Source organism: Lepisma saccharinum, chromosome 18 (assembly GCF_977018435.1).
Source record: "Lepisma saccharinum chromosome 18, izLepSacc3.1, whole genome shotgun sequence".
NCBI lineage: Eukaryota > Metazoa > Arthropoda > Insecta > Zygentoma > Lepismatidae > Lepisma > Lepisma saccharinum.
Genome location: NC_139246.1, coordinates 20,777,901 through 20,885,176, shown reverse-complemented (window position 1 = coordinate 20,885,176; position 107,276 = coordinate 20,777,901). Strand labels below are relative to the sequence as shown.

The window sequence follows — 107,276 nt, the reverse complement described above, 5'->3', positions numbered from 1 at the left end:
TGGAAATTGTGATTGACAATTTGCCATAATATTTATACATGACACACTCCATTTCATTACACACTTAGTAGTGGGTACAAGACCACATGTACTATACAATCCACTGAAATATAACACTGCTAGGATCCTTCATGAAACTAATTTAAATATAGTATTATTTTAGAAGAATTGCTGCAATTTCATACATTTGATAATTAGACTTAAGCAAGTTACTAACTTTATGTGCAAAACTTACTTGTAGAGAGGTTCTTTTAATTTTGGTGTTCTCCACATTTAAAATGTAACTGGGCCTAGCAGTGAAGCAATAAGTTCCCAAGTGGATGGTGGCAGAGGTCACTGAAATTTATAGAACCTCTTCAAGTTAGTTTTAAGGGAAAAGTAACTCGCTTAAGTCTTAATTATTATAAACTGAAACAGTGTCTTTTATTCCTAAACATGAATTAATACATTTGCTTTGTATTAGGCATGTTAAAAGCCAGACAAAAATGCAACTGAAGATTTTAGTCATGAAACAAATAAATAAATGAACCACAACTTTTTAACTTTTCAGCAAGTTAGAAGTTACTTGTTACACAAAAACTTGAGCCAGAAAACAGAAAAATGCTAAATCTGTACAGTACTGCATTCAAAATTTTGGACCAGTTATCAACTCATAAAATATCTAAATTGATAATTAAATTTGTTGGTAGATTATAGATACCCGCGTATCATATACACTCATGATATTTGGACATACAAGGATATTTATCACATCGACAAATGCTTGTCCGAACAGTCCTGACGGTAGTTTGAATATGCTACCAATGCTGCATCTACAGATGTTTATATGTCAGCTACTTAACATATTGCGAGCACAAAAGAAATAATTTGACTCTTCTTGCAACTTCCACCACAGACAAGTCAACAAAGGATGTTTCTGGGGTTCACTAGGGAAAATTGGAATAATTTTTATGTTGCTGCAAGTTTCCTTAATTACATGTTAATTTTGCACCCTCTACCACTCCAGATTTGGTTGCTATCTTTAAAAAGTATGACATTCATAAAAAGTGTTTTTTTTTTTTAATTTTAAAGTGTACTGGCAATCTTAGTCGTGTCAGAGGGCAGTACCAGAAGTGTTTGGTATTCAATCAATGCTCAGATGAAAGAAAGGAGTTAAAATTTATTGTACAAAGATACCTAGGTTAGTTTTTGTATAAATTTCGACTCCACAGCTTTTATCCATGATTTTTTTTTACTTTGTACAAAATCTTTTTACACCAAGTAACTTTTTCCACATACTGAATGTTCATTTGGAGTATCAATCATTTTTCTTGTTTAATGTTTCAAAACTATCATCATAGAGAAACTTTATACCCAGTCAAGTTTCAGGTCTAACTTTTTACAAAAGTTTTGTATGTTCAAAGTTTCGATAGCGTGGCTTTTGGAACACCCTGTATTAATTTAATTTAAAACAAAATAAACATAGATGACTGTATTTTTGTTAAAAACCAGAACCATTTTTTTATACTTTATCCCTTGTCTACTACCAGGAAGAATTTGATCATCAAGCTTGACAATCCATTCCAATGTTCACAGATCACTGAATACTTTTGCCCAACTTTCCTAGTTACAGATACAATAATTTTGACAGGTTCTGCAAGTGCAGTTTATTTGTCTGTTGTGATACGAGCTAACCCATTTGTGTTAACTTTCCAACCACACACTGCCAAAGGCAAGTAATTTCCCATCCATTTCTGTACTTTGCGACATATTCCTAAGGAATGGTATTATTCTACAGAAGGCAAAGACAGATTGGATTCATTTTTGCTCATCGATTCCACCAAATCCTGGCATCGCAATTCTCGGAAGAAATTCCTTCTCACTGCCACCAGAGTGTTGAACACATCGTTATCCAGCCTGCACAATCTTCCAAGGTTCAGCAGAAAGCCCTTTAAACATAAAAACATCTTTCTGGACTTTTTTATAATGAAAAAAAGTTAACAACTTTACCTACAATTGTGTGTGCATCTTCATCCGCAATTTGCCCTTCAGCACTGTGATGAGCTGGCTCTTTATCCTCTAATTTCAATTACACATCTGACTTCTTGTCAGACAAATGGTTTCATCAAATATGAACTGAGAAAATGTCAGTTGGTGAGCACTTAAGCATCTTTGATATTTTCTTCTTATCACATTTCTCAGAGTATCCATCAAAGACTGTGGTGTTATCTTGCTTCTAGTCTCTCGTTTTTATCCTATGCAACTATTTAGAATGGTACCAACTATCTCTTGCTATTAACAAATAATAAACTCTGTATCAAGAATCCTCCAATGATGTAAACAGCATTCCCCACTTCACTTTCAGTGTGGTAAAAATGGACCATACAGAGAAGACTTCTTAGTTTTCCACATTCCTACCTCATTGGTGATATTAGATAGGGAGCATATTTATATGCAAAATTTTTCTTGAACTTGTGATTTCTTAGTAAAGGAGATTATTTTAAATAACTCTGGATCAACTGGAAACAACACATTTCACTCCAGAAGTGACATTTAACAAATGTTTACCAATGATGCTCGACATTGAAGACATTCCGACACCATAAGCATCGGGAGGATTTATTTCCTTATTCCTCTTTACTCCTGTACCTTACTGACATAATACGATCACAATCAGGTAATAGTGGGCAAGATGAGAATCACTGGAATAATAGCTGGAAGCCTTTGTTATCCCTTGACATCGACATGCTGCTCTTCTATTTTCTGTGACCGTTAAACTAGTATGCATACCAAGAATCTACTTAGTAGTCAGTCACTCCTCTGCCATCCCCTACAACTCTTCAAGGAGCACATCACACAATCTGCTCAATCCCCATTTGACCAGATTCCAGACCAAATATTTTCTTATCAATCATCTTACTGTGAAATATTTTTTTGACAGTCAACATATTCCTCTGAGGTTATCTTCTTTTTCATATCCTGCACCTGAGCAATTTTGTGACATGAAAATATGGGAGCATCTTTTTAGTTGCTTTGAGATGTAGCTCCCAATTTCCTGATCTCTGGAACTGGAAACAATGAAGCATGTGCCAGTACGTAGGCTCTTGCATAAGCATGACCATTTCAACTAGAGATGTATCTGCATACGTGACACTAAATATTTCCCACAAGGCACTGCCTGCCATGATAAAACCAATTGAACCCATAAATGACATTCTGTAAGTACAAACAAATGTAATAATTCCACTTTTGTAGAAGGGACACATTACAAAACAACATGCAAGAAATGTTTCCTCAAATCTTGTCTTGCACAATGACACAGGAGAAAAAAGCGAAATTAGTTGCTCCTCTGGCACCCGAACGGTGGGTGCATCCTAGAAGAAAATGCACAAACTTTTTGTAGAGAATTTTATGTAGATTAATTTTTAGCACAACTTGTTTTCTAACAAAATGCTTTCCAAGCTAGATATTTCCAAAAAAAAAACTGATTTTATACACCATTTTTAATAATGGTGGTAGACTGGTGCAAAATTAATTAAGGAAACTCCCATCCACATTATCAAATGTATTCCACCTCTCCCTAACTTTACCCTCTTGCTGGCTGGCCTACTATCACATCACCATCAATCAACTTCTGGGAATCTATTGCTTGGTCTATTACTGTCAATACACAGCATGTAAAACACGAAAAAACTAATCATTATTTATTTAAGCTCTCTAAGGTGTCACTGAATTTTGTTACAGATTCAAATGAACAATGTTACTCTAGAAACCAACCACGTGTAGGTTACCTATGTTGACATCTCCACAATTTGAAGCATTCAATATCCAGAATTAATAACAAATATACATAATACATAAAACATGAACGCAAAGACAACTCTTTCTTCTTGTGTTGAAACATTAATAGCAGTGCTTACTCTGCTCTTGAAATACAATTCAAATTGTCCACATGCAGAGAATTCACCTGTGTTGTTGGTTTATATTTATAAAGATTAAAAATGAGTTGAAAGATCTCATTCAACCCCTTGTATGATGAGAAAAATGTCCAGGTCATTTATGAAAACATCCAACCGAAGAACAACTACCTTGCTATTGTTACGAGCTCACGAGAAATTTCAGATGGTTTCCAATAAAACTATATTAACAGAATCTTACACTAATACTGTTATGGAACAATAAATTAAGCTATGGGGGAAGGAGGAGGAGTAAAGAGTATTTCCTTTAGAGAATCTTACATCTAGAAATTTTGTGTTTTGCGTTTACATTTGCTTCAGAAATTGACTACATTTATGCCGTTAAACCTTTTGGTAGAAACTGCAGAAGTATTGCCAATCTCGTATACGGTTCATTGGTTCCTACTAAGTTGATGCTGGCAGTTCAATGGTCCACAATAATTTCTTATCTATTATTGAAATAAAACTGTCTCTAAATCCAAAACAATTGCCTTTTGGAAATTGATCAGGATTTCATCTTTTAGGTATTTTACAGATTTTTTTTGTTACAACTATACAATGGCTGATATAACATACAGCGCTCCTATAACTAACACCTATGCAACAAAAGACATTAAGGGGGTGGGGGACATTAACTACGAAAGAGATTTTTTTATACACGCAAGCACGAAACACCCTTTCCATTACAAACTGTCAAGCGAAACAAAAAAAATAGAGAGGTTATGATAGCGACTTTAACAAAAGACAAACCATTGTTTAATTGTATGTGTATTTGTGAAACTAGCATCAGTTAGCTCAGAAAATTTCCAGCAGTGTTAACAGTGATAGAATCACAAAGCAAGAGTTCTCTGAAACTTTGGTCTAAGGTACTTTGTATGACAATGATTCAGTCCACATATTCAAGAACACACTCGAACACTAAAAGGCTGAGATACTGCTTTTAAACTTCACATATTATAGCATTATGTACCACAAAAACCCTGGTCCTTATTCAGTTTGCACAGTCAACTAGTCTACGAACAATTTTTTTTGACATTAAAAACTTGACAATGATACTTCAATCCAAAAAATGTACAATTGCTTTGATACAGTAAAATACATTTTTAATTATAAAGCAACGTTCTCTGCAAGGGCCTCAAAAGACAGTCTAATATTGCGTTCTGGTGTTTCTTCCGACAATTAATACATACGTATTTTACCACACAGACAACATTACAATTTCTTGCTAGAAAACTTTTTTTTTTTCAGAGAGGGAAGTGATAATGTGGGTGTTAACAAAATACATTTGTAGATACAAAAGTAGTTTCAATGCCAACTCACAACTGAAAGCAAAGAACATTTTGTGTGTTTGTTTATTCACTTATCAACCCCTTCTCTCGGTACTGAAAATATCACACAAATTCTACAGCAGCACAGTGAAAGAAAGTTATGCTTCATTTGCTTTGCCTTTTTTTTTACCCCTTTTTAAATTCATGCCATATTTTAATGTTTTATTGGCCTTAGCTTCATAAAACACACAAAAATTTAAACTTTACTCCACTCTTGTATTGCTATCAAAAAATGAAGCATTCTATACCCCACAAAACCACACTGTCTTTTCTTCAAGAACAACAGACACAGACAATGAATAATTACTATTGCACTTACGATGGAAGTAAATCCCCAGAGCCAGACCAGAGACACAATCAAGGCAAAACAAATCAAGCTGAGGTACGGCAGAGGTATCTGAAATTCTCACTTATTTCCAAAAAAGGCTGGAAAAATTCACTACAATTTTATCTTTATTCGGCATCACAGATACAAGGGGGAAGTGTGGGGAACAAGGCAGAGCTTATGGCTGACAAAGAACACCAAAAAAAAAAAAAAAGGATTCATGTCAGTTTTTAAATGAGCAGGGGCCAAACTTACCCACAAAAAATTGAGCAAGAGGCGCTTGTTTTTAAGTCCTTGCGTTACTCTCAGCTCAATATGTGGATGCAGGGAAACTACAGCAAGGTGATTTTATATAAGCCAAGAAACACTAATACTACAGCAAGGCTACTTTACTTGGTTCAGGACAGTGATTAAAAGCCTAGAGAATTCAGCATTATTACCAACTTTTCTTTAATTTAAACCTAGTTTAAGTACCAATAAATACTTAACTAGAATCACATATTTTGGGAAGGGGGATGACTTTTTTTTTAATACCTCAAATTACAAAAGAAATCAGTGGAATGATAAACAAGAATATAACGTAACAAAAAAAAATTAGAAATCACATCGAAACGGCGAAGCCAAAAAGGTAGAATTGTTTTGGATATTCACTGGATACAATTTGTTCCCATGATGATGTTGCACAAGTCACTGAATTTGTCCACTTCTTTGAATTACTTCTTCCAACCTCAGGCCCAGAATGTTACCAGCTACAAAGTCAATTCCACCTTTTAACACTTTTTTTTTTTTAAATTTTTGAAGCAAAAAAGGGAGGAAAAAAGCATGACGTCGTAGAGAAAGAACTTATCCATCACATACCAGTTCAAACAAAATGGCGAATGAAACAAAAAAAAGTCAAAGAATAAACAAGAAGTAAAGATTTTTTTTTTTTAGTTGTATGGAATGACCCCGACGGCTGGCAAACTCCCCACTTCCCCCGCCCCGTCACTCAGTTCTTGTGCTCAGTTCACGGAACGGCCCGCCCAACGAACAAAGAGGATGAAGAAGAGACCACGGTGACACAAGCGGTGCACTGGCCAATAAAAATCCAGACACAGTTACGACACATCCTGGTCTTCCACATCCTGTAGCTGTTCCTTCTGTTCTGTTTCCCCTGGAAAGCACAAGGAAATAAATATGAGTATAATTGCAAAAACAGGCACAGTGAAACTTTGATTTTTACATTTTCCAACACTTTGCCCTCAGACCTTTCTAACTTACAAGATGTTTAAATAAAAGGTTAGTCAAAGCTTGTCTTAAGCAGATCTTATGACTAACATTCAGCAGAATCCTTTCACAGAAAGTGGACAAAAATCTGAATAAAATTTACTCTATGAAAAAAAAAAACTACTTTTCTCTCACTTCGTAACCTGCAAATAACATTAATTAATTGAATTATTGTTTTAAGAACACTTTATGCTCAGATAGGATAATCGAGACTGGAACTACCTTTTCCAGTGGGATCCATACCATTATGTGCCTTCAGCCGGTATCCATCCTGGGACCCCTTGAGTACAAGACAATGTTAACATAACATTGACAGTCAGGTTTGTTTTATATCCACACCATCCTCAATAGGTTAATTTGAACTGGATGTACAGTTTAAAATTAGATCAGGACCAATGTGCAATGTACATCCAATAGACCACTTGATTAATTATTAAAAAAAAAAAAGGCAAGCAGTAGCCACTATGCAACAGTTGTGGTCGGGTTGTAGTAGCAAAAATCATGTAAACCATATGACCAAATGGAGAGTTTAGTCAAACAATGGAGGTATGTAAATTTTGAGTTCACTACCAAACACGACAGGAAAGCAATCAGTCATGTACTGAACTGGTACATTGTATAGCAATTCATAGTATGAATTGTGGAATATGTGCAGGTTTCAATTTAACCACTTGCCTGACACTTTATTTTCCCAAAAGTGGTCCATATTTTACACATTTTTTTTATTGTGTGTTTGTAATGTACCGATATCGGCAATTAAGGAACAGTAATGAAATTCTATTTTTGGGGTCAAATAAGGTTACCAAACTATTCAAAAAACTTCCATAATTATTAACCCGAGTTAACTCGTACATACATGGAAAGTACTACAAATGTTTCAAAATAGCATATAAACTGTGGAAAATAAAATGTCTTCACGTTTTAATGTTGAATTCCAAAGAGACAGATCCAACAGATGAAAGAAAATCTTTTTATAATACTTTTTGCCACGCTTTGTTGGTGTGGCGTATGAAGCAAGATGCTGATCAACACCACCCATTTTGTCGTTGTAATCGACCACCACTCGTGGTTTAATTTTGGCTTTGTGACTTTGTGTTACAGTCATCATTTCAACAGAATGGATGGTTGACAACAATGTCACATCCTTCTTATCTTTCCATTTCATGACTGTCACTTTGCCGCATTGCAACCCTACTTCTTCGCCTTTCTTCAATTTGGCTGTTCTTAGAGTCTGTGGTACATCTCTCCTACTGCGTTTCAGTGTTCCAAATACATCAGCTTTTTCGAAATGAACAGATCTGCAAGTTGTGGGGAGTTATAATAATTGTCCATTGTCAAACAGTACCCCTTTCCCAACAAATCATATACCAAAGAAAATATTTTAGAAGGCGACTGTACACCACCACAACTATCTGTATCTGTCCCGTCAGTACACACACTGTCCACTGTTGTATCACTTCCACTCACATCCATTTTTCCTTCTCCTCCTCTATACTGTTGTCTAAGCTTATCGTTACTCATCTTGTTGTTCTTCACACGATGGAAAACACTAAAACATGAACAGAATGTATTCACAACACAAAAACGCTCTGTACGTTTTGACACTACACTCACAGAACGACCACAACTACGTAGTGTCATGGGAATCCGGTAGATGGCCTTCCATCTAGTGGCCAAAATGGGAATTAACACCTTTTAAAGCTCAAACGAGTCTATCCGGGTAGGCAGAAAAGTGCACTGCGGTTGCTCGATTTTAACGAGATAACTCGGGTAAATAATATGTAAAGCAAAAACAAATTCCGAGTTAACTCGGGTTAATCAGGCAAGTGGTTAATAGGGCAGATGCCACATATGATTTTGCCCTCAGCACTTGATTGTGAAACTGACATTGAGGACCAATATGATACTGTAATATAAACATTTTAAATGGTGGTTTTGTTGGTATATGATGAGAAAAACTACATCAAAGTGTCTTGTTTTAACATTCCCACATTAAATCCTTGCGTTGGGTCTGATATGTATCCGAAAAAATGTTTATTTAATTTACATATTGAATTTATGAAAAGAGCAGTTACATTTATTGTAAAAGCAAAAAATTACCAAGGAAAGGTTCCATACAATGTACATACTGTATTAAAATTTTCTTTTATTCTCAGTTAATATAATGGAACCTGATTTTATGTTCATGGATTTTTACATTTTCCTGCATTACACATTTTAATCTTGATGGTCCAACATAACAAAATGTTATAAAATTTTCCTCGATTTTACATTTCCCAGCATTTTAAGTTTTTTCAGCTTGGTCTCCTGAAAAACATTTAATCAAGGTTCCACTGTAATTAAAAGATTGAGAATTGTATGAAAAAAGGCTTTTGTTAGGAAAAAAAAAACGTTTATCCACATTAGTGCACATTGCTCTTCAGCTTGCCTGCCACAAAAAATGTGTAATTTAAAGTAAGTTATATGGTTGTTTGTTGAAGGGTAGCAATTGTGCAGACAGGTTGCATGGTGGTTGTCTGCCCCCCCCCCCCTCACACCTGTCTTCTGCAGTCATCACTAATTGTACGATTTCAACATTTAAAAACACACATGGCAAAGCAAATTAGAAAACTAGAAGCAATGGGCAAGATGTAGGTCTTTTGCTGCTACACTACATAAGATTTTTTAGATAGTTACAAAATATGGCATTAGCTCAAATCTGTAGCTGCACTGAAAATGGTGGGTGGAGCATAGTGTCAAAAAGCAAAATACTTTTCCAACTTACCCTTCCCCCAAAAAGGCTAGAAGTTTAATTTGTATTATTGTTGCAATGACTACACAGGAAAAAAGTGATGATGAAATTGAGCAAGAGGGTATCACCAGGTCATGTTTAAGAAATGCATCTAAAGGGTGTAAATAAAAGGACAATGAAAACAAACATATTTTCTGTGTCGTTAGATGCTGACCCCAAACATCACAACACTGCGGAATGTAGTCTGCATATTTGTTAGTTCTCAGATTGCAGTAGTGTGTGTTGTACAAATATGGCAGCCTACAGCCTTCAAGGAAGGCCTATCCTGATGAAAGAATTTTACAACTGCAGCATTCCAGAAGACAACCAAAGAACATTCTGTAAAAGTATGAGGTAAAAGTGGGGTCATCACAACAAACAACCACCAATTTGATAGTGAAGTTCAAATGAAATAGAAGTGTAGCACATTGGCTTCTGTGGTGGCTAATTTTGTTTGTAGACTTAATCACACAATTATCTGTGAGATGTCTAATTTGGAACACATCATTTCATAAATTCCAGAAGTTCTTGTTATTTCCATTTTGAATGGACAGAATATCCACCTTCATTGAAGTATTATTGCTATTTCTGTTCATCAAGTCCTTTTATTTACACCCTGTATCTTGAATTGGAATTATTGTTTTGAAAGTCCACTTTATGCAGTTTAACATGGGATCCGAACCACAGTGCAATGTGCTTCCACCAGGTATCGAACCCTGGACCACCATGCATTTTGATTAGAAAGAATCTACTGTAAATGAAAACTAGTACAGTGGGATGCACAAGTATTGCTGATCAAACTGTTCACCACCATCTTCCAATTTTTCTCTTGTATCCTACATGATTACATGGACTTGGTTTTTACATAATTTATTTGGCACTGTTTCAATTCTTGAAGCTCTCATTGTGTAAACAGAATAAACACTGTTTTGGACAATTTCCTTGGTAATACTTATGCATCCCGCTCTGCAGTAAGTAGAAAAGCATCTACTTACCGTCTCCTTGCATATCAGATGTCCACAATGTAAGATTGTCCCTCAGTAACTGCATTATTAATGTTGAGTCTTTGTAGCTTTCCTCTGACAGTGTATCCAACTCTGCAATGGCATCATCAAAAGCAGCTTTTGCAAGCCTGCAAGCTCTATCTGGCGAATTTAATATTTCATAGTAGAAAACTGAGAAATTTAGGGCAAGACCCAGCCTGAAAGAAAAACAAAAGTTTATTGATACTGAATTATTATCATTATGATTATTGATACAGGATTTATTACAAACGAGCACAGCAAATGAATTCGGTTAAAAAAAAGATATAAAAACTGCTACACTTTGCTGGGGTACAATGAATTAGTGATCTTTCCTGGGGTAAAATATCTGAATGTCTAGATCCTCTATGGGAATCCAGGAAAATTAAAAAAAACACTTAAGACAGATTCATACATTCAGTGATTAGGATTAACCTTTAGTGGAGGTGACATTAATACATTTTACCTCCTAATAATGCAAGTTAAAGGAAGAGAATTGCCCGTGGCTATCACAATAGACCAAAGTGAACAAAAAATGTAGTATGTATCAGTGGCATGGCATATTCCTAAAACAATGCAAAGTTACGATGAAAATAGGCTGATACTTCTTTGAGGGAAAAATAATAAAAATGTTGAGCTGCAGTAATGGCAGGTTACAGAAGGAATTTCGAGAATTTTGCTTGTAGCATCAGCGCTAAGGATGCTGGATGAACCAAATTTACAGGGAAGCACGCCAAAAGACCTGTAATGACTTCCCAAATTTTAAATGGAAAAAAAGAAGAAAACAAACCACAGACTTAGCAACATTTTTGAAAGTTGTAATTTTCACAATTTTTTTAAAAATTTGGACATTTCCCCCTAATTGTCGCATGTTGCATACGTGTTCCTTTGTTCTCATTATTACATGTCAAAGTGAAATATATCAGGAAAAAGCAGTGGTTGAACAGTTACAGGCCACTTTATAAGAGTGAAAATAAAATATTTTCAATTCACACTAGTTAATGATAGTAAGAAAAATTCCCATCCTGAGAGGCTACCATGCCAGAGAAACTCCTATATGCCAGAGCAGGGTTTCCCAACCGTGAGATATTTTAGGAATAAACTAAAAAATTTAAAAAATAAATAAATAAAATAAGAATTAGGCAAAAGAAAAAGTCTAATTGCAAAACAATGGACGCATTTTTGCAATTTCGTGGGAGCAAGCCTTCTTTGCTATGGCGATTATAAAATCCAAAGCAAGAAATAGACTGCATAACCTTGAGGATGATATGCATGTTTCATTATCAACTGTAAGGTCTGATATGTACTCTCAAGCATCAACATCAATCACAATAAAACTCTTTGGAGAGATTTCCATTCAAGTAAAGTGTATTCTATTCTGATGTTTGTTTCTTACATTATCTTTCAATAAATGAACATTACTGAAATAGGTATTTATTTGAATAGAAATTTAACTTGCTCCTGATAACTAGAGCCCGGAAGTTCAGGCATTTATTTTCATTAAAATAGGCAGGCAAAAAGGCATTTATAATGTGGAAAATAGGCACTAAAAATGAAAAAAGGCAAAATAAACCGAAAAAATGGCACATTTGGAAGTCGCTTACTTTTATATATAATTTCTGGCAACATGTTAAAATCTACATTGGGAAGAGCATTTCAAATTTCTCCGTCTTGATTGCACATAACTACAAGGTGTTTTTTTAAGTTCTCAACATTCATTGATAGTCGTCTGTCAAAGAGAATGTTTTTCATAATAGAAAATGATATTTCTACTTCAACAGAAGTTATTGGAGCATACATAGAACGAGCTAATGTAGCTGGAATCATTTTGGTAACAGCATTTTCATCTTTTAGAATATCACAAATTGTTTTCAATTGTTTCAAGTCCTTATTTGCACTCACTACCCGTTTGCACTTTTCCACAACAGCTGACCCCTTTTCTCCTGGCACTTCCATCATCTGCTGCATAGATTCCTCGAAGATTTTCATGGATGCTACAAGAGTCTCACCTCTTTTTTTCTAGCTTTGTAATTGTCTCTGGCAATGCACCATAATGTGCAAAAATAAACGACAGTTCATTCTTCAGTTCTGAATAGCACAGGAGTTTTTCACTTCACGAATTGAAGCCGCTTCATTTTCTGATGAGCATCGATCACCTCACTGATTTTTTCAAGATTGTTAGCATAATATATAGCTGCTGATATCCAGGTTCCCCATCTTGTCAAGACTGGTTGCGGAGGAAAACTAAGCTCAGGCGTAACTTCCTGAAATTTTCGGGTTCGAGAGGGAGATTTCAGAAATATTTTCTTTGTGTTCGAAATCAACCTCTCCACTTCAGCAGTCAATCATGCACAAGGAAATGTTAACCGAAAGGCAATATCCTAACTCAGCATGGAATACTTTTTTCTCATACTTTTCTCCTTCAGCAATGTTGAAACATGCGTGAGTTCAATATTACTTAAATAAGGCGAAAATTATTCACGTAATAAACGGAAGAAAAATAAATGCCAACATTTTTTTAAAAAAAATGGTCAAATTTCATTGAAAAAGGCAGAAAAAGGCATTATAATTAAAAATAGGCAGTGGGGTCCCAAATAGGCAAAATGAAAAGGCTTCTAAAACATTCGAAACAACATAAAAAACGTATATCTGGAAAAATTTTATCAATATATGCAGTAAATAAAAGGAGGCATTTTGCCAAATTTCCGGGCTCTACTGATAACATATTCCACTTTGATTTAAGATTAAAAATTGAAAACAGAAAATTCTAACATTAGGGGCGCAAACGTACAAAGATTGGGAATCCTTGCATTAAAGGTTAAGAGTGATTCACTACTTTCTAAGTACAAATTCATATAAATTAGTAAGAACTCTTATCCTAAACAATGACCCTAATAATGTAAGTTATAGTTTAATCCAACTATAGAACAAGCACTAACAAAAGAACCTTCTCCTCCATCTGGTCACAAGGAAGCCTTCTCCACTCTACCCCTCTATTCCACATGACACCACAATGCACATGACACGCAGGATCTTTTGCCAGTGCTCCCATTTTAGTAGGGTGAGCTAAAACTGTTGAACTTTCTTTTTCTTTTCATTTTTAGTTCTTATTTATCAGCCACAGCAAAAAATCTTATCTGTACCCACACATGAGACCTTACTACAATTTTATAAATGGTTACAAAAGGTTGGATAAACAAAAGTTTTACCTAATTGGGTGTGTTGGTGGTAGCTCCGTCATGGCTATATCGCTCGCAGCTTTGTAAGCGACAAGGGAGTTCTCCGCAGCTTCTTTCCTATCATTGCCTGTAGCAAATTCTGCCAAGTATCGATGGTAATCTCCCTTCCTGCAATGAGAAATACACTTCCGTAACAGGTGCGACACATGAACATGTATTAATTTTTCTTAAAATTAAAAAATTCTGACAGAAACAAGTTATACACACTCTATTAGTCAACAATGCCAATACTATTCAACCAACTTCTGTATTTCTGACCACGATGCACACTTAGCTATCAGAACTAGACCTACAATTGGGTGAGCTTGGATTTTTTTCATGAGGGAACCTTAGATTTCAAGGCAAAAGCATTAAACTGATAAAAAAGATTAGGAAAGTTACAATACTATTACAAAAATACATTACTTTCAAGCGTTCTTGATTCTTTATTCCCTTCACACTCCTCAATAATTCATGAAGCATAGACAAGAGTAGTTACAATGAAAATAACAAAAAAATTCATATGTAGATTCACAGTTGCCATTGTTGTGAATGTAGTGCTTTACTGTAAAATAAAATTGTCACTTCTTTTTGAATGAAATCAAGATTTATTCCTTTGAAATGAAATGTCCAGTTCTTTATTTATCAAGGTAACAAGTGGAAAGTAACACATTACTAGACTGAGGATTCATATACATTAAAAAGTAGCAAAATATACATTGAAAATATGCTGCAAGAACTTAAAAAATATGCACTAAAAATATAAAAATAAAAATGAACATTCAAACCAAGGAAATATTTTAACGATTGTCATGAACATGATCCATTAAATTTATGTTGCAATATTTAACTTCCCCCCAGTAACAGTCAGTTTCCTAAGTTTGCCCATGTAAGTGAATATGCAGGATGAGAAGGACCTCTAACATGACGGGATGTAAACAGTGAACTTCATGTTGGAAACACATATAGAGTTGAACATACGTACGTCAATGTGAAGACAAAATAATACGTATAACTTGGAATTACTTACAAATCAGATTTAGATACCATACCTAGCGGCATGCATATTTAGTTTTTGACGAAAACACAAAATGTGAAATAGCACATGGTAATATCAATTTTTCATGTTTCTGAAAGGTGTGAGGTGCATTTTCTTACCCTGTTTTGTCACGAAATAATGCAAAATGAACTGCAAAATGCGAAATACACTCAAACATGAAATTTAGTTTATTCACCACCACGACACTTTCTGAAGTCAGAATTATCCTGGGAGTTATGCAATTCACAGAAAATTGATTAATTCTGCTGTAAATATTTGAGGAGCAAAAATGGACCCCATTACACAGGAATAAACTTAATATACTGGTAATGACATAAATGTGTTATTAGAAGGGATTTGTTTATTTTGTGTAGTAAGTGCAGTTTTTAAATCAAATTTAGGGTTATATTCACAATTTTAAAACCAATATGTCATTTTATATACTGCATTTTTACTGCTATAACAGCGAAATTTTATTTTATTTACCGCTTTTGAACCCGAAATTGACTCTCTTTTTGTACAGAAATTTTGCTTTGCTATTTACCAACAATATGTGCCTCTAACCATGCCATATCATTATTAAAATACTGTAATTGTATTTATTTTGAGGAACAAAATATACATAATAGAGGTTATTTCTGTAAAAGTGGTAAATTAAAGAATCTAAAAGTTTAATTCTTAAATACAGGTAAGAAGTGCTTCTTCCAGATCTGCATATTTTCCCTCTTGTTTATGGCTGCGTTTACTACCCAATTATAAAAGTTTGTCTAAAATAGCATTTCTTTTACTTATGACTGTGCACAGTGTGGTGTAAGTGATGCTTTAATCTGCAGCTATTTCAGTTTTATGTGAATTAACATCCACTTCCCGTATAAATTTTACTTTCTGTTCAAGCATGTAACTTTTTCTCTTTCTGTTCTCCATGGCCGACCAGTAGCAACTGAAAAAGTTCAGTGAAGGCTGTTCTGCCTTTATTATGGAACACTGCAAATGCCAGCTATCGGCATTTTGTATTGCTATTACGTATAAAAGAAAATGTATCTCATGTTCTGAGCAACTGCCGTAAATCTTTCTCCTCTGATTTCATGCCACGCAATGCCTATCTCCTTGCCTTCTCTGTGACACCGCAGTGCCGCACTAGTCTTTCTCACAACTTAAGACCAATCGCCGCCATGCCTGCCTATCCTGTTTCGTATTTGAAACTCACCTAGAGTTTTTATAACGACAAGAAATGTATACTTCTGTAACACAGTTGTAACTTGGTTAAGTACAAATCAACTGTATTTTATGAAAGATAGTACATATAAAACCGAATTACGTATAAATGCATTACGTACAAATAAGGTGTAGTTTTAAAATTATATTTTGCCGGGATCTACAGTAATTTACGTATAAAACAGGATTACGCAGAACTGAGTTACGTATAAAGAAGTTTCAACTGTAGTCTCTTCAAGCTTGGCTGAATGTCTTCTAACAGACACTAGTAACAAATACTTTTCCATTGGTAGCATTAACATTTCTTTCTCCCAGTGCTGTATCCATCAATACTGACGACACCAGAAGGAGCCTAAGGGGTGGATATCTTTCCCCTCGTTGGACACACTGACAAATTCTGTAAAATATGATATGCAAAATAAAATAAAATATTCAACATAAATGTGCCTTCATTTATAATTATTTTTTTAAATATGCCATGCATATGGATAAAAATCTTCAGTCTATGCATTCCTTGTGGTATGTTACTCTCCAACCATGTCTGTCAAAAATGTATGCAACATAAGTCAGCAGAAACAATTAAAAACTAAACAGGACCAAATTTCATCCACAGAAAATAACATTAAAAATTAGCATTTTGTGGCAAAAGGAAATTTGTTTTGGAATTCCAATGTCATCATTATAATAACTCTATGGTATAGAGTGAACCACAAACAAAAGAAACTTTTGCCAAAAGCCTTCCAGCATCTTCCCTTCAAACTCTGGCCATAAAGAAGCATGCTCCATGGATCTCCCCTCCATGCGCAAGTACAATGCATGGGGCACACAGTTCCACACATCAACTGTGAAGGAATGATTTGTACACTTCATGTTTAAACTTGAGAATAAAGGCTAAAAGGTTCAAACTGAAGGTTAAAATATTATTTTATCTAACTGAAGAGTATATACCTTGTATGATTATGAATACTTACATTTTGTAGTAGAACACTTTCGATTCACCTGTTGATGCACATGGAATAAGATGTTTATCTAGAACTCCAAGGATGTCTGAACAGATGTCTCGCAACTCCTTCTCAACCTACAAAGTATTCAGCAAAAATGGAAATTATTTCAGTGCGTGAAAATGGTGGTACAAAACATGAAATTTGTAATAAAGGGATAATAACTGTTTGTAAAATGTAACAAAACCAAACAAATGCTTAAAAGTCACAATATGAATTCAATATAAACTAAAGGCTAAAAGATTAAAAATCAGCAACTTACGTGTGTGAGTATGAGATTTTTCGTACTACGTTTCGGAGGTTACACTACCTCCTTCTTCAGGTTGAAACGATGTTTTTCAGACACCTGACATGGTGCCTCGTCGTGAAAGTGATGGTTAAGGATTTAGGTTAAAATGTTGCAGGAAGGACACTTTCTAAAAAAGAATGTAAATTACACATCTAAAACCGCGCAATACTATAAAAAACAAAAGAACGTCCAAGGCTAACGTCGGCGAACTGCCGACCAGTGCTCGGGGTAGGCGAATGCACGGTGTCAGCCCATACCTGGAGAAAGAAAACTTCCCCTCCTCAATCCTTCCAAACTGGGGCTCGGGAGTCACCAATCCAAGGTGAAATCGACTTCCACCTCGGCGGCTTTCCTAACCTCAGGAGTAACACGGAAGCCCATCTCGTCCCTATTCACTGCGGCTTTATCCCATTTTTTAAAGAAATTAACCCAGCCGTCTTCTAAATTCCCATCGTCCCTATTAAGTTTGTTCCAATTTTTCGCGCATATATAGGCAGCTTCATATACATTTCTGTCCAATTTATTGTTAACCTCCCTAATAACTTCCCTTTTAGCAATCTTATGTCGGTTAACCAATATGTGTTCAGATAATCCTGTTTTGGGTATACCCTCCTTTACATCCTTATCATGCTCTCCCCACCTAATTTGCATACTTCTCCCGGTCTGTCCCACATATTCCTTTCCGCATTCACACACTATCCTGTACACTCCCTTCTGCTCTTCAGGGTTATTGCGCCTATCCCCCCTCCCTTTCTTATAAGACGTAAAGTGTTTTTCAATACTCCGGGGTGCTCTTACCCCACATTTTATCCCGTAACCCCTCACGGACTTTTCAATTTTCTCGGAAATACCCTTAAAATACGGAATCCCGACAAAATATGTGTTCTTTTCACCGTTTCCTACCTCAGTTTTTTTCTCCTCTTTGTCATTTTGCGATGTTTCTTGTCTAACAATCTTTTTTGCTTTCCTAGCTACTTTTTCCAGGTCGCGGATAGTATACCCATTCTTTACCCCCACCTTCCTTATCCATTCTCCTTCTTTCTTTTTCTCTTTTTCGTCATTGCATAGTCTTTCGGCGCGAATGAAAAAGTTAAGAAAAACATTTAATTTAGTCCTATTCGAATGTTGGGATCTCTTATGGAGGTACAGCTCTCCAGCCAACGGTTTATGAAAGACCCCGGTTACGATCCGTTGTCCTGTTTTAGTAAGGCACAAGTCAAGAAAGTGTATCTTTCCGTTGGCCATATCTTCTCTAGTAAACCCAATTCTGGGGTCCTGCTTCCCCAATTGGTCGAAAATGCTGTCAAGTTTGATTTCATTCCCTATGATGAGGATGTCATCCACGTATCTCCCATAATATTTTACCCCCCCCCCCCCCCTACATGCTCCATAGCGGCTTTTTCGACGTAGTGCATGAAGATGTTGGCCACAAGGCCAGAGATGGGATTGCCCATGGCCAACCCTTCTTTTTGTCGGAAGATTTTTTCGTTAACGTAGAAGTAATTGTACCCCGTAATGAGAAAAAACCACCGGACATACTCCCAGGCGACCAAGATTTCAACGTTTTGGTCAATCAGCCATCTGTACAAACAATCTCCAGCTTTGTCCCGGGGGACACTGGGGTACAGATTAATAACATCGAAACTACAGATTACGTCCCGTTCTTCTATGGTGAGTTCCTCAATAGTTTCTTTGACCATAAGAGAGTTTTTGACGCTATACGGAGTGTCCATATTCATTTTTCCCATCCTCTTAATCATTTCTTTAGCTAAACCATATCCCGGATGTGCATACATGGGGATGATGGGTCTGAGGGGTATCCCTTCCTTATGGGTCTTAGGTATCCCAAAGGCCGTGGGAATATTCCCTTCCTTAACCCCCTTAAGTAATTTCTTTTTTTCCGCGCTTCCCAAGGTGAAACTGGTTTCAATGCCTTTTCTGAATTCTCGTTTGATTTTACTAATGGGGTTAACTTTGATTTCTTCGTAGTCATTACTTCTAAAGCTATCTTCCAACTTACTATGGTATTCCTCTTTCCCGATAATAACCATCTTGTTTTCTTTATCCGATCTAACCAAATACACGTCACTTTGTTTAACCCATTTTTTCACATTACGAAGACTCCCCCTAAGCTTACTTTCCGTTTTCCCCTTTGGTGCCCTATGATTGGTAACGGGGGGGCCATGTTCCCTCCCACATTTTAACCTAAATCCTTAACCATCACTTTCACGACGAGGCACCATGTCAGGTGTCTGAAAAACATCGTTTCAACCTGAAGAAGGAGGTAGTGTAACCTCCGAAACGTAGTACGAAAAATCTCATACTCACACACGTAAGTTGCTGATTTTTAATCTTTTAGCCTTTAGTTTATATTTAATTGTGAGTAATTCGCACATTATCAGTAAAATATGAATTCAATATATGCAAGACAAAAAGCTTCAATAGTGAAATGTATCTACCTTGGAAATTCACAAAAATAGTTTTCTATCATATGGAGAGAACTAGGGCTGAGCCGATACCGAAGTACAGTATTTCCTGATATCATCGGTCTAAGGATACCAAGGATTTTGAATGGCTAGAGCGACCAAGAGCAACAACTCATTTGTCAAGATTTGTCCTCATCAAAGGTTTGTTCCTTCCGTTAGTGTCCCGCACAGGAATTCCATGTACATTTCCAAGAAATGATGCACACTCCTGGGAAGCAGATGGCAAGATTCAAGACAGCAGTATGCCAAAACATGACATTGAAGGCATGTATCTGCCTTGTGGTCAATGCTTGTGGAAATAAAAGAAACCATTCCTTGCCAATTCTTGCTCACAAACTCGTGGGGTAAGAATGTGGACATTTTCAAAACCAGCATTACTTTCCAGAGCTTTTGGGAAAGGGATGAATGTCTGTGGGAGGGAGAGTTGTGGATTTCCTTCTTGTGCTCTACCCTTCCTTGTAACAGCTGGCCGATACAGACACTGAAGTGACTTCTTGTTATTGCACATGAGAAAGAATAATGGACAGCAGGGTACATACAGAGCCAGGCCAAATGGGCACTAATAAATATATATATATATATATGCATTTGTACATATTTTTACATGGTTTTCCTCACTCTTCAAGTTAATCCAAACGACAAGAAAGTTGTTTACATGAAATTGGGGATCATGAAACGAAGCAGGGACACTTATAATAATACACAGATTTCTCGGTGTAACTGCAACACTTTAAAAAGGCTTGCAACATTTGAAAAACTACCTCCTCCTCCTCTTCTTCTATTTGCATCCTCTGGAGGTAGAAAGAAGTTCACTTAAAATGTCACATTTTAAAGTGCTATAATCCTACATTAAAATAATTTGGGAGTTATTTAATGTAATTAATAGAATGTGATGTGTTTTATGACTGTAACTAGCCTTTGTTATTTTGAGCTGGAATTATACAAGTATCAGTTGGAATCGGTAAGGGTATCGGCTCAGCACTAGAGAATACTTTCAGACCATTAAGTTCTCGATTTCACATAGAGGAGCAAAAGATATTGGCAACACTACTTTCGAAATAAAAATTATAGATACTTGAGTTTGGACTCCAATTAAAAATTAACCAGTAGACCTACGTAAGATCGAGTTACATCAAAATTTAGCTTATTCAGTCTGCGTTCATCTATGCTAACCAATTTTTTTCGAGTATGACTTCTATTTTTTATCGTCGTGAGAACAAAAAAGGGCAGTTTTTTTTAGTTTTGCAAAAGATCACTCTCTTTGAAATTCTGTAAATCTGTCCAATCGTGAAATTTCAGTATGGTGCAAGCAGAAAGGTTTTAAACACAATTATTAATATTCAGGTGTTCAAAATTTCTCCAAAAAAAAAAAAAAAAAAAAAAAAGTTTTTAGCAATTTTGCGAAACATTTTCTTAGTATTGGGTAGTCCTACAAATACAATTTTGGTCTTGTTTTGAAGCTCCTTGCATTATAGATAACAAAAAGGCGGCAATGCATTATCATTGTCAATGCACATTGCGAAACCGATTTTATACAGATTTTTATTCAGCGGAGTAAAGATGTACGTGGAACATGGCAATGGCAACACCTCAAGCATTGACTCGCAGCGCTCGCCGGCAGTTTCTACTCTTCAACGGACATCGCTGTGTGCCATGTTGCCACGTTCCACAAGCAGCTTTACTCTGCTGAATAAAAATCTGTATAAAATCGGTTTCGCAATGTGAATTCACAATGATAATGCATTTTAAAAACAGATACAAAGAGCTTCAAAACAAGACCAATATTGTATTTGTAGGATTACTGAAAACATTTTGCAAAATTGCTAAAAACTGCTTTTTGAGAAATCTTGAACACCTGAATATTAATAATTGTGTTTAAAACTGCCTGCACCATACTGAAATTTCACGATTGGAGACAGCCTTTGATTTACAGAATTTCAAAGAGCGATCGTTTGCAAAACTAAAATTGGTTAGCATAGATTAACGCAGAACTGAATAAGCTAATTTTTGATGTAACTCGACCTTATGTAGGTCTACTGGTTAATTTTTAATTGGTCTAGTATCTATAAATTTTATCCGATAGTAATGTTTACTTATAGGTATCATTTTACTTACCAACACTTGTATCAAATTAAGAGTTTACAAATAAGTAAAATATGTTCATTACAAGCACAACAAATGTAGGTTATATTCTGGAACTTGACACCTTTGTTAACCATAGATCACTTTCCCAACCATTCCCAGATTTTTGGGTATGTGGGAACTCTTCTTTGTATTTTTTTTTACTTAGCATTGCATTTCTGCCACTTTTGGCTAAACATTAATAATGAAGATTAGTAATGATTAGAAATTATTGATGTACACTCACAAAGAGCAGACATGCTCAGGTTGGGATTCAAACTCAGGAACTTCTTTGATGAGGAGATCCAAAGTCTACCACTTAAAATGCTCGGCCACTGAGCAGTGAAACTTTTTTTTTTCAAGGGGTGTGTGATGTGTAAGGAAGCAAAAATATGCAGAAATATGAAGGCGCACAAATCTCATGATCTCTTGTTATCCATTCTTCTCCACAGATTAACTTCTATGCTAATTTGTTTACTGTTACGTCTGCAAGCCTCTGGAACAGACTCCCCCCCCCCCAATCCTAGCCTCTTCCTTAATTGTAACATTAAAAAGACAATGAAAATCACACGTTAACCAATTGGACCTACACTATATTCCCACGAAACAATGCATAAGATTTTTAGCTCATGTAATTTGCTTTCTCTGTAGGTATTTGTGAGTAAATATATATATGTATATCTGTGTCTGTCTGTCTGTCTCTCTCTCTGTGTGTGTGTGCGCGTGTGCGTGTGTTTTCATGTAGAAACTGTATTGCTTTCATTTTTAATTTTACTCTTCAGTTATCTTTTTCATGGTATTAATAAAAAAAAATAACTACTGTAATTAATGGTTAATCCACGGCGTGACTCCTCGTATGCAAACTGCATTACTTTCATTTCATTTTCATTTTAGTTATATTACTTTACTTTTCATTGATCTTCTTTCATTTCTTAATTGTACAATGACCACTGTAATTAATGGTAAAGTGGAAGAGAAGGCATTTAATGCCTTAACTTTGCCATGTAAACAAAGTTGAAAATAAATAAATCATCTCTAACTGGGCCAACCTGGGCTTAATAAATACTAGCTTACAAACTGCACCCCCTCCCCCAATACAAGACATCACTGTTGCCATTGTTGCAGGAAATATGTGAAGAGATATTGTGCATCTCACACAACTGCAATCAAAAGGTTGTTCTGACACACTTGCCCAATAATAAACACAGAAGTTCAGAACTTGCAAGAGGTACTTATGCACTTTAGCATCTTCTACATTGACAAAGCTTACCTGAGACCTATATTGTCTAATCATCTCCAACTTCTCTTCGGCTCCTTTGTTCTCCTCTTTCTGTTCAATGCTGCTTATTATCCTCCAACTGGCTCTCCGTGCTCCGATAACATTTTTGTATGCGACTGACAGCAGGTTTCGCTCTTCCACTGTCAGCTCTACATCTAGTGATGCTACCTTCTTCATCGCCTCCACCATTTCTGAAAATGAGAAAGAAATGAATTTCAAATGAAATGATAAAGTTGAACCTGTTCATCAATGTACAATAAAATAAAACTCTTATTCAATAATGAAGCATCATACTTTAGACAATGAAAATAAATAAATAGGTTACTTAATATAGCAAGGAAATGTACAGTGGTAAACAAAAGTAAGTTGTATCTTGCCATATAAAAGTGTTTTTGTTGATCTTGAAACTCATAGTAAGCAAGTGAATTAACCCACCACCAGTAGCAGCTTCTGCCTATTCGCACGTGCACACCCAAATAAATCTGCAATTCAATTATTTTTTATTAAACTTATTCGCTGAACACTATCTCCTTCAAAACATCAACCGTTCCCACATCCCATCTGCGTCGATTTACCAGCGCCTGCTGCCTAGATACATTCGCTTCGCACACAAGTCGCCGTTTGCTCGTTTACCGCTGTTTGCAGCATGCAAGAAAAGAGAAGGGATTTGCTCTTCTAGATCGGGGTATATGGGTTCAAGTCGCACTGCTAGTACTGTGTTCACGATACAGTAGTGTTGCAATCCCTTTCCATTCGAGATCGTGTGGCGGAGCACGCACATCACCGTAAATCAAGGATTGAGTTTTTTTTTGTTTTTTTTTTACGACATATCTATGCTATCTTCGCCACCTTGTTCCGAGCATGACAGTGGCAAGGAAGAAGACAGGAGGGAGGGGAGGACAACTGAAAGCAAAACGCGTGCTTTAAACAATGTCTTGCATTGCCTTTGCTTGGCCAAAAAAACTGTCCTTGTGGCGCTGTAGTCGAATTATCCACCTGCACAGGCAGGGGGGGGGGGGAGAAGACGTGGATCAGTCAGCTCTTTCCATTGTGTGACAAAATTGTTACACTATCAAAAGCTCCTTCCTGTTTCACTGCAAACTGAGCATGATGAAAGGGGGAAACTGTACATAGCAAAAGCAGATACGTAATATTTAACGTTGTTGAATATTTGGATGGAAGTTAGCTACTTGTACAAAGCACGCAGTGACTGCAGTAATAAAACAGATAAGGCAGAAGGGAAAGAAAAATTATTAAGTACGAAGAAGGGTAGTGTGGACTGAGTGGGTACTGTCATTTTCTTTAATATTTTTTATTTATTCACTTGATTTTGCTTGAGTTTGTTGGTTTGTCAGTCGGTCGTTAGAAATAAACAAGTGCTAGATAGATTGCAACTGATGTTCTGCATGTGGTCGTTGGATCGGCTACCTTGTTTGTAAGAGTGGCTCAAGATAAAATTTTCACCCGGGCGAGATGGAATTTTGGCTTCCCCTACTTTCCACATTCCTCCAATATAAATCATAACCATGACATATATTTATGGTTTTAATGACGAAAAATAATAGCCTTAATTTTAAAATACTATAATGCTGTTAAAGAACACGTTTATTATAGGTATGTGTTTATTTAATACCTACATAATGAGATCAAAACAACGACAATCACTGAGCTTAGATGATTTTGCAATATACTTAATTCTTGTCAACAATAAATCCAACTCGCTTTAAAAGAAATAGCCACGCAGCCGGTAGAGGCACATAGTGGTTTGGACCCCTATTTAAATTATAGATAGTCTGTCTCTATATGCTTTTCTGTGCATAAAGTGGACTACAAAATAAAAACACTAAGTTGCTGACCAAGGCAGTTTATTAAGATATAAACACTTAACAGGTAACGTTTCAACCCTGTATCAGGGTCTTCCACAGACGAAGAACTAAACTAAAATCAAATCCAGTAAACGCACTAATCAAGGAGGCTGCCCTGGGTAGCTGTCCGATCCTGGTTGTTTCACGTATGCAAATTTAATTATTCTTGTTCACATTTAGCAGTGGAGCGAGGGATAAAGTTTTTACTAAATATTTTGCAAATCGACAATAATATTGAATATTGTAGATCGGCATTTCTATGCTTATAATGATTTTGTCAGGTTATCGAATGTTGAATTATATATACCCAATAGCATAGCTCTTTTTGTGATAGACTGAATATTCACAGAGGTATTTCAAATTTGTAAGAAATAACATTTCTTACAAAATAAAACTCTTCCATAGCCTCATTTTCAGTAAAAGGTGTTCATAACTTGGGTTACCAATACATTTAGCATCATTGTGGATGCAAAAAAAAGAGCGAGTATTTGAGAGGGTTATAAAACACTTCTGGATGCGATGCTGAAGTGCACACCCATAAAGTCTGACCACGAGCCGCCACTGCCCACCACACTGATACATATTTTGTCTATTTCTCATCGTAGGACTTCAAATATATCTAATAAATTCTCGCATTTTACCTACATCCATATATCAAAAAAAGAATTAGAAATCTGGATGCACAGATGATGACCTCACAAATTAACACTGGCCAAGTCTCTATATGCTCCTACAGGTATATGGGGCAAAATTTGTAAAGTTCTTGCTAGTTAACCGACATCTCACTGTAAAAGCAAGCAAGCAATATTTTTATTCAATTCTACACTTACATTATGTTGTGTAATTAAAATAAATTTAAACAGTAAGTGAAATTAAAATTGGAATCTCATCATTGTGCAAAGGTAACTTCATACACAAACTGCACCACAATCAAACTAACTCTTCAAAGTTCTAATATTATTGGAAAAGAGCAACAATGTTGTAGTAGGAAAGGTTATATTTTTAACACAAAATGTACTGCCACATATTCCTCCAAATGTAGTCACGGACATTTCTGGGTTGTAATAATCTCATTAAAAGTGTTAGTTGTTACAGGCCAGAAGTGTCAGTGACTACAACAGATCAAGAAAAGAAAACTGTTACTGTAAAATAATATTGTTCATGTTATTTCACACACACATACACAAATCTGATCAACAGAGTACAGCCAAGTTCAAAGTATGTAGAAGGTGTAAGGGGTGACCTTTTTTGAAAGACACCCAAAGACAAATGACAAATTCTTTTTCACACATTTTGCACACTAACGAGGCTCTGAGACCTGGACCAGCAGCCAAGACAATCCTCTGTATGAATTGTGTCGTCCATGTGTATCTGTTTTATGTTCATCTCATCTTATGACCCATTCATCCCCATCATCAAAATTAGCCAAAAGTGTCATAAAAGTAACATCAAATAACCTAATTTGATAAATCAATTAATCAAAAAGTATGTGGGCCCACATTGTTAATCATTTCATCCAATTTGCTTTACATGAAAGTTCCAGAATTAAAGCAGAATTTTCAACAAGGCAACCGGTACACACACATCCCATGCAAGTGTACAGTTTGGAAAAAGTTTCTTTTAACCCCCCCCCCCCACCACCACCTTATGATCTGTACAGGCTAATTGGAACTGAACCTAAGTGTGGGATCCAAACCACTGAAATACCTCCACTGAGGATCAAACATGAGACCTCTTGATTGCAAGGGACAGCAGAGGGCACTTAGTGCACAGTGATGGACAATATGTGCGAACTGTAGATAAGCTATTGAAACTAACAATGATGTTTGTTACCTACTTCGGAAAAGTCTCTGAACATAACAAAATAGTAATTCAAATAGTCACATCTTAGCAATGGGCTTGGTCTAGTCAAGAGACTATGAAATGCAACCTACTTCACTTCAAGTTATGTATGGAAAGCCGAAATACTGAAATGTGTTCCAATGAAGGAGAAATTCTATGGTATTCAATCAAAAAACGGGAATGTGCTGAACACAAACCTCAAAAGTAGAGTTTACTTTTGAACAGTCTTACAACAAAGAAAAACAGTTGATATTTATGAATGTACTAATACAGATTGTCGCAAGCCACAATGGTTAGGGTCCATTGTGTGCTTACCTGAAGCAGCTACAAGGCACACTTCTATCACTGGTGTGGCAAAGCATTGTGATGACAACAGAGTGTCTAAGTTCAAGTCAAGACTAAGAAAGGGGTGGGAGAATGAATGATCTTGTCTAATTTTACTTCAAACTGAACAATCAGCAATTTATAATAGATATTATATCTTTCATTATGTACTTAAGTTAAATCCAAGAATGCACCACTTTCATCGAATGTGAATGAAAATATGAAAAAAATATAGCATGGCCAGGACATGTAATATCTGCATTATCTCAAATGGGATATATGGACAGGGTTCACATTAATTTGCTTCCCTCATCAGTATCATTAAGATTAAACACTGAGTTGGTGTGCTGAATCAAGAGATTAAGCAGTGGGAGAAATCATCCATGGCCTACATTGAATGTACCATCCCTTCCTTACCTTTCTTGGTTAATCTAGATATTCAATGATGAAACATGAGGAAACTAACAGGAGAAACGTGTATGTGAATGTAGTCACAGACACACTGGGTTTGTAACAATACCATAGAATGAATCTCAATGGAATCGTTACAACCCAGAAGTGCCTGTGACTGTACCATCCTAGGAATAAGTTATGAAACACCATATTTTGTTGACTGTACTGTAAATTTTATAAAAGTGATATTTGCAACAAAAAGTGAACAAGCTTAAAATGACCTCATATCAAGGGGTCCCAGATTCGATAACCGGTGGAGGAATATTGTGGTTTGGACCATGGGCGTAACTTGGAACTTGGGGGGTGGGGCAGGTACGAACTTGAAGCTTAACTTTTCGGGGGGCAGTCAAAAAGCTTTTCATCCCATAAAAATAGTGTCCAGAATTATTTGCTAAATAACTGTTACATTTGCGAAATCACAATAATTATTATTATTATTTATTATTTAGCTTCTAAGGTCTTAGGATATTAACAAAAGTATCTTTTACTTGTAAATTTTAACAAACCTGAAAATTATGGGGGGGCGCCAAGTTACTCCTATGGTTCGGACACAGCTTTAAACTGTAGGTCCAGTCCAGATTAGCCTTAACTGTGCATAAAAAGTGGACTTAAATCAACCATATATATGAAGGTTTGAAGTAACTTAGCATATCGATTTTATTCATTGATGTTGAAAAGTACAAAATTGTAACTATTAATTTCGTTGGTTGTTATATGATAATTAATACTTTCAAAAAGTAACGTTACTCGGAAAACCAGCGTGTGTTGCTTGCATCGCTAACGCATGCTATGTGTAAACAGAAACAGGTCCCTTTTAAAGCAGCCCACCCATAACGAGAGACCAGTAATCTCACCCTGCGCGCCGACTAGCGTGCGTCTGATAAGGAGGGTCGTGGAAAAGAGAGAGAGCTCAGGTGCTGCCTTCTCTCCTCTCCGTCGCCGCTCGCTAAAAAATCAATACCCGTTGCGTGGCGTCGTCATGGAAACAAATTGTTTGTCCGTACCGGAGCGCCGCCTATGCCCGGCATCGGACTCTGCCGGCAGTGCTGCGAGGAGCACATTCTCCGGTGGAACGCCACCAGCGAGGGGAATGGCTCAACGGATCGTTCCAAAGGGTTGATACGGGATCCGTGGTTTCATTTTTCAGACTCTTCGGTACTTTAACAGATGTGGTGTCGTCCACTTTATGAGCAGGTAGTTCAGTTGGTTTCAAGAGGGATCGGAGATGCTATATAATATGCAGCAATTGAACCGGGACTCCTTGATTACAAGGCGAGAGTGTTAGCCGCTACACCATCGGGAAAACGTGATTTTTGCCGACTTAGTTGAACATTGAAGATCTGATAAGAACGAATGTTTTGCTCAAAGGTACAAGTATAAAGGCAAGTATTTTGGGAGGAAGGGAATAACAATCAACAAAACTACTGTTACATTAATTATATGGGTTCCTGCACAGCGAAATAGCGGTCTCGCCTTGGTGCGAGCGGTCCCGGGTTGGATTCACGATGGAAGGTTAAAAAAAAACACCGGTAAAGGGACTCGATGCGTCACCCAGTGAAAAAGCGCTCTGGCAGGTCTTAAATCGGAGGGTTGTTGCGCGATTGAGTTTAGTTTAATAGTGCATTAAAGTTATGTCACGAGTTGCACTGTGTCGACGACCTTTAACGGCTAAGAAAAGAGAAGCTTGTAACATTTACCCTATTGATAGGGAATAAAGACAGCAGAAATAATATTAATATTTTCTGGGTAATAAATAACCCGTGGCGCACCAACCATTGAGGGTCAAGGCCTCCCTCCCTACCTGCCGTCTGCCTGCCCCACTCCCACATGCCTCTGCGGGCGATAATCCAACCAGTCACGGGGTGACGTGTGATCACATCACGACGAACCTCCAGTCGTTGTAGTTTTCCCTGACCGGGTTACGCTACTAATTCGTAGCTCTCAAATTTCTTCACGATGGTGGGTGGCCACGGGTTCCATACACTGGGCAAAATCTCAAAAGAAGAGTTGTTACCCTTTCCACCCCAAGGCCACGGTGCGGGGCCATATTTTCTGGGTGGACAGCCACAATTATAAACATATTTAGGCTAAAAGAACTTTCATTTTAGTTTCTTGTATTAAGAAAGAGCGGAAAGAAGAATGGACAAAATCAAATACAACGCGCTGTCTATTTTTTGCCAGTTACGAACAGACAAAAAAATGAATACAGGTTCTAGCATAAACAACATTGCAAAATCAGGCTCGACTAGATATACGTACTATTATTAGGTAAGTTAAGTTGAAACCCATTCAGGATTTGAATCCTTCATGGACAAATGTGGCAACCAATCATAAGGTAGTCAGTCAATCGGACAAACGAAAAAAGTGTACTATAATTAGCGTAAGTCTCTCCGGATCCGTACAGCTCGTACACTTTACGTAACCTACTTGACTCGAGTGTCGTGCATGCTGCCTACATTATCATACAGCCGAGAATGACCATAGAAAAGTCTTCTGGTTTGAAACTGCAAACACATTTTAGGCAGCGCACACGCAAAGAACTGGACCCTGAGATGCTGGAATGAAGTTTATGAATCGCATTAATCGTATACACCGAACTATTTCATGATGTCGCTGGACGCGGAGGCCTTGACAACCGAGCTCCTTATTGTCTCATCCTTGGCTAATTCTTCCCATTCATTCCATTCTTCCATCGCACTGCGAACTTCGCAATGGTCTCTTTTATTTGGTTTTGTCTGAAAACTTGGCTCGTTGCTCCTTGTTACTTGTTTGTTGCCAACTTTGTTATTTTGGAGCTAGACCTAGTCCTTTTTCTCCAAAATGGTTTCTAGCTTCACATAAGGTCCTGTTAGTGGAGACATCCTTTTATCTTGTAAACCACCCACTAACTTGCACTGTTGGGGGCCTTCTTGCCCGGTCTATGAACGTGTTATGGTCACCCCGAGACAGTCAACACCAGCAATGGGCCTGTTTGCACCCTCCTTCTGACACGGGGACATAGGTCTCAAACTTGGCGAATTAAACATCGAGAGCTTGACATCTGGAAAGGCCACCTCTCACGCTCCACAGAAAGCAACAAAACCTTAAATTGCACGCACGATCTTAAAAGAAGACAAAGTAGCTGGCATACTCAAGAGAGCACGGCAATGAAAACATCTTACAGCACTATGCTTATGTTCCAGTATGCAGTAAATATTCACGAAACAGCAAATAATTAGGGACCTGAACTACATTAGTATTACCCAGTTATTTCCCTTGAAATACCACTATCAACCCATACTTGAATAGAATTGCAACTAATTTCCACCCTGTTTCTTTGATATTACAGGGTGGCCTAAAGTGACCGAAATGTAATGTAACGGTTCTACATTTCGGTTACCTTTTTTTGGTCCACCCTGTATTTTCAGAATTACTTCAATGAAAAATTCCGATTCGGAGGACAAGAGTAGGCGACTCATATATGAGCTTAATATTTTGCACCAAGCTCGGCTTTTCCTTGTTTCAGAGCCATTTCCCCGTGATTCACTCAAGGTACAATTACGTAACAACTTTATCGCAAAAGATAAGATTATTACCAAATTCAGGACATTCCTTGAAGTTCACTGTGAGGAAAAGAGATGCTGCAACCTTTGCGTGGGCGGTATATGAAATTCAGGGACGTGTTAGGATGATGCATGTCACATCCTGTTGGCTGCAGGTGTCTTAATATGATAGCACAAGGTTGATATAACGATATATCAGTGCTGTGATCATTTCATTAGCGCGGGCTACGGTGAGACTTACTGTGGTTTCTTTTAAAGGAACAGGTCCCCTGGCCAACTGATTGTCCAAACTAGATCACGTCAAATGTTCGCCACTGCTTTAGTACCGAATCAGAGAAACCTTCGATCGCGGAACATGGCAAATCACTAATTTCTTTCCCGCGACGTGTTTAATGGGAACAGATTGGTGCGCACCCACGGTTTAGCAGCCAATAGGGAGTCTTCGAAGGTTCGACAGAGGCGCAACTGGAGTTACATGCTGAGAATAAGTTTTGATTCCTAACCGATTTGCAAGTACGCCCTTCCAGTGTCTACGACGACCTGAATATAAAGACCCATAAAGTTACTTCAAACATTACAATGTAAGCTAGAATTTTTCACAAATGACTATTCACGGTACCTAAAGTACGCACCACCTACAAAGGGGGAAATTTGCTGCTATATGCAAGATCAAGTTATTCCATTTATCTCTAACCAGGCCTCAAGACGACGGTGCCAGTTCTTTCGCTATACCTGAGCAAAAGGTTCTTTTTCCCGTTGTACAATTTTACGAAATACAAAATAAAATGCAATGAAAAAAAATTTAAAATGAGCAAAAACGCAGGAATGAAAACTTGTATTTTCTGGTGTAGCCGAATAGAGCGACCCCAAGGAAAAGAACCTTTGGTCAAAGTCTCCGCACACCTTCTCCACCAGTTCAACTCGGACCGTAAAGAAGTATGATCCACTCTGCCCCTCCCCTCCACGTGGGAGTACGATGCACAGGAGGTGTCGGAGGTCTGTGCAGGCTTTTGCCTGTGGCTCCACTATACAATTATGTTAGACATCTTAAGCTTCATGTCCCGACTTTACATCGAATTCAGAGTACAGATAACAACATTGGGAAAAAAATAAACAATGTGTTTATTTCCTGGTTATAATTACAACTAACTTTTCATGTCCAAATCCATTTCTACCGGCATTTTTCGTTCATCACACGGGATACTGTCACCACTTACTTGCAATCCATGAGAAAGCAGCCAGTGTTCCCCTACCAAGACATCATTCTGTAGTAATGTGAAATGTCGAACAATGTGCTCCAGTGGGAGAGAACGTTTAAGCGGCTCCTATTCAAAACAGCGGGAAGAAACGTTCTTCGTAAATGATGTGTTTATGAAGGGAATATACATATGTGCTCTGACAAAGCGTCGCAAATTTAAACTTCAGCAGGCACAGGGTTAGGTAGAAACTCATCTCCCCAAAAGTTTTAGGCTGTACTACGTATATTCGTAATAAGTGCTTACTTCCCAATGCTGCTATTTATTAAAAGGCACAGTTATCCACTGCATCAGGGGGAGGGCGGTATATTTTCGTATACCAGTAAATGACATACGAAAATGCATTTTTTGGCTATAAGAGCATTGATTTATCTGGCTTTTCTTCTTTGATGCGGGCGTTGGTCGACTGGGAAGAGCCTTCTCCATTCTGGTGGCGTCATTGCCCCTGTGCCATCAAAGCGCGCAGGGTTGTGAAGTCTGGGGGCTGGCTACACACATTCTTGATCTCGTCCATAATGGAGGTAAGCCTCGCGACAGGTTAGGTTTGCAGCAGATTTTATGTATTAATCCACGCAAGAATGGCGATCAGCATTTCCCGTGCCAGTCTTGCCTCAAGCTCCGAGCTGTTCATACCACAATAGACAGTGAGAAAATCGGCAGTAGAAATATCCACGTCTATCTCAAGAATACAAGTCCTTCTGCATTGCAGCCAATTACGAGTCGCTACTCATGCTGCGTAGTCGAGGGTTTCACGTTCAATTCCCGGTAGGGGCGGCAAACATCAATGGATCGGATTCCACTTTACACATATATACAGTCCCGATTAGTCCCTGCTTTTGAGATTTGAACTGGACTACTCACTACCAAAAAAGTGTGAAGTTATTAATTAACAGCGCTGGGTTTGTGTGAAGGTTCCATACTGTAACCACAACTAAGTATTGGCATTCCAGAGGGAAGGCTAAAAGTTCAAATTGAACAAACGGGAAAATAGACACTGTGGTCCACTTTATGCTCAGATAAGCTAATTGGGACCGATTTAAAGTGGGATTCAATTTTAAACCACTGTCATATGTGCTTCTACCGGGGATCGTACCTGGGACCTCTGGATTGCAATACTGCAGCGTTACCACTTCGCCAACGTGGAGGCACCAAGGGGGGGGGGGGGAAGTGGCATCCGAAATAAGGAAAAAGGTTCTTTGCTACAAACAGAAAGAAAAAAAACTTTTATTTCCGCTTTTTCCAGTCCATTTACGACGCTCGCCGTACACCGAATGTGCTGCGAGTGCAATTTCTCGCCTTCGAATTCCACAAGCATGACGCTTTATTACACCGAGGAATTTTCGCCGATACGACCTTGCAATACTATAATTAGACTAAGGAAACTGTGCCACCACCTTCCTGTGACATGTGAGGAAATTTAAGAAGGTGCCAACCAGTATTTCTTGGGATGGCCAAGCGAACTAAGCAGGCAGTTGCAACCATTAAAAAATCGCTGTTGCGGGCGTGGCCTTTCGGGACCTGTACGCTGGGTGAAAAAGTTAAAATCGTCAATCCGGCACACCCTTGCAATTACTAATTAGTAATTACAACAAAACCAGGTGGCATGTGGCACCTGGTTTTATGAGACAGACCGTGCTTGCATCTTAGCTGAAGTCCAGGTGCGTGTCATTTTGCAGAAATTACTACTAAAGCTGCTATTTCTAGTCCTTACACTACGGATGGTACGTGCCGAGATCAGACTCTTGGATACGAGTTCGGGACAATTCATACTCTGACCTAAACCACGAGACTTTCTCCACATTAACACCAAGCAGAAATCTCCCCCAATTATTTAGATAGATCATATTTATTATAATTGCAACGTTAATGAATTAGTGGCAACTGAAGAAGTGTCGTGTGGTTGTATATTCAGGCGAAAATGTTCTTTCTTCAGGGTTCGTAGCGTTGAATAGAGATTTACAACGAAATATATTAAAGAAGATGTATCTTAATGAACTGTATACGCTGAGAAAGCTCATGCATCGACACGCTGCGTATAATCTAGGTACTTGGAGACACCAAACGAGACGAGATCGTAATTGACATCGTCAGAGTTCAAAGTCCAGTTTCGTCTCGATACAATCCTTAAAAAAATACTATTGAAAAAATAAAAATCTGTCCATGGCGACTTCCAAGCAATGAAAAAAATTCTAATGAATATTTCCCGGTGAGGGCAAGCTCACTTACTGTTCGACTGTGGACAGGCTAAATAGTTCGAACACGTGCAAGGCACACATCCATTGTAGTGCTACTTTCTTGCTTGCAATATTCTGCCTATAAGCTAATCGCGACGTTGAGAATGATTACAATAAACTGACATGCCCATACCGGAACTCAAAACCAGAATCTTTTGCGTGGAGATAGCAATTCGATCACTAACGCGGTCGGTTTGTAGTTATTTGCATGTTGTGTAGTTGATGTAGTTCACTGAAAGGTTACAAAATTTAAAAGACTATTTCCTTTGGAACAGACACGGGAATTAACACTTCGTGACCCAACTGTGCGTCCACAGAGATGCTGTATACAGGATTTGCACATGAAAAGCCGTGCACGTTGTATAACCAATGGCAAAAGTACAGTCTCAAGATAAATAGGCGGGTCTAAATGCATGTGCGTGTTCTGAAACCTCAAGTTTCACTTTTCACACGCAAATGTAGAACAAGTCCCGCCCTCCAGAATATGACAGCACAAAACGACAACGAGGAAGGTGCTGAAATATGGAGCCTTGCTAGACTAACGTAGTCAAAATGTACAAAACTACATTATTACATCAGTTTAATATTGTGGTGTACCTAGTTATACGTTTTGGGTACATAGATCGCACAACAGTGTGGTGATTTTATTTATCGAAAAGTTGTGTGTTTTGGGGAAAGGGGGGGGGGATATGCAACGCGTAGTAGTAACCTATATATCGTGTTTAGACTGACTTCAAGGACGAGCTGGGATCACATTGGCACTATAATACTTCAGATTCTGGGACAGTGGCGGATGAATACCGCTGGGAATAGGGGGCCGACGCTCTTACTCGGTGGCTGGCGGGCCAACATGATTGAAGAAAACAATACAGCTGTGCTAGAAACAGAAGTACCAACTTGCGACAGATGTGTGGAGCTTCGAACATGTACCGTTGTACAAGCAGTCGCCAACGCCATACAACACGAACTTTCACAACGTGTACAAGACTTTATGGTGAACAACTTTTCTTGTGCTTTGCTAGTTGAAATCTCGTTACGATGTCAAAACTAAAACCTGCAGTCGTTATCCCGTAGTTATGCAAACTCCAGAACAAATTCGCGATGGCCACTGAATTTTCTGGGAAATATGACACTGAAAACAATACACCATGTAGAGATGTTAGGATGTCGGTTTGGTTGTTTGCATTTGCTTTTACTTTGATTCTCTGCCACTTTTGGCTAATCGCGAAGATGAAGGGTGATATGATGAAGTGGATGAAGGAGCAAGCAACTACAGACAATTATCCTGGCTGCAGGTCCAGATGCAAGAGCCTCGCTAGTCTGCGTGTGTAAACAACCAACGATTTGCGTATTATCATACGATATTTGATACGCTGGTCCCTGGAGACGTGGTCACACTAACACCCTACCAAGGCAGACGTCCGAAGTTCGAACACAAGCTTAGATGTATTGCTGTGCTTGTCCAATCACCATTCATCTTGATTGTCTTGAGGCATTTGATGCTTTCATATTAAACACGGACTTTCCTTTTTAAAATCCTTGTCCACCGGTATTCTATCTTCAGTGCAACGTTTACCGACCTACAAATGGTACTGGCAATCGTGAACGTGATTGCATACACAGGACACAAAATTCTAATTTTCGAGGGTTTGTGGCGTCAAAACTATGCTTTAGTAAAGTTGCTCGCCTTGATCCTCCACACGTTAAGATTTTTCGGAGTTGTATAGCCGGTACAGAGCCAGAGTTAACACCAGACTGCCATAAAATTAAGAAGAATGCGAAGATCAATCCACATGCACAAATTCACAGCAAATTTTCTTCAGAATTTTGTTTTACTTTCGAAAAGCAAGTCCACGTTTTCCCGATTTATTTCCAGACATCTCGAATTTTTGTAATATATTGTAATTGCGCGACTGACGCGCAGAAAATAACTTAAAAATCAATAGGCATGAATGAGTAATCCCGCGACAGCGTGACTCATCGTACGAAGTAGCCCATTGATTGAAAATACCAGACAAAATACCAGTGTCGTGGTGGAAATTTAGGATTACTCGATGAAATCACAAACCTTTCCTAATCTCTGGGTCGTAAGCCTGATTATGCAATTAATTTCACACTGTGTATAAAGGAAGGGCAATTGTGCTCTTGAGGTTTAAACACTCGCCAGATTCTTTTTGTACAACAGAAGTACATTTACGCTGAAATTTAAATTCGTAGGTTCTTCGTTTAAACCGTTCAATATATTATATACAAAATGAACAGTAGTACCTGTAGGCCTTAGGATAGCGTATTAGCTATCGATACAGCCTTGTAATCAAGCGGTCGTAGTTTAGATTTCTGGTGGAAGCCACAGTGGTCCGCATCCTGTTTTCTGGATCTAGTATTCTGTTACTAAACTGAGTCAGTAAAATAGTTTCAATACCGCTGAAGAAAAGTTACACAGTAGCAAACAGAAAAGTACCAAAAGATGTAATTAGTCTTCTTTAAGTCGGTGTCGTTATAGGCATTGCATAGCTCCAATATTTACGAACAGACTATTGTAGCCAACTTTCAAATCAAATTCATATTTTCATACGAACCAAAACGTATTTTCAATTATAAAACAAAGTGAAACAACTATACGCGTGTTGCAACATGGCAACACGGCTCCCGTTATTGACCTACGGGTAGCGATGGATTTAGCTCAATGCATTCCGAGGAGAGGCTATAGCTGACGACACGGCGTCTCGATACAGCTGCAGAAACCATACTTCACCCTGTCAAGAATCCATCAACGCCCGCGAAGAGAAAAGTCGCACTGCCAAGCTAAAAGCAATTATGAACCTGTTGCCTTACTACGTTCGTCTTGGGCAATACCTTGGCATTTCATGCGAGTTCTATTTTTCCAACTCATTTGAAACTCTTCCAATTGTTTCGGTCTCTGAACAACTACCGATTTACGCATGGAGCGAGGAGATATGCGTTTGCTTAAAGGCAAATATAAAGTGATAGATGAAACAATGAACCGGTGATCAATCCACTGTTTTCCATCAGGGCGTTCTCTAGTGTGGAGACTTTGAATGTCACTTAAAATAAAACAGCGATTTCTATTTAGGAAACATCTAAATCCTACGGTGGTTCTACCTGGTGCAAGACATTTTAAAGACTACACATTTACGAGTCATGCTTTCCATAGTCTAATGTCATCATTTCTCTATTATAAAAATCCAAACAGCAGCCAAGGCACAATCCACAGGAGGGGCATTCCAGCATTACGTTGTGCGACATTTTACAGATAAAATATATACGAGGGTCGTTCAAGGAAAAGGTTTTCCTATGTTGGAAAAAATGTATTTCTTAAGTTAGACAAAAATCAAGTTGCACCAAGTAGCATGGTCCTTTCTCACATTTCAACATAATTTCAAAGGCGGCACAAGCATTTGTCCCATCGTTGCACAAGTTTTTGAAAGCAATCTAAAAAATTCGGGATCCAGGGACCATTCCATCGACGTCCGTTTGAATTCTGGAGTGTAGCTGTTCGAACTGTGAAATTATGCTAGAATGCCACCCAATTGTGCTAGGGCAGTATTATTGTGCTAGGTGGGAGTAAGTACGACGATGAGGGTGAATGAAGAACTGATGAAATGGTCTATGGACTATGGGATGAAAAACACAATTACATATCCATACCTTACCAAGGGTTGAACTAGGGCATGTGGCTCAGTAAATTTGTAAAAATACTTCACATTTTTTCTAGCAGATGGGGAGAGGGAAGATGACATGACACAGTTAAGCGTCATTACCTTTCAAGTACTGCCGGGGAGGGGATCAGTGGATAATTCACAAATATCTTTCATAAACTACTGCATTTTTTTTTGCGTTATATGGAAGGACGCCCATTCCACCTCCAACAACACCTTGCTAGAGACACACACTTTTGTGCTAACTTTCAAATGCTCATACAATGCATTTCTATGTGAACTAACATTTTTTCCAAATAAAAAAGAGCAAAGGAAAGGAAAAAAGGTACTCACTCACCAAACAAACAAATAAAAAACTGCCTTTCCCACATCTTTCTATATTTCTGAGGATACGACTCCCATTTCTGGTTTAAATCCCCAAAGTCTTTTTTTTTCTTTTCGGGAGTTTCACAGTTACTTCTTTTGCTATTAGTACTCATTTTTCGAAATTGTTCAAAATATATTTTATATAAAAAAATTAAAAAGCAGGAAAAAAAAACATTCATAGATACACTCAAACACACGCTCAAAAATACACTGAAAGATGCACGCACGAAGAATTAAAATCATGCACAGGAACAACGCTTTTTTCGCCGCGGGAGACTGCTTCGGAAATGGTAACATGTCGAATTGACTGAACCGAACCGAACACAAGATGAAGAGAAAGATGGTCAAAATTTGCCGACAAAGGAGGGCGCCACATGAGCTATATTTGTCAATGAAATTTTCTACTAAACATTCCTCGCAAAAATACAAGCACCGCAAATGGCTGACCCCTTGTGTCCGTGCTAGGAAAGGACAAACTTTTGAGGGTGGGCCGCCCCAACCTTCCTCTTCGATTTTATGGCAGGAAGATGCGGAAGAGATGAAAGGCGTTGGTGGGGGACGGGATCCCTGGGCCGGTTTATTCTCTTTTGTTGGAAACATGTCCACTCCTGGAATAGAGATGTGTAGTTACTTTTAATTTTACTTTTTCAGAACACTTTCCTTTAAGTTTAATATCTACCGACGGCTGCAGATTATGCTAGATTTGGCTGTTGTGCCAAACACAGGGTGCTATGTGCCAAAGACGGTTAAATTATGCTAGGTTTAGCACCATTATGCTAGGGTTGGCATCGCTGAACGAAGCTCTCATCCTGAGTCACAATACGGCAGAGAAAGTTGTTCCCTTCATTGTGATACCGGGTCAGAGAATCCAGGCAACATGTCATACGCGTCGTGAGATGTTCCGCAGTGAGTTGTCGTGGGACCCAACGCGATGAAACCTTCACGTATCCCAATTACAGAATCTCCATAAACAACAACCAGCTTCCTGTGGATGTCGATAGGACCAAGACCATTTGCCCACTCATACCGGATCACAGAACGAATCTCTTCTTTACTCCACACCGTCAAAAAACACGTTCCGCCATGACTCGCTACTCCTTATGGCCAGGGCACGTTTCTCACTGCATGACTCACGCTAATCACGTGACGCGCATGCGCGGTAGCCCGCACGAACATTGCATTATGTGTAAATGTAGACGAAGGAACACACTGATAAGTTTCATTTATCGGGCTCGTACTTCCTCCCAAAAAAAAAATGGAAACTTTTCCTTGAACGACCCTCGTAGTTCCTTGAGTATACTAGCATAGCCTGAATACGTGAAAAGCATTAACGAAAATGTTACCCTTTAAAATGACAAATGACTACTTTGACCAAAAATGCTAGTACTTTTACTTGGTGAAATATGTAAATTATATGCATTCACAAACATATTGAAACCTTAATGCAATTAAAAACAATAATTTACAGATTGATCCATTTTTTTTTATTATTCGTGGAATGCTCTAGGAAAACTGAATTTTTCAGAAACTGAAAATGGGTGAAAATTCGAACACATTTTAGAAAAGTGGTTACAAACAGAGGTTCAACGTTCAGCTGGGGTTTATCACGAATAGAATATTTACGCCTTGCTAAAGGTAAAAAAAAAAAGTAAAGTTCTTCCCTGTGCATAGCACCACGCCATGAAGGTGTATTGGGGGTGATGTGATCAGCATCACGCCCCTGACCGCCTTTACCCCCCCAGGGTTTCCCCCCAGTTACCCATGTTATTCGACGCTGGGTGGGCACCGGGGCCGCTTCCATCGTTAGAAAAGTTCCCGGATTTGAACCGGCCGGGGATCGAACCCGGGACCTTTACCATGGTAGTCAGACGCGTTACCGACTGAGCCACCGCGGCCACTACCTATTTACGCCTTGCAACTTTTTTAATGATTTGATTTGCTTTATTTTACTTCGCTTTTTGTGCCACTTTTAGATAATTTGCGAAAATGGGAATGAGGGATGATATGATGAAAGGACACTCAGGAACATCCATGCCCAGGACAGAATTCGAACCCGGGACTCCTAGCGTCGTAGTGCGACGTGCTAACCACTACGCCACAGGGGGCGGCAAACTTTTTTAATGAACTACAATAGAAAATACGGTCATTTTTTGTCGCTGCATGGATTTCGAATGAAGGATACCACGAAACATTTACTGGCACGCAACAATTGGAAATGTGACACTGTACCAATTAATTTTAATTCTCCATTCCCAACAAAGCAATCGCTGGATACATATCACTAACTTCAATATTTATGAGCTATATAACCGGGGAAGTTCAGTGACTGCACGACCTGTCAATTCACATACACTCAAGTTTATTCAAATTTCACTTTTGATATTCTAAATATTCCAAGACAGAAAGGAATTAACAATTCTAAAGGAAAAAGGAAAAGTTGAAATATCACTCTCGATGGAAAATTAGTCGTGCCTACAAAAAAGTGATACTTATTTTATGTGTATCCCGGGTGACCATGCGAAAAATTCGATATACCGCCATAAAATTTAAGTATCACGGTTCAATCCTCCATCCAATTCTGTGTCGATGCCTCAGAAATCATTTCTCTTTACGTCTCGTAAGACCAAGCTTGTAAGAAACATCACGTGCGAACATTCCAGGTATCGCCCTTTCAGCATTCGATTCTACGAAAACTACGAATCGTATCCAAGCAGGGTTGCCAATACACATTACATCTCGCGACCATTTATATGGGTCAGCCTGTTGGTTGTGTAACGTAGCAAGACATTTAACGATCCCGAAGAAAAAAGTAGATCTGATGTACTGATACATCCATTAAATTTAAGTTTTCTGAATTACTATATATTAGTTTTGTATTTAAAAAAAAACTATATTTCAATCATTTCGTTTCCTACGCTTAGCATATATTAATCTATGAACTGAAGCTTAATAAAGCGTTCGCAAAGTCATTGAATCTAGTTTGCCTGAATTTAAAAAAAAAAGAACTGCCAACACTGAGGCTCGACTTACGCCAGCTACGGCACTGCAACTGAAAAGCGTTGACCCCGAAAATTCCACTCGTGTCACTCCCCTATCTTCGGCATGCACCCGGTAGGTATCGCGCCGACGTGAGTCATACCCCTTCCCTCTTCCGTCAAGAGGTCTTGGCTACCTGCAAGGGTCCTTTTTTTCTTCACTAAAAGGGGAGAGGGGAAAATAAATATGTATTCTGGAGCAACTAGCCAGTGTTGGCAGCGTTAACTTTCACTTGCTACAAATTCTATGCACTGGTCACGAAATTTCTCCCGGTATAGAAAACAAGCTATTTTTACATCGGAGAAGTCCTTGCCAAACAAGTGCCAATAAATTCCCTATCATAATAGCTGAACTTCAAGTGAAAAAACATGCTTGTCTCACATTCTTAAAGCGAGACTGTGGAATTCGGACAAAATTCCCAGAGTTCAAGATCACACAATGAACTTGGCATGGTGTCAAGTGTCATGGAATACCATTAACAGTGAGAGAGGTTTTCCTCGCAGATTGTTACAGATTCTACCTGTGTTTAAGTTGTCCGATTATATCTACTTAGAAAAGTTTGCAGTTATTACACAACGAATAACAATGAATTTTTAGCATTACACACAAACACACACATATATATTTTAATTTCCATTTTGAATGGTTGCAAAGTTCATTTTTTGAGCGAACAGGCAGTGTTAACACAGTTAATGACAGTGATTCACTTTGGTCTTAAATTTTAAAATGACAGTGGATGCAAATAACTTTATCGTCTGGGCACTTCAGGTAATCTTTGGTCAATTGCTACGATGAATATAATAGTGAAATGGATAATGGAGCAAATACAGTAAACAGTTCTCTTAGCTATGGGATGGATCTTAGACCTCTGACTTAGTAGGATGTTATGCTGACCAGTCTACTGTGGAGGATAGTCTGTTAATAAGATTGTTGAACTTTTAAAATAAGTTTAATTCAAAAATTGGTAACCGTAAATTTACAAAGGTGTTAAAAATTTGATGGAGGCTCAAGGTGAATACCCTAACTGTATATGGCACTTGCCATAGCAATACGGAAACATGAATGAAAAAAAATCTGGTCTCATTCATCACGAAACACACGAGAAGTTTTGCCAAGGTTTCACTTCCATATTCCTAACACAACTGTTATTTCAGCCATAATTGCACAGTATTACAAAAACAAAGCTAGATGCAGTCAAAATTCAAAGGTTTTACGATAGATTTCTGGCCGTGAACTGAGTCACCTTGCCTGTGATTGATGCAACACAAGACGCATGGTTATCTCAATTTCCTTGATGACTTCGCACAAATGATTGTTAAGTTCATTAAATGTTTTCTACATTTCCTTAATTGTTAATTGGGGATGAGGTAAATTTGCGATCTAGTATTTGTACATCACTTTCAATAAAAATGGAACTTAGATCCTGAAATACTTATTTCCCTCGATGTCATTATGTGTTGCCTAGTCATAGGACAATGAGAAAACTTTCTGCAAGCAGCTCATCAATAAACTTATATTGATGTTATCAGTATGAGTCAAAATTCCACACCCATACATCCCCAATGGATGATATTCAATTTGAAACTTCTTCCACATTTCATTGCAAGTGAAGGTCTCCAAAAGCTAATAATCATTGTGCTTTCAGCCATTGTGGCAATGAATCGAGGAACAAAAATAACAATTATATGCTAAATGTATGTATTCCTTCAGTATTTTGTCAGTTCCCTTAACAATGACCAGAGTATCTAAAAGGATATATGGCATAAAGCAATGTTGTATAACTGTAGATAACATCTGAAAGAAAATTAGGACTAGGGAGCCACCCATTCTCTTATGTAAATTGGGTCTCTCCGTCAGAAATGTGGTTAATGCTATCACCTTATAATCAACGGTTCCATGGTTTGATGGCCGGTGGATATTGATTGATTTATTTGCTTATTTTACTTCGCTTCTTGTGACACTATTGGCTAATTTGCAAAGATGGGGATGAGTGATATGATGAAATTGATGAATGGACACAAACATCCATGCCCAGGCCGGGATTCGAATCCGAAACCCCTGACATCGTAGCACGATGTGCTAACCACTCCGCCACAAGAGCTGGCTGATATTGAGATATCTTATTTTTAATTGTATGTCTAGTACTGGACTACTCCATCTGATAATAAAGTGAAATTAAAACAATTCATTTTGGGAAAATTATCACAGATGTTCAGGATGTGCAAAATTGTTTGCTTTTTGGAAAATGCAGTAACATATCATTGTCACTTGTTGTATGTGTATTGAGATAGGCATAGAAGATATGCTGAAAATTACACTAATATATGCACAGTGCGAAAGCATAAGCTGATAGTTAAACATAAAACTTTTTTCTTTTTGCATGAACATTCTTGGAGATCATATAGCAACCACGCGTGCTATAAATTATCAGGATGTTAATATTAGCATGAAATTCACATAACTGCAGCCTTAAAAACAGTTTGTCTTCCAAACTTGGTTTCAACCTAGATTGGGAACTCATGCTACCCTAACCACATGCAAAACTGTATAAAGGTATGATTATTTCACAATCAAAGTCTCGCATGCCATGTGCATTAATGGCCCACAAGGAAACCTCATTTTTAAAATCCCTTCTTTGTTTGTGCTGCTTTCACAGTTTTCACAAACAAATATTCCCAGGATTGTGAACATAAATAAATGGACTATTTGTGTTATTGTGATGTTCACTCACATAAATAACTGTTTGATTTCTTTGCAATTACAATTAAAATTAGTGATTCCGCATAAAATGATAATTTCTTGATGTAATTCCCTCCACACTAATGTAAGTTGGTGACATGTTGTTTTCCAATTGTCAAGGGCAGAGTGCTCCTCTCGAACCTTCATGGGAACGACTGCAGTGGGCATCAAGTCACCTTGGCTTGAATTTTCTTGCACTGATGTATGATCAAACTGCACCATTCAAATGTTTCTTACAGCACCTTACTGTGCTTGAGGTCTTCAATGAATTTATCTCAATTTTACACCTTCTTGGAAATCTATCAGACTATTGTAACATTAGGGCTGCATGTGGTAATAGTCGACACGTGTCTCGTACACACTCCTCACCCGATGAGGAAATAGGGACGTACAACCTTTTTTGTACCACACAATCATACAGCCTGAAGATGTACAGATAGAAATGCAAAACAGAAGCAGCAACCGAAACAAGCACAAATGATGTGAACAAAACAAATGCACTTCTGTGCAATAGTGTTCCAACTCACTTGTTCACAGTACCTCAGTAACGTGTATGACCTCCACATGCATTGTGCACTTTCCTGACGCGTCGAAGCATCCTGGAGAAGAAGGTCCAATTGCATTTGAGCAACGTGAGTGAGGTCCTGCAGCATTTCTGGATGTTGTGGACAACTACAAATGGAAGTTTTCAACATCTTCCATGCACGTTCAATGCAGTTCATATCTGGTGACATAGGGGGCTAGTCCATTTGGTGAATATCGGCCATGCACAGAAGTTCAGTACTTGTGTTCCACGATGTGGGCATGCATTATCGTCCACCAACACAAATTTGTCACCCTATTGATCGCAAAATGGTTGGGCCAAGGGCTGAAGGACGTCCTCCACATACCTTTGGGCTGTTAACCTCCCTCGTACAGGTATCAGTGGTGTTCGATGTCCATACATGATGCCCACCCAAAACATGACTCCAGCACAGACAAATGCATGGACTTCTTGCACATTCTGGTGCTTCCCGTGATGTAGCTTTTATCGCCAAACCACTTGTTGTCTTGTATCAGGGCGCAGTGCTATCAGTGTTTCTTCAGAAAACTTAACATGATGCAATTATTGCAAACCCCACCTGAGATGCTGGAGGACCCATCTTTGTCTCTTCGCCCAATGGCAGCAAGGTGATTGCACTGATTGCAAACTGTTTGGGTCGAGACATCGATGCCCACTGTTGGCACCAGGTCACTTCATAAATAACAACCAGTAGCCGTGGGTCCCCTACATGCAGTCATGTGCATATACTGGTCTTGCTATGGTGTTGTCACTCTTGACCGACCACTTCTCCATCGGTCTCACTGATCCGTTTCCATGTTGCAGAGACTGCCCTTGTGAATGACCTCCTTGCAGCAATGCCACCATCCTAGTTCAATCGACATTGTGAATGATCGTTCGTCATTTGACGCTTGCACTGCTCTTTACCTACTGAGTCAATAATATGGGTGGAAGGACAAGAGAAACTGATCAAAGGCAATCAGGGCTGGATTTACCTCTTTGCCGCCCCTAGGCCAAACAAGCTCTGCAGCTCCCCATACCGTTTATCATGATTAAAAATCTGTATTACTATTAACGACATGCAGTATTAATTAAATGATAGTTACATACAAAAATGTAACAAAGCAATATGACAAATTATATAAATTGCATTTTAACATTTACCTTGTTTTTCAGGGAAGACTTTTATTTTTACCTTATTTAAATGATAGGTACATATGCCGGCCCTCGTGGCGGAGTGGTTAGCAAATCGATCTACGATGCCAGGGGTCTCTGGTTCAAATTCCGGCCGGGGCAGGGATGTTTTTGTATCAATTCATCAATTTCATCATATCATCCCTCACCCCCCTCTTTGCAAATTAGCCAAAAATGGCACAAGAAGTGAAGTAAAATAAAGCAAATCAATCAATGATAGGTACATACCATCAATACTATCATACAAAAATGTAACAAAGCGGTATGACATGAATTATATAAATTAAATTTTAAAATTTACCTTCATTTTCCGAGGTACTTTGCCTTCCTTGCTTTACAAGGCCCGGCTCAGCACAATACTGTACATTCGAAACAACGTCGGTACTTAAAACAACAAATTACTAAACTAGTTCCCAGCCCTGCTAGCCAATCTCTTTTAAAAAACATTCTTCGTTAACTTATATTTACAATACAACTACATTGTCATTCCATTCGCGTGTCCGGAGGAAAACAGGAGGCCATCCGAGAATTATGTATTCCTTATAAATTTAAAACAAACAATCGTGCCACCCCTACCAAAGTGCTACTCTAGGCCCGGACCTACGAGACCTATTGGGAAATCCGGGCCTGCAGGCAATGATATATGTTACCTCGGAATAGTATCTGCCTGTCTGCTGGACATTCTCATGTCTTCACCGATTTATGCCACCATGCCTAGCACATACCTGGCCTAATATAACAATATTCCAAACTTTGTGTGAGGAGTGTACATACAGCATTTTATATATATTTGGGTGTGTTTTGCTATTTTGAAAAATCAAAAGTTTTGGTTTCTCTATTGACTTGGCTTAAGAGGGAGGTGGAGTTTGGCGAAGGTCGCCGTGGAAAGCGCTTAAATTTAACATGGGCTTTTTTGCATTTTGTTGAATATAACGTTTTAGGGCAAAAATTTGCCGGAAAACACGCAGTGGATGTGAACTTAGTTTATGAAACTTTGAGTACATGACACATTTATGCAATTTCAGTTCGTTAAATGTGCACAAATTCCATTTTTTTTTTTCAATTTCCCATAAGGAAATACGTAAATAAGCACAGAATGGTTATAGGATTTGTGGGTAGCACCAACGAAAATGGCCATTATGATGCATACTAACGTAATGCTCAATCCTTTTATGACTGAGCTAGGGAGGGCTTTTCTTTCAAAAGTCACTTGCACGGCCCAAAATGATTGTTTAAAAATGTCATGTATTATCGACGGCGAAAGATACGGCCGCTTCAGCCGAATTTCATTCATCATAGTTCGCCACTTGGCCACTAGATGTCTCTGTTCGAAAATTGCCCCAGGGTGACGGGAGTGCTATTTCGCGCGGGTGTTTGAATCCTCTGCACAGCTGGGTTCCGTCCCCTCCTCAGAAGGTCCCGTAGCTGTCACAGCTTGATTTATTGCCTCTTTCCCAGGCAAGAAACCAAGAAAGCAGGAAGGCCATGAGTTTGTGTATGTTTGAGTGTAGAGAAGCAGAGCATATTTACCGTGAATGACAGTACCAAAGAAGATTTATGCAAGAATTATTACTACTTATAATAACATGCAAAATATTACCAGGAATTTTACTTTCGTCAACTGGATCTAACATCATTTTTTCATACTCAACAAATATTATATTCTTTATCTATTTGGCATTAATTTCCTTGCCAGGGCAGTTTCTATTTATTTACAAATTTTGCCGATCTTAACTACACGTAAGCTAGATAATGAATACGTGATGTTATACTGTATCACTGTTGTTATATCGCCCTCTTATCTATTAATGTAATAAAAATACGTATATTAATTAATTTAATATAATTATACTTATTTTAATTTAACATTATTAATATTATTATTTTGAGACATTACGTTAGGACGCCCCTCCGAAATATATATCTCGATACGTGCCTGGTGTTCGATTTGAATAAAATGTAGAAAAGGCGGGGAGGGTGGTAGCGCTTCCTCTTTTTACATTTCGATAGTTTTACCTCACATGTAGTACTTTGTGAGTCAACGGTGCAGATAGGAAATACGTGTACACACACACACACACACACATAATTGATGATTCGCAAAGGAACTTCGTTAAATTCCCATGCTTGTTCCGCTCACAAATCATATCCTCTCCAAATTACAATAGCCTACTATCGTTGTTGCTTACATATGTGTGTGTGTGTGTGTGTGTGTGTGGTTCCTAGAACTTCACTATTTCCAAACATAAACTTGATGTGACTCTTACAAAACATTTGTTTTTGGAGTGGAAGGATCATGAAAAGGTCTACTGTTTCTTTGCAAATCTTCAATTAATCTAAAATTTAGTATAAAAACATAATTTTGGCTGACTTTCTAACTTGAGATTTGAAGACAAATTATTAATTTGAATTCTCCATAACAATAACAAAAGTGACATAAAATGTAGAAGGACAAGACTAGTGTTGCCCACGGGACGAGACGGGACAGGCTTTTAAAAATTCGAGACGAGATGAGATTGATCATGTGTCCCGAGACAAACGAATATTTTCGAGACGAGACAGCATTTCACAGCATTTCCACGAGACGAGACACTCCAAAGTCTCGTCTCGTGGGCAACACTAGACAAGACTCTTGGCTTGGTTGAGAATTACATTAGAGATGTACAGGTTAGGAAAGGGGAGGGAGAATTCAGTCTTCTTCCTTTTCAGCGCGAACCCTGCCTCCTACATTCTACATGTCCATTCAAAATGTCTTCTTAGTTTCAGATATTTTTGCCTCCCCTATAGCGTAATGGTAAAGATGACCCTCGTAATGTCAAAAAAGGTCCAGAGTTTGGTACCTGGTGGACGCCCAATAGTTCAATCCCACTATAAATGTAGATTAGCCTATCTATTAGCCTATCTATACATAAAGAAGACTTACAGAAACTCAAACTCAAGATACTCAAACGACCGGCATAGGGTTGACGGCGCTTGGTGCAGTGAGAGAGCTCCCCTTTGCCAAATCAAAATTAGGAAACAAAAACTCATCTTCAGGGGTTCCCTCACTTTTTCGCCCTTAGATGGCAGCTGCTGATAAGGGATAAGCATTCCACCCCCCCCCAAAAAAAATCTGCCTACGGGCCTGCTGTCCTGCATCATGACCGTCCGGTCTAAGGCGTCATGCTTTGGGCTCTCCAGCTACGGGACGCGCGCAGGTTCGAGTCTCCTGGAAGAAGCGTAACGACTTTTCTCCTGATATTTCGGCCAGTCAAACTCACGGCCCGCGGGCCGCATGTAGGCCCCAGCATCCATTAATGCGGCTCGCCTTGGCCCCACTTAACACTTCATGCTTGAAATTATCTATACATTTGTAGTTATCCCGTTTTCTCTTTTCTCGTGATACAAGACCAGACTCATCCAAACTTCAACACATTGACCAATTTTCCCTACACAGGTATACATTCCATTATAGAGTAGATGTCGTGTCAACTAAGCAAGCTGATGGACATGTTACTTCTGAAGTACGAAAATATCTTGCCAGCTGGGGGAGGGCAGCGTGCATACTTTCTGTGAGTTTGTTTCTTGATTTTCAAGGATTTACCTGGAAGAAAAGTCAGTTTCTGTAAAAGTTTCAGAGAACCATATGGCTTCCCAAACTTCGTGGGAGTAAGAAAAGGACTATAGACGAGGAATGTAGATTTTTCAAGTGAAATGCTTACTTTTGTTGTAAAGTGAATAGTGAAAAGCGTAGAAAATTTGTACCCTGATAAAGTTTATTCATCCAGAAGTATTTCTATATCACGAAATAAATTTGCCAACCTCTGTGGCAGAGTGGTTAGCACAGCCCGTTGCGACACCAGAGGTTGCGGGTTCGAATCCTGGCCTGAGCATGGGTGTTCTTTGTATGTGTCTCTTCATCAATTTCATGATACCATTACTCATCCTCATCGTCGCCAGTAGCCAAACGTGGCAGAAAAGCAACGCTAATAAAAAAAATCTAAAAAAAAATCAGAAATACAGTTGAGGAGAGGATTGATGACTTAGTCAACGAACAATTGAAAGCAAAAATTGTTCGTGGTGTTGCCTTTTCGCTCACAATATGTGAAATTACGAACGTCTGCGAGCTAGCTCGGTTAGCTCCCTTCATTCGTGGATGCGATTCTCATCTCGATATAACAGTAAAACTACTTGAATGATTCCTCCCCGTGTCACAAGAGCTGATATTTTGAAGGAAGTGGAGGCCATTTTGCAAAGTTACAGTCTTCCGTTATATTAAAACTTTTTTAATAAAGTTATAATTTGTCCTTCTCAACTTCTCAGGAATACCAGGTATGGCAGGAATATTTGTCCACAGTAAAAATACTACGTGATGAATTTGGAAACAGGTTTCAAGACTTCAGAGGGTGCGAAGGGCAATATACTTGTTCTGCTCTGCTCCCTTTTCTTTTGATGATGTGTGTGCAAGTCCTGCGTTCGAATGGAACTTATTGAATTGCAGTGCAACTCGTATTGAAAAATAAATGTCGCGAGGTGGGTTATCCTTGATTTTTCTCATATCTCCCATAGCAGTATCCTCGAATAAGCTATTTTGCTGTAGAAATTTTATTAATTTTGCTTTCACTTGCCTTGGTGAAAAGTTGTTTTCCATAATGAAGATTAATGAAACGGCCTTGCCGAATGATCAAGAATGACTGACAAAATATTTGTTGTCTGCATTAAGAGTTTCATGCTCACAAAAAAACTTATTGCAGACTTTTGAGAAGCTTGTTAAAAAAAACTGTCAAATCTGTGCGAAACGAAACTATAATTGCACACAAACAGTTTCTTGCAAAAAATTTTGCACAATTGTAACCAGTTTATACTCGAAAGTAACATGTAAAATACTATAACCATGAGAAAATATGGGGGGAGGTCTATATATAATTTACATATCGATGCTGCAATAATAATCACTGGAATCCCGGCACCATTGGGTCGAACCACTTACTTCTGGACTTCAAGATGTTGGGGTTCTAGATGTGTGACCCGGAAAGTTTTGACATTATCGTTATGCGGCCCTACTCACGAATTGAGTTTGACATGGCTGGTCTATAGGACCTGTTGAGGAGATTGGGGAAACCTTCAACAACGATTGGGGGGTTCGTCGTGCTGACCACACGTCACCCTGTAACTGATTGGTGTGCGAGTGAGGCCAGCCCTTGTGAGTGAGTAGGCCTTTGCCTTCACGGGCTGTTGCGCCACGGGTTTACTTACGTATATTGGCGTAAGGTGTGGTCTTACAGCGGCTCGACCTCTCCTCGAAATTCTGTCAATTTATTTTGACCAATTCACTGGGGATTCTTTAAGAGTACTTTGTAACACGTATAGTGCTCATCTCGAAGATCATACTATCGTTACTTGGACTGAAATTTCAGTTTGAAACCAATCAATCGAATCAAGGCCTGGGCATGGGGGGGGGGGGTGTTCTTTCATCAATTTCATATCATCACTCATTCCCTCCCATCTTCGCGAATAGTAAGAAGTGGCAGAAAGGCGAAGTAAAATAGACCAAACAGATCAACCTCGGCCCATTATATCTGCTGTGAACTCAACGATGAGAACTGCACAAAGGGACTTGAAGATTATAAGAAAGGAAACTGTGGCCGAGCGCGCTCAGCAGTTGACCGAAGGTCTGACCATGGAAGGTTCCACGTTCCAGCCGTGGCATCAGCCTGGACATAGAGTGTTAGAGTGTAAAACAGAGAGTGAGAGAGAGAGAGAGAGAGAGAGAGAGAGAGAGAGAGAGAGAGAGAGAGAGAGAGAGAGAGAGAGAGAGAGAGAGTGAGTGAGTGAGTGAGTGAGTGAGTGAGTGAGTGCATGCGTGCGTGTCTTCATTCATCCTCCTCGTCGCTAATTGTCAAATGTAGCAGAAGCAGAAAATAAAATACAAATACAGACGTGTCAAACGTGTAATTTTCAACTACGAAAATGTATAATTAGAAACATATGCAGAGGATAAACACTGTATGAAATTAACAATATATTATTCACGCAAGATGGTATATTTCCTCTGCTTTACATACATATAAAATTTAATACACTAAAGCATGCAAGAAATATCCATTTCTCATTCAAGCAGAGGAACTTAGTGCTAGCTGTCAATGACAGAGCTATTGCTTGTTATTTATTCAGTTTATTTTCTCTTTAGGAAAAAAGTTCCTGTACCTTCATAAGCATGGGAGTCCGGAAGGGAGGGCAAGAGGGGCCATGTCCCCCTACGGGAGAATGAATGTCCACATAATGATTATATATATATCTTTCACAGATAATTTAATTTCCATCACAGTAATTTATGTTACTCATTATAATTGTGTTTAAGGAGCGTGATAATTTCAGACTGAAATAATGTTATTTTGAGCGGGCATCACTATCATGGGGAAAATCTGCCTTCTTTGCCGCACAAAGAGAAATTCCACATAATTATAGCAGCCACTGTAATCAACAACATTTATTCAATCCAAATCTCATTTGTGAAGGTCCTGACTGTTTGCCGTTGCCACTTCCCTTTCAGTGAATATTTTGCCAGTGGAGAAATCTTGAAAGAAGCTTGTAATATACTGAGAAATTCATTTTCAGGGGTTCTATTCCCCACTTTTTCGCCCTTAGATGGCAGCTGCTGATAAGGGATGAGCCTTCCCCCCCGAAATAAAATTTTTGCTACGGCCCTGCTGTTCTGCATCGTGACTGTATGGTCCGATGCATCATGGTTTGAGCTCCGTCTACGGGACGCGCGCAGGTTCGAGTCTCTTAGGGGAAACGTATGAACTTTTCTCCTGAGATTTCGGACTGTGTATAGGGCCGGTTGCCACCCACCATCGTGAGGAGATTGGGAAGCTATGAATGAGTCACGGAAACGTACAACAAAGATTAGGGGTTCGTCGTGCTGACCGCACATAACTGGTTGGACTGGAAGTGAGGCCTACAGTCGGTAGGTGGGCTCTGGCCCTCAGGGGCTGTAGCACCACGGGTTTACTTACGTATATTGGCGTAACCAAGTGTGGGTCCACAGAGGCTCGGCCTCTCCTCGAAATTCTGTCACTTTATTTTGACCAATTCACTGGGATTTTTTTAAGAGTACTTTGTAACACGTATAGTGCTGATCTTGAAGATCATACTATAATTAGTTGGACTGAAATTTCACTTGGCAAGCAATCAATTAACATTGGGAAAAATCACAATAGGAGAGAGCAACTAATGTGATGCAGGAACTGGTCATATGTTTCCACAGGGGATTCCCATCATCACTGAGAGTTTGTCCCCACCCTTGGCCGATTAGCCGGCCCCGTGGCGGAGTATTTATCTCATTTCGCTACGACGCCAGTGGTCCCGGGTTCGAATCCGGTCTGGGCATACGTGTCCTTCGTGAGCGTCTCTTCATCGATTACATCATATCATCATTAGCCAAGAGTGGCAGAAAGGCGAAGTAAAATAAACAAAATCAATCAATCTTGGCCGATTAAAGCTGCTGTGAACTCCAACGATGAGAACTGTGCAAAGGGACTTAATTCAGATCATAACAAAGAAAACTACTTCATCAAAGTGTATGTTCAATATTATACTATTGTTTCCTGACATCTTTGTTACTACTGTACATTTTGTTACATTGTTTTGTCCGTCTTTCTCCTTTTCAGTTTTTCCATATGTTATTACGCATGTCCACGTTTCCCCTTTTTAAATTCCAGGTAGTTTCGCTCCTGCCCATCTCTAATAGGGACTCGATTCGTTAATAGTTGAAATAATAATTGTTACTAATTCTTGCCTTATTATTATTATTATTATATTGATTTTGTATAAAAAAACACCCCCTTCAAAGAAAAATACTTTCTTTCAACTGATATTCTCTACCGCCGTCTTTACTCTCAATTGATAAAATTCCAACCTCAACAAGAAAATTCAACATAATTATAGTAGCCACTGTAATCAACCACATTTATTCAATCAAAACTTCAGTGATGAAGGTTCTGTCTCTGGAGCCTGCCACTCGTCTCGCTCCATGCAAGAGTCAGCCAGCAAGCAGAGAAATGCGAATTGCTTTGCCAGTGGAGAAATTTTAGCCTCCGAAACCAGAATTAAAAGAAACAGGTGGGTGTCCTTTTCCTGGAAACCTCACAGCGGGATTCACGCGGAGGGGAGGGGGTGGTGAAGGAAGGAAGGTTCTCTGGCCTCGGGCTTAGGACAGCCGAAAAGAATTCCTAGTCCTCTGATATGTCGCTAGGTGTTTCTGTATCGCATCGGGCCAGGAAACTACTTTCATGCCAACCTCCAGCCCACTCTTGGACTACTACGAACAAAGTTGTTAGAAATACTTTTGTCAGAAGTATTAGCCTTACACAAAACACTCAAATACAGTTGACATTCAGAAAGGCAGGTGGTGCAGATATTATACTGAATCTTATTATAATATTGGAACCTCTTTCATTAGCCGAGGTCCTTTGGTTTCTTTCCTTGTGCTCCAGTCATGTTTCTTATGGTGATCAGAGAGATTGTGGAACTACATTCCACTTTAGAAGAGAGAAGATAAGGTGATGAAATACCCATAAGCAACAGGTAGATCAGGAGCATCCATAAGTTCTGGTTCATGTAAGCCAAAATGTTGAGTAGTGTGTGATCTGATAAGATAGCATTACATGTCCCTACCATCCCATGAACTCAAGAAGGGCAAATGTAAAGAATGGTACCATGTGCACCAGTAACAAGGCAAGAACTGTAATGAGACAGGTATCTTCAAAGCTCCACAAATACACTGTAAAAATATACCGGGTGATCCAGAAATAATTTGAGAGGTTGCAAAAATTTATTGCAAGTCAAGTATTGAACTTACGTATATGAAACCAGTCCAGAACAAACTAGGAACGCAAACAGTTTTCTTTAACACCTAGAAATGTTCAATGTGTGCACCATGGGTGACATGGCACACATCAACACGATAGTCTACTTCTTGCCACACTTGCATCAACATGGGCATGTGGATAGTGTCTATCGCTGGGATGATTCGCTCACTTAGGTCTGCAATATCACGTGGCCTCGGTGAGATGAATACCCTGTCCTTGATGAAACCCCACAAAAAGAAGTCTCATGGTGTAAAGTCCATGATCTTGCGGACCAAAACACTGAGTGATGTGGGTCATTTGAGTGTTGCCTAGCAGAAGGGATGTGAACTCTCAGCTTAACAAAACAAAGACACAAAATATTTGCATTCAATCGTTCTGGACTGGTTTCATAAATGTTAAGTGCAATAGTTTACTTGCAATACTTGTTTCTAACCAATCAGTTATTTCTGAAACACGTGGTATAGCTAAACTAAAACATGTGTAACATTCATGTGAGCAGCAGCTGTCAAATAACAGTACCAGAACAACAGCCTATTGACAAAAGTTGAACACATTTGCACTAGATTAACAGAATCTGTTGACATAAATGGATGGATATTTGGTTTTCAAATGTGACAAAAAAAGACAAAAGAGTGAGATAGCACCTGATGTCAGTTGAAGCTGACCACTGACAATTTATTTGCCGTGATGAAAACAGCAAGGTTGTATTCATAAAAGTAACCTTCAACATGTATCATACACATTTTTTGAGATCAAAGAAACTCTCAATAAGGAGTTTGCGAAATAAAATATCCTGAATATGAATAGCTTCACAGCCGGATGAAAATTGATTGATTTGTGGTGTTTTAAGTCCACTTTATGCACAGTAAGGCTAATTGGGACTGGGCCTACAGCTTAAAGTGGGATCCGAACCACTAAGTGCCTCCACCGGGAATCGAACCTGGGCCAGATGAGAAGAAACCCTCTTCAATATTGCAGTTTAACATGCATAACAAGAAGGCTTAGCTGATGCTGACCACCAGAAAAATTTAGTCAGGTTCCAAAGTGGAAGGAGGCTCCCAATATACACCAGTTAATCTGGCAAATTCAACAATGAGAAGGTCCATCATACGAGGCATATTTTTAAAGTAAGTACCGTTTTGAAATTCTGCCGCTGCAGCGCTGCGGTCGGTGTCCCGTGCATGCGCACTGGGTACCTACATCTGTTGGCAAGCCACAGATGCCATTGCGGCAACAATTGATCGTGTATACATTTGTTTTTGCGTATTTAAAATGCCTCCGCCGATTGTGAATCCCGCCGACTGTGAAATACGCGCTGTTATTAGTTTTCGTAGTGCTAAAGGCGTGAAAGCAGTTGAAACTCGCAGTCAGATTTGTGACCTGTACGGACAAAACATTATGAGTGATGGAATGGTACACAAATGGGTAAGAGCTTTCAAAGATGGCCAAAAGAATGTTCATGACGAGGAACGGAGTGGGCGACCCTCAGTGATCACTGTCGATTTGGTGCAGAAAGTCGACGAAAAAGTGAGAGAGATTACTTCGTTATCAGAGGAGTTCCCTGAAGTTTCAAGAAATGTTATCTACGAAATTGTTACCGAACGCTGAAACAATCGGAAAATTGTGCTCACGATGGGTACCAAAAATGTTAACTGAGGCACACAAAAGCAAACGTTTAGGTAGCACCTTGACTTTTCTTGTCAAGATCTCATCGCATCATTTGGCTGGGAACAATTTGATCATCCTCCATACAGCCCCGATCTAGCTCCTAGTGACTACCATGTGTTTCTGCAACTGAAGAAGCACCTCTGAGGTCAGCACCATGATGACGACAATAGCCTCAAAATGGCAGTGTTGCAGTGGCTGTTAACTCAGATGGCAAACTTCTATGCAGACGGAATATAAAAGCTTGTTGCTCGATATGACAAGTGCCTTAATATTGGTGGCAATTATGTGGAAAAGTAGATAAAAGTGTGGTCTTTCATGTAACAATAAAATTGTTACAAAAAGTTTACTTGTTTTTTGTACATATCAAAATGGTACTTACTTCAAAAATACACCTCGTATAATGGTAACAGAGGTCCTTACAAATCTTCCCGTGAAGGTAGGAAGCGTTATACAAAGGGTCAGATGAAAACGGCAACAAGATACAATTTGTGTTAATCAAATTAGATAAGAAACCATCCACAACTCTAAGGAAGCTTTCTGATTGAAGAAACAGGCAGCATGGGAGTCTCAATTCAAACCAGAGTGCCAAGTGACAAGGAAGAAACATTTGCCACACATGCGCAACCAGACTGGCATGATGCATGCTACTGCAAGGCATCAATTACAATTACATTTTGCAGAGAAAACAGTCCAGTCTGAGAAGCTAGTGATACGAAAGGTAAAATTTATTTCTGAAGATTTGTTCCCACGTGGCATGCATGCTTGTTGATTCAGCCTTAAACGCTCCCTAATAGCACCATTACCACAAGCATTATTTAACCTATAAATCATATATTCATACAGAACACAGGAAGTACAAATTAGGTGGGTCTCTTGGAGTCCAGAAGGAAATAGGTTTTTCTAAGAAATCTGCACATACTCCATTTTCTAGAGGATGCATCTAATATAACATGCATGCTAACCAAGGTGTTGCCTGTTGCACAAGGGAGTTTTTAGAAGAAGACTCAAACCTGTGAAGCCTATTAGGTTATGTTACCTGTCTTTGGCTCCACAACTGTGAAGTCATGCAAATCTGTTCAGTTAGATGCAAGTTCCACCTACTGCAAAACCTAATTGCAACAAAAATTTATAACTACATAAAGAATCATCAATTACAATTGCGAGGGTCATCCAGATAATGGTGTAAAAAATTATGTCATAGGCACTACATACTTTATTCTACTTTTCCACATATTCACCATACCTATTCAAGCACTCATCGTAGCATGATACCAATTTGTTGATACCATCATTGTAATTGGTTGTTGCCAATGCATTTAACCATGTAGCGACAGTATCTGTCAGTTCATCAGCAGCGGCAAATGGTTTTCAGAAAGAAAGAACATTCGACTGTAGCACACAGCAACCTCCACCTACAACCAAGCAGCAAAATGGAGTATCGAGCTGTGAACCCTGAACATGTGCGACAATATTGAGAATTCTGCCAAGTGCGAGGTGTGATAAGGTTTCCTAATGCAAGAAAAGTTTGTGAAATTCATAAGCAAATAACAGAAGTGTACAGCAATGACATGATGAATGCATCATCTGTGAGAAAGTGGAGTGCCAAGTTCAATGTGGGAAGAACAAGTTTGCACAACAGTGAACGTTCCGATCAACAAACGCTTCAGACAGAGGTCTTCAAGAATGATTCAGCAATTCAGGCTGACAGACCTTTCACGTTAGACATTCTGCATGAATACTTTCCTGCAATTTCACGATACCTTCTTCACAAAATCTTTGAAAAACTTTATTTCCAGAAAGCACTTCACCACAGCTCATGAATTCAAAGACACTGTCACTACATGGTTGAATACATTGGCGGCAAGAGAGTTCAACGACTGCATCAACCAACTGGTATCATGCTATAAAAAGTACTTGAATAGGTATGGCAAATAAGTGGGAAAGTAGAGTAAGCTATCAGTATTGTACATCTTTTGCACACATCATTTGTCAATTGTGTTTTACACCAAAACGCTCGCTTTAATTCAGGATGACCCTCTTAAATTAAGTTTCGATAGTATAATTCCAAACTAATCATGGTACACATGCATATTTGACATGACAACACATATTTCAGTCTCTGTATGTTTTCTGGAGAACAATTTTCCCTCCAATATACCCCAATATGTTTCTTCATTTCTTGAATATATGCCAATGCCATCTACACATGTGGGGGGTGTAAAGAGGTGTTACATACAAAAATGCTTTCGTTATCAACATCCCTAAATGCTTCCAACACCCGGTGTCAAGCACGAAACCCCCTTCAGGCCTTGCACAAAAATCTGTCTCAACAGCATGTATGAGAAACCTACACCAAGAACAGCTGCTCTTTGCAAAGTGCAGATGCTTGCTTAAACTAACTTTTCAAATCATAATTTTTCCTGTAAATAATACTAAGTGAAGCTCTTAACTGTACTAATTAGATTCTCCAAGCTTCAAACTTCCTTCCATAATTGTTTCCAGTATTCTAAAACACTTCCTAATACTATCAAACACGCAAAAAATCATTAAACATTCAGAACGGTTACCAATTTTGCTAAGCAGAATAATTTCATGCTATGGAAGTCACAGCAACATTGAAATTATAAAATTGTTAGATTTTGCAACTCACCAATTTTGTGGATTTTTTCTCATAATTCAATTCATAAAAAGATTTTGCAGCTATGTCAAAACCACATGTAGGCCTAAATCAAATTTGTGAGTCAAATTTATAAAACCTATGTGATAAAGACTAGTCACACTGCCATTACTCTAGTAGACCACTCACATGTATGTACAATGTCATCAATCAAATGCCACATGTAAAATTACAAATTATATCAAATAAAAAAAATACAATTACAAATATACCCCGTAATATGTTAATTCCCCAGAGGCATCTTACTTGGAAATGCTTCTCACACAGAAAATTGTTCCACCCAAACACACTTACCACTTACTGCATCCCCCATAAACAGATAACTCAAAGCACTTAACTGTCTTTCAGGCAATGAGGCTTCAATCCTTCAGACAGCTCCCAACCAGGGGGGTAGGCTTCAACCTTTCAGCTTGCGCAACTCTCAGAAATATTAATCCATGCAAAAAAAACTCAACATTCATTAGAAGCCACCTTGCTGTATATTAAACCCTCAAAAGTTTTAATGGACAAGCCTCCAGCGGTCTTCCTAACCCCCCTTGCACTAATGTTGAACATTATCAGCAACATCTATCTATACCTCATCTCAATCATGCAGAAGTTTGGTTATGGCAGTACAAAGTACATCATGGTGAACTTCACTCAATGTGGAACAATACTCAAAAGATATCTAGCTGCTGTAAAAGACACATATCAAATTCCCTGTGTACATTCTTGAAGTGTGGTCAGCAGACCAGACCATATCTGGTTATTAGTAGTTGGACCCTACTGCATATGTGCACTTTGTAAAATATCCTATGTAAGAAAACTACACCTACCGGGTGCATTACTTAGGCATAAAAATATCATATGTGAGGTTGTCTCTACAATGGGATCAAAACCAACAATAGATTATGTCACATTGTGGAGAAATACAAAATGCTATTCATATTACTGTTCAAAAGCGAAAGCAAGACATTTTATAATGCTAATATAACAATTACATACAAAAACCACTGTTGCATTACCATCAGCTAGTCTGTGAAAAGCCTACAGATTCTTGTAGACTCAATTCTTCTCCTACAGTCTGCAGCTGATAATTTCAATACAATGTAATACACTTGATCTTAAAACAAATGCAAAAACATGTGAAAAATATTTATTTCTTACCTCACGGTAATCCTACTGCTTCACACCAGCATAGCTCCACTCACGTATAGTACATTTTTTAAAAAATAAAGAATTAAACTACAGATAATTAGCTGCTTTTTACAAATGTAGCATTTGCATGAAGACACTGGATTCTTGTAACACATGTAATTGATCACCTCACTGTTAATACTTGCAAAGTAACGTGCTTATTGATGCAGAGGTTTTTCAAGAGTGCTTTTGTATGTCAGAAGTTTACTGAAAATCTCTACAATACTGTGGTACAGTGCCTTGAATGGGTAGTGCGGAACAGTTCTGCATGCTCTGGCGGTTCCTCTGAATTATGATCCGCTAGAAGCACTGGTGTCGGTCCCTCTACGTGGTATTCGTCTGCTTATAATGTAAGTAAATTGAGTTTTTGCTGGATCGTCTGATTCCATTACATAAAGCATTTCTATGAATGTCACAATTGCTAGGCTACAGTGGTCGTGAAGATATTAACGAACATTCTAGACAGCCGACCACGTCCTGTTATCTTGGCTCTCATTCAGACTGCAAAATAGCATTCATTGAGCATGAGGATCCAAACAGCAAACTGTTCAGCACACGTTCATATGTCGTATTCGTGTGCTGCTTGTTACTTCGGTCAGAAAACTCCTTACACGAAGGGTACTCAGTACGAAGCGACGTGCCACAGGAAGATTTTCCCAACGAAGTGACAAGCTACATGGTGCCTTCAGTATATTAGCAAGCGTTTGCTGCTAATTGCACGAACAGCAGATCTAGGTGACGCTGGCCTGTGCTGCCCATCATGCCACTATGGTGTGAAACATTGCTCTTGAATAGCTTGCTTCCAAGCGACATGTGTCGCATGTTGCTTCGCTCTGAAAGCTGCCTTGGACCGAAAGACCCATGTCACTTTGGTGTGAAATCCCCGTATCGTTAGTCAAGTGCCACTTTGGTGTGAAATCACAGTATCGTTCGTCAAGTGCCGCTTTGGTCTAAAATCTCCTTGAGGAAACTGTGTAGTCAGAGCTTGTGTCCCTACAGTTCGAAAGGCTGCATTGATTACCGACTGCTCCCTTCCAAGCGATACTTGTGGTTTGTTGCCTCGGGATGAAATACCTCTCAGGATACTATTTATATTCTAATAACATAGAAAAATAAACTAGTACACAATCCAATCCCTGACGTTCGGAATCTCACTGTGTTGTTTCTTCTTGTGTTATGCATGCTATTTATTTATATTATTTTACTTTTATTTCCAAATTAATGCCATTTCGTGACTACAAATCAATCCACAAATATAACTGTTTCCACCAATTCACGAACAGCCTTTCAAGACAAACAAATCTATACAATATTTACAAAAACTAACTAAGCTCTATTACTTTCATAAGAAAATTAGTTGCATTACTGATCGCACTGCCATCAATGTTGTCATCTGCTTCAGGAAACAGTTTCTCGGGTAGTTTTCTACTCTTACCTATTCAAGGCACTGTAACTGTGGTATGCTTGATTAACTGCACTGCATGATGATATTATTGTTTTTAAAATATTTCTATGTTATTACATAAGAGGCAGGCGTGTAGTTGGCCCTTTAGCACTCAGTAATGTATGGTATTAACTTGGAGAATGAACCATGTCTTTAATACCTTTCCTCAATTATTTCACTAAAATCTGTGCATAATAAGTAATGTATTTGTGGCAGGCCGCAACATGACAAATTATGTTACTGAGAAAGAGAAACCACGAGATAGCCGCGATGGTACAGTTTCTCATTTGAACCTCGACACGACAAGTCCTGCCATGGTGCAAGGACTGGACAGGTGGCAGTAGCCTGAGGTGATTATATGGGCAAATATGGACATTAATAAGGATACTGCTGAAACTTTATATCCTAGAAACAAACATGCGCAGTTCGTGCTCTCACAGAAGCTGCAGATAAACCCATCCAATTGTCCCTTTGCGGTGTTGCACTGTGGGCTTCACGTTTGAAGCACATTCGTGACATTCAATCTTATCATTGTATCACATATGTGCAAATTTCTTACTCTAGCTGCAAGATTGTCGCCAAGACAGATGAGTAGCAATGAATGAAAGCTGGAATTACAGACTAATTAAAATAAGAGAGAAGCAATATCAAAATAATCTGTAGTACATGCATTCAGACATATTCACGTAACAGTGGAAACAATTCCGCTAAAAGAATGGTGCAATATTTTAGACAAGAAAGAAGAAGCAACTGACCCTGTCTGTGTAACAAGTTTATTAGTTTTTGAAGTGTTTGGATAGTTGTTGGAAAGTATAAGATGATTAATTCAGTAAAGTTATATCATTTGTTGCAATGTAGATGTTGTTGTCTGAGCAGGTTTGAAATCACTGCTATAAATGGATATAATTAATGCAAACAAACTTTCTCCTCCATTGAAAGGAAATTAGAGATAAAGTGTGCGCTGGTCGATCCACCCCAAACTTGAACAAACCTGTCAACATCAGACAACCCCAAATTTTTCGTACAGGTGCTAAATGTGCTTGTAAATCCCACCCTACCATAAAAACGGTAACGGTTCCGATTGTTTTATGATTTCTCCTAGCACAAAGACTAATTATTGTAGAACTTTGGAAATCATTGTCACACGAAATTTGAACCTTCCTTAAAGTAATGAGCACTGTCTGTACTCGAAAAAAGTTTATTTATGTTGAAAAAAACAACTTGAAAATTACCTTACACACTTCTCATGGATAAGATATTCTCAGTCCGCAAGCGACAGTAAGTATCGTAGAAGCGTGGGAATGAATGTAGAAGTAAATCGGAACCTTAGAAGAACACATTTAGGGAATTTATTTTAATGCTAAGGGAACCAAACCTAACCACGAAAGCATATATTGAACGAAACCTTAAGTAATCGCTAAAACTCCGCAGTATATGTTAAGAGACGTACATCGAAATCAAACCATGTAAAAATTGCATTCACAGCATGATGAAATCGCAATAAAACAAAAGGAACTTGGGCCAAAATTTTCTATGTTCCAATAATAAAAATACAAGATCATATGGAAAATGTCCCACCATGGTTATGAAGCATAAGAATTATGGGTAACAGTTCATTATATCGGAGACATTTCTTCAATTTTACAGAAGAAACTACTTACGGAAATGAGTTTCTCTATCTCTAAGGTTTCCAACGTTCAACACTGACAGGAGGTTATGTCATCAAATGTATGCAGCATCCGGTTCACGTAGCGAAAGCAATGGCACTTGTGCTTCATTGAGATATTTCTCTTGAAAAATACATGATTTCCTGGTCAAATATATTCCACGATGAAAGAAAATACCTCATACTCGTGGAACATATTTGACCAGGAAACATGTATTTCCTTTCATCGTGGAATATATTTGACCAGGTAATCATGTATTTTTCAAGAGAAATATCTCAATGAAGCACAAGTGCCATTGCTTTCGCTACGTGAACCGGATGCTGCATACATTTGATGACATAACCTCCTGCCAGTGTTTCCAACCCCTTTTTTTATTAACTATACTTGCCTAACCTAACCAAACCTAACCTTATCAGAATGGTTTGTGGGTCTATCCGTCAGCTACCGTGCATAATGTACAATTTGCAGACGTGACAAACACGATAGTAGATGTTTTTCAGTGAAGAAGGTTGGAAACACAGCATACCCACTACAGTAGTCAAGTTTTGCCTGCCATATTGTGTGTTAAGGAAGCAAAAAAAGAAAAAAATACTGAAAATTGGGTTTGTTTTAGTGTAAAAAGCATAATTTAAGTATCCCCGAAACACATTTCTTCAAATTTACAGGAGAAATTAGTTACCGAATGCAGTTTCTTTAGAATTGTTTAAGTTCGGGGAAGTGTTTTCTCGCACCATTCATTCAATTTTGCCGGTAAATCATCTATTTTTCGATATAAATGTGTGACCGATGCACGAAAGCTCTTGCATCCATTTACTTCCATGTGGATGTAGCCTGCGTGTGATGACGTAATCCCAGTCAATCCTGGTCAGTGTTTCCAAACATGTTTTTGTAACTGAAGAAGGTATGTTTCCGCAAATGGTTTGTGGGGCTGTGTGTCAATGGTTCGTGGGGATATGCGAGAATAGTGTGTGGGGCTACGCATATTTTTTACGAAACCAATTTTTAACTATTGTAACCTATACGTGACCCTACCTATCCTAACCTTACCAGAAATGGTTTGTGGGACTATGTAGGTATTTTTTGGTGGAGTGGGGTGGAAACACTGCATGCTGACTACGGTAGTGAAACTGTGACCGCCATTTAGCGTGTTACTGAAGGGAAAAAGAAACGAACAAATCTTACTTCATACGTCGAAAATATAGATCATTTCAGTGAAAAAAAACGAAATTGCACCTTCAAGAATCCTTAGGAATGCAGAATACGTAAGTACCAATGTGAAAAAGAAGAAAATAAAGGAATTTCAGGACTTTCTGGGATACTTAACATTTTATTTTTTACTACAGAACGAGCTTCAGCCTTACGCTGCTCAACCACCTAACTCTTTAGGACTTGCAACAGCTACAGCAAACAAATTTTATTTATGCGATATATATAAAATGCACAGGAAAATGGATTTCTTACTTTCCATGTCTCAATGTAAAACTGTGTTACATTACTCAGCATTATGTGCCTCGATAACAGAAATTTTAGGCTAATCCCTGTCAATGGTTTGCTCAAATAGTAATAAAATTACATTAAAAACAAATTCACACCTCAGTTCTGCAAGATGCACAAATACAAATCCAAGCAAGAAAATAAATACGGTGTCAAGTACAAGGGGAAATCGTATCACTTTCAGACAGTTAACTGTTTAGGGGTTTTAACTAGATTAATGTACATTTATTATGTATTTCACAAAAGAAACTGAAATTCTATTCTTGACTGAGGGATTTGTAGTTATGTACACGGAACCAGGAAAAGTTGCCAACTGATCGATAAAATCTGGAATAATGCACAATAGAAGTATGTTCACATTACGTCAGCTGTGGAATGCCAGATATTCATTTATAAATTACGCATAAACAACGGTATTATCTTTAAAGGAAACACGGTGCATTTCGTCGAGCATTTATCCTTAGGCCTTTCGTACTCTGAACCGTAATTTTAACCAAAAATCAATCTGGAAGGAACCTAATCAATGTATCTCTGCACCAGTAAAAACTTTATCCATTTTGGTTTCTGATCTCGTTCATGCACACTTTATAACGAGATAGCGACAGTTATAGTTACGTTATAATCATATTAGTAATACGAAGTACGGAATTCCTGCTCTATATCCTACCGACCCACCCTAGTACATGAACTCTGCCGGGGTTATTACATTCTTATTTCTTACACTACAACTTTATTGCTTTAGAAATCTTCACGGAACATTGAACATAACTCTAATCATTCAAAAAATCACCACACCTGCAATAGATCACAAGAATACGTGATCTGTCATTTTAATTCTTACATCCGATCCATGTCGATCACTCAATAATCGTCGGCTTCTTTGCCAATCAAATAACTTGTCACATACGCAATCTTGTTACACTAAAATCACCTACCATCATATCTTTCTGCTTGCTCGGCCAATTTAGCCTTATATACATTGTCCTCTCGTTCTGACATGACGGATGAATTAAGATTTCACACCCACAGTACAAATTCACAACTACAAGAACAAAACTAAGATGGCCGCGCCCGCCAACACTGAAAATAGTGCTCTTCCAGAAGCTGTCAGAGATATTCTTCCGCTCTTGCGTCATGACAAATTCGTTTTCAAGCAACAAAAACGCAGCGAGAAGCGTCCGGTGAAGAATAGTTGTTTGCAGTAGATCACGGCATTTTTTAAAAAAATTGTATTGCTCTATTATTGTGCTAAATTTATTTTGCGAAGACGAAAATTAAAGGTCAACCCTATAAATAAATTCCAAGATTTGATTCAACATTTCCAATGGCTAAGTGTCTAAGAATAGACAGTGATTATCGGTTAGGTCAGCTTCAAAACGCAGTGATTCATTCATAGACGGAAAAGTTTGAACGTTGTTTTTTTATAAACTAATAAAAGTACATAACCAGAAAGTTAATTAATAATAATTATTCAAACTATCTGTTGTCGTAATCAATCAAGTGGCACCTTGGTGTCCGAGCGCGTTTAGTGGTTCACTCTTAATCTCGCTGCATAAGGTTCTGTGTTCGAGTCCAGCTTAGGCGTTCCTTTGTTAGTGTCCCTTCTTCATTAACATCATCTAATCACCATTCATCATCGTGGAGTTTAGCCAACAGTGGAAGAAAAGCGACGCCGAATAATACAAATGAATGCTGCTGAAAATGGAATACAGAATGTGGGATTAGTGTATTCCTTTTTTTTTGTAATGTTGGCAATTGCTTTCCCGGAAGTTGATGGAAAATCACAGTAATCTCGTGGGACGGGTGTTTTCCCCTTACCAACGATCTTGTTCTGAAAATCCCCTCCATGAGAATTTCCAGCCAGGGGAAGAGTTTTTGTTATAACAACAAAGATAAGCAATTACTTTTGATGTCAAATATAATTTATTATAGATAATATCGAAACAAAAAACAAAGTATGTGTTACTTACTCCTCTTCCACTTTAGTTTTGGTAACAGAAAGTAGCACTATAGATTAAATTTTAAAATTATATCAGATTGGACTGATAGGTGAGAAGGGGAGCGGCAGGGGCAGTCGCCCTATTCTCCAAGGCAAGGCGCTCTGCCTAAAGGACCTCGCGAGCAACTGAGAGGCGGGGAAACACGAAAAAATCCGGCAACAGAACTTCCGTCGTCTGCTTCTATTGAAATCATATGGTGTAACGCTTACTACATGGTAACGTGCGGAACCGAAGTACGAAATTTCCTGCTAGAAGTCTCAGGCAGGGGCCACCCCCCCCCTGGAACTACCATCAGCCCCCCTCGCACTGAGGCCAGCCCCCTTGACATTAGGTAAAACTATTTTGTGTAATTTGTTTGCGGTGAAAAGTGAAAATGTAGACAGCAGATATTATTTTGGTTCATCTTATTTATAAGAAGAAGTCTTAAGTAACGGCAAGTATTTAGGAGATTCTCTTCTCTAAACTTCAGAAAGTTTCTCCAAAGGAGAGCTTCTTCATCTGTACCTTCGTTGCCCCTGTTGCGACCTCCCAATTTTACAGAAATCTGTGACTTTGATGTCATTATGCAAATGCCCTCCGCATCTGCGTCAAAGGTTAACAGCTCCCAAGTTTTGGGAACGAAGAGGAGTTCTATTTTTTCGGCCGGGGAGTGGAATGTACGGTTGGCCCTATGATTAAATATTGTCCATCCTTTCTTGTGTAATATAAATATCTGTATCATCAAATCATCAAACGTAGTATGGAATGTGTAGGATGATTTCAGTAGCAGCCAATTAACACTTCAAGTGATATTTTAAATGATATAGAAAAATGTAGTATTTGTGTGATATTTCTAAACTTAATGACCCCCTCCCCCCACACACATAATTTATCTTCATTTAATACTGTTAAACTTTTGAAAAATGGACTTGATTTACAAAGCCTCCCCCCGTGGAGATCAATTCTGGCTATGGGCCTGAGAAGTCTGCAGGTTATCTTAAAGGGTTATCGCCCACTGAGACGCCGGAAGCGAAACTGTTCCGTTCTATTGCCACGCTTCTGGCATCTCAGTGCGCGTCAATTTCCCCTAGGTCTTTCTCGCTGGGGCAGCTGCCGATCACTGTTGCCAGCTTTGCTCTTTTGGAGCTAGATTTGGCTCTTTCGTGTATTCGTTTGGCTGTGAACTGTGGCACCCGCCCTCTGCCCCATTATGATGTCACAACTGGCTCCAGCCCATAAAGACCAACTTTTGCCAGGAGTGTACATTTTGCACGTGATGTGATATTCATATATAGGCTGTGTCGCCCAACCCCTCTTACCTCTCCAGCTACTTTTATATAGCGCCGTGGTGGCAAAGGTGAAAATGATAATATTATTATCCGGGAATAATTTATTTTCCATTTCATATGAACATCATTGGATCATTGCCGGCCCCTGTGGCGGACTGGTTAGCACATCGCGCTACGACGCCAGGGTCCCGGGTTCGAATCCTGGCCTGGGCATGGATATTTGTGAGTGTCCATTCATCAATTTTCATCATATCATCACTCATCACCATCTTCTCAAATTAGCCAAAAGTGGCACAAAGAGCGAAGTAAAATAAAGCAAAATCAAATCAAATCAAATCATTGGATTATTGAGATGGGTGATGCCGCCAATTCTAGGCGGTGAAAATTAAGAATAAATTACCATAACTTTAAAGCTAACGGTAATAGCAGCGCCCCAATCCCTCTGACACCTAAAATTACGCTACGAGGCACTTTATGCAGCCTTCGTTAATCTAGTTCCTTGAAAGTCATCTTTAGCTCTATTAATGGTGAAATGTAGCTCTTTTATGCACATCATGTTTGGCAACACTGCCAGGATGGCCGTAGGAGGCAAGGAGAAATGCATTAGAATTATGGGACAATTATTATATTCGTTCTCTCGGGAATATCAAACATCCAATGTCGTAGAAAAGTACATGGCCGAAAAAGGACACGTTGAACTATGTCATAGTAGAAGGAAAAGTCGATACTCCCATTTGATTAGCCGTAACTTGAAGTTAATTTCCCATAAGGAATAAATGGGATTCTGTAAATACTCATTGATCATATTTTACAAACATCGTGATTAGCTTACTAATCAACTTAAAAAATAGTTTCCACTTGCAACATGGAGAGAAATTGCATACTAAACCCTTTTCTAAATGGCAGTGCCCAATCCGACGATATTGAAATAAATGCACAACTAGTGCGTAATTGTCCCTCCTCACATTAACGCGCACAAATATTATTGTTGGCAAAGAAATAGATATGGGGGTCATTCTTGAGTAAACAAACGGACCAATTGGTTGTTGGCTCCAGCCTAATTGACTTCCGCCGACCTCCGTGGCGGAGTTGTTATCACTACTCGCTCCGACACCAGAGGTCCCGGGTTCGAATCCCGGCCTTGGCGTAGGCGTTCTTTGTGCGTGTCCCTTCATCAATTTCATCATATCATTACTCATGTCGCGATTAGCCAAAAGTGGAAGAAAAATCGACGCTAAATAACTGAAATAAATTAAATCAATCAACCAACCAAATTTACTTCCATTTTTAAGATAAACTGGCGTAGTGTGTTCACTAACCACTACGCCACGGAGATCGGCTCTTAGATAGGGATCTGTTTCCGTGGTCATGGTTATTAAAATTCTTTCTTCCCTCCTCTCTTCCTCTTTGTTTCTAACTTCTTCCTTTGTTTCTTTATATCTTGCTTCCTTTCCCCCTTCTATCTCTCGCTTTTCCAATTTCTTTCGTATCTCTTTGTTCCTATTTTTCTTTCCTTCTTTTTTATCTCTTTGTCTCTCTCCACCTCTCTCTCTATCTGTAGATCTTCCTATATTTTCTTATCTCTTTTTCCTACTCCTTTCCTCCTTTTTCTTTTTTCTCTGTCTTCTATTCTATCTCTTTATATCTGTAGGTTTTACCAATCTCTCTTTGTCGCATCTTTTCGTTTCTTCCTCTTTCTCTCCCCTCTATCTCCTTTATCTTTCCCCTTCTTTTCTTACCAATCATGTTTATATCCTCTTGCTTTGTTTCGCTGATATCTTCTACCCCCCTCCTTATCTTTCCTCTCTTCCCATCTCTTTCTTCTGTTCCCCAGTCTTTCCTTATTCTGCCATTCTATTTTCCTCTCTCTACCTCTTTCTCTTTGTCGTTCTCTCTTCTCTCCTTATGTTTATCTCTTTCTTCTGTTTCTCTGTCTGCTTCACTCCATCTCTTTATCTCTCTGTGTGCTTCATTTAAATCTGCAAGGATTGATACCTCAAATTTCTCACGTGTTATGTAAAGGCTGGAGGGTAGACTAGGGTTATTTGCCGAGGGGGTAGATCCCACCCTCACCCTGTAACGGTGATGCCCCTGATCGCAAAGGGAAACGAATATAGTAAAGATTTATTTCGTAATGTTTTTAAAAGGAAGCTGACCTATATCAGAAACATTCTTAGCGAAATTGTGCAAGTAAGAGGCCGTAAAAGCACGTTATATGGTTGGAGAGGAAATGCGAAAAGCCACTGGGCCATACCAGAGTTTATTACGATTCACACGTCTGCTGTGACGTCATACAATATGGCCTCCTGGTTCAGCCCTTAAAGAGAGACGATATTTGTAAACGTGTGTGTGCACTGGTGGATTTAGTGGGATGACACGGGAGCACATGCCCGTCCAAAGAGGAATGGTTACGTACATGGGTGTCCGGAAGGGTTCAAGGGGGTCCCCCCTGGAAAATGAAAGTCAACCAAAAATTATGTAGGTTATTGCACACATATAATTTCATTTTACCCACAATAATATGTGTTAATTATTGCATGAACACCATAAATTCAAATTTAAGCAATGTTTTTTTTTTAGGGAACAACACTATTTTTGGGAAAATGTGCCTTGTTTGCACCCCTGAAAAAATACCTTCCTTGCTCCTCCGTGGAAAAAATCCTGCAGACGTCCAGGGTTACGTATTATGAAAAGTCATGGCATAATTATTTCCAAATGATTAAAGCGTCCTGTAACGTAATGTACTACAATCCTTAAATAGCCTCCTTGAGTAATATACTTTTACATCCAAAAAAATGAAATGAACTTTAGCATGAATATGGTAACTGACAGAAGTGTGCTACCACTAGAAACTGAATCCATAGCATCTTAATTACAGGACGATGATGTGAATCAGGCCCGTAACCAAGGGGAGACAGGGGGCTATGCCCCTCCCCCCTCGAGCTATGAAAATATTTAATTTCAACGTATAACAACCTACAAAAATTACGTTGATGGTTTTTCAAATTTTGCATGAATTTCGATTTTGTCCTTACACAAATGAATAGGTTGTTTCTGGACAGAGGAAGGCTTTAGAAGTCTGCAGTCTGCAATATTAGGCTATTTTAGTTCTATAACCATTGATGCAAGGCTATCAGACGTTCCGATTCAGTCGGGACAGTCCATTCTTTTTAATCCATATCCCGACCTTTTCGCCTCGGCTCTGTCACAAATGTTTCACATAATTAGAATAGAGGAGAATTTTCTATACTCTTTACATTATGGAAGAAAGGTTACTCAATGACTGCAATACAAAACCAACCATATAAGGGGCATTTAGCTCTCCACCCGCACCGCAAGGTTTGTGATTCCTTTTCGCCACCACTGAGCAGAAGGATAAAAAACAACTTTGATTTCTTTCTCCAACATCAGTGTTTTTCTGCAACTGATGTCCATTCTGCCACTCAATGGCTTGGGTTAATTAATATTATGTAAATAGGAGAATCCACTTCACAGCAAAATCGTTGCTAGATTTCTGGGGCAAAAAATGCTTCAAGTACTTTTAACATATACGTATTGTTATTTGTCCAAAACACTCAAGAAATTAAGTACACTATTATTTACGAAATTCTGTCAATCGGAATTTGTTTTACTGCAACTTTTCTTCTTGTAATTGTCTTGAACATAAATACACAGTGGTGTACAAGCCCCATGGGACACAAGACACCTTGAGGTGCGAGGTCCCGGGCGATTGGTCACTTCGGCCACTTCTTGTTAAGCCTTTCTATGATTAAGCACAAAAAATGTATTTTAAAGTAACTTCAATACACCAGATTGTAGTAAAGTCTATTGATTGATTTGTTTATTTCACTTCGCTTTTCTGCTACTTCTGGCTAATTGCAAAGATGAAGATGAATAGTGATTAGTGATACTATCAAATTGACGAAAGGACAATAACATTCGGAGAAAGAAAAACTTCATTCCATCTCACTGTTTCATTGTATTGATGGGTACTAAACAGTGCAGTGTGTGTCCGGACCGTACCCACCAAAAATCAAGAATTCCAGCTTCCGTGACACAAAACTTCTCTGTCTCCTCTTTATTTCCCTTCTCTGTGATTCAGACTAATTTGCATATAAACATGATTTCGTACAGCAGGCGACCATGTAGGTGTAACACAACTACCCGCGTTAGTCTTAATAACGAAGTAATTAATTTGCTGGAGAACGAAGTGAGACAGTCCAATTACATACGAAATAGGCTTATACCTGCCGTAGTTGCTTGGAACGTTCGTCGGCTTGAAAATATTTTATTTTTAGAGAAAATTGTTTAACAATGCAGAATATGACATGAAACGTGGAGAGAGAAATTTGAACCTGACCAACTTAATAAAACAAATGACAGTCGTACTGAAATTTCGCAGAGTTGCTTGCTTCAACCACTTTGGATTAACAACACAAAAATATTACTTTTAACTTGTTAGTGGGTCATCAATTAAACATAGCATGTGGTAAAAGAATAATTGTGCTACCGATTCCATTACGGAAAATGTCGATTGTTGGCAGTGGCACACGGATCAACGCCAAGTACGAGCGATTGTAAGCTTTCAACAGAGCGTCCCTCGTCTTAGCCGTGATCGTCTAGTGGTTAGGACATTGCGTTGTGGCCGCAATAACCCAGGTTCGAATCCTGGTCACGGCAGTGGAAAGTCCACTGCGACGGCATGAGGGTAATTTTTTTAAACTCTCAACATTATTTGCCGAACCAAAACAAAGCATATTTTTTTTACTTTCTGTGCAATTTGCAATTAATTTTCAAATATCCACTTCAATAGTGATTTGTAGACGCTGTTAGAACTTTGTATTAATTCCAAATCATAAAACAAGAAATAATGTTCAGAATGAAATTTTTTTATGTATTTAAGCGGATCTACATTTCATTCTGTGAGGGACACAGAATATACTGTTAGCGTATGGTACGATTATCTCTGGAACAGGGGCGCCGCCACAAATTTTCGACCGGGTGGGCAGGTATAAATGTAAGACACTGTATGATATCTTTCTCTCTCTCTCTCTCTCTCTCTCTCTATCTCTCTGGGGTGTAAGGGGTGCTCCTTCCACATAGTGCACCCAATCCCAATAGTCAACCTCACTTCCACGTAGTACACCCTGGACTGCAGACTAACGGAGGCTCTGGCGACTGGCCCCATGGCCAGTATAATTCTGTGTTTTGTCCTTATTTGTGCTGAGCGTCCTTTTTAGCCTCAGCTTTTAGCCAAGGTAAGGAAATTTTATTTTTCAGACACGCTTTTATTTTTGTTATGATAAGGGGCTGGACCCCGTATAGTGTGACGGGTGCAAAATAGCCTCAGTGCTGACGCACCCAAAAATTAATTCAAATTCAAACAAATCAAATTCTCTCTCTCTCTCTCTCTCTCTTTCTCTCTCTCTCTCTCTCTCTTGTTGTCGTTCCATTCCAAAAATATTTATCTTAACTAATTTTCTCTTTGTTCCTCATGTGTGTGTGTGTGTGTGAATGGACGTCCGCAAGATTTTTTCCAGGGGACAAGGAAGCACATATTCCCCCGTGTGTTGTGTTTCTAAGGTTGGAAGCGGCTCCGGCGCCCACCCAGCGTCGAATAACATGGGTACCTGGGGGAAACCCTGGGGGGTAAAGGCGGTCAGGGGCGTGATGCTGATCACATCACCCCCACTCATGACCGGATCAAGAAAGTGTGGGGCGTTACCTCCACACCCCCTATACGCCTTCATGGCGTGGTGCTATGCACAGGGGAACACTTTACCTTTTTGTTGTTTCCTCAAAAAATCATTGCTTCAGTTTGAAGTTATCATGTTCCGGCAATTCCCTTTCAATAATTAACACCTGACTGAAATGAAATTATATGTGTGAAATATATAATATTTGTTTGACTATCATTTTCCAGGGGGGTTCTTGCCCCCTTTCAGGACGTCCATGTGTGTATGTACAGTCACTAACACTTCTGGGTTGTAATGATCCCATTGAAAGTCAATGAGTTTGCAGTTTGCTACAACCCAAGTGTCTGTTACTGTATGTAATGCTTTCAGGTTCGATGCTGGGCAAAACTCAGGATTTTTTTGCTATATCAGTGCAAGGAGGTTGAATATATTCACCCAAAACAGTGCTACCACTTTAAGAAAAAGTTTTAATTTGAAACTACCTCTCTCCTCCAGCGACCTCTACAATTGGATGCAAAAATATTACCAGGCAAATTGTCTATCACCATGTTCATTCATTTTATTTTACGGTTGAATTGAATCAAGACATCAACAAAGATACTGACAACCTGTATGTGCATTAGCATTAGTATAATCCCATTCCTTAAAAGACGTGAGATGCAAGAGGAAAATGGATAATAGTAGGCAAATTGGCCATTACTACTTTCATTACACAGTCCTGCGTTGTTTTAAGGAATGGAATTCTGTTGATGCAGAGCAGATGTTGTCCTCTGCCTATTGACGTTTTTATTTAAATTCATGATCATCACATTGTGGAAAACAGACTGAATTAAAATGGTGGTGGGTAGCTTGCCTACTATTTCATTTGCTGTTGGGAGTACCTGTTCAGGAAGTTCAGTTTGATGACAGCGTTAAAACTTTCATGGTTTCACTGACAAGTTCGTGGATTATTTTCATATAATATTGGTCCAGTATCCTCCGTAGTCGAACGAGTTGGGCCTCCCCCCATGGCGCAGTGGTAGCGTCATTGCCTTGTAATCAAGGGGTCCCGGGTTCGATACCCGGTGGAGGTACAAGAAAAAAGTCGACCTCCGTGGCGAAGTGGTTAGCAGAGCGCGCTACGACGCCAGGGGTTCTGGGTTCGAGTCCCGGGTAAGACATGGGTATTTGTGTTCGTCCAGTTGATAAGAAACAAAGAAAATGTAAGAATTGAAAAGTGCAAAAGTGAGAAAAAGAGTGAATGGTGGGGGATACCTCCGTGTAGGGGGTATTTCCTTTTTTAAAAAAAAAAAAAACAAAAAAAAACGAGTTAAGGCGTTCACTCGTCTTGAGATCGTTCGCTGCGGGACGGCGTAGGTTCGAATCCGGCTCTGGTCGGAATTTATTCGGCCAGCGTATAGGGCCGGTGGCAACCCACCATCGTGAGGAAATTGGGGAGCTCCGAGTGAGTGAGCGTAATCCGGTCGAGAAGACCTACTATAACGGCTGGGGATACGTCGGGCTGACCCCGCGACTATTCCAATACTGGTTGAAGATCTCCACGCTTAGAGGTGACGAAGGAAAGCGTGGGAGGGAGATCGGCAGTCGGTAGGTATGCCTAGGCCCTTCATGGGCTGTTGCGCAACGGATTATTATTATATTATTGGTCCAGTATTCCATCCATCACAATTATTGCTGAAAAGTAAACAACAACAGCAATAATAATAATAAAGTTCAGCAAGTGGTAAATTAACGTACTTCTGTCGCTTGTGGACGGACATTCCATTCCAGTTGGTACCTTCTAGGTTCACTGAAAGTTTATCGCTAGTTTTAGAGGAGGGTGATTGCTTAATTTTTAGATGTAAAGGGAAATTGCCTCCTTTTAGGCGTTAGGGTGCGAGTGTCACGAATTCCTATGTCAGTCAACGGCTTATGCAGGAAGTACTTATAATCCAACCGCATGTTATTTCAACATGCAGTTATGCAAGCTTCACATGGAAATCGTGAGCAACCACTTTCCATCTTGTCTTCCTGCCTTCATTTAAAACGATATCATGTGATCGATTCCTGCTTTTAGCAACTATGATAGAGGTAAATGACAACTGTTGGAAAACTTGTATTTCTTTAGTTATCATACCTTCATGCTCTAACGTCTAACCCTATTGTACCTCGCTTTGTCCTTCAGTTCATAACAAAAAATAATAAAACGAAAATGTTAAACATAATATGTTAAGCATATCCAGCATTAATGGAGGCAAATATTACTTATTTGAGTTTCTCGATTAAGTGCACTGTAAAAATAGCATTTTTTTTTCTTAATCACGTGTTACTGCTTTTACAATAACGTCAACTTTACACTGCACATTATTAATCGCTCTCAAAGTTTTTTCCAGTCGATACAATTTTCAGACGCTTCAACTTGAAGTAGTGTAGGGAATTACTACTAGGTGGCAGCTCACAACAGATTCGGCGCATGATTGACATCTAGCGGCACATGATCTAACTCGTTACAGAATTCAGTTTCTTGAACTTCAGACTGCTTCACCGGGCATACAGTGCGTATCATAGAAAAAATAGCCTCTTCATCGAACTCCCTAAATAACTGTGATGACCTCGAGGAAAGCTGATTTTGGGACACTGACGTTTGGCAACCCTTTCTTACAAGTGACGAACACTCCCTTCAAAAGAGGGGAAGCAGGGCTACCGCTACGAATCACCCACACACCCACTCCTAACCATAGGCGTGCGCCAGGCACGTATCCAAGGAGGGGGCTTAGGGGGCTCGAGCCCCGCGAAAGTTTTCAGTTTACACTAGATAAAATTTGGTTTTTGATTTCTTCTAGTGGTGAAAATAAACAATGTGACGATAATTTAAGGGGAGAAATAATTATCGAGGCAAGACGGAGAATGTTCTGAAACCCTGTAATTGATAATAGCACGTATCCAAGGTGGGGATTAGGGGTCTTGAGCCCCCTTCAGGAATTTTTTCTGTTTACGCTAGATAAAATTAGGTTTTCGGCTTCTTGAATAATGTGGCAATAATTTAAGGAGAGAAATAATTATCGAAGCAAGACGGAGAATGTTCTATAACCCTGTTATTGTTAATAGCGCGTATCCAAGCTGAGGATCAGGGGCTCGAGCTCACCCCCCGGGAAATATTTCACTTTACACTAGATAAAATTAGGTTTTTTGCTTCTTGAATAATGTGACGGTACTTTAAGGAGATAAATAATTATCGAGGCAAGACACAGACTGTTCTATAACCTTGTTATTGTTAATAGCACGTATCCAAGGTGGGGATCAGGGGGCTCGAGCCCCCTTCAGGAAATGTTTTGTTTACGCTAGATAAAATTAGGTTTTCGGCTTCTTGAATAATGTGATGATACGTTGAGAGAAATAATTATCGGGGCAAGACGGAGAATGTTTTATAACCTTGTTATTGTTAATAGCACGTATCCAAGGTATGGGATCAGGGGGGCTGGAGCCCCCCAGAAAAATTTTCACTTTACACTACATAAAGTTAGGTTTTGTCTTATTGAATAATTGCCTTTCGGGGTTGTCGCAGCGAATTTGAGCACTACGTAAAGACTTGTCAGCGTTTGGAAGCTGCACAACAAAGGTAGCGCCACACGTAGGACGATTCATTGTAATGTTTTAATCTCTGGAAAGCGAGAGAGGGAACGTTCTTGAATAAGAGAAGGAGTCGAACTACTGGCAATATTAATTATAATATAGTTTTATCTGCACAATGCTCTAGAATATAATGAGGATATAAATACGGGGATTCAATTTCCCGGTTGATCTGTACAAGCAGGAGGGGTAAGTGTGACAGTTCATACAGTTGATTAGTGATCAGTCAGTGTCCATTGGTAGCTTTATGAGATCCAGTGATTTGAAAATGAAAAGGATTAAATACCGTAAAGTAACGAAGTCTAATACTAGTTCTAGTTCGGGTCCAAAGCTGAAGACATTGACGACAGCGGAACTTCCGGAGCCTCAGTGTAGTGCTACGAGTAGTTCGGGTCGAGGGCCGAAGAGATCGGAGATCTCTCTCTCTCTCTCTTTAAAGTAAATATTTCAGCAGTACCGGATATTGGAGCGGTTTGTTAAAAAAAAAAAAGAAATAAGCTGCACATATCAACTGAAAATCAAAGTTTTGAGTGATGATTTACTTGTGCCCGAACCAAATTCCGTGTATGCAGTCCAAGAATTTCATGGCATAAAAAATATTTTCTATTAAACCTACTGAATTCGACACACACTCAAACACTTAAGTACCATAAAGGGACAGCCGAAAATTTTATGAATGTCGAGAAGAGAAAGCAAGAAGATGTTGCATATGTAGACATTTTGGTGGAAATTGCAGGCTCTACCAGGACCCGAATTAGGGCTTTGGCATACCATACCATACTGAGCCACCCTTGACTTCGAAGACTGATTTTTTGCTAAAATGTATATATAGTACATGTCCTGTGTATGTCAAATCGTAAGATGTTGCCTGTATAATGAACAAGCACAGAAAATAAAGGAGAAAGAAGAAAACTGAGGGGCATTCCCACCGATTGAGAAGACATTTTACTTCTGTAGTCAACACGAGCTGCCTCTTCGAGGTGACGATGACAGTGGCCTACTAAGGGAGATTTCACACCGTGTCGCCTGAGGATTTCACAAGTCGAACGTAGGTTTGTGTCGCTACGGTGTGAAACGTTGCTGTTGATTGACTCGTTTCAAACGTCATGTAGCGCGTTTCCCTTCGGTCTGATACTTTCCTAAGTCTTGAAGATCCAAGTCACAAGGAAGGAAAATTATGGATTTGTTAAGGTTAGGTGCGAAGGCATGCGACAGTACCCTAAAGTACGTATAATCTCCAAGCCTGCAGGAAGAACGCATTTTACTTCAGTCTCCAATAAAAAATGTGTTGAGATAAAGAGTGGTGTGCCCAGGATTTCCGGAAGGGGGAGGGGTTATGCATACTATTTTTGGTGGTCAGTCATTTTGCCATATTTTTTTGTCTTTGACGTTCTTTTTTTTTAAGGAATACTCCCTTGGCACGTCACCGGAGATAAATGGTTGGTTTATTTGGTGTTTTATGTCCACTTTATGCACAGTAGGGCTAATCGAGACTGGACCTACAGTTTAAAGTCGGATCCGAACCACTATGTGCGTCCACCGGGTGTCGAACCCAGGACCCCTTGATTACAAGGCAACGACGCTACCACTGCGCCATGGGGCAGGCCCTAGAGATTAATGAGTAAGCATTTGATAATATTGGGAGACGAAACATTAGATGTGTTGGGAACGGAAGGATTTTCACCGTGCATTTATTGTTTCGCGATCCAGCTGTATTCGAGAAGACTTCCTTTGTTTCATACCGATACATGACAAGACTGCTGTGACAATTTTGAACACTTGCGAATGCTTAGACCTGAATATGAACAGTTTGGTGGGTTTCGGCTTCTATAAGAACTGCAAACATGGGAGGACAAGATACATTAGTGGTGTTCAGGCTCAAACTGGACAGAAGCGAGTAGTGTAATTGGCAATAATATAAACCCGAGAAATGATGAGGCCCCCTGAGGCAGATTTGGCTACACTTAAAACAAGCTCAACATGCCCATATGAGCTTTTTGCTCAAGTGTGGAACCCTGTCTAATCCAAGATTTTTGTAAAAATGCACTCGGGAATTTCCCGTGAAATGATGACCCCCCCCTCAGATTGATTTGCCCACACTTACAAAAGTTGCATCAGCCAGATTGTTGTCCATAAGCTTGTTAAAAATATGCCCCTTTTGATATTGTTTTGGATACACTTGAAATTAAGCCAAAAATGCTCATAAAACCCACATACACCCACACCCACCCACACCCACACACACACACACATACACACACACACACACACCCACACGCACACACGCATATGTTTATTTCTGGTTTATTTCTATTGCATCATGTTGTGCAACAAATTATTATCCAATATTATGCAACAAATTATAAGGCAAGAGCTCTTGCATCATGCTGTGCAACAAATTATTATCCAATATTATGCATGTGTTGTTTTCTGATTGGTTAATTATGACATAATGTGATGATGTGTTATATTCTGATTGGTTCATTGTTTCAGAAGTTTTAATCTGTGCTTAGGGTATATAAAGAGATTTTGCATTACATATCAGCCAGTATTGTGAGAGTGGCTGAGGAGTACAGATGTGTTGTTACAGTGCTTCTCATACTACAGGCCTGTTTGGTTTAATATATAACATTTCCTATTATTCATATTAAATATATTTCTGGTATATTGAACAAAAGGGCTTATATTTTGTATAAAAAATCTGATATTTGTTACATCCAGCTTGTTTGTTGTAATCCACTCATATTTAGAGTCAGGCTTATATCTGTCCCAGCCTGTTATACAAAAATCAATACATAACACACAGTGTTAGGTCATTGCCTTTCTAGGACATGCATGTCTGTGCAGGCATTTGTGGAAGGTCAGTGTAGATCAATATTTATTCTCTTTTTCCACTTGTAGGCTATTAGCTTTACAACCTGTCATAATAAGCATAGAGTTTTGATTAAAACCCAAGAAATTTTATATAATAAACCGAGGATAAAAATTAATAATAATATTAATAATAATTAATAATATTAACATTAAATATATACAAGAAATATACAAAGCACACTGCTGAACCCAACTTATATTTTTTATTCAGTATAAAGTTTTGAATTGAAGCCCAGGAAATTTTATATAATAAACAACAACAAAAATGCCGAATCAAAAATATTGTAATCAATGCAATAAGAATATATCCAGCCCCAATTGGGCTAGGCATCAAAATAATTGAGATCTAGATAAATGCAGAACCCCTACAACAACATGCCCCAAATGCCATAGAAAATATAGCATGGAATACTTCACTTATAAACATAAGGGTACTTGTTCTGCACAGTCATCAACATTGCCCCCACAACCATCTACATCTGGTCTGAGAAGGAAGCATGAAGCACCTGTTAATGCTAGAGCAGCAAAGCAGCCACGCTATGAACCCATCCATAGCAGTTTTAATGGCCAACTTAGGGATCACCGGTTTGTATCAGAGCAAAAATGTGACATTAAGAATTTTTTGAACAGTATAAATCCTGATGTGCAGGCAATTCTAAATGCACAAAATGGCTCTTATAAGCTGTCCCTCAAATTGTTTACACAATATAAGAAAGCAAATGGCACCAAATTTACACAGCCCCACATAACAGAAACTGTAGCTGTATATTCAAATGCAAATTCAGACAAAATAATAAGCAGTTTGATAGATCAATTGAATATTAAACACTCTGAATTTGCTGGAAAAGAGTCTGGATGGAGCCTATGCGGATCTCCACACAAGCTCTATGTTAATATTTCTGAATTCAGCCCATTACAAGAATCTACATATTTGCCATTACCTGCCAATATTAAAAACAAAAGAGCCGTGGTTAACATAAAAAATACCGACCAGAAATGCTTTTTGTGGTGTATTTTAGCTGCTTTGTATCCAGTTTCAAGGCATCCTGAGCGAATAAGTTATTATAAACAACATGAAAATGATTTTGATGAAGCAATGGAGGGTTTAGAATATCCAATGTCTGTTCAGAATATTGATAAATTTGAAAAAAAGGCCAGGGATATTAATGGTAAACAATTATCTATTAATGTATTTATTTGTTCTACTGGCCGTGGCAATTGCTTGATAGCACCTCTCAGAATCAGTACATTTGATGATGATTCTGCTGTTCCGATTGATCTGCTCTTAATTGAAGGGGATGATACACACCATTATACTCTGATACATAATCTTGAAGCTTTAATTAGAACACAACTAGACAAATCTAAGACAATAATCAAGTTGTGTAGAAGATGTTTAACTGTATTTGATGGTAGAAAAATGGTGAATGGGGTTCGGGAAGTGAATACAGAAATTGCTAAAAACAAGTTAATTGAGCATCTGAAATACTGTGGCAATCATAAACCTGTTCATATGCTTATGCCTAATCCAAGTGAAAATGCCAAATTCAAAAAATTTGAAGCCTTGTTGGAACACCCAGCATATATAGTCTGTGATTTTGAATCAAACCTCAAACCCCTTGCATTCTGCAGCCCAGATCCTGATGAATCTTCAAGTACATCATACCAGCTACATGAACCTTCTAATTTTTATTATGTGATTGTACAGGATGGTGTGGTTAGTAAAGAATATTTATACATGGGAGCAGATGCCATCAAAGAATTTGCACATAGAATAGAAAATGAGTGCCATGACATAGCATCTAATGTCTTATTAAAATCAAAACCCATGTTGCCTTTAACAGAGAAACAGATTGAAGATTTCAACAATGCAGAAAAATGCCCGGTATGTGATTCTGAATTTTCAGATACAAATATCAAGGTGAAACACCATTCTCATACAGATGGTAAATTCTTAATGGCCCTGTGTAATAGCTGTAATATTAAGATCCAGAGACCAAAATTTATCCCTATATTTTACCATGGTGCATCTAATTATGATTTTCATCATTTGATCAGGTACGAGGGGTTTGACAAGCAGAATTTAAATATTTTAGCAGAAAATAATGAAAAATATATTGCTATTAGCAAGATAATTAAAGTTAATGGTGTTCCTATTCACTTAAGATTTCTTGATTCATACAGAATTTTATCGGCTAGCCTGGCTACACTGGCCAGTCAATTATCTGATGATCAATTCAAAATCACATGTGCATTGTTTCCAAATCAGGACCTGAAATTAATTAGGCGGAAGGGTGTATATCCATATGATTATGTTACAGGTTTTTCTAAATTTGATGAGTGTTCTCTGCCACCACAACAAGAGTTTTACAGCAAAATCAGAGCATCTGGAATCACTGATGAAGATTATCACCATGCCCAATTGATGTGGAACAATTTAAAATGCCAGACATTTGGTGATTATCACAAGGCATATTTAAAACTTGATGTGACCCTCTTAGCTGATATACTTCAGGCATTTAGAAAATCTTCCATGCAAAAAAATAAGCTGGATCCAATGTATTTTTACAGTGCTCCGGGCCTAGCATGGTCTGCAATGTTTTTAAACACTAAAATGCAATTGGATCTGATCCAGGATCAAAATATGTATCTGTTTATGGAACAATGTATAAGAGGAGGCATGGTGCAATGTTCTCAGAGATATGCCAGAGCAAATAACAAGTATATTCCCGATTATGACCCAGCACTGCCATCAAATTATATACTGTATGTAGATGCCAACAGCCTCTATGGTTATGCTATGATGGATAAATTGCCATATGCAGGGCTTGAGTGGGTTGAAGATTTCAACATTGAAGATCTTCAGGATTTTGATGACAATTACTATGGGCTGTTCTTAGAAGTTGATCTGACAATTCCTGATGATTTACACAACACATTTTCTGATCTGCCCCCAATTCCTGAGGTTGTGTGTTCACCTGGCTCTAAACAGAAGAAATTGATGATGACTCTAGAGCTGAAACAGGATTATGTCATATATTACAAAAACCTCCAGTTCCTGATGAATCATGGTGTTCAAGTGACCAAAGTTGGAAAAGTTTTGAGGTTCAGGCACTCAAGATGGTTGAAGCCATATATTGATACAAACACAGAGCTTCGAACATCTGCAATGAGCCAATTTGATAAGACCTTGTTTAAATTGATGGTCAATTCTGTGTATGGCAAAACAATAGAAAATGTCAGAAAACATATTGATGTTAAAATAATTACTGCCCCAGCCGGAGCAAAAAATTGATTGCAAAGCCCAACTTCAATTACAGAAGAATTTATGATGAGAATATGGCACTTTTCAACATGAAAAAAACAAAGATTAAGTTTGATAAGCCTATTTATGTAGGGGCTGTGATATTGGAATTGGCCAAATTACACATGTTAAAATTGTATTATGATGTGTTGAAGCCTTTTTATAAGGATCGTGTAAAACTGATGTACATGGACACAGATAGTTTTGTTCTTGATATTCAAACAGAAGATGTTTATCAAGATATAACACAGCCTGAATTGTTTAAATATTTTGATACCACTGAACATTCAAAAATTAAACCCCACAACAAAAAGGTGCCTGGCAAGTTAAAAGATGAGACACTTGGTGATGTTATTGTGGCATTTGCTGGGTTAAGGGCCAAGATGTACAGTTTTGAAACATGTAGTGGCGCTATTGCCAAAAAGGCCAAGGGCATTGGCAGAGTGACTGTAGACAAAGAGCTTGAATTTGAAGATTACAAAAATTGCCTGAAATCATGTAGCACAATCAGAACATCAGAATCCAGAATTCAGTGTGTGGATCACTTGTGGACTACAAATATTGTAAGAAAAGTGGCTCTGGACCCACATGATGATAAGAAATGCATTTTATCATGTGGCATACATACTCTACCATGGGGTCATTGTGATTTGAAAAGTGGTAATCAATGCCCAATTACAGAGCATGATTTGAGATAAATAAACATGCCTATGAACTTATTTGGGTTCAAAAAACAGGCTATTATGGACCTGCCAACACCACAACCCTCTTCTGATATAATATCTAAACTAAGTGCTTTGTTAATTATTCATCTGAACAGCATACTTACAGATGTTGATGATGAAACAGGTAAAACATTGTACATATTTAACAATAATTTAAATTATTACCAATTACCTGTAGGTGGTCAATTGCAATTTATTACAACCCCTGAGGGTAATGTCAAGATTTCAGTAGGGAGAAATATTTATAGAATTAAGCACTCAAACATGGTTTCTGGCACTGTATATACTGTTTCTGCTGGTGACTGCTTATATATTGAGGTCCCGGGATCATATGACAAGCTTATACCTTTTTTTATAGAATTAAGAATTAGATATTCAATAATAAATAACCACTAAAACAAAATGCCTAATGATATATTTGGCCATACAAGGCATGAAGATCACAGTGATGAGATTCTGATGCTTGATGTCAGAGTCAAGAAATTAAGAAGTGATTTACAAGCTTTACAAACCACACTGAATGCCAGTCTTCAACTAGAAATTACAAATTTACAATCACAATGCATGGACCCTCTCCATAAAATTGATTCTGAACTCAAATTATTGCTTCAGAAATATACTGATTTGGCCACATTAGATAATTTTCAAAGTTTAGAAGAAGCTGTAGCAGCTCTTCAAGCCAAATTTAAGACCCAGGCCACCAACTCTGAGCAATTGAAACAACAATTGGAAGAGCAGATAAATAATGTCCAGGCACAGCTCCAAACAATTGTCAAAATCATAAAATCACAAGAAGATTTTGATCTAGTGATTTCCACTCTAAAGGAACAGATTCAATCACTCCAGATACCTAATCTGGACCCCTTGAACAATGCCATAGCCGAGGTTAAAGAAAAAATTGAGACACTTGAAAATTTTATGAACAACTTGCCATCTTCTGATGCTTTGAGTGCAATAACTCGGAGTGTTGCCAATATTAAGCTGCAACTTGAAAGATATGAAGATTTTGGAAAAATTCAAAGTACATAAACCATCTTGAGGGTACAATAGCAGCAGTGCAAAGTGATTTGACAAATGTACAAGAATCTCTAGAATCCCGCCTGCCTGGTATTGTAGACACCCTTGTCAGTGTCCAGCAACAGATCACAAAAAACTTGAAAACCTCAACACTGAATCTGAGCTATCTCATTTTCATCACTTGATCGATGATATCCAAACAAAGCTTGAAATTTTACAACAATCAACACCTACTCAGGCAGATATAGCCCTGCTCCAAAATGCTATGCAAAATGTGGCTGATGCTTCTGAATTAAATAATGTGAAATTGGCACTTGAATCTTTGCAAAATACTGTATCAAATCTGCCTACATCACAGGAACTTAAAAATATTAAGAGAGCTGTGAATCGCATATTGAAATCAGAAGATATCAAGAATATCCAGACAGAGATCAAACAACTTACTCAGACAGTGGCCACTCTACCAACTAATCAACATATTAATGAACTGCATGCCCTGTTTGAGGATATCAGAAGACAAGTCCATGATCTTACTGCTCAAAATTCAAAATTGGCAGTTGTTGAAAATTTACAGCAAATTGTAGCTAATATCAAGCAACAGCTAGGGACCATGGAATCCAATCAAGCAAATGCTCTGTCTGTTTTTGCCACCCAGCTACAAGAAATTGTGCAACAATACAAGAAACTTGTTGTGGACATAAAAATCAAGCCAGGCCATTATGATGTTGTTAGGACTATCAATGAGCACCTTGAATCTGTAACAAGTAGATTGCTTACAGCAGAAAAAGAAATAACCGGCATAATCGAGAATCCTAAACATACAATAATTCTTGAATTGTACAGCATCCCCAACAAAGAATATGATTCACCATTTACACCAGGTGGCAAAATATATATGCTGTCCCCTTCACAATTTTATTACCAGTTTTTTGTTGGGGGCACACTGAGACCAATCAAGTTCAAATATTGGCTTCAACCACAGGCACACCACTACCCCACCTTATCAATAACAAATGCTGACAACAAACCAAAAATCACCAGTGTAGAGTTAGAGGATTTTACAGATCCCAATACATTAGAAACATCTTATGCTGAAGATGATGGCTCTCTGGAATTTCATATACAAATAGGAGACAAATTATATTTAGAAAATCCTGTAGTATCAGCTGCTGAACACCCCATAGTTGCAATATTCTTGTTTTCATATTATGTCTAGACAAATTATTGTTGATGAATTACACAGACAAGCCAGACATAATTATAAGAGACTGCCAGTAGTCACAAAAGGCATAGATGATTTATGGCAGTGCGACTTTATTGAGATGGCAAGTGGACAGCTGAAAAACTTAGACAAGATCAACAAGGGCTACAAGTATCTACTCACTGTCATAGATACATTTTCAAAATTTGCCTGGGCTGTGCCACTCAAATCCAAGACTGGAAAATGTGTTACAGAAGCCTTCAGGACAATCATCAATCAGAGTGCAAGATCACCGCGCTATTTGCAAACAAATAATGGCAAAGAATTTTATAATTCTGTGTTCCAACAATTTATTAAAAGCCAGTCAATACAACATTATTCGAGTTACAGTGATCTCAAGGCCTCAATTGTAGAGAGATTCAACAAAACCCTAAAAAATCTTATGTATAAACAATTTACACTTCAAGGTAATTATAAATGGCTTAATATTCTTCCAGAACTTCTACATAAATATAACAACTCTGTCCATTCCACAATCAACATGAAACCCTCTGAGGTAACTTCATCTGATGAGCAAAAATTGATCAGAACTGTTTATTATCCTAGATACCAGCCAACAACAAGAAAAGCCAAATACAAGATTGGTGATCAAGTAAGAATCAGCAAATATAAGCACTTATTCAAAAGAGGCTTTACAAGAAACTGGAGCACTGAATTATTTACAGTGGTTCAAGTTAAACCTGGGACCCGATACACATATATAATAAAAGATCACCGAGGAGAAATTCTCAAAGGCAGATTCTATGAAGAAGAACTCAACAAAACTAAGCAGCCTGACACATATCTCATAGAAAAAATCATCCGCAGAAAAGGCAACAGGATACTTGTCAAATGGCTAGGACTCCCAGAACACAGCTGGATCGATGCAGACAAAGTGATACTATGAGCACCTGGGATGTTATAAAGAGGCTGCCAGAGCCTGAACAGCAGAATAAGAGAAATGGAATGCTGCTGCCTGATAATATTAGATGTCTTATTGTTGGGCCATCGGCTTGTGGTAAAACTACACTAATGATTGATAATTTTTTATTGGCACCCAACTGGTTAGACTGGAAAAACAGGCACTTGTATGTCTTCTCTAAGAGCTTGGAACAATTAAAATATCAGCAGCTGATGAAGCTATATGATGGATTGGATATAGCCACTTTTGAACCAGATGTTAAGCCACTCCATGAATGTCTTGATAACTCTGTTGTTGTGTTTGATGATATTATACTGGATAATCAAAACAAGGTTAGAAATTTCTTTACATAGGGGCGGCACAAAAACATTGATTGCTTCTACCTGGCACAGACTTTTTCTAAAATACCGAAGCAGCTGATCCGAGACAACAGCAATTTTATATGTGTGTTTCATCAAGATCATACCAACCTCAAACACATACATGATGAATATGTAGGTGGGGACTTGAGCTACAATGATTTTTCTAAGTTTTGCAGTAGGTGCTGGAATCAGGACAGCTATGGGTTTGTCACAATTGATATGACAAGGAAAGCCAATACTGGTAAATACAGAAATAAAATTAACAATTTTCTAGACATTGAAACATATATAAATAACCATGAAAAGGCCAATCATTGATGATCTTAAATTAAGAGATTATCTTGTAAAAAGATTTAAGGGATGGAAATCAGAGAACCGAGGAATCTATGAAAAACACAAGCAAACAGAACAGCCTATTATTGATGCTATTAGTGAATTAGGTAAAAATATCAAAACTGTTACAGAGCAAAATCAAAATTTGATCACAGAGCTTGTACCTGTAGCTGCAAGGAACATATTAGATTATCCAATCACCCCACTTGCTAGTATTCATACACCTTGTCCTGTTGCTCCTCGAAGAGTTGAAGCTACTCTGGATTCTATTGAATTGGGTCTTCTTGCTCAAAAATATTTAAGCACACCTAAAGACAACAAAGATGAGGTCTTTGGCTTATATGCTGACACAGAGCGTGATGGTAACATCATACATAGAATTGGCAATTTCAGAGTAACATTTATGGGAGATTATATAATTGTATATTCAGAATCTCATCTTGGAGAAAGAGGTGCTTTCGTTAAATATCCCGGCACACCTGGATTGTGGGAACTGATGACTAGGAAAAGGCCTGGCAGCTATACAGATCAAGATTATGAGCATTACAAAGAAATATTAATAAAATCAGATGCTCTATACCAGAACAATGATCCCACACAAAAAAGAGTCAAGTCTAGCAGTGGAGCAAAATACAACAATTTAATCAAGCCCATATGGTCACAAATTAAGACAGGCAGTGGAATCAAACAATACAACACCCTGCCTAAAGAATTTCTCTGGGTTGATGGTGTCAGGAAACTTGTAGATAGGTTATTGGTGATAGCTGGGGAGGAAAATGCTGGCAACCACAATTTTTACAATGAAAAGGTTGGAATTATGGACATGATAAGCACCAAATTGTCTAATTTTATAGTGAATGACACTAAGGGGATTGGATATCTTATAAAAATTATTAATACTCTACCACCTAAATTTTGGAATATCTCTGAGGGTCGGGGGTTGGTTAATGACATCATAAACAAGCTGCCATTTGAACTACACATTCCAGGCTATCAGTATTGTGGTCCAGGCACAAAACTAGACCATAGATTAAACAGAGGGGACCCTGGTATTAATCCCCTAGATGCTGCTTGTAGAGACCATGACATAGCATACAACACACATTCTGATCTTGACAAGAGACATGTTGCAGACAAGAAATTAGAAGAGGCTGCATTTGGTAGATTTGTAAGTAAAGATGCTTCTTTAAGTGAAAGAATAGCAGCATTGGGGACCACCATAGCTATGAGCACCAAACAAAAACTGGGGTGGGGTTTGTGAATATGTATATAATAAACCTAGGATGAAGGCCAAGGGTGTTATGTATCAGATACCTTATGCAGGCCTTAAATCTCTTAAAACTATTGATAGTCTTTTAACCAAAAAGCAGCGCAAGAAAAAAAGCTCTTGTCTTGACAAGGGCCATGGTATGAAATTATTACTTAGTACCCCCCAATTAAAAAAATTACAGCAATCTAGAAAAAAATCACATGTGGGTGGATTTATATTTACTATCCCGGCCATCTTAGCAGCTTTGGGGGCTGTTGGGAGCTTGGCTGGGGGATCAGCTGCCATAGCAAAAACAGTAATAGATGCCAAAAAGAATAAAGCAGAATTAGATGAATTGAAGCGCCATAACCTGGCTATGGAAAAACAAGGCAAAGGTGTTAAGAGAGCCATGAATAAGTTTAAAAAAACAAGAGCCGCTTACAAACCAAGATATTGAAGCTTTAATCAAGCCACTGGGCATCAAAAATTTTAGAGGTGTGTACATGTCTGATTCTTTACCAGAACAACCACTCAACAAAGAGTGTGGCATAGTTAATTTGGATAAGTACAAAAATCAGGGCACTCACTGGATCTGTTATCTTAAATATTTAAAAGATGAGGCATTTGTGTTTGATTTATTTGGAGGTGTTCCACCTGAAAATTTAATAAAATATCTAAAATCAGCTAATCTTTATTACAATAATGCCCGTGTTCAAAATTTCAAAGATGTTAATTGTGGACATTTGTGTTTATCTGTTCTTAGATATCTGTCTCAAATAAATAAACCATCAATTGAAAATTTTCAAAAAGCCCTGTGGTATTTAAAACATCATGGGGGTATTCCATCTCACCAGCCAAAATTCAATATTGAAACTTAGATTACATGATGATATAGTGTATCCCAAAACAATAGCTCTCAGAGCATTTTATGGCATGTACTTGATCCCTAATATTACACACCACAACAACACAATTGCAGTAGGGGATCAAAAAATTGTCATCACTCCAGGGCAGTATAATCTGTCCACTCTAAATGCTCAGTTACCCAGAGGTAACTCAAAATTCTGTCACTCACAGAGTAGAGATTGTATCTGCTACAGAAACAGTGGATCTGGGTACTATAGGAGAGCTGTTAGGCTTTGAGAACAACACAAAACTTGAACCAGCCATTAAACACACTGCTATTAATATACCTAAATTCTTAGCCATAGAGACTCTAAATATTCACTGTAATGTGGCCGAGGGTATGATCACCAAATCAAATGGCATAGGCACTCACAAACAAACTGGCATCATTGCAACATTTAAACCTAATTCTGAATTTATGGAGCCCATCATCTACACTCCATCCCCAACATTATATTTTCCTGTGTGCCATAATAGAATAGATAACATTGAATTGATGGTCACTAATGAAAAAGAAGAATTAGTTGATTTTGCTGGAGCCACAACAACTGCTATCATAGAGATTAATATTTAAATAAAAATACATACAAAAAAAATGGAAAATATTGAGAGTTATGAGCTACAATCATCCCCCCCAAACAGGAGGACATTTGCAAATTTAAATCAACCCAACACAGAGATTGAGGTTGATCTTGATGTAGGGGATGGCTTTATACACCCCCACAGAGCAGATCTATACATCAAATTTGATGTTGTAAAGCTCGATGGTACAGATTATCCGGCAAATTCAAATATAAGATTGGTAGACAATTTTGTGCCACATCTGTTCTCTGAAATTGAGATCAGAAAACATGGTGTTGTTATAAATAGAGTGGATTACCCCGGCATTACCTCCACAGCTTTGGCCACACTAAAATTATCCAAAACCGAGGCTTCTTACTACAAAATAGGTGGATTTGAGGCTGGTGATAAAATATTATCCAAGAGCCACACAGTGCTGTTTCCTATGCGCCTGTTGCCAGGATTCTTCTCAGATTACAAAGATATTATGTGGAAGGGTGGTTTAAGAATCACATTTAGAAGAGCTGCCAATGATAATAATGCTTTGATGAGGTACAGTACATTAAACTCTACAGGGGAAGCTCTGCCTAATACCCTACCTGATGAAGGCAAATGCATTATTCAGACTATGGAGCTAAGAATCCCGTTTGTTGAATATGAAGCCAGTTATGCTCTTAAATACAAAGCTGATATCCTAAAATATCCACAGGTTCCTTTACAATTTTATACATATCAATGTGTACAGAAGCCTGCCACTGGTACCTATTATGAGTTTGATGCTACAAATTCATTCTCCAGTATACAATATGACATGCGAGATTTTGTGGTGGTACTGTTTCAGACTGGAAGACACAATAATCAGGAAAAAAATTCAAGTAGATTTGATAACTGCAACATCAAGAACATATATCTTAAAAATGGCAGAAATGAGGTATTTCCTAGAGAAAATTATAATTTAGACATGTCCAAGGATGATTTTCTTAAATTATATGAAGTATTTACAGCATACAAAAGGGTCACTACTGGCAATACTGACATGTATTACACACCAGATGAATTCAAAGCACAGAGACCCATGTTTGTCATCAACACCTCAAAAAGGAAACAAGTTGTGGTTAATGACAGGACAAACATTAAAATTATCTGTGAATTCCACGATACACTCCCTGATGACACCATATGTAGTGTTATTCTCATAGGCGAAAAATCATATGTTTATGATGAAAGAAATGAGAGAGTCACAGAGCAATTCTAGAAGAATTACTTTATCTTAATACTAGATGTGCAAGTTGAGCCTGGTGTCCAATTAAACTTAAACCGGAAGTGGACCGGAAGTAAATATGTGTGGGTGTGGGTGGGTGTGGCTGGGTGTGGGTTTTATGAGCATCTTGGCTTAATTTCAAGTGTATCCAAAACAATATCAAAAGGGGCATATTTTTAACAAGCTTATGGACAACAATCTGGCTGATGCAACTTTTGTAAGTGTGGGCAAATCAATCTGAGGGGGGTCATCATTTCACGGGAAATTCCCGAGGGCATTTTTACAAAAATCTTGGATTAGACAGGGTTCCACACTTGAGCAAAAAGCTCATATGGGCATGTTGAGCTTGTTTTAAGTGTAGCCAAATCTGCCTCAGGGGGCCTCATCATTTCTCGGGTTTATATTATAGCCAATTACACTACTGAAGCGAGCAAGAAAATTTTACGAAATGTATTTTTATTTGTATGCAATTTGAAGTCGAGGGGGCAATTGCCCCTCTGTGCCTCCTTCCCCCCTTGTTTCTTTGAACTTTCATGGGTTTGAAAATACTTCATTTTCTCCTATAATATCGTTTAATAACAGCGATAATATTCGTCTGCACTAAATTTCCAGGTGAAAGTATAATAATGTAGGGGCATGGAACGTCTGGAAGGGGCAGACAAGGATGACCACATCTCCCCCTTCGAAAACGAATATCAACATACAAGTATATATTTCACACGTATAACTTGATTTCAGTCATAGTAATTTACATTAATTATTATGCAATGGGGGGGGGGCGCAGGAATGCGATAATTTCAAATTCAAGTGGTGTTTTTTGAGGGAGCAGCACCATTATCGGGGTAATATGCCGCATGGAAAAATATCTTGCTTGTCCCTTCGTGGAAAAAAATCTGAGAACGTCCATAATTAGGGGGGCAATGCCCCCCCCGTGCACGCGTATGTGTAGGATCCCTGTATATATGTATGTATATTTGTATGTATTTGTATATTCAGTTGCGTGCCCAGGAATTTCGAAAGGGAACGGTTACGTACACTTTTTTTGGTAGTCAGCTCTCATTTTGCTAACTTTTTCTTCCATTGACGCTCTTTTCCCTTTAGGAATACCGGGCCAAAGGGTGGGTTATATACCCCACCAACCGCCCTTTGGCAAGGCACTGTTCGTATTGCATGACATTTATCTTTTTCATACGCATTGTCGTATTATGTCGACTTGTATCAATATCATTCCTCCTCCGTAGCCGAGCGGGTTAAGGCGTTCGTTCACTCGTCTTGAGATCGTTCGCTGCGGGACGGCGTAGGTTCGAATCCGGCTCTGGTCAGAATTTATTCGGCCAACCCACCATCGTGAGGAAATTGGGAAGCTCCGAGTGAGTGAGTGAGCGTAACCTGGTCAAGAAGACCTACAATAACGGCTGGGGATTCGTCGGGCTGATCACCCGTCACCCCAACACTGGTCTGAGACCTCCACGCTATAACAGGTGACGGCGGAACAGTGTGGGAGGGAGACCAGCAGTCGGAAGGTAAGCCACGGCCCTCCAAGGTGCTGTAGAGCTGTGGGTTATTATTATTTTGTATCAATATCAACATCAATTGAACATATTTTATTTTTCAATTATGATACCCATCTCCCCTAGACAGGGGGGCACACTAATTTAATACGGCACTAGGCTAAACTTGGTGTGGCTATTACAAAAACAATGCTCGTTTTGTGAGCAGAAGCGAGTAAAAAAATTTTACTAAATTTCTTTGTAACTCCTAAAACCCTATAGCGCTACAGCCCAATATTGGGCCCTGGCTTATCTACAGACTGCTGGTCTCCCTTCCACGCGGGCCACCAGGGGAGCGTGGAGATCTGCAGCCAGATTAGGGGGACGGGTGGTTGGCCCGACCAACCCCCAACCGTTGTAGGACTCGGAGCTCCCCAATTTCTGCCACCGGCTCTACTGTATACACAGGCCGAAAATTCCCGGAGACTGAACCCGGGATCGAACCTATGCCGTCTCGCAGAAATTTATTTATAAATCCTCAATTTAGTATAACTGCAACTGCAAGTTGAACTGAAATTGTCAAGTATAAATATCTTTATATGCAAGGGTTATGATACACCAATATACTACTCGTATATGTGTGTGTCTTATGTTAAAATTACCGAACTTTATTATCATGTATTTCTATTGGACATGTCCTCTACTATAGATGTACCTACTTGTACAAAATTGTAGTCCTTGGATACAAATAATCATATCATATCAATAAGTAAAATTAATTTGAAATTAAACGACAATTATTACTTCGGATTTTTCATTAATAGATTACTATTTTTTTTCATTAATTGTATGATTTTACATCTAGCTGACTGCTCCATACGCAGTTTATCATATTTGTAATTATTATACTGAGAAGGGTTAGGTGGCAGCGCAGCCCTTGGCTGAACCTCGCCCGTTTAATAAATAAGTTATTATTTTTATTATTAATAATAAATATTATATTTAGGTATAGGATGTGATTTGCTGTAAAACCATTATGTGTTAATCCTTTGATATTACTAAAGATGATTTTTATACAGAGTTAGAACAGGTCTTTGATAAATTTTCTCAGTATGATATGAAAATTCTGTTAGGTGACTGTAATGCACAGATTGGCAAAGAAGATACATTTAAACCCACGATTGGTAAAGAAAGTCTTCATGAATTAAGTAATGATAATGGTATAAGATTGATTACTTTTGCAACCTCAAAGAATTTAATTGTGAAAAGTACCACTTTTAAACATAAAGATATCCATAAATATACCTGGTCTTCTCCAGATGGTAAAACTCATAATCAGATAGATCATATTCTCATTGATAAGAGAAGGCATACTAGTATAATTGACGTTCGTACACATAGAGGTGCTGACTGTGCCAGTGACCATTATTTAGTAATTGCTAAATTAAGAGAAAGACTCTCAGTGATAAATCATAAGCAACAAAATCTAAAAGTTATAAAATTTGATACAGGAAAGTTTGCTGATGAAAGAATTAAGAAAGATTACCAAATTAAACTGTCAAATAGATTTGAGGTTTTGCAGGATTTAAATGATGATGAAAATATAAATGAAACAGACGTAAATAAGAATTGGGAGCACATACGTAATGCAATAGAATCAGCAGCTAAAGAAAGTATAGGATACCATAAACCAAGAAAAAGTAAGCCATGGTTTGATAATGAATGTCATAATCTAATAGAAATAAGAAATCAGGCTAGACTTAGGTGGTTAAATAACTCGGATGATACAAATCTAAGCAATTATAATAGAATAAAGCGAGAAGTTAACCGCACGTTTAGAAGTAAAAAAAGAGATTACTTGAAAAGCAAAATTAAGGAAATTGAAACAAACAGCAAAAATAAAAATATCAGAGATTTATATAAAGGTGTAAATGAATTTAGAAAGGGGTGGCAACCTAAAGTAAACTTGATAAAAGATAAAGACGGTGATTTTCTAGCTGACCCAAGCGATATTCTAAATAGATGGAAGAACTACTTTAATGACCTTTTAAATGTCCATGTAGGAGATAAATCAGAAGTAAATGAAGTACACACAGCAGAACCTTTAGTTCCAGAACCAAACTTGACTGAAGTTAAAGATGCTATTAAAAGGCTAAAGAATAACAAAGCACCTGGCATTGATTTAATACCAGCTGAGTTAATTAAATATGGTGGAAATTCATTAATATGTCAAATTCATAAATTAATTTGTTTAATATGGAATAAAGAAGAAATCCCTCAACAGTGGAAAGAATCCATAATTGTTCCTGTGTTTAAAAAAGGTGATAAAATGAACTGCAATAATTACCGTGGAATTTCTCTACTCTCAACAACATACAAAATATTGTCTAACATTATTTTAAGAAGACTAACCCCATATGCTAATGAAATTATAGGTGATTATCAATGTGGATTTAAACGTAACAGATCAACTACAGATCAAATTTTTCACATCAGACAGACACTTGAAAAAAAGTGGGAATATAATCAAAATGTCCATCAGCTATTCATTGATTTCAAAAAAGCATATGATTCGGTCAAAAGAGATAAATTATATAATATATTAGTAGAGTTTGGAATACCTAAGAAGCTTGTTAGTATGATAAAAATATGCACCAGTGAAACAGAAAGTAAAATTCGTGTGGGTAATAATATGTCTGACAAATTTATAATTCATGATGGGTTAAAACAAGGAGATGCATTATCTCCATTGCTCTTTAATTTTGCCTTAGAATATGCTGTAAGGAAGGTAAAAGAAACTAAAGAAGGACTAAAATTAAATGGTGTGACTCAGTTGTTAGCATATGCAGATGATGTAGACTTACTGGGGGATGATATAAATACGATTAAGAATAATGCTAAAATATTTTTCAAAACTGCTAAAGAGATAGGTTTGGAAGTTAACAAAGAGAAAACTAAATATATGCTTACAGGCCGAAACCAAGTGTTAGGTAATAATCAAAATCTAATTATTGATAACAACTCGTTTGAACCAGTTTCCAAATTCAAATACTTAGGAGTAATATTAACAAATGAAAATTATATTAAAGAGGAAATAAAAAGTAGGCTTAATTCAGGAAATGCATGTTACTTCTCTCTTCATAAACTTTTGTCTTCTCGTTTAATATCTAAGAAACTAAAAGTTAAAATATACAAAACAGTAATTTTGCCTGTAGTATTATATGGGTGTGAAACTTGGTCCCTTACATTGAAAGAGGAACATAAATTGAGAGTATTTGAAAATAAGATCCTTAGGAAAATATTTGGACCTAAAAGGGATGAGGAGACAGGTGAGTGGAGAAGGTTACATAATTCAGAACTACATAATTTGTATTCATGTCCAGATATTATTAGAATAATTAAATCAAGAAGACTTAGGTGGGCAGGCCATGTGGCACGAATGGGAGAGGAAAGAGGAGCTTACAGGATTCTTGTTGGGAAACCAGATGGTAAGAGACCTGTAGGAAGGCCAAGACGAAGATGGAGGGACAACGTTGAGATGGACCTAAAGGAAATCGGTAGGGATGGAAGAGAGTATATAGATCTTGCTCAAGATAGGGACAGATGGAAGGCCTGTGTTGCTGCAGCCATGAACCTTCGGGTTTAAGAAGGCTAGAGAGTTAGTTAGTTAGTTAGCTTTGATATTACTCTTTGTGACACAGTGCTGTATAAGTTTTTTTTCTTTTAACTGTTCTCAGTTCTTTAAATAAACTACTACTATTATTATTATTAATAGTAAGTAGTGTAATTGGATTGTTTCAAAGTCATACTTAGTAGGTATTGTTTTTTTTTATCAATTGAATATTATTTTTTGACATATTTTGACAATTTCTTGTCGATGTTTTAGCGTTTGACGATTTTTCAGTGCAATTTTCACCGCTTCTCATTTTTTTCCCACTCATACTTGGTAGGTATGCATTTGTAGCTTTTTTTTTATCAATTGAAAATCAGTTTTTGACATATTTTGACAAATTTTTGTCGATGTTTTAGCGTTTAGCGATGTTTTTGTAAAATTTCCTATTTTTTTTTCCCACTCGTACTTGGTACGAATGCCACGATCTTACGTGATATAACTTAACCTATTTATTTTTTTTTCGTGCTAAACTACACGAGAGCCTCTACGTGCTTTGACCTATTTTAGAGTAGAACCATAAAGGCAGAGCTGCAACCGAAAGTGAGGCTCGAAGTGAGGCTTGGTGAGGCTGGACTTAATAGTTTGCTTTTGTAAGACATAAGCCTTATTTTCTCGCAGTGTTGCCAACATTTTACTCGAAATAAAATCACCAAGGTTTTTTTTTCTTGGTCTAACCTATGTTATTGAACTGCGTTGTCACGTCCAAACCTGCATGACTTCCGAACACTATTGGTTTTATTTATATTTTTTTTTACGTATAGGTGTATATGATGAATCCCCAAACAGATTTTTCCTAAGTCTTACTGTTTCCAAGATAACCCCACTTCCGGTTGCCATTTTGGATTTCTGAACATAGGTTCTATTCATATTTTTTCTCACGTATAGGTGTACCTGATGAATATGCAAACAGATTTTTCCTAAGTCTTACAGTTTCCAAGATAACCCCACTTCCGGTCGCCATTTTGGATTTCCGAACATAGGTTCTATTCATATTTTACATACATATAGGCGTACGTGACGAATCCGCAAACAGATTTTTTCTAAGTCTTACCGTTTCAAAGATAACCCCACTTCCGGTCGCCATTTTGGATTTCCAAGCATAGGTTCTATTCATATTTTACTTACATATAGGCGTACATGACGAATCCGCAAACAGATTTTTCCTAAGTCTCACTGTTTCCAAGATAACAGTAGAGGTACTTGGCCGGTTCTGGAACCGAAAATGAGGCTCGGTGAGGCTCGCCTTAATGGACTTGTCTCGTAAGGCAATGAGCCTCATTTTCTGGCAGTGTTGCCAGCTGCTTACTCGAAAAAATCACCAAGGTTTTTTTTGGGTCTAACGTAGCCTAAAGCAAGGAGCTGGCAATCTTGCTTGAGGCTCGCCTAATGGGCGGTTTCACAAACCGAAAATGGGGCTCGGTGGGGCTCGGTGGGGCTCGCCAAACCTCAAAAACTCATTTTCTCTCCATGTTTCGCGCCTCATTTATTGCGCTGACGATGTTTCACATCGTAGAAAACAGCACCAAAACATCAAAAACTCACTCTGATTATTTGGAGCTCACCAAAACCTCAAAAACTTATTTTTATTAATTGAGGTTCACCAAACCTCAAAAACTCTTATTTTCTCTCTATGTTCAGCGCCTTATTTATTACGCTGACACAACGTGATGAGTAAATAATGCAGTCTCTTATTTTTGAAGGATGAATGCACCTTATCGTAATTTTCCAAGCCCCGGTCAAATGTTTGTATATCGTGACTTTTGTAAACCTCTCTCTCGGGAACGATGTGCCACACACACGCGCGCGCGTGCCTATATTGTGACGCAAACAAACAAACAAATAATATTTTTTTTAAGATTTTTGGCCCCTAACCCCACTTCCGGTCGCTATTTTGGATTTCCGAGCATAGGTTCTATTCATATTTTACTTACATATAGGCGTACGTGATGAATCAGCAAACAGATTTGTCCTAAGTCTTACCGTTTCTAAGATAACCCTACTTCCGGTTGCTATTTTGGATTTCCGAACATAGGTTCTATTCATATTTTTTCTCACATATAGGTGTACGTGATGAATCACCAAACAGATTCTTCCTAAGTCTTACTGTTTCCAAGATAATCCTACTTCTGGTTGCTATTTTGGATTTCCGAGCATAGGTTCTATTCATACTTTTTCTCACATGTAGGCGTACGTGATGAATCCGCAAACAGATTTTTCCTAAGTTATGAATTGGAGGGTTCTATGGCAACCTATATTAATTCTCGTAAGAGAACAGAAAACACAAAAAAAAAACAAAAAAAAGAATACTGTGGTCACTACAACAAATAGTCTTCTTCAACCCCTATCTAACAAACCAAAAAAAATCATCATCCTAACTAGAACCATGTAACTAACATTGTGATGACTCATATTAAGTACCTCTTAATTGTATTACTTATAAGGGTATACTTATAAGCATATATACTCTATAAAAGTATATGAAACAGGTGGTTTCAATACGGTTCGCGCTTTTATTATATAAGACGCCATATACTGCAGATCAGTCAGTCTCGTGAGAGCAGCCGAAGAGTACGGACGTCCTGTTGCAGCGCTCCTCGTTTTTTGTAAAAAAAATAGGTATTTAACTTTTTTTGAAGCTACATACCATCTATTATTTCAAGTTCAAAGGTGTTTCACGTGGTTTTTCATAGTAATTTCGACCAGATTGAATTTTGACGTGATCGTGCATTTTCTATTTCACCTCAAGAAATTCTATATAAATAACATACCTGAAAATTGTATCGCTATATACTAGACTTTTTGATTTCTGTGATTTTCGAAAAAGCAATGGCATCCACCACCAGTTTCAATCGTAAAAATGATAAAACTGAATGTGTTACTTGTGGGAAGCTAATCTCAAGGAACAATTTATCGGTACACAGGGCAAGATGTGGCGAAACAGGTTCGAGAATTAATCGTTTGTTACCTTCTAAGCCTTGTGCTCGATGCGGAAAAATGATTAGCATTGCAAATTTAAGTAAACACCTCAAAATTTGCAAACCATCGACCGGACAAGCATCGAAAAGAAAAATCGATAATGCAGATACGGAAGCTTCTACTTCCAAGCAAATTAAATTATCCAATGAAGGCAAACCAATTAGATCTGCATTTAACGACCAACTCCAGGATTTTTCAATTAAGTCAGAACCAGGCCGTGACATCCTTAGTTTCTTGGACGAAACGAAAACACCTGTACTAAATATTTTGAAAGATAAACTTGAAAACAACTCTATAAAAGTATATGTTGTTCTGTTTTCCGAATACGAGAAAGTCGATGGCACAACGAGTATTTTTTATCATTGTACAAAAAATCAGACTCTTTATTTTGCTGACGTTGAAAATTTGGACAACTTCTATTATAAAGTTTCCAACGAGCTGGTTAAGAAACACGACGATTTCGAGGCTAAAGGGTCGGGATGGTCTCTGTGTGGAAGTCCTCACACGTTAACTGTTTACGTGAATCGATTCTCGCCTCTTCGAGCTTCCAGCTACGTTTCCCTTCCACCGAACATTCAACACAAGAGGGCTGTGTTAAATATACAGAACAGCGATAACAAGTGTTTTCTCTGGTGTGTGTTGGCTGCACTGCATCCTGTTTATTGCAAAAATAATCCAGAACGGATTTATCATTACAAGCAATACGAGTCCGAATTTGAAAGTGTAATGTCTGACATCGAATACCCGGTGACATTGTCGGATATAACAAAGTTCGAAAATCGTACAGGAAAACGCATCGCTATTAATGTGTATTCCTTCACGTCAGATAAATATCTCGTGCACCCTGTCAGGATAAGCGATATCGACGATGACGATGCTTGTGTAATAAATCTTCTTCTTATTTCCAACGAGGATGATCATCACTACACGCTAATTCGTTCTCTATCACGTTTGGTCAGAAGTCAAACTACCAAGTATGCAAACAACATCGAAGTTTGCCCGAGATGCCTAACCACGTTCGACGATCGTGACCGACGTGATCATCAAAATCTTCATAGTCGTCAAATTGCTCTGGAGAAACTTGCCGAACATAAAATTTATTGCGGTGACAACAGACCGGCTAGAATGTTGATGCCCGAAACGAACGAAGTCGAAGAATTCAAAATGCACAAGGCATTGTTGGAACATCCCGCAATCATCGTCGCAGATTTCGAGGCGTTCCTCAAACCACTCTCCTACTGCGAACCGGATCCTGAAATTTCCTCCACAACACCGTACCAGCTTCATCAACCTAATAGTTTCGGCTATGTTGTTGTGCGACGTGATAAAATAAATGAAGCATATATATACCGCGGGCCAAATGTAATCGAACACTTCCTGGAAAAAATGGTGGAGGAGGTTGAGGTAATTGGTAGCGTACTGCTTACATCAAAACCGATGGTACCTTTAACTGAAAATGAACTTCAAAATTACAATTCCACTGAGGTGTGTCCGGTATGTGATCAAAGTTTCACTGATGAGAACAAAAAAATATTCCACCACGATCATTTCAGCGGAAACTACATAGGTGGAATTTGCAACACGTGCAATCTTAAAATCCAGAAACCTAAATTCATCCCCATATTCTTTCACAACGGAAGTGGATATGATTTTCACCACCTGGTGAGACATCTTGGCTACGATCCGAAACGTATAGGTGTCTTGGCCGAGAATGAAGAACGCTACATTAGTCTCAGCAAGCAAGTGTCGATTCCGGGAACGAAAAATACAATCGAGATGCGCTTCCTGGATTCGTATAGATTTCTCTCTGCAAGTCTGGATGCTTTAGCGAACAAACTCACCGACGATCAATTTAAAATAACTAGAGCTAGTTTTCCCAACGTAGACATAGAACTCGTTAGACGTAAAGGGATTTATCCTTACGAATATGTTAGTGATGGTTCTAAATTTAACGACGACGCTCTTCCACTTCCAAGAGAATTTTACAGCAGACTCAGAGAGAAAGGAATCGCGGAAGAAGAATACCAACACGCGCAACTCATGTGGGAGAAATTAGAATGTACGACACTCGGTGACTACCACGACGCATACTTAAAACTGGACGTGACGATACTCGCGGATGTTTTTCAAGCGTTCAGGAAAACGGCAACGAATATTTATAAATTAGATCCAGCGTATTTCTACAGTCTACCGGGATTAGCGTGGTCGGCAATGTTATTCCAGACAAAGGTCAAGCTGGAACTGATATCGGACGTTGACATGTTGCTATTTATCGAAAGAGGGATACGAGGTGGAATGGTGCAATGCGTACAGAGACATGCGAAAGCTAATAACGTACACATGAAAGAAGATTACGATTCAAATCGAGCATCGAATTACATCTTCTACGCCGACGTTAATAATCTCTACGGACATGCCATGGTTCAGAAACTTCCTTACGGGGGATTCGAATGGTTAGATCCCACTTCGATAGATATTATTCATTTCGACGATAGCGGGTGTGGTTTCTTCGCAGAGGTAGATCTCCAATTCTCCGACCACCTGCACGACACGTTTTCGGATTTGCCTCCGACTCCCGAAATCAAATGTCCACCCGACTCGGTTCAAGACAAGCTTTTGTTAACATTGGACCCTAAACAGAGATACGTCGTCCACTACAAGAATCTCCGGTTTTTGATTGGGAAGGGTGTTCAGATAGTAAATGTTAGAAGAATACTAAAGTTTAAACATTCCACGTGGTTAAGACCTTACATAGAAACTAACACACAACATAGAACAGCTGCCACTTCCGATTTAGACAAGGACTTCTTTAAATTAATGAACAATGCGGTGTACGGAAAGACCATGGAGAATGTTAGAAAGCACGTAGACGTGAAATTAATTTCCGATAAGAATAAATGTCGGAAGTGGATAGCCGATCCTAGATTCAAGTCGAGAAAAATTTACAACGAGAATTTGGCACTTTTCAATCTAGATATAAAATTGATGAAATTCAGAAAACCAATTTACGTTGGCGCAACGGTTCTCGACTTGTCGAAACTTTACATGTTCGAATTTCATTACGACGTGATGAAACCCTTCTACAATGATAAGATATCACTTTTGTACACGGACACCGACAGCTTCATTTACAGCATACAAACACCTAACCTATACGAAGACATAAAAAATCCTTCCATGCTCGAGTATTTCGATACTTCTGCGTATCCTCAACCCAACAGATTTGGAATTCCATCTCGTAACAAAAAAGTCCTAGGTAAACTGAAAGATGAATGTAACGGTGATATTATTGTCGAGTTCGCGGGTTTGCGTTCGAAGATGTATGCCATGAGAACAGAGAGTAGCGTCACGAAGAAAGCAAAAGGTGTGGGCAAGAATACGGTGGAGAACAAACTCACCTTCCACGATTACATCGATTGCCTTTACTCACAATCGACGATACTAAGTATAGAACAAAGAATCCAAAGTGTAGACCATGTGATTACAACAAACGAAGTTAGGAAAGTAGCATTAGATCCGCATGACGATAAAAGATGTATTTTGTCTTGTGGAATCCACACGTTGCCTTGGGGACACTATTGTTTAGAAATCAGTAAAAATTGTAGGCAATGCAAATGAAAAAAAAAACTTTAACTGTCTCACATACACAATAAATAACTAGCAAGGACAATGAATTTCTTTGGTTTCCGAAAGCAAACAATGGAGACTGTACACCGCACGGTAGATCATGAATTTCTACATTCCATGTTATCTAAACTCAACAGCCTGTTGATCAATCAATTTTTGGAACGCTGCTCTTCTTGCTGGAACAGTGACGATTCGGATTCGCGACAATCGACATGACGAGGAAACCAACGACGGAAAATACAGAAACAAAATCAACGACTTTCTAAACGTTGCCAACGTTGTGAGAAACGTTTCTCACAACGTTGCAACGTTTAGAAAGTCGTTGATTTTGTTTCTGTATTTTCCGTCGTTGGGTTTCCTCGTCATGTCGATTGTCGCGAATCCGAAATCGTCACTGTTCCAGCAAGAAGAGCAGCGTTCCAAAAATTGACTGATCAACAGGCTGTTGAGTTTAGATAACATGGAATGTAGGAAATTCATGATCTACCGTGCGGTTGTACAGTCTCCATTGTTTGCTTTCGGAAACCAAAGAAATTCATTGTCCTTGCTAGTTATTTATTGTGTATGTGAGACAGTTAAAGTTTTTTTTTTCATTTGCATTGCCTACAATTTTACTGATTTCTAAACAATAGTGTCCCCAAGGCAACGTGTGGATTCCACAAGACAAAATACATCTTTTATCGTCATGCGGATCTAATGCTACTTTCCTAACTTCGTTTGTTGTAATCACATGGTCTACACTTTGGATTCTTTGTTCTATACTTAGTATCGTCGATTGTGAGTAAAGGCAATCGATGTAATCGTGGAAGGTGAGTTTGTTCTCCACCGTATTCTTGCCCACACCTTTTTGCTTTCTTCGTGACGCTACTCTCTGTTCTCATGGCATACATCTTCGAACGCAAACCCGCGAACTCGACAATAATATCACCGTTACATTCATCTTTCAGTTTACCTAGGACTTTTTTGTTACGAGATGGAATTCCAAATCTGTTGGGTTGAGGATACGCGAAGTATAATATCGAAATACTCGAGCATGGAAGATTTTTTATGTCTTCGTATAGGTTAGGTGTTTGTATGCTGTAAATGAAGCTGTCGGTGTCCGTGTACAAAAGTGATATCTTATCATTGTAGAAGGGTTCATCACGTCGTAATGAAATTCGAACATGTAAAGTTTCGACAAGTCGAGAACCGTTGCGCCAACGTAAATTGTTTTCGAATTTCATCAATTTTATATCTAGAATTGAAAAGTGCCAAATTCTCGTTGTAAATTTTTCTCGACTTGAATCTAGGATCGGCTATCCACTTCCGACATTTATTCTTATCGGAAATTAATTTCACGTCTACGTGCTTTCTAACATTCTCCATGGTCTTTCCGTACACCGCATTGTTCATTAATTTAAAGAAGTCCTTGTCTAAATCGGAAGTGGCAGCTGTTCTATGTTGTGTGTTAGTTTCTATGTAAGGTCCTTAACCACGTGGAATGTTTAAACTTTAGTATTCTTCTAACATTTACTATCTGAACACCCTTCCCAATCAAAAACCGGAGATTCTTGTAGTGGACGACGTATCTCTGTTTAGGGTCCAATGTTAACAAAAGCTTGTCTTGAACCGAGTCGGGTGGACATTTGATTTCGGGAGTCGGAGGCAAATCCGAAAACGTGTCGTGCAGGTGGTCGGAGAATTGGAGATCTACCTCTGCGAAGAAACCACACCGCTATCGTCGAAATGAATAATATCTATCGAAGTGGGATCTAACCATTCGAATCCCCCGTAAGGAAGTTTCTGAACCATGGCATATGTCCGTAGAGATTATTAACGTCGGCGTAGAAGATGTAATTCGATGCTCGATTTGAATCGTAATCTTCTTTCATGTGTACGTTATTAGCTTTCGCATGTCTCTGTACGCATTGCACCATTCCACCTCGTATCCCTCTTTCGATAAATAGCAACATGTCAACGTCCGATATCAGTTCCAGCTTGACCTTTGTCTGGAATAACATTGCCGACCACGCTAATCCCGGTAGACTGTAGAAATACGCTGGATCTAATTTATAAATATTCGTTGCCGTTTTCCTGAACGCTTGAAAAACATCCGCGAGTATCGTCACGTCCAGTTTTAAGTATGCGTCGTGGTAGTCACCGAGTGTCGTACATTCTAATTTCTCCCACATGAGTTGCGCGTGTTGGTATTCTTCTTCCGCGATTCCTTCTCTCTGAGTCTGCTGTAAAATTCTCTTGGAAGTGGAAGAGCGTCGTCGTTAAATTTAGAACCATCACTAACATATTCGTAAGGATAAATCCCTTTACGTCTAACGAGTTCTATGTCTACGTTGGGAAAACTAGCTCTAGTTATTTTAAATTGATCGTCGGTGAGTTTGTTCGCTAAAGCATCCAGACTTGCAGAGAGAAATCTATACGAATCCAGGAAGCGCATCTCGATTGTATTTTTCGTTCCCGGAATCGACACTTGCTTGCTGAGACTAATGTAGCGTTCTTCATTCTCGGCCAAGACACCTATACGTTTCGGATCGTAGCCAAGATGTCTCACCAGGTGGTGAAAATCATATCCACTTCCGTTGTGAAAGAATATGGGGATGAATTTAGGTTTCTGGATTTTAAGATTGCACGTGTTGCAAATTCCACCTATGTAGTTTCCGCTGAAATGATCGTGGTGGAATATTTTTTTGTTCTCATCAGTGAAACTTTGATCACATACCGGACACACCTCAGTGGAATTGTAATTTTGAAGTTCATTTTCAGTTAAAGGTGCCATCGGTTTTGATGTAAGCAGTACGCTACCAATTACCTCAACCTCCTCCACCATTTTTTCCAGGAAGTG

The 107,276-nt window shown here is 38.4% G+C and overlaps 1 protein-coding gene and 1 non-coding gene across 2 annotated transcripts; one reads left to right on the top strand and one right to left on the bottom strand.

The window, feature by feature from the left end:
- Positions 1-3,670: 3,670 nt before the first annotated feature.
- On the bottom strand, positions 3,671-66,439 carry 14-3-3epsilon (tyrosine 3-monooxygenase/tryptophan 5-monooxygenase activation protein epsilon). Its single transcript, XM_083140296.1, has 6 exons — positions 66,280-66,439; positions 23,286-23,485; positions 17,090-17,196; positions 13,856-13,993; positions 10,620-10,825; positions 3,671-6,741 (listed from the first exon to the last, which is right to left on the bottom strand). Exons 1-6 carry the CDS (start codon positions 66,341-66,343, stop codon positions 6,686-6,688), a joined length of 771 nt encoding a protein of 256 aa, XP_082996422.1. The 5' UTR covers positions 66,344-66,439; the 3' UTR covers positions 3,671-6,685.
- A 6,781-nt stretch (positions 66,440-73,220) lies between these two features.
- TRNAH-GUG (transfer RNA histidin (anticodon GUG)) lies at positions 73,221-73,292 on the top strand. The gene has a single exon. It is a non-coding gene; the product is annotated as a tRNA-His (tRNA).
- The last annotated feature ends 33,984 nt before the right edge of the window (positions 73,293-107,276 follow it).

What these genes read in the sequence shown, in the direction of transcription:
- 14-3-3epsilon (XM_083140296.1), bottom strand. Translation starts at nt 66,343, where the DNA reads ATGTCAGAACGAGAGGACAATGTATATAAGGCTAAATTGGCCGAGCAA. An exon ending in GCAAGCAGAAAGATATGATG is followed by an intron (nt 23,486 to 66,279) that starts GTAGGTGATTTT and finishes TCTCATTTTCAG; the next exon opens with AAATGGTGGAGGCGATGAAG. An exon ending in ATCTGATATGCAAGGAGACG is followed by an intron (nt 6,742 to 10,619) that starts GTAAGTAGATGC and finishes TGTGCTTTCCAG; the next exon opens with GGGAAACAGAACAGAAGGAA.